The sequence below is a fragment of the Nelumbo nucifera genome, chromosome 1, assembly GCF_055504915.1.
Source record: "Nelumbo nucifera cultivar China Antique chromosome 1, China Antique-T2T, whole genome shotgun sequence".
NCBI classification, from domain to species: domain Eukaryota; kingdom Viridiplantae; phylum Streptophyta; class Magnoliopsida; order Proteales; family Nelumbonaceae; genus Nelumbo; species Nelumbo nucifera.
The window spans coordinates 15,282,996-15,406,347 of record NC_142649.1 but is presented as its reverse complement, the minus strand read 5'-3'; the positions used below and the strand labels follow the sequence as shown (position 1 = coordinate 15,406,347).

Sequence of the window (123,352 nt, the reverse complement as noted above, 5' to 3'; positions counted from 1 at the left end):
GAAGATTCATATATGAGGTAATAGATGAAAGCAGAGTGAAGTTTTGGTTGGATCCGTGGTGTGATGACCAGCCTCTAAGAGATGTTTATCCACAGCTGCACCAGTTAGCCAGCCATTAGGAGGCTTCATAGCTAACTTGTTCAATTTTCATGGGGAGTCTGGATCCTCAAACCCTACATTCACGAGGAGCTTTATTGGTTGGGATGTGAATTTGTTAATGGAGATGCTGCAAAAGATTTACACTTTAACTCCTGACAGAAACAAGGTGGGAAGGAGGGTGTGGAGATTGAGAGATCAGGTAGTTTCATGGTAAAGTCTTTCTAGGGCAGGTTATCTATTGGAGATGGAGAAGGCATTTTGGTTGCAAATGTTTGGCATTCAGTGGCTCCTCCAAAGGTGGCCTTCCTCTTGTGGACAGCTGGCTCAATAAGCGTTTGACTATTGATAACTTGACAAAAGGTGTGTGGCAGTGAGTAACCCCGTGTTCGATGTGTTCTGAGGAGACTGAATCAGTAGACCACTTATTTGTGCATTGTCCAATGACTTGGAGGATCTGGGGAAGGATGTTGGATACTATTGAGTTGCATTTTTGTTTCCCTGCGAGCCTGGAGAGTTTATTGTGGAGCTGACAGTTAAACGGTTTGACTTTTAGCAGAAGAGGAAAGATCATTTGGGAGGGGGGGGGGGGGTCATTCCTTTGGTAGTGGTTTGGTCAATTTGCACTGAAAGGAACAGACGATTTTCAACAATGCTGTATCAACAAAGGAATACATTGTTAAGTCCATGTGGGGTTGGTTACATTCTTGGGTGGGAATTCATAAGGCATTCAAATGCATTCCTTTTAAGGTATTTATTTATTTTTTTGGTTTGGGATCCTCCTTTTGTATCTAGATACATTTTTTGTATAGCTTCCATATAGCCTTGTTCAGATCCTTCCTGGTGGGAGGGGGGGATCTCGTCTTTTTGCTCAATATAATACATGCCTTTTTCAATATAAATACAAAGATTCTGAGTGCAATTAAATATTTTGAATGTATGATTACGGAGATTTCTTAACTGACTCATTAGTACAGGGAAAACAAAATTAGAATACAAGATGAGAACAGAGAAGAGAAATTTGGAAAAGTATAAATCCACAGCATACAAGATTAGACATTCCATTTCTTTTTTTCTTCGAGCTTAGATAAGATAACAACCTTCCAAAATAAATCCTTGTTTCCAGATCAAAAACACATGAAGAATTTAGGAATTCAGCAAAACCCAATCCATTTTCAAATTAGTAGTATAACTTCAACAGAGGATTCATATGTAAACAAACAGATAAAAAACCTAATAGAACTCTTTGAAAATGTAACAGGTCCTCAGCGCAATCTCCTGCCTTCTCTTTCAGACTCAAGCAAGGTGAGGATATCACCCTCCCTGACAGGTCCCTTCACATTCCATTTCTGCATGTTTCTTCCTTTTCTTCTCTCTCTTGATCTCTCATGCAACAGTCATCTCTATCAAGCTTTTATGCGGACCACAAATGAACCTGCTAATCATTTAAAACAAGGAACGAAGTTGTTAAATATATAGTCCAACTAGTATTTCACTCAAACTCAAAGTACATATGAACTGGCACCTTGAGATGCAAATTTTCAACCAAATAATTTCTAATGGTGTACAAGGCATTCTATAAAATAATAACAAAAGGTAATTAAACCTGTGAATCATGTTAGAAGAATACCATAGAAAGGAAAATTAACACTTTGGATTACATGCAAATGAAGAGGCATTTCTATGTATTTCCCCGAATTGGTGCACTCTTTGTAAATCAGATGGTGAATCTTGTTACCACTTACTTATTTCCTATTCATTTGCTGCAGAAAATTGGGAGTGGTTTTATTTTTTGTTTGGGCGCAGGTGGAATATGCCAATTGAGATTAAGATGTTGTTTGATCCATCTCATTTGCTTGGCCGAAGAGAAGGGGAAGAATAATGTGGAGGTGCACTAGAGCAGCAATGGTTTGAACATTATGGGAAGAAAGAAATGACAGAATCTTCCAAGAGAAGGAGAGAGGCAAACAACAAATTATGGTTTGTGTAATGACTACAACTATATACTAGCTACAAACTATGGAATTGTTCAAGCATTTTTCCTTTGATGATATTTGGAGGAATTGGTTCAAACTATGGAATTCAGTGCAGAAGACTAAAACACGGTTGGTTTAGACACCTCCCATTGAAGGCTTTATGAAACTAAGATTGTGTTTGGAAGTGGTGTAAAACCTCATCGATGTAAAAGTTCATTGATGGAGTTTCACACCGAACCGTAAAAGGTTCTAAACGTTGAGCTTCGAAAAATGTGGAGTTTTTACATTGATTTTATTGATGTAGTATTTACATCGATAATCAATGTAAAACTTTACTTTAGATGATGTTTTACATCGATTTATGATGTAAAACTCTACTCCATCCAAACGCCGATAAATCTAAACCGGGAGTGGAGTTTTACATCGATCTTGATTTACACTCCATCCAAACACCAACAAAACTGAACCGGCATAAACTTTTACATCGATGACGTTTTACATCGTTTCCAAATGCAGCCTAAACTTTGATGGGAGCAGTCTAGGCAACCCAAGCCCTTCTGGAATTGGAGGGGCCATAAGAGACAATGATGGGAATTTACAAGCACTTTATTCAGGACCGATGGGGAATGGAGACTCCTTAAGGGCTGAACTGTATGCAGTCCTACAAGGTACACAGATTGCAAGAGAGATAGATTTGGAGAATTTGGTGATAGAAGGGGACTCCAAGGTGGTGGTGAGCTGGCTTAGAGATCCAAACTCAGTGATATAGTGTTATAGAAATGAAATGAAGAAATTCAAATGGGTAATACAACATATGAATTTGACTATACAATGGGTGGGAAGGGAGGCTAATTTATTTGTCGACTATCTAGCTAAGAAAGGAGGAACTAGGGATCAGTTGTATTGGGCCCACTTGTAATTTTTGTACTGTTTTTTTTTTTCTTTTAAAGAGTGAGCTGCACCTCATGCCTCCCCTTGGGACGCTTGTAACAGGCATTTATCTTTTTGCTGCTAATGAATTATTAATGAACTTTTACCTATCAAAAAAAAAAAAGAAAAGAATACCATAGAATGCATTTCAAAATGACAACCTTGAACACTCATGGATTTTGAGATGTACATATAATATGTATGTTTATATGTGCTGAGTGTAAGATTACCGCCCTATCGATTGAATTACCAGATAACTTTAATAATATGTTTTCTCCCAGTGTTTTATTTTTGATTATTAATGAACTTTTACCTATCAAAAAAAAAAAGAATACCATAGAATGCATTTCAAAATGACAACCCTTGAACGCTCATGGATCTTGAGATGTACATATAATATGTATGTTTATATGTGCTGAGTGTAAGATTACCACCCTATCGATTGAATTACCAGATAACATTAGTAATATGTTTTCTTCCAGTGTTTTATTTTTGATTGTTAACATATATTTTGTTGATAAGAATACAGAATGAATAACTCACATGCAGGAAGATTGGACGTGTCTACAGAAACTGCACAAGGGATTCCCAGATTTGAAAGTGCTCCCCTTATGATCCCACATGGGAAGTAGAGGTGCATGCTAGTGATTTGTACTGCCCTGTTCTCAGCAGTTTCCCCAGATGAGTCCTGAGATAAATCTGCATTTGCTGGGGATGGATCAATTGACATGCGTGTAAGCCACTGGAATCGATTATCTTGCAAGACAAAGGTACCCTGCAAGACAAATATGCTTTTGTCAATATTAGAGGAAGGTTCTTCACTTCTCTGCACTTCAGCTTATTGGACATACCCTATGATTGGTTTTCAAATTGTCAATCTGCTTCTTGAAGAGCTCAGCCCAGAAATCCTTGCAGATGAACTTGATTGCCTCAAGATGATCACTGAACCGAGGACGCTCCATGGTATACCTGGCATGAATTCAAGTGTAGAGTTCATAAGGAGTTTGCTACAAAAATCTATGTATAATTTCCAAAGTTAAATCACCACAGAATAATAACTAAAATAAGTATTGCTTATTTTTCTGCTTTTGCAATTTTTTGTGGTAATTGGAAGAAAATGGTTATTGGACGTGGGCATCATCATAGTCCTGAAATGAATCTAGGAGTATTCTAGACTTTGAATTTTTCTGATTTTAGTAATTTTTTCCTTTTAGTGGTATTTCAATAATGTTATACGAGACTGAAGCTTTCAAGTGGCAATTTTGTAATTTGGATTAAAGTAGCCCAATCCCTACTATTTCCTTATTAAATTCATCTTCTAGCCATGTTTTGGATGGAAAGTGAATTGTAATCTGTAAGTGCTTGTCTTCCTTATGTGTTTCTTCTCAACATAAGCCTTTATTTTCTTTCTCTCCACTCTTCTTTGTACTACTTTTTTACAGATTTAAATAAGATCTTCTAGTTAAGCATTTCTTCTAGCTCTCAACAAGGCTACTGTTTTAGTTTTTTCCAGTTGTTATATCTTTCTCAAAATTTCTTCCTTTTGTGTAAGATCAATTCAGATTATTCTCAAATTTAGGACTCCCTCGTTATTCTCTGTTATACATCCTACTAAGTTTCAATTCAAAGTTCCAACTAAAACCCTAATTTTCAGAAAATTTGAGTTTTCCTTCACAAAGAAGGTTTTGTCTTTTTGTGTCCAAACTAACCAGAACCCCTTAAAATTAAATATTCCCATACATCCCCCTATGTTAAGTCTGCACATAAAATAGAAAAGTTACATTTTTTGGCAGAGAAGTAACATTCCTAGACCTATTTTCTTGGTTCTTGCAAATTTTGTTAGTTTATAGAGGAACCAAAATATTGTTGAATCAGATATAGAAACCTTTATAGGTCAATTCTTACATCTTAGTTAGCTCCAACAAACTCTCTTAGAGCTGTACTTCATCTCCTTGAGTCACTTCTTTAGGCTTCAGTCCACCTAGCTCTCATAGGACTATCTGCCCTACATCATTAGTGAATGGTCAAGTTTAGTGAATCAATTAGATTAGGTGTGACTTGATTGAGATGTGAGTGCTAAAGGGTAGGCATATATCATGGGATACTGATAAAGAAGCAACCAGAGAAAGTTTGACAAAAATTGTCACGATATATTGGCTGAGTTTGTCCACACTCAGTGGCACCAGAATGCACTAAATTGAAATTGTAGAGAGTTGTACACTGAAAGTGGCAATGCTCCCATTCTCAAATCTCAATGTTTTGAACCATATACAATTCTACATTAATGAATTCCAGATAGAAGAAAGTACAGAAGAGGTATAAGAAACAGAAGAGAAAAGAAAAGAAAACAAGGATAAGGAGATTATAGTAGAAACGAATTCAGATCTTACTCCCCCCCCCCCACTCTCTTACCTGCTTTTCCCCAAAACCCATTCTACCACTTTCTGCACCTTAATGACACTCCCTAAAGCACGTCGCATTCCAATTCATGTGTTCCTAACCATGCGACCGAATTTGATTTCATGCTCTTTAGTCCCGTTATATGAGTGTAACTGATGCCTGTGCGAGAGATCAAATCTTTTCCAAAATTCTCCTCTTGTTTAAATTACTCCTCTACTCACTTATCATGCCCCAATTTTTTGGATCCCTTATGTTTCGCTGGTCATAGAGTGTCTTTCTTTCTCTCTTTCCTTTTCTTAATTCAATCCTAAACAGTGTCAAAACAGCTTATGATGAACCCATTAGTGAAGAATCTATCTCAATGCGAATCCTAACCAGATTAAATTCTCCGATCTATTGAAGAACAAGAAGTTCAAATCATCACAAAGCCCAACAAATCAAATAGCTAACATAATTACATAAACCAATTCATTAATAAGAATATGGCTGTTTATTGATTCGAGAAGGCATCGTACCTCTCGGAAAGCTGGTGACCAACTTGATATCCGATGGCCTCGATCCTCCGGGCTGCGAGCTCCGGCTTGGTGGAGTAGAATCGGTTACAGTACGCCGATACCATCTCTATCATCAGATTATCCACGCAACTCTCCGACACCTCCCTCCCCATTCCTCTCTCTCTCTCTCTCTCGCACAAGTGAAAAGCGAAGACGATGATTGACTGATTGTCTGGGCTGGGCAATAGTAGGTAAATACTGTAATAGATACAGTACAGTTCTTGTGGGCTGGTTTGGGCCAATACTGTTACTTCTGACCTAAGACTCCAGCTTGGTCCGGCCTGATCTGAGTCAAGGTCAGCGACTCTGCATCAGCCAAAGAGGAGATTTATCAGCATTCAGCAAAGGCAAGTAGCAACTCTAACTCCTAAGGGCGTGTTTGCCAACTTGAATGACTTTGATTTCTTTAGGTAAATTAGGTTATATTTGGACGTTTACTTGAGAAAAACAGCAGAAAGTTGAACTCTTCAGGAATTTTTGGTGAAATTTTTTCAGAACTTTTCCTCAACTCTCTGTTCCTCTTTTATCTTATTTTCTTTCAATCCAAACATAGCCCTAAGGTTTTTAATCTTTTCCTAAGTAAAAATAAATTCATTAAAAAAAATATATGTCTTTAAATGGACTTGAAAGCTTTACTTGCTTGACTAAAATATACATCCTAGGGATTCATTGGTGGCCCATCATATGGGCTCTTATATGGATCCAATTATCAAGTTACATTTGGATTGGGGCTTCAAAACACAATTACCCCACTTTAAAATTTTAGGGGCCGTTTGCCAACACGAGTGCCAATTGATCAATCTTAATTTATCGTTTTTGGGCCACTATATATTGGTTATTGATTAGAGGTGTAAAATGAGTCGTGCCGCTTGTAGGTTGACATGACCTAATATTGTCCAGGCTGTGCCAGCCGTCCTATCATGGCATGAACCCTATGTCAGGCTGGGCCAAGGGGTTGTGGGTCAGGTTAGTATGGCACCCCCAGCCCAACCCAACAATTGTTACAACAACTATATAACCGTTTTAGAGGGGTTTAAATGCTGAAAATATAAAAAATACCTCCAAAAACTATAAATGTTGGTGTATAAAATGACTTAAATGCCCCCAACAGTTATAAATAATTAGTTTAGGATGACATCTTATGTATAGTGGTAAATAAACTTTACAAATAATCAAAATACCCCTCCCAACAACTATAAACAGTTAATTTAGGGGGGCATTTTGATTAATTCTTATTTTTAATCCTTATAAATACCCTAACTCTTACACATTTTGATCACAAAAACAATCAATTTCTCTCATACTCTCTTTTTTTTTTTTAATTTAAACAGAAGGAGGCTTGCATCTTACTCGAATGCTCAATTCAAGAGCTTAAAGGCTTGCATTCAAGTTGAAATATCGTATCAAAGGACTAGAGGCATGCAATTACTAGTTAGTTAGGTTTTTATAAATTTTAGATTTTAATATTTATTAAAATTAAAATGGTTGGTTCTTCTCGCTCTCACACCCCTTTCACTTTAACTTCGATCATTGGCTTTGATGGTTCTCAACACTGAAATTTGAATTGGTGCTAGTGCTACTAGACAGAACCAACATGAGCATAGTCCTAGTGGTTCTAGTTATAAGGCATCAAAGGAAAAAAAAAAAAAAATTGCTAGGAATATTTTACACTTAAAGAATTATCAAGAAAGGGACTGAGAGTAGTTTGCATTAAATGTAAAAGCAGATTTTAGTTATCAAAGTAGTAGTGGCAATAGCTATTTAAGAAGACATGGCAAAGCATATTCAACAAGATCAAAATGAATCAACCTAAACCCAAATTGGTTTTGGGTTTGGATCATTTTCTAATTTTCATTATTCCCAAGATAAAACGAGACAAACATTAGCAAGATATATGATACATGTTAAACAACCATTTATATTTGGAGAAGATATTAGATTTGAAAATTTTGTACAAACATTGATTAATTTTGGATACAAAAAAGTTTTAAGGAATACAACTGGATTAGATGCTATCAAAATTCTTGAACTAGGGGACCAGTTCATGACTGTAGCATTTCCTTCAGCTGGAGTCACAGTGAGGATTGCTGGCTTGCCGTTCCATCTGTGGAAAAAGAAAGCTTTTGAATCCATTGCTTTATCTCTGTAAGGCAAAACTGGTTGGTGTGTTCCTGCTAGACCTTAGATCAGCAGTCATTAAATTGAATGGAGTTAAACCAGAAGAAATCCCTAGGAAGATTGATGTTTTCTCTAATAATTGTGTTTACTCAGCTTGGCTTCTCTCTTCCATTGAAGCTTCACTATGGAGGAAGTCCAGAAGGGAGAAGGAAGAGGAGGTGGAAGAAGAATACTTACATGGAAATCAGGAATTGGCGGATTTGAAATTGGCTGAGGTTTACATAGTTTTGGAAAGTCTTGGAAAGAAGATTGCAAAAGGTGAGATTGCAGGGAAATGCCTTGAGTATGCAAGACAAGTTAAAGACAGATAGGGGTAGGGTGAGCATTTGGTTTATTCTGTTAAAAACCGAATCGAATAAATTAAAATTTTAAAAACTGAATTAAAAAAATAAAAATCGAAACCAAAACTGAAATAACTGAAATCAAAATTTTCGGTTTGATTTTTGGTTATTTTGGTTAAAACCGAATTTTAATAATATATACTCTATTATATATATTATAATATATATTATGAAATCAAATTTCAGTATATTATATATTAATATATAAATATAGGATATTTATATATTATATGTTACATATTATATATTATATGTTAGATATAATAATAAAAAAGTTTGGTTAATTCGGTTAATTGAAATTCTAATTCCAAAAACCGAAATAACCAAAAACCAAAAAAACTAAATCGATTTAACCAAAAATAGAAAAAAACAAACCTAAAAAACGGAAACCAAAATTTTCGATTCAATTATTTGGTTTAAACCGAATAATGCTCACCACTAGATAGGGGCAGGTCCTATGCCCAAGCTTTGACAGGTGGAGCATTAAATGAGCCATCTGTTAGAGGGGCTCACTTTTTGAGTAAAACCATGCCAAGTGTTGAACTGGATAACTTGAAGAGACTCAAACCAGGCCCATAGAATTTTAGTAATGGGCTAAATCAAGTGACACTTGGCGTTGGGCCTCTAGACAACTCAAAGACTTTTAGTAATGGGCTTTTAAATGGGCCATCACCTAGTAATTTAAAGCTTAAAGAAGGGGCTGGGCCGAAGGAACTAAAGGAATCAGGTGATCACTTAAATGGACACGTGACCAAGGCTGGACTAAAGGTGGTAGACCAGTGTTTGGGTCTAGCATCTTTTAACTCTAGATCTGATTCGAAGAGGGAAGGTTCGAACACAACAGTGGCGGAGAAGCTCAGCTGGAGACCAAGACTAGTCTCCTATTCCACGACCCCGGGACGTACAAACCCGAAGTTTGATCTGTGGAGGTTTGACGATGATGGTTTTGATTCAAATTGGGTAAACTATGAAGAAGAAAAAGGAAGATGATGAGCTTCTCCTCAAAGGTTCCAGCATAGGAAGTGTGAGAAGTAGGTACTCGAAAAGCTCATCTATAATGGGTGTAGACCTTGGAACAACACTTCTGTTTGGAGAAGATTTTACCCCTGAGCCTGTGAACTCTTTGGAGATGTTGAAGAGCTTGGGAATGGGAGGCGGTACCTCGAGGGAGGTGAATGTCTTAGCCAAATTCAGAGAAGAACCTGTTCCGCATCTAGATCAAGGTCAAGGTGTCAACAGTTCGAGTTTGCTCTCTCCCAAGTCAAATGGCAAAGAAACAGGCAATCCCTGCTCCCCTATTAGTGTAACACAGGTTAATCCTAAGGAGTACTCTCCCAGCAAACTCCCTCAGAACCTAGGCAGAACTGGTGACATGTCAGTTGTTGTTTTATTTAGCTTGCAGGTGAAGCTGACACTCATCCAAAGGCTGCCTATCCTAGTGACACTCTTCCAAAAGCTGACTGTCCTAGTGTTTCAATTGAAGTAACAAAGATGTTAGAGGATGTGGAGGCTTTGAAGGATACTATGGATGAAGAGGAAAGGATTTGGGAATTAATTTTGTAAACCTTTAGACTCTTGGTAGAGGAGGAATTAGGGGAGAATTTTAAGAAGGAACAAGAGGGTGATACTCCAGTTCCTAGTTCCCAAGTAAGGGGAAGGGAGAGAGAAAGGGTAAAATTGGGCCAAAAAACAAGAAAGAGAAGAATTGGGAAGAAAAGTCAAAAAAAGAAAAGAGTGGAAGAACAAGATATTTCTATGAAAAAGCTTGGAGGTGGGACATCTAAAAGGAAGAAGAAGAAATTGAGTGAAGTGGAGAGATTGAGGTGTGAAGTGGACTATGACAAGGAGTGTTCTAGGAGAAAAGGAAGGTAGTCAGGTCAGCAAAAGGTGTTTTTAGGGTTGCTCATAAGTTAGGTTCTCAATGAAGATTGCAATGTAAGGGGATTGGGGAGTTCTAGGAAGAGAAGAGTGATAAGGGAAATGCTCAGAAAAGAAAAGCTAGATATTGTGTTGATTCATGAATCAAAACTGTCAAAGGTGGATAGGAGATGGGTGAGAAGTATTTGATCGGCTAGAGGACTGAGTTGGATTTTGCACAGTCTTGGGGGGCCTCAAAGGATATTTTGACAAATTGGAAAAACGAGGATTTGGACTGTACAGAAGAATTAATTGGTAACTATACGGTTACAGTGAAGGGATTTTAATGTCATCAGGTTTATAATTGAAACAAGTAACCCCAACTATAGGATCACATCAAGTATGAGGAAATTCAACCGTTTTGTGGATTCTTTTGAATTGAGGGAGATACCGTTGGTGCAAGCTGATTTTACTTGGTCTAATTTTCAGGAAGAATCACTTTGTTGTAAACTAGACAAATTTTTATTCTCTTCAAATTGGGAGGAAGTATGGGGTGGTTTGGTGATGAGGGCACTACCTAGACCTATGTCGAATCATTGTCTAGTTAGAGTATCTCAAGAAAGACTAAGAGGAGGACCTTGCCCCTTTGGATTTGAAAACATGTGGCTGTTACATTCAGACTTCCAAAAGAAAGTGAAAGAATGGTGGGAAGAGCATCAGGTGGAGTTTAGGTGGAAGGGATATAGGTTTTATAAGAAGCTACAAAAGCTAAAAACCAGGATCAAAGCTTGGAACAAAGAAGAGTTTAGTATAATTGAAGACAAAAAGGAGGCTATTAGTAAAAGGATTCAAGAACTTGATGTTGCTGAGGCAAAGAGATGATTGAGGCATGAAGAAAGGGAAGAGATATGGAAGTTGAAATAGGAATTGGAGGAAATTCTCAGAAAAGAAGAGATAAACTGGAAACAAAAATCAAGATTCAAGTAGTTGAAGGAAGGAGATGGTAATACAATATTTTTCCATAGCTTGGCAAGTGAAAGAAAGAGGAAGAACATAGTGGAAAGTTTGGAATGGAATGGGGCAATGCTGACAAGAGAGGAAGAGATTGCAAAAGCTTTTGTGGAGCATTTTAAATCCATTTATGACAGCCCCAGTAGAGCAAGAGAGACCCTAACTGACTTTGAGTGGCATGCAGGAGAAAGGGAATTGTTGGAATCCCTGGAAAGACCGTTTGAGGTTCAAGAAATAAAGGAGGTAGTTTTCTCTATAAAAAGATCAAAAGCCCCGGGCCCATATGGATTCACTATGGCTTTTTATCAAGATTGTTGGGATATCTTAGGTGATGGGCTAGTGGAGGTCTTTTTGGAATTCTTTGAAAGAGGAAAAATAAATGCGGGTGCAAATTCTACTTTCATAGCTTTGATCCCTAAGAAGGTGCCTGCAATTCAGCCGAAGGATTTTAGACCGATTAGTTTGATTGGGAGTCTGTATAAGATCATTTCTAAAGTTCTTAAACTAAGACTCAAAAAAGCCATCCATTCCTTAATCTCACCGAATCAAGGGGCCTTTGTGAAAGGGAGACAAATTATTGGTCAAATTTTAATAGTCAATAAATGTGTGGGTTATGATGGTGCGCAATCCGGCCAATCCTAGCTGTCAACGACCTTGCCTCTGATTGGAGCAACAGGGGAGCCTAAAACGGAAAAGAAAGTGGGGAATCTCTGGAGAGGAACCCGGCGAGATCACTCCGAAGCTCAAGTTAGTATTCTCTCAATGGCAAGATAAAACCAAATGGCGCAAAGTTCACATACCTCGTCCTCGGGGGGTAGAGAGCCTTTTTATAACCACCTCGCGCACTCACTCTGAGGCCTCTGTCAGGTCGGGTATGATTACTTCTGTGCTTCTGCCAGTTCGGGTGTCATCACCTCTGCTGGGACAGAACTGCCACTGCTCCTTGTCGGAGCCGTCTCTGTAACTGGAGATGGCGGTGGCAGGTGGCCGTTGGAATGCGACTGTTGAGCGTCAGATCCCAAGTCAATCAGGTGCGCCGCCCTTGGATACGGACTCCTTTGGTGTCAGGTACGGTTTGTTTAGTTCGGTGTCCCGGGGGTGAAGTGCTGGAGTGGTGTGCGAGGTGAAGTCTTGAGTTTGGGCAGTGGTGTGGCCTAAACTGCCGTGGGGCAGGCCAATTCGGGTTGTTGCCCTTTTTGTTCGTAAGGCTAGGGGCCTAAGGGAGAGCTCGGGCTCCTTATTGGGAGTTCGGGCACCTTGTGGGGAGTTCGGACCACTGGTTCCTCCTTTCGGAGCTTGTGCCTTGGCAAGCTGTTGTGCTGAGCTGTTGCCTTTGCCACGTGTTGAGTGGTTACGAGGTCGGGCCAAATCTTCCTTCATCAATTGCCCCCCACTCCTCGTGCCAAGGGTCTTGCCCTGGCGTGGGGAGTTCGCGAGGTGGCGGGTGGATTTGTCCTGTACTTCGGCTTGGTTGACTGATAGCACGAGGTGCGTCGTTAGGATTTTTTGGGTTTCTCGAGTGCTCAAAAGATGGGTAATGCTCCGATTTGCCTACAAATGCTGATAGACGTGATAGCGCGCGCCTTATTTCAAAATTCAAAAAGTGCACCGCTGGGAGACGTGTGGCCAGTCACGTCTTGGTCTCAGGAGACGTGCGGTCAGCGCGACTGCGGGCCGTCGGATTGGCTTTGATCTGAAACGTTGATTCTTGGTTACTGTGGGTATAAATAGTGGGGGACCCCAGTTGCTTTTGTCACTTCTGCGCTTTGCTTCTTGAGCTCGCGTCCAAGTTTCAGCTCGCGTCCAAGCCTTTAGTTCGCCTTCAAGGTCTTTTGCTCGTGTTCAAGTTCCCGTAGTCCGTTCAAGCATTTTTCCGGGTGAGTACTTTCCTGGAATCAGATGCAGGTTCTACGAACCGAGTTGCATCCCCTGATGGTCCTAGCGAACCGGAGGTAGAGCTCGAGGAAGAGTTCGAACCCGTAGGCCGAGTCGCCTCGGGTAACTTGGCGTCCACCTCTCGTCGAGGTCGAACGTTAGACAAGTTTGGTCCCTCGACCATGACGCCTGATGGGCTCCAATCCCTTATTACCTATTACAACTTGCTTGCGGAGTATGCCTATTTCATACCTTCGGGTAGCTTTGCTTGGGAACACGGTCCTAAAGAGATCGTGATATTTCGGGAGCAGCTCGCTGCGGGGCTGCGACTGCTTTTCCATCCCCTCCTTGTCGAGGTCATGAACCACTTCGGCGTTACTGTCGGCCAGCTTCACCCGAACTCCATTCGTAACTTGGTGGGGACAATCTCCCTATTTTGCGAACAGGGCTTTCCTTTAGACTTGGAGATCTTCTCTTCCATCGTAATGCTTAAGAAGCAAGCGGGTCCCCTTCCCGGGCGTAGGCGGGCGTATTACTTGTCTCCCCGCCCGGGTTTTAAGCTTTTACATGAACTTCCCAACAAGGTCCCGGCGTGGAAGCGGGACTACTTCGGGGTGCGAAGTGTATTGGGGTGGCCGTTTCAAATCGGGTGGGGAATGGCTGCCCCTGACTCCGGTGTTACGCTTGATAAAGAGACGACGAAGGGCCTCTGACAATGGGCACGGCTTGGGCTAAAATGCTATCTTTATCTGTCAAAGGCCAAGCTCATTCAGGCCGGTTTGAGTTCGGGTAGGTTCCTTACTCAGGTTTGTCTTTTGTTTTGCTTTGTTCTTTCGCTTTTTCCTGATGCCGAACTCATTTTGCAGGTGTGATGGACTTACAGAGGACTCACGGTGGGCACTTGTTTAACGGCATGAAGAGGAGGAAGCAGGTTGCCAAACGAACTCGTGCCGAGGTGCCCCGAGACGCGGAGCCCGAAGTACCAAACTACCCGTTTGTGGATCTGCCTAGGGAGCCCGAGATGGCCCCTCCAGTCAATGAGGCGGCAGGGGCTCCTTATGCCGAAGCTACTTATACGGGGGCTCCTGTTTACTCTGAATCCGCTTACACGCGAGTTGGGCCCTCAGGCTCGGGGGCCCAAGGTGAGTTCAGGAGCGTGTTGTCACCGAACCACGCTATGCAGAAGAGTAGGGAGGCCATCTATCCTGAGGAGGTCGCGGCATGGTCCGAGCTTCCTTTGAACCAGGTAGCTTGTCGTGCTGCCACTCATGCCATGGTGGTAAGTCAGATTTCTTGTCCGGCTCTTTGCTTTTATCCTTCTATCGTTCCTTTGATCATTTTGTTCTTCCCCTTTTGGTAGGTGAATTCTTCAATCCGTGCCTTGGTGGCCTAGGTGGAAAGGAGCTCGAGGCAGGCGCGAGTTGCCGAAGAGGCCTTCCATGCTGTCGAGACAGCTTCCCGAGCTGCTGAGGCGGCTGCTCGCGCTGCACAGGCCAGGCAGGCGAGGTCTCAGAGAGATGCTGAGGCCATGGGAGTTGTGGTAAAGCATATGGCGGACCTGAGGCTGGACTTGCAACATCAGGTTGAATATCTTCAAGAGGATATCAAGGAGAGGACGCATATTTTTTCCCAAGGCATTGAGGCTGGACTCGTATAGAAAGGGCTTTAAACTAAGCCGGTGGATGATCCGGAATACATACCCCGAGCTTGATATTAGTCTTTGAGATGCCGATGTCCTTATTAGTTCGTTTCACCACTTCGTTAGCTCGGCATCCTAGCCCTTGGGCTCTAATAGTGATTTTGTCCACTTCGCTTGGTGGTTATAGGTAGTATCGCCTTAAGTTGATGATGTTCCATGCTCGGGGTACTTGTTTGCCCTCTAAGGTTTTAAGCTCATATGCCCCCCCGAGCGCTCTCTTTACTCTGTATGGCCCTTCCCAATTTGGTCCAACTTTGCCCACGCCGGGTTCGGGTACCGTGATCTTACGGAGAACCAGGTCACCGATGCGGAAGCTCTACTTCTTTACTCTGGCATTGTAGTACCGAGCTACTTTTTGCTGGTAGGCTGCTGTCCGGATGTGCGCGAGGTCTCTTACCTCATCCAGTAGGTCGAGGTTGGTACGTAACTCATCTCCATTTGTTTGATCGTCATAGGCTTCTAGTCGTAGTGTAGGTATTTTGATGAGGTTAAAGGGGGTCTCTCCCGTTGTGGTTTTTTCCGTAGTTTGATGAGCCCATAGAACACTTGGTAGCTCGTCCGCCCACATCCTTTTAGCTCGGTCTAGTCGTGCTTTCAGTCCGTGGAGGATGGCTCTGTTCATTACTTTTGTCTGACTGTTTGCTTGCGGGTGTGCGACCGATGTGAAGTTCTGACGAATTCCCATATCTTGGCACCATTCTTGGAACTTGATATCCTCGAACTGCTTGCCGTTGTCAGAGATCAGTACCCGAGGTAGACCAAAGCGACATATTATGTTCTTCCAAAAGAAGTTCTGTATATTTCGGGTTGTAATTGTTGCCAGAGGTTCAGCTTCTATCCACTTTGTAAAGTAATCTACCGCCACCACTAAGAATTTTCTCCCACCTGTTGCTGGCGGGAATGGTCACAGGAGGTCGATGCCCCATTGCACAAAGGGCCATGGACTGGTGAGGCACTTGAGGTCAGTAGTAGGTTGATGGTGGATGTTGGCATGCTTCTGACACTTGTCGCATTTTCTGACGAGCTCGATGGCCTCTGCCTTCATCGTTGGCCAGTAGTATCCTTGTCGAAGTGCCTTTTGAGCGAGGGTTCTGCCTCCCAAGTGTTCGCCGCACAGACCTTCATGAGTGTCACGGAGCACAAGCAGCGCAGGTAGGGCAGCGTGTAGGACCGTCATTACAGCCGTTCGTCTATTATGACGTATTTGGCTGCCTGGCGTTGCACCCTCTTGGCTGTATTGCGGTCTGCAGGGAGGGTTCCATCTAGTAAGAATCTCGAGAGTGGGTCGATCCAGCTCGGCTCTGCTTTAAGGATGGGAGCGACCTCCTCTGCCCCACTGAGAATGCTAGGTCGAGGTAAGTCCTCTATGTACACGGTTCTCATGGTGTTGTGACTCGTGCTAGCTAACCGGGACAGGGAGTCGGCCTCAGTGTTCTCTGACCTCGGTATTTGCCTGATGAAGTGTGACTAGAAGTTGAGCAGAGCCTCCTTTACCTTTGCCAAGTAGGCGATCATAGTCAGCTCGCGTGCTTCGAATTCGCCCGTAACTTGGTTGACTACAAGCTGGGAATCGCTACAGATAACTATGAGTTTTTCCCTTACTCTTTGCGATAGGTTCAGTCCGACTATCAGTGCCTCGTACTCCGCCTCATTGTTGGATGCCGCGAACTCAAAGCGTAGTGCATATTCCAGTTTTGTGTCACCTGGGCCGCGTAATACTATTCCTGCCCCACTGCTCTGTTGGTTCGAGGAGCCATCTACATGAAGGATCCAGGGCTCCTCATCTCAGTTCGCGTTTGTCCTAACCAGGAGAGATGCCACACTGGCTGCTACTTCACGGGATTCAGACTCTGTTGGCTTGGGAGCTCCGTGCTCACCCGAACTGGGGATCTCGGGCTCGACTGGCTTGGGGACTTCGAGGTTGAACATGCATTCGACGATAAAATCTGCTAAGGCTTGGGCCTTAATAGCAGTTCGTGGCTTGTACTGGAGGTCATACTTGCTGAGTTCGATGGCCCATTTCGTCAGTTGACCGGAAACCTCGGGCATGAGTAAGACTTGCCTCAGAGGTTTGTCAGTCAAGACGATGACAATGTGAGCCTGGAAGTATGGGCGAAGTTTCCGAGCTGCTATCACCAATGTGTATGCTAGCTTTTCTATCTGTGGACACCTTGTCTTTGCTCCTTGCAAAATTTTACTAACATAATAGATGGGTCGTTGGACCCGATCTACTTCTTTTATTAGTACCGAACTGAGCACCTCGTCGCTTGCCGAGAGGTACAGTTCCAAGACCTCGCCCTCCTCGGGCCGGGCTAAGGTCGGCACACTAGTGAGGTAGTTTTTTAGCTCATCGAATGCGAGCTTGCAGTCTTGGGTCCACTCAAACCCTTTGCCTTTGATTGCTTTGAAGAAAGGCAGGCATCGGTCTGCCGATTTGGACATGAAGCGGCTCAGAGCGGCTATGCGGCCGTTTAGCCTCCGAACCTCTTTTAGTTTTCGATGTGGTCTCATATCTAGGATGGCCTTTATCTTGTCTGGGTAGGCCTCAATACCGCGCCGGTTGACAATGTACCCTAGGAACTTACCCGAGGTGACACCGAAGACACACTTGTTAGGGTTCAATTTCATGCTAAATTGACGCAGAATTTGGAAGACAGAATCTAAGTCTGGTATTAATTTCTGTGAAAACTGCGTCTTGACGACCATGTCGTCTACATAACATTCTATTTCCGTGCCAATTAAAGGCTGAAACAGCCTATTTACAAGTCTTTGGAAGGTCGCCCTGGCATTTTTTAATCCGAAGGGCATGACCTTGTAGCAATACAGGCCGAACTCGGTTATGAAGCTGGTTTTTTCCTCATCGGACTGGTCCATCCTGATTTGGTTGTAGCCCGAGTAGGCATCCAAGAAGTTTAGCAACTCATGTCCCGAGGTCGCGCCCACTAGGTAGTCAATTCTGGGGAGGGGGAAGCAATCATTCGGGCAAGCTCGGTTCAAGTCGGTGTAGTCGTTGCACATGCGCCACTTGCCGCTTGCCTTTTTCACCAGCGCTGGGTTGGCTACCCAGCTTGGGTAATGAACTTCCCTTATGAAGTCTGCTGCGAGGAGCTTTTCGACCTCCTCGTCGACCACTCTCCAGCGCTCTATGGCTAAGTTGCGTTTCTTCTGCTAACGGGTCTGACTACAGGGTCAGTATTAAGTTTGGGAGTTATAAGGCTGGGGTCAATACCGGGCATGTCAGCCGCAGACCAGGCAAAAATATCTAAATTTTGAAGTAAAAAACTCACCAATTCGGTTCGTAGTGGTTCCTTGACAGAAGCACCGATCTGTAGCATGCGAGCTGGGTCTATAGCCGAAGTTGGGATTGCAACCGTTTCCTCTGTGGGCGAAGCTCGTTCCCCGCCTTGCTCCGTAGGCCGCTCCAGTTCAAGGTCGTCGGCCACCTTGGTTTTTCCCTTTAGGGCGGCAACATAACACTTGCAGGACTCAAGCTGGTCGCCCCGCGCTACCCCCACACCGAAGTCTGTAGGGAACTTCATTGCCAAATAGTATGTGGAGACCACTGCCCGCAGGATATGTGTAATTGGCCGCCCTATTATGGCATTGTATGGGGAGGGGGTCGCGACCACCAGGAAATCGTGGTTGAGTCTGACCGCACAAGGCCATGTGCCGACTTCCACAGGCACTATTATTTTTCCGAGGGGCCTGACTTCCTCTCCGCTGAAGCCCACCAGAGGGGTGTTCGCGAGCTTCAGCTCGCTCTTCCGCAACTGTAGTTGGTCAAATGCTGACTTGAAGAGGATATCCACCGAGCTGCCCGAGTCCACGAGTACGCGCCTGACCTCGAAGTCACTGATCCTCAGTTTTATGACAAGCGCGTCATCGTGGGGGTAGTGGACCCCTCACGCATCGTCTTCTATGAAGAAGATTGGTTCTTCAGTCTTCGGTCTCTTTGGAGGGTTCTGTTCCTCTCGGGCTGCTTCGCGAACTGACGTCTGGGCCGCTGCCGAAGTACACCCTGCTACTACCGAACCTCCCACTATTACATGGATGGTTCCCCGAAGTGGCCTCTCTTCTGGAGGCTGTCGCTGCAACGGTTCGGCTGGCCTGCTGCTGGATTCGGGAGCATCCTTTCCGTGCTCCCCTTGCCGACTTGCCTTATTGTTATTATTATTGTCATGCTGTATAAAATTCCTCAAGTACACGTGACGGATGAGTCCCTCTATCTCATCCCGGAGATTATTATACTGTTCGGTACTATGACTGTGGTCTCTAAGGAAACTACAATACAAATTTTTATTTTCTCTCGTTTGGATTCCCCTTTAGGCGAGGTGGCCACTTTACGTAGGGGGCATCTTTGGTCGTCATCAAGATCTCGGTCCGCCTCGTGTTTAATGGTGTGTAATCCATCCGAACTGCTAAGGGAGCTCGGAACGGCTGGTTTGGCTTCGGCTCCCGGGCCGGGTTTTTTCTGTCAACTGGGTTGGAGGGCTTGCCTTCCCTCTTCTTTTCTCGTTCCCGCTTTCGGTCCGTTGGTTGATTTCTTCCTCTGTTCTCATGAACTTATCCGCGAGCTTGAGAAATTCGGTCATGGTTGCGGGCTGATTAGCTACCATGTGCCATTTGAACTCCTTGTGCGTTACTCCTCTCTTGGCCGCCGCGAGCTGCACCGCGGGGTCTAATCGCGGTATCTGCAATCATGCTTCATTGAACCGCTTGATGTAGCCCCGGATGGATTCTCCTTCTCTCTGGACTACTCCGAAGATGCTTTCCTCAGTTCTGGGGCACCGTTTGCTGGTGACAAAGTGTGCAGTGAAGACCTGCACGAATTGGGCCCAGCATCTTATAAACCCGGGGGCCAAGTTCCTGTACCAAGTGCGGGCTACCCCCCTGAAGATGGTGGTGAAGGCCACGCACATGCACAATTCACTGGCCCTGGCGAGGTGCATTTGGGATTGGAAAGCATCGACGTGGTCGTTGGGGTCGAAGGACCCATCATACTTGTCCAAAGGCGGGAGCTTGAAGTCTCTAGGCATGGGGACTGTCAGGAGTTCTGATGCGAGGGGGGAAGGAACTGAGAGAATTGGGGCAGCTTTTACCTCATCCGAGCTCGTCTCTTCTTTACCTCTGAGCTCGGGCAGGACACGGGTGGCAGTTCGGCAACTTCGCCAGCGCCTTCATTGCAGAGTGGGCCTGGTGCTGGCACTGCTGGCCTCTGTGTTGCCAAGCTCGATGGGCCCAGGTTGTTGGTAGTCTTCCGCCAGGACGCTGAACCGATTCTCTATCAGCGGGAGCTCAGACTTGGAGTGTCGGAATATTGACTTAGCAGGCGAGGTGCCCGACCTGTCGGCGAGCTACGAGGCGGGGGTGATCTTTCTTTGCCCTCGGCCCGAGGATGAGGCTTGGCTCTTGTGGGGGTTCTGAGGTTGGGAGGCCTCTCCTCGGTGACGGCGTCCACCCTGAGGGGAGGGCTTAACCGGCTTTGGAGCAGGGTGCCGAGGTGGAAGCAGTGGTTGGTTCAGAGGCAGCTGGGGGAACTGCTGCTGATAGTGATACTGGGAGATGTGGTGCAGTACTTGGTGCTGCTGGAGCTGATGTTGTTGGAATTGTTGCATTTGAGCTTGCATTGCCCGCATGCATTGCATCAGGTCGTCCAACTGGTTCTGGCTGGTTGCCAGGGGACAGCAGTTGGTTCAGTAAAGGTTGTTTCGGTAGGGAGAGGAAAGGGAATGCTCATGGCAGGAAGGTTTACGGGCGCCACTGCTTGTGGCGCATTCAAGTTGGGGATCCCATCCACCGGAAGGGGGATGGTGAACTGTCCGACGCACACCACGGGGACTTGAAGTTGTTCCCCGGTGGTGTTCATCTCCGTGCCACGTCCGGCATTGCTGGAAGAAGCCATGAGTGTTGGGGTTTTTGGAGAAAAGATGTTATGAGATTTTAGAGGAGGCTTTTAGAAGCGTTTCCCACAGACGGCGCCAATTGATGGTGCGCGATCCGGCCGATCCTAGTTGTCAACGACCTTGCCTCTGATTAGAGCAATAGGGGGGCTTGAAACGGAGAAGAAAGTGGGGAATCTCCGGGGAGAAACCCAATGAGATCACTCCGAAGCTCAAGTTAGTATTCTCTCAAAGGCAAAGATAAAACCAGATGGCGCAAAGTTCACATACCTCGTCCTCGGGGGGTAGAGAGCCTTTTTATAACCACCTCACGCACTCACTCCAAGGCCTCTATCAGGTCGGGTATGATTACTTCTGTGCTTCTGCCAGTTCGGGTGTCATCACCTCTACTGGGACAGAACCGCCACTGCTCCTTGTCAGAGCCGTCTCTGTAACTGGAGATGGCAGTGGCAGGTGGCGATGGTAGGTGGCCGTTGGAATGCGGCTGTCAAGCGTCAGATCCCAAGTCAGTCAGGTGCGCCGCCCCTGGATATGGACTCCTTCGGTGTCAGGTACGGTTTGTTCAGTTCGGTGTCCCGGGGGCGAAGTGCTGCAGTGGTGTGCGAGGTGAAGTCTTGAGTTCGGACAGTGGTGTGGCCCGAACTGCCGTGGGGCAGGCCAGTTCGGGTTGTTGCCCTTTGTGTTCGTAAGGCTCGGGCTCCTTACTGGGAGTTCGGGCTCCTTGCGGGGAGTTCATACCACTGGTTCCTCCTTTCGGAGCTCGTGCCTTGGCGAGCTGTTGTGCCGAACTGTTGCCTTTGCCACGTGTTTAGTGGTTACAAGGTCGGGCCAAATCTTCCTTCATCAGGTTACAAAAAAAAGAAAAGGAAAAAAGGGTCTGATTGTAAACTTGACTTAGAAAAGGCTTATGGTTTGGTGGATTGGGATTTCTTGATAGAAGTGTTAAAGAATAGAGGTTTTGGGAAGAGGTGATGTAAGTGGATGAAGGGTTGTATTACCTCTTGTCACTTCTCAATCTTAGTGAATGGAGTAGCTAGGGACTTATTTCCTACAAGGAGGGGCCTTAGAGAAGGAGACCCTTTGTCACCTTTCCTCTTCACTTTAGTAGTGGATGTTCTAAGTGTCTTGATTTATAGGGCTGATTCAAGAAATCTACTCAAAGGATGGACAGTTGGGAGGCAACAAGTGATTTTCACTCACTTACAATTTGTGAATGATATCATTCTCTTTTGTGAAGGGGAAATTGAGGAGATGGATAATTTGAGATTGGTGGTGATGCTTTTTGAGAGTCTCCAATCTGAAAATCAGTTGAAACAAGAGTTGTGTAGCGGGGGTGAACTTATAGGATGATGAAGTGCAGTTGGTGGCTAGGGCTTTAGGTTGTGAGGTAAGTAGTTGGGCTCTGGTATATTTAGGTCTGCCCCTAGGGGAAAATCCTAGAATAGAAATTTTTTGGTAGCCTGTTTTAGAAAGATTCACTAAGAAGCTAGCTGGGTGGAAGAGAAATTATATCTCACTAGGTGGTAGAATCACTTTAATCAAGTCCACTTTGGCCAACCTTCCAGTGTATTTTTTGTCTACCTTTAAGCTTCCTGCCAAGGTTGCCAATAAATTAGAAAAGCTCATGAGAGATTTTCTATGGGAACTGGGTGACTGAAAAAAGGACCATTTAGTGAAGTGGGAAGTAGTTTCTAGGAAAAAGGAAGCGGGAGGTCTAGGCATTGGAAATATCAGATTAAGAAATGTAGCTTTGTTAGGAAAGTGGCTGTGGAGATTTCCTTTGGAGTAGGACAGTTTGTGGCACTTGATGGTGGAAAGTATTCTTGGGATGGCAACTAATGGATGGGATGTTGGCATCGACCCTAGGGCTTCTCATTTCTCCCCTTGGAAAGCAATTGCTGGAGTCTTATTTTCCTTTCAACCTTTCATCAGATTTGATGTGTGTTAAGGTAATAAAAATTTGTTTTGGGAAGACCTTTGGCATGGGAACACCCCCCTTAAGGATAGATTCCTGGTAATGTATTCTCTTTCCCTAAACAAATTCAAAACCATCTCCTCACTTTGTGTGTCTGAGGGGACTTGGGATTTGGTTTGAGAAGAGGGTTGAGGGATTCAGAATTCGTTTTTGCAGATGAGTTATTCACTGTGTTGAATTCAGTTTTTCTCGATCTTTCTTGCCCAGATAGTAGAATTTGGAAAGAGTCATCTTCAGGGACTTTCTCTTGTTCATCTTTCTTCAGTGCCTTAGTCCAGTCTTCTTTTGTGTCTGTCTCTTTTCTTGTTAAAGAAATCTGGTATTCTCCTGTGCCACCAAAAGTTAGGGCTTTTTGCTGGGAAGTGGCTCTTCAAAAGATCAATACTATGGATGTACTTCAAAGAAAAAGGCCAGACTGGAGCCTTTCCCCACATGTTTGTTACCTTTGCTTAATAAATGGTGAGACAGTGACTCATAATTGATTTATTGTCCTTTTGCTTATTATTTGTGGAATTGGTTCTCTTCTTTGTTTGGTTATAGATGGAACCACCCCTTAGGTGTGCTGAACCTTTTTTACTCTAGCTTCTTCCGACAACCAAGGAAAAGGGGCAGGGTAATGTGGAGAATAACAAGAGCTGCCATCGTATGGCCAATTTGGGAAGAGAGAAACGATAGGATCTTCCTAGGGCAAGAAAAATCCAAGGAAGCACTTGTGGAGGTTGTCACCATCAAGGTTTTGCACGGGCTGAAAATACATCGTCTCTTCAAGAATTTCTCCTCAACAGACAAGCTTGTTGGGTATCACTGCCTTAGTTCAAGATGAAGCTAAACTTTGATAGAAGCTCCTTGGGTAATTCAGGTAAGTCGGGAGTTGGGGTGTGTACAAAAACGAGAAAGGAAAAGTCTTGGCCCTTTACTCGGGCCCAATTGGGGTGGGAGATTCATTAAGGGCAGAAGTAATGGCCCTACTTCAAGGTTTGAAACTAGCGTAACAATGGGGCATGCAGCAATTAGAAGTGGAAGGAGACTCCAAGCTAGTAATAGGGTGGATACAAACTGAAAACTTGGGAGTGTGGTCTCTTACACAACCTCTATGAGAGATTATTAGCTTAGCAAGAGAGATTGGGGTGCACTTTAATTGGGTAAGAAGGTCAGCAAATGGAATGGTTGACACTTAAGGTAAGCAAGGAGTTACTAGGGAGGCTTTGTTTTGGGCCTGTTTGTAAGTTTTTGATTTTCTTTTTCTACCCATTTTGTGGGTGATAAGCCTATAATCTTTTCAATTATCTAATAAAAGTTACCATTTCCTATAAAAAAAAATCTTAAACATATAAACAAAATTTAATTTCTATTTTGACAAACCTTTCTTCTAAAATTGCTCTTACTTCAAATGTTTGGTCTTTCTAGGTATAATATTAATTATATCTGTGTAATTGCTCATTTTATTGATGACACATGAGTTTTACATAAAAGAATTTTAAGTTTTACAAGATTAGAATGGCCATATACGGGCCTAGCTATTACAGGTAGTATTTTAAATACTATATGTAATTATGCTATAAAAGATAAAACCTTTTTCATTTTTTGATACTAGTAATAATGATGTAGCTACAAGTATTTTAAAAAAGCAAATAAAACCTATTTTAGATGAAAATTTATTTCATATTAGATGTATGCTTGCCATATTTTAAATTTATGTGTACAATATGGTTTAGAAATTATTTCACAACTTGTTTGAAAAATTAGAAGTTGTATTTTATATATTACATCTTCAGGTATAAGAAAACAAGGTTTTAAAAATTTATGTTATCAATAAGGAAAAAGTTATTCAAATTTTTTGATAGATGTCCAACACATGTGGAATTCCACCTATGCTATATTAAAGTAATATACCATATAAAGATGTATTAACAAATTTTTATAATGAAAGAATGTCAAATAATGTAATAATTGATTTTGACTAAGACATATTTATTGTCCAATTTCCTTTATTTTAATTAATAACTTATATTTAATTAGTGATTGTTTTGAATAACATAGAAGTGAAGAATATTTTGAAAATACTGTTGAGCAAATGAAAATTAAATTTAAAAAATATTGAGAACACATTTCTCCTTTATATTGCATAGCTACAGTATTAGATCCTAGGATCAAACTAGGTGTAGAAATAATACTTAATTCATACAATGAAAATATGCAAACAAATACTAATGTAGGTAAACAAAAAGAAGATATTAAAAAAATATTATTTGATATGTATAATATATATACATTTGTAAAATTAAAAAGGGAAAATTCCATATTAGTACTTTGTACTTTAGGAGTAGTGTCAAGTTAGTGCCCAAACTTTAAATTGTGTCACTGCAGTACCTATACTTCAAAAAACTGTTAAAATTAATCCCTATCATTAGCAGTCCATCAGTTATCTTATCACGCGATGACATATGCAAGTTAAAATTTTTGAAAATATCAAAACTACCCTTCAAAAAAAGACAATGTTCATTATCTTTTACCTTAAAAGCAGAAACTAGTGTTTATTGTCTAACACAACAATCCAGGACACTCCAAATATAATACCCACCCACTTACAACCTACAACACCAAAACCCGCCTATGTGAAGATGGTCGTAAGACAAAGCGCCCAGCTGGATTGGATGGTTGTCAACTCCTCCCTCTCAGCAAGCATAATCTAGTGTTGCCTTTAACTTCTGCTCCCCAGACAACAACAGACATGCCCACCTCCTCCAAATTCCAAATTATATGAGATGAGAGTGTGGAGTTCAGCATAACATGTTATACATTGCACAAATTTATATATTCCTTTCATGGCCTTTTCATTTTCTTCTGCTTTGAAGACAGGAGAAACACAAAATAATTAGATAATTACATCTAAAATGTGCAAACAATCACTGGTTTCAGAATCATTAATTTTATAATTTCTTTCAGAAGAATAAAGAAACACAAATTAAACTCCGAGTACTAAGGGACTGATTTAGTTTCGAGGACTTAGCAGTACCCTTACAACTAGTTCCGATAGTTCCTTTAGTCCATGGAATAAAAATGTAAACAAAACCCAGCTGACTGAATTTTGGCCTGGATTCGATTGAAGGAATTTGGGAATTTCAGATAATTTTCTACCTTGGACTGTTTGCTCTTTGAACAGAAATGGTAATCAGAAATGTAGACAAGAGACGTGCAAAGGATCGGGGCTTTATAGGCGTGAGCTCTCCTTGACAATAGTAAAAAATTGGGGGTATCAAACCGTGGAATAGTGTTCGATCGTTGAAGACAGGAACTGATACGCAGAAAATGCCGCTGACAGAAGATCTCTGTTCCCGTCCAGGAGATGGCGAATGGCACCAAAGAATCCTTCTAGCTCTATGGGAGAGAGATTGACGGTGGGAACGAAGAGGAAGGGGAGACAGATTAACGGTGAGAATCCCTCAGCCTTTGATCCCGCATTCCCACCGGAGCTTGCTTCCACCTTCAATATAACTCCCGTGCCTTGTCGAAATATGCCCGATGTGAATCATGCATCACAGAACACGACGCCCAGCTTCTATCGGCAGTCATCCCAGTCTTTCAATTCTCTTCCTACCACAGTTGCCTTCTTTCACCGAGGACAAAATCCGTGATGTCATGGTCATTTAAGGGGAAGAAAATGGTGCTGGTTGTTCTACCAAGGGTGGTTCTGATTCCTGTAAGGTAAGGAGGCTTGAGAACGCTAAAGAGGAGGATTCAGCCTTGCCGACAGACAATTCCATGGAAGATCAGTCTACTATTCAGGGAGCAGCAGCCAGATTGGTCTGGTAATAGGTTTGCAATTTCTTTTTATGTGAGTGATAGATCAAGAAAATTAGATGATAGGTGAAAGGCCTTTTTATCTTTTATATGATAGTTAACATTTTGGACCAACTTGAGAGTTTTTGGAAGTTTAGGTATTTGCCTTGACATGATTTAAAGTTCTGGTACTAAATTGACACTATCCCTAAAGTAAAAGATACTAATCTAATCTAATCTGGAATTTTTCCAATCGAAACTAAAAAAATCTAGGTTCAGTGCCACATGTTAAGCCTAGCAGTAGTAGTGCTACTAATTCCACATGAGGTAAAGTTAAGGTGTGGTCTTTAATAAACTTATTTATTATTTCCTCATCTCTTACTTTAACTTTTTCTTTCATTGAACTTAATTTTTATTTGCAAAATAATCTTTTAAGTTTCCTTATATATGAGGAAATAGATAATTTTGATATTTTAGTATGGTGGAAAGTACAAGAAAATAATTATCTTGTACTTGCTCCCATGGCATGTGATCTACTAACCCCTAGTGTCCATAGTAGCATCAAAATCTTGTTTTAGTATAAGAAATATGGTGCTGGATGAGAAAAGAAGCCGGATGACAAATGAAACATTGGAGATGTGTATTTGCCTAAGAGGTTAGTTGGATGTAGAAGATAGGCTATAAGATAAAGGAGGACACGACACATCATCCAATGTATCACTAGATAAAAAAAGAAAGTGTAACTTGAAATTGAAAACAATTTTTGAGATTATTGTAAATTTTGAGGTTTTTAGTTTTAATTGTAATTTATAACTTTATAGGCTATTTGTAACTTTTCAATTTTATTATGCTATTTTTTCTAATTTCATTATATTTTTAAATTTCATTTAATTATTTTATTGTATGAACTGATTATTCATATGAAATAAAATTTTAAGATGTTTTTCTCAATTTGTTCTTGTCTTGTTTTAATTTTATTAAAAACTTAATTTTTTACTTTTCATTATTTTTCCCAAAAAACTAAAAATTATGCTGGCCCTCAATTCTGCTTGTAACTCAATCCATAGCTCGGCACGTAACCTACATTGCCCAAGCCATGGGCTGTGCTGGGCACCCCTTTTGGGGAATTTGTGATAGGTAGGCACAATCCGCTAAGCACGTGGGTTGGCCTGACATGACCCATATTACACCTCTACTATTGGTGATGTTGTCAATATTCCTCAGTTTTGAAAGCTAATGAAGATTTATCTAACCTAGAGTTGTAAATTGGGTCTATGCCAGCATAACTTTTGACCTAGATACTATATTAATCAGGCTTAGGTCCCTAATGGCTATTTTACACTTTTTAGGGTTTTTTACAAAAATACCCCTAATAGTTATAAACAAACTAGTTTGGGGGGTATATGTATATTTTGGCTTGGGGGTGGGTAAAAGATGATTTAAATTTCCCCCTAACAACTATATAACAGTTAGTAAAATGATAATTAACATGTAAAAGACCAAGATACCCCTCCAAATAACTATAAAATGGTAGTTTTTAAGGGTATTTTGATTAATTAAATTATTTCCAATTACTATAAATATCCTTATTCTCCCCCATTCTCATTACACAAATTTTCATACTCTCATATACTCACAAACTCTCTCATACACTCTCATACTGTCTTTTGCTCCTTAGTTTCTAATTCTTGATGTTATTAAACTTTCAACAAGGTGAAGACTTACTCAAGTATCTCAAATTTGCAATTTGAGATGCTTAGAAGCTTCATTAATTGAAATCAAGTTGTGATATCTCACCAATAGACCAGGTAAGTGATAATTAATTTTCATCTTTTAGGGTTTTAATATTTAAAATTTATTAAAATGGTTGGTTCCTCTTGCAATCCCTTTCCCAACAACTTTGATAATGTTGAGTTGTAGTATGATGACATCGATATGGGTGCAATGGTACTATTGTTGAATACCCACCCCTACTGCTAGTACTTCTAAGGGAGGCAAGAGAAAGACCAGCGATATCTAGAAAAATGTTTCAAATAGAAGATGTTTAGGGAAAGGGAAAGGGAGTATTTTGCATGAAATGCAAAAGTGATTTTAGTTATAGTAACAAATGGAGCACCCAGTGGCGGAACCAGGACCTTTGATCAGTGGGGGCAGGCATTATCATAGCATCAACTTAGTCATAACAAGATAGGTTTGGGGCGAGGGTCATACTCCCCATCCCCAACCCCGATCCTTGTCGGTAAGAAAGGTTAACCTCCATCCCCGATCCTTGATGGATATGAGTTATCCATTGGGGACCCAAATCCTTGAATTTTTAATATTTTTTTTGTGAAAAAGATTTACTTAAAATAAAGGAAAAACTTTTAAGCATATACCTCATCCTTGTTCTCAATTGGGTATCCCTATTAATTACCATCTCTGCCAAGGTAGATCCCTGATCAGATTAAGTTGGTACCTAGCAGAGATGGACAAAATTGCCATCTCTAGGTTTGAAGAGATGAAGTAGAGAGACATGGGTGTCATTCTTGTATATCTTTTCTTTATTTCTTAATTATTCACCTTTGAAAAAATACCTCATTTCAGAAAACAGATTCTATTTGACCCCTACAATTTTATTTGAGTGGGGGCAATTGTGAAAAAAATTAAATTTATTCATAAATTTCATAACTATATATATTTTTTTCAAATTTCAAAGGAGGCAATTGCCCACACTAACTTCAACATAGATTTGCTAGTGGGCACCAGCCATTTGGCTGGATATATGGCTAGTCCTTTAAAAAATAATAATGGAACTCAAACACAAATTAGCCATGAGATTTTTGGTAATTTTGAATATTCACAAGAAGAAATGAGGCAAGAATTAACAAAATATATTATACATGCTGAACAACCATTTTTATTAACTAAATATCCTAAGTTTGAAAATTTTCTACAACAATCTAAAAAATATATAATATATAATATATTATATATTATTTATAATATAATATATTACATATATTTCTAGTATTTATATTACATACTTATATATTTATTTATAAATTATAATATAAATTTAAAACAAATTGTAAAATTGAAGAATCAAATTGGTTAAAGACCAAACTAGTAAATCAATTAATTGATTGGTTTCGGTTTGGTTTTGGTTTGTGGTTGTCCAAAAACATAGGTGTGGGTGTGGGCAGGGTGTTCACTGTACAGTTCAAACCGCAAAACTAAACCAAACCAAGCTAAATTTGTAATTTGATTTGGTTTGATATTTTCTAAAGTTGCAGTTTACGGTTTCAGTCCGGTTTATTGAATTTCATATAACCAAACCAAACCATAAACTGCAATTATATATATATATATATATATATATATATATATATATATTATAATATATGTATGGATATACAATATATAATTATATAAATATATAATATCTAAATCAAATGTATAAAATTATAAATATACAATAAACTCTTTAATTTTATAATGAAATAATAAAATAAAAGTTTTAAATTTTAACTTCTAGAGGTGTTATTTGGGATTTCCAATTGGGTTAAGCCAAATAGAATCATAGAATGGCCCAAAGTTTCCAAACCGTATTAAAAATACACTAAACCGTAATAAAATGGTTCATTTTGATTTGATTTCCATACCAAAATAGTTTGGTTTGGTTTGGGAATTTCTTAAACTATAATTTATTGGTTTGGTCTAACATCTTCTCCAAACCACAGTGATGAACTGGACTATAAACATCCCTAGGTGTGGGTGCACACTTGCGAGGATAAATTCTTGACACTATTCCAAAAGAGGCACATCTCTTTCTTTTGCGATGTTTTTGTGCCCATTCAGGTGCTTCTAAATTCATATAAATAAAGAGTTAGACACTCAGTGGTACATACAATAGCCAGTTGTCATTGCTTTTATTCCTGGCTTAATTTGTCCTTTTGGCTTTGTTTGGGAAGAGTGCAAAACCCAATTCGATGCATAAATGCACTTCAGGTCTCTTTTCCCATTGTCTTGTAAGAGTGTGAAAGAACCTTGAAAATCAAGGGAAACATGCAGTTTTGTCAAGATTTCCCTTGCCTTAGGGATCTAATTGTACATCATTTTTTGGAAGCAAATTTATGTTATTTTCATATATGGAAATAGAACACCGTTTTGCTTTCTTCCCCACATTTACTATTTGTTTTTGCAACTCAAGCATGGTGTTTCACATCTTATAGTGGTTTGATTTGCACCAAAATGATAAGTTTCATTCTCCCCCTTCTTTTATAATTATAACATGATCAAGGCTAAAAACATGCTCTATACTAAAGAGAAAACATTTTAGAAGAAAACTTTCACCCTACCCACCGATGAACAATAGATTAGCTTTTTAACCAACTTCTTTGCAATGAATTTTCTTAACACTCCCAAGATATTTAGCTTTAGAATTTTGAAGTTCTCTTTGATTATTGCTTTAGTAGTTCTATTTCTTTGTCACATAGAGGAGTGAGAGGGGCAGGGTGTGTGGGATGAGGTTGCTGGATCAAGTAGGCACACCATTGTAAGCACTTCACATATGTCCCTTAAAATACCCCCAGCTTACTATTGAAAAATATTAAAAACAACTTCTGACAGTTGTCAGAATATTTATTAAGTACTCATTGAGTGTGCTTACTATGTTGTGTCTACTGGGTCCAGTCCTGCTAGCTAGGGTCCAAGGACATTTGCTTAGTTGCTAGTTTAGAAGATTTGGGGAGTGATGAAAACCTTTGTCTCTCAGCATAGGCCCCCAAACCCACTACTTTAGGTTGTGTTTGGTATCATTACTATTTTTACTTGAAACTTTTGCAGTGTGAATTTTATATTTGCATTGATGAAAAGCATGAGACTGCAAATAGGATGAATGTAAATTCTGATTTACTTTTGATTCATATTTGACTTTTTCTTTTGAGAAGTAAAGACTAGAAGAGTCCAGAAATAGTCAAATATCAAATATCAAACACCTGCTCATCCATGTCGCCATGGGCCTTAGATGTCATCTCTATCCCTCAACCAATGGTTAGCTTATCTGGTGGAAGTTGCAGACCTAAGTTGCCCTATCACAAAAAGTGACATTTTTGTGGACCCAAGTTGCAGACATAAAGACATGAATGCACCACCCCGTTTTTGCCCTATCACATGTGCCCGTCTGCAAAAGGTTGTCAGTCTCTTTTGTTTTGTTTTAAGGTAAAACCCATGATGCATCCGTTGCAACTTGCAAGGTGCGTCATATATGAAATTATGATATATGAAAAATTTAGGGTATGTTTGGTGCGTCTCTTTTAAAAGATCTTCTTATAGTTCTGACAGTTAAAGATGCATTGGGCTTTTGATATAAGATCTGGGCATCCCGAAGATAGTTTGACAGTCATGCATCCTTTTGTGCATCTGCCCGCATCTTTTTGTGCAAGATTAAAACGCAAAAGACGCAAGAAGCTTCCCAAAATCAGTCCGAAATGAGCTTCTCACGTCTTTTTGGTACACCATCTTTTGGTGGCTGAATCTTTCACGAGCCAAACAAGAATAGACCAAAAATTGATCTTCCCGATTTATAAACAGCCGAAAGACCACACAAAAAGACACGCTACTAAAAAGCAATATTAATATTAAAATGAACTTTATACATACATAAGTATATAAAATTAAAATGATTGAATTCAAATTCGCACAATCAGATACCATTATTCTAGAATATAATGCATTGGTGATGACAAAACTCTTTAGGACGAGGATAATATTTGACTTACTCAAAGATCAATCATCCAACAGTATTAGGGAGCAAGAGTTTGTCTTCCCCTTTGCTTGTCATATGCCAAACATCTTGAGTTCACAATGGCTGTGTGGTGGGCTGTGAAACCAATAATAACTTTTCATGTCAGTCATTAAATACAAATGGCCCATAAACCACTCACTCTCTCATTTAGCATTTATGACTGGTATGAGGCATTGTTATTGCCATTGGTTCGGCACTTATGGGGGTTCAGCTGATCTTAATTTAAATATCTTCATGTGGTCGGTGGAACCACTTTATCATTACGTCTATGATTTGATTGTAAATCATGCCTTTGTTTTTAGTGAAATATGATTTAAGTTTGGATCTCAAGAAAAAAAAAAAAGAAGAAAATAGGGAAGTCCTAGCCCCATTAGAAGTTATTTTTGGGCTGTTATTCAATGTGAATTGTTTTTCACTTTTTTGTTTTTTGTTGTAAGTTCCAAAATTAAATTACAACCATCTAGTTTGAAAACAAGTTATTTCTTAAATTTAAATAAATAATATATTTTTAAATTTTTTATTTGAAAATACATGTTTTTGTTTTAAATCATATAATGCATCTCTCCATCTTTCATAAATCATAAATGTTTGTGCTCTAACATTTGTTAAAAACATTATTTACATTGAAGAACTTCCTTTTTTTGTGATTTTATTTTTGTGTTCTTTGTAAAGCTTTTATCTTCCCTTTACTGTTAGGTTATTTGGATCTCTACAATGACAATGAGAGGCTTACACATGGAAGTTTCATTCTTGCCTCATTCCATCTTATTCTTTAGGCCACGTTTGTTTGAGGTGTAAATGAGAATGGGGTAAACTATACACCCCAGTACAATTTTGTAAGCATTTGGTAGAGGTATAATACACCTCGTAAATTGGTGTAAAAATCATGGTTTTTAAAACCGACCTAATGACCGGACCGGTTACTGGGTTGAACGGTCCGACCGTTCGAATTGAACGCTCGGCCTATTTTGACAAGAAAATAAAAAATGGTCAAAACCGTTCGAACGGTTAACCGTCCATTTCAGCGGTTCGTTGACCAAAATCAACGGTTTTGGGGGAAATCTGGTTTTTGGAGAAAATGGAACCGGTCACCTGGCCGGTTCCCGGTCCGACCATCCGGTCCGGTCCGGTTTTGAAAACCATGGTAAAAATCCATTTTTTGTCAGTGTTTTCCTTGAAAATTGGTGAAAAGTTTACATCGATAAAATTGATGTAAAACTCCATTTCTTCTAAACTCAATGAAACTTCTTTCTCTCTCCATATGAAAATAGGGCCTAAGGCTTCTGTTCTCCAAACACCCTCTCATCTGGTCAACAAACACAAGCAATCGTCGTCACCAATGGTCGTCTCTCAGATTCTGAGCGGAGAAAGCTAAAACCGGTGAGAACACAAGCAACTATCACCAATAATGGTCGTCTCTTAGATTCTAAGTAGAGAAAACTAAAACCAATGAGAACATGAGCAACTGTCATCATCAATGGTAGTCTTTCAGGTTCTGAGCGGAGAAAACTAAAACCTGTGAGAACACGAGCAACCACCACCAACAATGGTTGTCTCTCAGATTCTAAGCGGAGAAAACTAAAATCGGTGAGAACACAAGCAGTCGTCATCATCAATGGTCATCTCTCAGATTCTGAGCAGAGAAAAATAAAATTGGAGAGAACACGAGCAACCGTAGCCGGCAATGGTTGTCTCTCAGATTCTGAGAGGAGAAAAGAAATCTTTGATCAATCTCCTTCTCCCCCGATTCTCTCTCTCTCTCTCTATTTCTACCTTTCTGATAAGTCTCTCGTTGCAAGAACCAGAAAACAGAGTAACATCCATTTATGTTGATGTAAAAAAACAGGACAAGTGTAAATGAGCACCATCTCTCTAATAAATCTCCTGCTGCAACAAACTAGAAAACAGATTAACTTCCATTTATGTTGATATAACCAAATAGGACGAGTGTAAATGGACACAATGGTTGGTCTATATTTTACACTCTCACTGAACCATCGTGTCTCGATTCCATCTGTGTAAATGTACATTTACACCGAAAACAAATGCAGCCTTAGTTCAAAGTTCATAGGTTGGGGTGGGTTGGGCTTTACTACTTATCAATAAAAAATATCTAGTTCCGAGTCTAATCCTAACTGGATAACTGGGCCTATTGATAAGCCCAAAACTGATTCTTATACAAAACCCAAAGCCTGATCTAAAAAGGAAGTAAAAGTAAATTTAAGACCCAAACAAAACTTATTATTATTATTATATATTAGTAAATGCTAATATATATTTTAGTATATTAATTATTAATTACAAAAGTCTGAGCCTACGGGCCTCAAATTTATGCTTGAGCCCAAGTTGATGGCCAAGCCTTCTGGGCTACCCGGCCAATGGAACCCTGGAGGTTTTTCAGAGATGATGATTTTGTGGCAGCTTGCATTCTCTACCCACAAGAACTCTGCCACACCCACATGACATCGCAGCTACGCATCGGTAACATCATATTTTATGTTATTATTCATGAGAGATGTTCTTGATACACGACGTGGTTTGTAGGTAGAGTTATTTTGGACAGGAGATCCGGATGGAGTTGATTTTTGGATCATTAATATGGACGCTAGTCTAAAAGGATTAAATACAGTGAAGGGCATCGTGAAAAGTGAAAACCTTGTCAGTGTGTGTGTGTGAGAGAGAAAGAGAGAGAGGGGTTGTTGACTGTATAAGATCCACACTTTGCTAACTACAACTAATTTGGTTAGAATAACAATGTGGCGGAAATTTGCTGATAGAGATGGATGGGCAGATCCTATTCCACTTCTTTCTTTTCTTGGAAGGAGAGAAAAAGGGATGGACCCCTACTTTATGCATGTTTGCTTGGAAAATAACAACTTGGGATCGTAAATTTCCATTAGTTGTTTGGTGATCATTTTCCCTTATTTTTTACTTTTTCCTTTTGTGTTGATTTAATGGACAAAAAATTGAAAAAATAAAACTCTCTTCTCTTTATTGGGTTGTATTGGGAGGATAGTTTGGGGTTCTAACCGTCTATTATTAATATCTCCCAATAAGATATGAGTACAGATCTGAGATGGGGCCTTACAATATCCCACATCATATCTTTGTCATGTATTAGAAACATTTCTAGATGATATACTAAAATAGATGATATCATCATCGAGAGATGTTTATAATACACGCAGGAATAAGATATTACCAATGCATGCCGAGATGTGCATGTAAAACACCTGTGGACCGCCAATGTGAACTCGTTTGGAGGATGCAAAAGGAAGAATGGTGCACTGATGTGAACAAGTTGGGAGGCAGGAATGAATGGAACAAGACCAACACCGGCGGTATCAATTAACATGGGTGGAAGCGCGTCATGGACGGCATGTGAGGGTGTGAATGGTTGAATAGCTGCAATCCACATGATACTTAATTTGTTTTGATGCTCTTTGCCTTGTTTGACGACCAATGCAGCTGCATGTCTTTAAGTTTTAATGGCTGAGCAACTTCCAACCAACCCCCGAAGTTAGAGTCCTAGTCAGTTGTGTTTCAGCTTTAAAAGTCGATCTGCCACACTCTGTCTCTCCTTCTTCTCCTTGTTTATGGATTTTCATTCTCTCTTATGACATAGAACCATGAGCCTTCTTTCTTCTTTCTTCTCTCAAACCCTCAAATCATTTACTTAAAAATTTGGGATTCAATAGGAGGACTTTCCCATTAGGTCATGACCTTGGAGTTCTTATGAGATTTATGCATTAAATTTAATTATTTATAAAGAAAACCTCTCAAAACGTTTAGGGGTATTTGGTGTAATGGGGTTGCGTTGTTTTGTGTTTTGGATCGATCAATACAAATTTGTGAGAAATGTGTTGCTACATCGAATATGAACAAATGTCATTTCTACGAAAAATCAAATTTGATGTTTTAGATGGAAATAAAAAAATTTTATTACAAATTTGTACTAATCAACTCAAAATACCATAACAATGCAATGTTATTATACCAAACACCTCCTTACTCTCTCCACTTGAGAAACTCAGTTGTGTTTATAACAACTCTAATACTGCTTTAAAAGCAAGCTTATTTAGGACCCATTTGGGAGAGCTTCATCATTTGATCGAGTGGCGTTGACTGAGAGAAATTACCAAAACCAGTTTCACCGGAAGGTTGATTTTTCAGCTTAATGTAAGCGTCTTCTGGGTTTCTTCCAAAAATAACTTTAGGACAGCTCTCCGCCTCTCCCCTTGCAATGCTTAAAGCCCTCCCATGCAAACGGGAACCTAATTAAGAGATATAATCTCTATTCGATTTAGTACTTTAGCAAGGTTGTTTTTTACTTTTTCTTTTCTCCGAAGTATCTGTATTTGCTAGTTACTTGCTTTAGGTTGTACAATTGATGTTTGATTTAATACCAAAAGAACTGCTTGATGGGTGATCCATGGACAATATATATGTTTTACAGAGAACACTTCCAACTTCAAAGACCTGTCAACATTCAACCATTACCTCACAATTTCCAGGAAGCCGTAGTTGTCTAGTTGATGGCTAAGTAGTAAATGGAACCAACTTTCATCATTTCCCCTTTTCACTCTCTCTCTCTCTCTCTCCTTGGGAGTGGGGGGACCAGGACCCTAAACCACTCCTAACTCATTCTATCCTTATTATTTGGACATGGGACTACCAAACTCGAGGTTGGTACATGGAATTCAATAATAAAATAAAAAGCAATTCCACGAATTGCTTTTTGGGCTTGTCTATCATTTCAGTTGGACATGGATTTGACCATCTTCCTTATATGGATCATCACTCAGTATCCTTAGTGTGAGGGCCTTATTGTGCAAATATACAAATAAAGATAAATATATAAATTAACAATATACTTACACAAGTAGCCATTTTATATATAATAATATAGTCATGCATATTATCTTGTATTACATGAAAATACAAAATTTTATATTCCTTTCTGCCTTTTTTTGAGTGAAGAAACTATTGTTCCCTCAAAACATATTATTGCATGTCCCACATGCACCTCCTTTCTCAGGAAGGATTGAGTTAGGATCAAGCAAAAGTCAGCATCAATTTGATCTCACTCGAGATTGTATCTCATCCCTTTGTCATTCTTACATTGAAGATTGAACTGCTTAAAATTGTTTTGTTGTTTCATGAAATCAATGAAGTTGGGTTCCATCAACCTTTGGTTGGTTTATCTTATAGCGTTGCCTTGCTCATGAATACCATCAAGCTGTAGGATAAGGATATGACACAATGAATGGTCGCTTTTCGACATCTTAATTACAATCCACTTGATTATTCACATTTTTTATTTTTCTATATATTGATGACATGCATGAATTCACTCTAAAACAACTGCACATTAATGCATAGAAGCTTTCTTCTCTTTCTTTTCTTTTCTTTTTTTTAACTGTTATAAGAAATTAATATGATAATATCTAACCCTTTTTTAGGACTGGAATGAAGTGTTGAGCTCATACGTACATTGATTTCAATTGAGGGGCAGAACAATACCTCTATAAAAGTTTCCCATTAGAAGATATATTGATTTGGGCACAACCCATTTTACATAAATAGACCTATTAATTTTTTCCAGGAATGGGAAAGTTATAAGTCAGAAATCCATAATCCATCAAAATAATTGCATTTAAAATGAACTAATTTTGCAACCAAACTTTTTCTGAGTATCATTCTACCATCCAATCTTAGGCTGTGTTTAGTAAATCTTCCACGGGCATTTTTTGGGCTTTTAAAAGATTAAAGACCAAATTTTAGAGTTTGTTTGGTTTACTATAATAAGTGCCTAGAATTGAAATTGAAATGGTCTGAATCCTATTGTTTCTTTTATGGTTTTTGAAATCGAGCCGGAGACTGAATTGGTCAGGGGTTCGGTTACCAAGTTGAACGGCCAGCCCGTTTTGACAAAAATAAAATAAAAAAATTGAAAACCACTCAAACGATTTGAATTGTTAACCGCCCAGGTCAGCGGTTTACTGACCAAAATCAATGGTTTTTATGGAAAATCCAGTCTGGTTTTGAAAACCATGGTTTCTTTGACAGGAATAGGATTTCGATTCCCAATCTTGGTGGAATAGTATTCCCCCATGGGGGAATAACCATTTTAGGCCCCCCTAGGGAATGGGATCCCATTCTAGAGTTTGTCAAGAAGTAAAGAATCTAGGACAAAAACCCCCAAACCCAAATATTAGTAAATTGATAAAACATTACTAAATTAATAATTAGATAATAATAATAATAATAATAATAATAATAATAATAATAATAATAATAATAATAATAATAAATAGTATATTAATAATAAAATATTAAAAAAATAACAAGAAAAATAAATATATTAATTATTAAATATAATAATAATAAAGTAATAATAAAAAGCAAAATTATTATTTATTAAATAATAATATCATTATATATTCATAAAATAACAATAAAGTAATAATAAAATAATAAATAATTTAATACAAAATTGAAAATTTTCAATTGATTACAATTCCAAATCTAAATGAACCAAACAACAACAATCAGAATCTGATTCTAATTCTCGACTAAACCAAACAAGTATCAAGAATAGGTGATTCTAATTCCAATTCCTGGGGATTCCGATCCAAATTCTATCTACAAACCAAACAGATCCTTAGGCTTCATTTGGTTTGTGGGATGGGGATGAGAAAAAGGGAATATTCCAAAATCGTGGATGGGATGAGAAAAAGGGAATATTCCCTTTTCTCATATTTGTTTTGAGGGAAAGAGGGGGATGAAATGAAAAAAAGGTGGGATGCGAGATCCCAAAATCGTGGATTCGAGGTCACACCAAAATAGTGTGACCCCAGTGGGAAAACTCGAGTTACGATCTCCTTCCTCCCTCCCTCCTCCCGTAAGGTGGCAGTGACGTCAGAGCACAACCATGCCAGTGGGATCATCATTGTTAGAGTTAGAAGAGCACAACCCTGCTGAAGGTGGTAGCGACGACGGTGTCAACGTCACCAATCGCAACCATTCGAAAATTCAAGAAATAACTTTCGGGAAGATCATTCGAGACGAAGAAGAAGTTACAATGGCAATCAATGTCATCGATCGCAACCATTTGAAAGTTCAGGTAATAACGTCGTCGATCGCGACCATTCGACGTCGACGTCAATGTCACCTCGAGGTCATACAAGTTACAGTGGCAATTGGGAATAAACAGAGAGGTTGAAACGAGAAGAAGAAGAAGAAGAAGGGGTAGACGTCGCCTGACTTGCCTCTGTTCGTCTCGAACGAAGGAGGAAGGTGAACAATGCCATTTTAGAGGTGGGAGATGAAGAGAGTAGTCGTTGCTTGACTTGCCTTTGTTCGTCTCGAATGAAGGAGGAAGGTGAATAGTGCCATTTCGGTCCCCTTTTACACTTTCCCATCCCATCCCATCCTATCTTTTCCCATCCCACCCAAATCTTTCCACAAATCAAACGGAGCCTTAGTCTTTTTTTTCTTTTGATAACAAAGAGCTAAGAAATCGAAAAAACTGTAGTGACCCAAAAATAGGAAGCTTCAAATGAAACTTTGACTGAAAATAGAAAGCTAGTGTATATGGAAGATCTATGCATCATCAAATGTTCTTCAAGCTCTCAAAATCTGTTGAGCTTTTTGAAGGATATATTTAACAAGACTTGCTTGCCAGGTGTAGTCAATTTAGTAGAGAATACATCCAAAAAGTGGGAGATGAAATAAAAAAGTCAAGAGATAACCATAGAGACAATTAGAGGATATCCTTGATTTCTATTGAAAAGGATGCATGCGGACTGGTAAAGGCTCCTTTCTTGAAGCACTCAACATCTCCTTCTTTTCCTCATTTAAAGAATTTTTACATTTCTCTCTCTCTCTACACACAACACACATTTTGGCCTTTTTGGGCTCTAAGCATCAAAACAAGTTTTTGTTTCAAATTGGGAAAATTCCCGATTAGTACCCTGTATTTTGGGCTTAGTGCCACTTGGGTCTCCAAACTTTAAAATGCGACATTTCAGTACCTAAACTTTCAAAACATGACAATCTAGTACCTACTGTTAACTATCTGTTAACCAGCCGTTAAGTGGTATTTGAAAAAGACATAAATGCCCTTCGAGTGTCATCTAATTTTCTTTATCAACCATCCAAACATTGACAGAAACTTAATAGTCTCAAATTCTTACCTCTTTAATTCAAGAAAGTTGGGGTCACTAGAATGTCTACTCAAACGTGACCCCAACTTTCTTGAATGGTAAAGACAAATATTTGGGACTATTAATTTTTTGTCAACGTTTAGATGGTTGATAAAAAAAATTAAATAACACTTGAAGGACATTTATATCTTTTTCAAATACTATTAGCGACAGGTACTACATTATCATACTCTAAAAGTTTGGGTATTAAATTGTGACATTTTAAAGTTTGGGGACTAATGTATGTGACACTAGGTATGACACGTACACTGGATTTGCCTTTTAGAACTTGAGGCTTTAAATAGTACGTGTATGGTCACAACTGGCCATTAAAGTTTTACTCTAATGACAATAATGCCCTAATTCCCTTTTCTTGTATATACCCCCGCCGCTGATGGCTAGCTGTTTATGCATGCACTAATAAAAAATAAATATATAAATTAGCATTATATAATCTAATTTTGAAAAGAAACGTAGAACTAAAGATGTCCATTTGTAGGGATGAAATTCGGGTTGGTCCAAATTAGTATTTTACACTACTTCAGGTCGGGCCTATTTAAATTTTGACAAAAGTCAAACCTAGGAGTGAGCAAAAATAACTGAAAAATCGATTGAAATCAAACCAAAAAATCGGTTATCTGAATCGATCGGTTTGGTGTTTTTAAAAAACCAAAGGTATCGATTCGGTTTCGGTTAACCAATATAAAAAACCGGCGGTTAATCGAACCGGCCGATATACATGTTTTTCTATATATTTTTTTATATATTTATGTATATTATAAATTAATAAATATGTAATATATATTATAATATATTATATATTATTTAAAATATAATATTTTATATATTTATAATTTTTTATTATATATTTTATAGTATATTATAAAAACTAAAAAACCGAAAACCAGTGAACCAAACCGACAGTTAACTGACTGGTTTTGGTTCGGTTCGAATTACCAATTTTCCAAAAACCGGTAATACTGGTTTGATTCAAAAAAAGACCCACGGTTCGATTTCCTAAACCGTGAGCACCCCTAGTCAAACCCAAGCCTGCCCAAGTTGCACCCTACCATTTTGTAATTTTAAACAATTTTGGTCGATCCTGATGAGATAAATCCGGAAGGCTAATTGGTTTGCTGGTCCACTATCCGGTCTAATATGCTAGTTTAAATACTATAAAAAATAGCTAATTCAATGATAATTTACTGTCATATTAAAATGTTTTTTTTTTTGCAATTAGTATATCGAAGTGGATTATTCTTAAATATTGGCTAGATATGACAGTATTTTGATAAAACAACAAAATAACTCTGATCAAGTCTGTTTGGTCATATTTTTTTTCCTTATCTTATGATGCCTTTTGTCCTATTCAAATTTAAGATTAGGCGGCCCACTACTAACATTACTAGAAAAGATCTCATTAAATTTATCAAACAAAACAAAAGCACTTCCTGCCTTTACCAAACAAGAACAATGAAAACAAACGATTCCTTTATTTCTACTTTTTATGCTAAAAATGCAATACGAAAAAAAAAAGTCACTTCCTTGATAGCTAAATTACAAGCTTTTAGAAATAATGTGATCCATTGCCTTTTGGATTACAAATTTGACTCATGTGTGGAGGACAAATGACACAAAACTGTGAGGTTCCTTTTCTTGTTTTCTCACTCCTCACCCACAAATTTTATCAAGGATTTCTTATTCCCCATTCAAACTTAAATTTCACTCTACTGATCAAGTTTTTTCTTATTCCTCCTTCAATCCAAGTGGGGAGCTTTACCACCTCAGAATTTTAAAGCTCTACAGCTTTTGTAGCATTGAATCCAACAAAAGCAACTCGTTCCTTTGACAGTTGATCGGCTAATAAATAACTTATGATGACCCATATAACTTTGAAGGAATTCCATTCTATTCTAACCATCCAAATTTCATACAAGGGTCCACCCCATTAATTAATTAAATAAATCCTCAAGGGCACTTCCAAATCTCAATCCAACGGTTGAAGCTTCAAGGTCTATAAAGTTGGTAGAAAATTCAAGATTAAAAATCCCAGGGTAAAATGGTGTTTGGCAGTTCAGTAAATTCAATCCCAAGGCAGGGGTTATTTCCCTTCTCTAACCGGTTTCCAATCCACCTATAGAAGTTTAGAACCTGGCCAAAATTGGGGCTGGACCCGTAGAAACAAACCTTCGTCGGTTTCGTCCCAATTCACAGCGTAGCACGGTCCAACTAACCATGGCTAACGCCACAACTATGGTCGGCGGAAAACGCCGAAAAATAGACGATCAGGGCGGGCAGCACAACCACCAGCCTCTGCTACCAGGACTTCCCGACCATCTCTCACAGCTCTGCCTTTCACTTGTCCCTCCCATGTTCCTCTACTCCGTCTGCCGCTCATGGCGACGTCTCATCTACTCCCCTTCCTTCCCTCCATTTCTTTCTCTTTATGCTCTCCTCTCCAACCTCGACCCAGCCACCTCCACCACCTCTCGTGTTAATCAAAACCATTCTAATTCAATAGAGTTCTTCTCGTTTGATCCCATCTCATCATCATGGCATAAGTTTCCACCGCCCCCGCCAGATCACCTCCTCCAGCCGGTTCTCCTCCGACACCCATCCTTCATAGCACGAAACCTTCCCATTCAATCGGTTGCAGTCTCGGGGTACCTCGTTCTTCTTGCGGCTACGACGCACCACCTCCAGCCCGCCCTTTCCAGCCCTCTGGTCTTCCACCCAGTTTCCAAGCAATGGCTACTCGGCCCCACGATCTCCGCCCCACGCCGCTGGTGCGCCACGGGCTCCGCCGAGGGAGCAGTGTATATTGTGAGCGGCTTAGGGTCGCATTACAACCGAGAAGTAGCCCGGTCTGCAGAGCGCTGGGACTTGGAAAACAAGAACACCAACTGTTCGGGTTGGGAGTGGGAGAAGGTTTCTGCACTCAAGCATGGGAGGTTTAGCCGGGAGGCCGTGAGGGCCGTCGGTTGGAGAGGGAAGCTTTGTATGGTTAACGTGCACGGGGATGCACCCAAGGAAGGAACAGTTTACAACGTGGAGAAGGACCGGTGGGAGGAGATGCCGGAGGGGATGCTGGTGGGTTGGAATGGGCCGGCCGCGTCGATGGACGAGGATGTGCTATACGTGGTTGATGAGACCAAAGGAATGCTCAGGAGATACAATTCTTATGGGGATTGCTGGGAGGAGCTCTTTCAGTCAGCCCATCTCAAAGGAGTAGTGCAAATTGCAGCCGGCGGGGGTAAGGTTTGTGCTATTCGTTCACATGGTGACGGAATTGCAGTGGTGGATGTCGTCGCCAGACCACCGCAATTGTGGGTTGTGGATCCACCACCGGCATTGCAAGCTGTTGCTGTTCATATCTTGCCGAGGATGACAAGGCCGGTACCATGACTGCTGTAACCAACATCATCGCCGGCGGTGGGGGACGATCCTTTTTCCGGGGAAAGGCCTCTTTTTTCTTTCTTTTTCTTACTGTATTTTTTTGGTTGGAAATTGTTAACCATAGGAGCATACTCAGATCTTATCTTCCATTAACTGGTATTAGCTAGCTTGAAAATGCAAAGCAGCTTTTCATCTTGGTCTTGAGTGTTTCGTTATTTGGGTGCTTCGTTATTTGGATTGGGTGGTGAAGACAAAGAGCTTGTTTTCAAGCTTACTCTTCTTTTCTTCTGATTTTACATTAATTTTCAGTACCAAATATATGATTTTATTTATTATCCTATTACAGTATAATTTTATTACTTTATTATGGTCCCCGGTGATGGATCTCATTTATAAAAGTGGGTCCATCTATCTACAATTGAGATGGGCCGGATCTCCTGCCCATTAGAATATTTTTTCTTACACCTATCCCTTGAAGCCTACCCGAAAAAATTAAAAACCACTTTTTAACAATTGTTCATTGAACGAACTTATTAGATCCGATCCCACAGAAACCCCCACTCTCTGGCTTTCTGAACCGCAGAAATCGTTGCGGCTTTTTCTGTGATCGGAGAGAGAAATTTAGAGGGAGATATTCGTGGGAAAGAAGTCAAAGAACAAATTTATATGTGGAGTTTTTAGGAATCTTTTGTAACTGGGGCGGCCAGTCGTCGGCTACTACTGCTTGATAATTGATAGTTTCGGTTGATAGGTTGACTCAGTACGGTTTCCGTCAAAGATGGGCTAAACCAGGTGTGTGGTGATTATTAATAGGGGTGTAAACGGTGTTCCAAAATCTGATTTCGAATTTGGTATTTGATATAATTGAATTGAATTCGAATAATTCGAATATTTAATCGGTCGAATTTGGATGATCTGATTCGATTCAATAAATATCCGAATTAGATCGATTATTTAATTCTTATGTATAATATATAAAATATTTTACATAATTTATATATAATAATTAAGTTATAAAAATAATTTATATATTTATATACTTTATATCAATAAAATATTTATTAATTATCTAAAATAAATAATTAATCAAATTCGAATTGAATCAAATATTCAAATATTTAATTGGATTCGAATTTGGATATTAATTTTCAATATCTGTTGGATATCTAATCGAATTTGGATATCGGATTTTCTAATTGGATTCGAATTCGGATATTGCCTGATCCGATTCGAATTCGACCCGTTTACACCCCTACTTACTAATCCATTTTGTGCGCTTCATAGTAATTTTCGAATGTCTCATTCACTTTTCAGGAAGTTGCTTATCTGGTTAGGTATTTTCATGTTTTTGTATTTCCCAAGTAAATAAGACTAACCATTTTAGTTATAAAGATTCATTATTAAAAGGGGCAGGTTTGTCTCATCAAAAGTGTTGACAATTTTTCCCTATGTGGGAAAGTTATTTATCCATGGGGTAAATGATATCAAAGGAAAATAAAATTTTCATGGACCCCACATAAATTAAAAAGAAAACATGGGTATCTTGGATCTTAACCAATAAGAACCAAAATTCCATTGACTAATTTTCCCTCCTCTCAAAATCCCCAAAAAAAATGAACATGTCATTAAGTCAAACTAAGTACATCTATTCAAAACATTGATCTCATTGGTAACTAACCAAACATGTGGAGGTAACTTGTGCACCATATGACAGTACTAATTAGACCAATTGGTAAGGTCTTTTGGCGAGTTGTAGCCACATGAAGCTAAAAAAGAAATAACAATAAACTTATCTAGCTTTGGATTGGGCCAGGTTGAGAAGTTATTAAATTTTCAATGGACCCAAACCCTAACTGACTTGAAATTCCTCAAATCAAGCAACTAACTTATAGCCTTAATCTTGCCCAAGTACAATAATGGCATTGTTTGATAATTGATACAGTATCAAAATTTCAAAGCATCCAACACAATCGTTACAATCGTTACCTTTGTAGGTATCTAAGTGTCATCTAATTTGCCTCCAAGTTGCAAGTCATTAGTTCAACCATGCCATATCAGCATATAATACACACACACACATATCTATACTATTTTTAAAAAGCATTAGTAGCCTCAAAAATATTTCTGAAATTTTCTGAGGATAAAATTTGCCTCTCTATATTTAAATTTATTAATAAAAATGAGGGAAAATAGGGTAATTGGTTATTGACATTAAATGAGTTGAAAAGATGTCATTTTATATTCAATACATTCAATTACCTCTCATTAAATCCAATATTTAAGATATTAATTTGCATTCACCTTCATTCAATCATATATTTAAGGCATTTTTTCTCATTATTAAATTCTATTAATTAAATCTATACATTATAAATTAATAATTCTAATAACATAGAAAACTATACTTTTAAAATATACCTAAAAATAGTATTTTCATCTAGGTGGAGGTAAGAAATTAAACCATGTTGGGTCAAATGGGTCAATCCATGTTGCCACAATTAAATAATAAAATTCAAAAATAGATAAAATGTAAAAAAATATAGTAATAAAAAAAATTGCATCATCTAGGTGGAGGTAAGAAATTAAACCATTTTGGGTCAAATGGGTCAATCCATGCTACTACAATTAAATAATAAAACTCAGAAATAGATGAAATGTAAAAAAATATAAAAATTAAAAAAAATGGAGCATTTTTAACATCATATATTTGACATATTAAACAATAATAAGTATGATAAATAAGAAATATTTTTTATTAATAATGGAAATGGAACGTAAAATTTAAAACCAATTGGAAATAAAATTATTTTCCTATTCTCTCTCATTGAGTCTCATATCTAAGGTATATTCTCTTATTAAATATTATTTTTAAGATATATTTATCTCATCAGTAAATTCTATTAATTAAATCACAACATTAATTTTTATAGTATAAAAATTAACATCTTGAAAAATAATTTGAAAACAAAACCATTTTATTCCCTTTCGGTGATGGGTAAATAATTCAACCATTTGGGGTCAAATGGTTTAATGAAAAATTCCATAATTAAATAATAAAAATTAAAATAAATAAAATAAATAATACAAAAAAAAAGAATTGGGCATATCTCTAATATTGTATATTCATTATATAAAACAAAATTAAATATGGAATGTAAGAAGTATTTTTATTAATGATGAAAATGGAATGCTAAATTTAAAATCAACGTAGAAATGAAACAATGTCATTGTCAAACAATAAAATTTGTAAAAATAGAAAATACAAAGAACCACAAAAAAGTAAAAAAATAGAGAAAATTTCGAGCACATATATCTACTATTATATATTTATAAAAAATAAAATATTGGGTACATCTCTAATATTATTCATTCATTTTATTGAACAAAAATAAGTATTATACATAAGAAATAATTTTATCATTGATGAAAATGTAATACAAAATTTAATGTCACCCTACAAATCAAACTATTTTTCGTTTTGGGTGGTGGGTTAATGGTTTGAGTCAAATGGAATAATCAATGATATAATATTTAAATAATAAATCTTTAAAATGTATTAAAACATACAAGTAATCATATATATATATATATATATATATATATATATATATATCTAAATATATATCTAAAACTGATCTGAAAGCAAAACTTTTTCTTATCTAGATGGTGGGTAAATGATTCAACTTTTCAAAGAAACTCATGATGCCATAATTGAATAATAAATATTTAAAAAAACTGAACACAAAATGATAAAGTAGAGAATTGTGCCGAAAACACTTGGGAACATTTCTAATGTTATATACTCATCATATTAAATAAAAATAACTATTAAAATAAAAATTATTTTTATTTATTACAGAAATGGAATAAAAAATATAATAATAATAACAATAATTGTTATCATAATTTAAAATTTCCACATGCAATGCACATGCACATTTACTACAAGCATTTAAGTTTATTTTTAATCATATCGTTACTTTTGTTAATATTCGTTTTCTATATTAGCTATGATGAGTTAAGATCTCCCCTCTACAAAAACTCTACCCATGTCTACACACATAACATTGCAGCCACACATGGAGAACACCTCATACTCCTACATGTATCATGCACGAGTAGATGTTCCTAATGCACAGGGGTAGTGTGTTGTGGGTAGATGTGGGCAAGGTTCCGGAGTCAACTATGATATATCTAAATTTCAAATAATTAATATGAAAAATTTCTCACGTGCAACACCATGTGCTTAATTACTAGTATACATATATGTATGTATGCATGAATATATATTGTATCATTTAAATAATGTACAATTATAATTATATATTATTTTATGATTAATTTATATTTTTTATTTCATTTTTTTTGTTTTTATTTATAAAAATGATAAAATTAACACTTGAGGCCAAAAAATGTTTTTCTCTAGGCAGAAATAGTGGGATTGGAAAGTTACCCAAAATCGATGTAAAGATCATCCCAATTATTGAACAACCAAATACAAAATTATGGCCTCCAAAAGTTTAGACATATTCTAGTGTAACCCATGACCCAGTGACTGGGTCAATTGGACCAACAACTCAACCACCAAGGTTGAATGGGTTTTGACCAAGTCAATTGTTTTAATGTCAAATCCCAAGTTTTTAGAAAATCTGACTTAAAATTGTGACAATGTGACGGTTTGAATGGTTTAACTGTCCAAATTAACCACGGGTTTGAAAACACTGTAGTATTGTAGATTGTTGAAGAAATCTTGTAATGGAACATACGAATTCGAATCTTCTCCTCACAAGGCACGCCTCACACCGACCTCACAGCACGTATAAGGTGCATCTGGAACATTTATATATATATATATATATATATATATATATATATATATATATATATATATATATATATATATATATATATACGGGCAAATGAACCTACGGTTTTGGTCCAGCACTTTAATCCAAAGACATTTAACTGAGCTAGCCAATCCATGAGATACAATAATAAAATTAAGGGAGAATGACCGATCAGCCCGGGGTCAGAATTTGTAGGCTCAAAGTACTGTTGGGTAGGTACCAGCTCAGAATTGATGCCAATTCACGGGCGGGCTTTGGTGCATAGAGTGTGGATTGTGGTCCTTTTGAATGTTTATAGCTCTGCAGTGTAAATCAAAAATCTGCATTGGGCAAATCCATACTTCTCCGTAAAATTAAAGAATTAGTATGTTTTTTCTTAAAATTTGAAGTTCATGAAATCTGATCAGATCATTAGATGTCCCTAGGATCAGCTACAACTTAAAAACTTCTGGGAGTACTTAAAGCCACATCCTCCCTTTGTTCTAGCATCAATGTTTGCACCATGTTTAAGCAATTGGCTATCCTTAGCTGCAAAATGGATAGGAGTCAACGATCCTTGTGATTTGGGGCTCATACAGGTTCATCCAGAGAAAATGTTTATGTTCTTGGGACACCAACTTTGTATTGTGAATTTTTTTCGGTAATTAGGCTCAGTTTGGAAGGAGTATAAATACAAATGTATAGAGCGTAAAACCTTGTATTCTGTATTATTTTGTATATATTTATACCATGCATTTTTCTATATTTATTCTTTTTAAATTAAACTTTAAAGCTCAGTTGGGAATAGACTTGTTCATGGGCTGAGTAGCTTGACGGGCCAGCCTGTTTTAAGTCAGGTTTGGACATGATTTTAGGCCTATGGGCTTGGGCACGAGTTCGAGCTTAAAATAAAAGGCTTGGACTTTCTCAAAAAAGTCTAGCTCAAACCAAACTTGATAATATATATTATATAATAAAAACATATTTTATTTAATAGCAAATATATATATATATATATAGATATATAGATATAGATACGATATTTTTTCTTTCTTCCTTTTATATTTTTTAAGTATTAGTGAGATCTTTTATTATTTTTGGGTTTTGAGGGCTTTTAATATAAATAAGACACTTTTTTATTGAATAAAAAAAGAAAAAAATCTATTTTCAAATTTCTGATCGGATTCAGTCTCGGACCTAGGCTTTAGGCTTTACCTGAGGCTGGGCTTAAATCAAGACCTAAGTCCTATGGTGAGGCCAGCTCAGACTCGGGCCTGAATATATTTTATTGATATAGACAAAGTCTGACCCGACCCATAAACAGATTTAGTTGGGAAGAGTGCAAATACAAACAATGTTTAAAATAAAAACAAAACATTACATCAACTGATGTTTGATAATGTTAACATTACGTTGGGGTCACATTCCACCAGGACCACCACAGCCGCAGAAAATATTTGCTCAGCGTTAATCAATACATGACTTTGCCAAAACAAAAACAACACTGTCATCCCTTCATTTTTAAAGATAAAGTGGACCGTATTCTCCTTCAGAAATCTGAAATTACAGCCACCTCTTAGTCTATTAGTAGCCCCCCCCCCTCTCCTATAAACCGCATTCTGCCTGTTGATTTGTCATCAATCCTTGATCAGGATTCAATCCACCCCTAAAAATCTTGCAGTTATTTTAGAATAAAAGATCATGCATAGTAGTGATCACCTCCAAAGGCTAATAGAAAATTTTGTAAAATTCCTTGAGACTTTTTAGCCTGAGTGTTTTTGTAAAATTCAATCCACCTCTTAATTCTTTTTTTAATCAAATTAAACCAAATATAGCCTGAGTGTTCCGAATTTGATTCCATTTCCACCTATTATATAAAGAGTTGTGATTTTTTTAGGACATCTCACTTTTGATATGATCCCTAATGAGTGGACCAACAGTTTTTTTTTTTTTTAACGCACCCAAGGTAAATTAATTGGGTGATGAAACTTGATGAAAGGAGAATGTAGCCACATGAATCCAGCATTAGATAGAAGATTCCCTATATGAAAGGGAAGCTTCCCTAAACGAATCTACCTATTCCAGCCTTGTGGTGTAATCCTATGGCCGATTAAGACCTTCCATTTGATAGGAGACCCACTGGGTTGGGATGGTTTTGAGAGGATGAAGTTGGGAGCATATATATTTCAATTTTTAATCAGGATAATCAGGTCTAACATGACCATACTTGACATATATTGCCTAGACAATAACAACTAAAAGACTAAAATAGTAAGTTGTTTATATGTTGATAAGAGAAGTATTTTTAATAAAAAGTATCTTATATACTTACTATCTATGAAATTTACAAGCATAAAATACAAAAAAAAAAAAAAAAATTACAAAGACCTTTATATGTTATTAACTATATAATTGATTTTAGAACAGTAAAAATGGGTCCCAACCCAATTATTAACTGTGACAGAAACCACATAACCAAAACCAACATAATCAGTTTTGTCAGTTCATTTCTGTCGGATAGACTCGATCCATTGACAATGATAGTTCGGCATTTTGGTCTCAACATTTTTCATCAAACAGAGGGTGGGCAGAGGGGAATTTGGAGACTCCCTATCAAATTCAGCTAATCCTTTATTCTCAATGAATGACTTGATTAGCAAACCTCTCCCTATGGATATTGCCAAGCTTACTAATGGTCCTTTAAGGACCCACATTGTATTTAACCAATAAATTTAGAATTCAACTATGGTTCATTCACTAATATTGGCTGTACATTATATCCAAACCTAATTAATTGAAGTTTGTTTACTTCTATTGATTCATGTTTTACAAAATGTATTTTCACATTTAACAAGATGTACTTATTATCATGTTGAACTAATCACATCTTTTGCTTCACGGATGCAACATAGATTTTGCCAACATCAGTCAAGAGAAACTGATGTTGTATTATGTGCATTCGCAACATCATTCTCTATAATACCGTGTGAGGAATTGGAGCTGTAGACCAAAATTCCAATTATATGTGTTTGGAAGTACCCGATGGTTTTTATGAATTACAATGTCTATAGAATTTCAATTCATACGTTTTGTGAGAATTCAAATCCCTACTTGGGATTTTGCAATTTATATATCCATAATAATTAAATAATTGATTAAGGCAGAAGTAATGAAATTCTCCCTTCCTTGAGTGCTTTACTTTTTGATATTATTTGATTTCTTAGACATAATGTTGAGGACAAAAGAAATGAATTAATTTAAAGAAAATAAAAAAAAAAACAATTTAAAGAATTGTTGTTAATTAAAAAGATTATTATCTATTTTTGCACAATTTTAGTAAAAATAATAATTATGCCACATAATTTGATCATATAATATGTACAATGATAATGGTGATAGTCATTTTTATACCTTTAATTCAACAAATTCATATTAGAGAAATCTAGTACAAAATTATATCTATTAAAAATATAGAAGATTAACTATTTAGGGGGGGTGTTAACACGATTATTATTATTTTGTTTACTTTGTTATTAAAGTTGCTATATCAGCGATTCAGCATTACACGTTACTAAACTGTCCTTTTGTATTTGAGAATCAAAATAATTAGTTTTGTTTTAGAAAATCGTAGGGGTGAGCATGAGACAATTCAATTTGGTTTCATGCTAGATCTTGAAACCTATCCTAACTATAGGGGTCAATTCTAGGTTTTCTCAATGTATGCCCTCAGCTCCATTCAAGCTGATGTATTTTAACTTTTATTATTAATAGAAGTAGATCATTATTATTTCATGTTTGAGATTGGTATGTCTTTCATGTGTTATCCCATAAACTATACATTTATGGATTTATATGTTAATTTAAACTGTTCTCAGCCATTAAATAAATTTGGGGAGTCTATCTTGACAAGACTAATATTGATGTATTGTCAAAATGGTGGAATAACTTATTTCAATTGCTAAGGATAAGCCAAGGTTTAGTTAGTGGGTGTTTATAAGAAATACTGAACATGGATAAAATTTTTAATTATTCCTTGAACCTTAGAGATAGATGGACATAATTGAAAAGTTACACTTAACCCATTACTTGATAATACTATCAAACTAGGTTATTAGACTAGGCTACTTTAATATGCCAATTAGTAAGATCCTCAAGGGTTACATACATGAGTATGCTAGAGTAGTTTGGAACACTACTTAATTAGGCAATCATTGTATAAGATCAGCCCCTTTGTTAGACAAAGTAAATAGCAAGGTTTACACTTTCTTTTATGGAAACCTAAAACTACTAACAATGGATTTCAATATATTCTTTTTACAAAATGTATTTATATTTATAATATGTTATTTTATAAAAAATTTATAAAAGGTTTTTAATCTCAGGATTCATTTGAGCAAAGGGTGTGACATTGCATTTAGTAGTTAGGGAAAATGTCGTTTCCTATGCATAGTGTTTGATCATTTTGGGTTGAGAGGTTAAGAGCAAAATACCATTAAGAGCTGATATCCAATGGACTTTTATCTTATATTAATCCATTGTCATTGGGCTTCATAGGGTGGCTGAAAACCAAGAACCACTTACACTTAAGTGTTGGGTATGCCTAATTTGATTGGCTTAAGGGTTCACTAGGTTTACCTAGTGAATTCAGCCCATGTGTTTCCATGCATGGTTTGAACCCATATGGATTGATATGAGAACTTTGTAAGTCCCACATCATACATTATTTAGGCCTAATTGACTTGCAACTAGGGATGGATTTGAGTCGAGCCAAGCCGAATAGCTAGTTATTCGAGTTCAGCTCGCCAAGGTAGTACAAGGCTCGAGCTCGAGCTCAAACTTGGTTCAAGCTAGAACATTGAGCTCGAGCTCGACTTGAGAAAAATGTTTAATAAAAATAAAAACAATTATATATAAAAAATATTTTTATTTGATATTTAAAAATTAAGAATTATAATAATTAGTATTGGCTAGCAAGACTACTATTGGAGGAGAAAACTACTATTCCCCTTTAATACAATTTTGGCTAGCAAGAAAATGAGATATGCTAACAGAATCTCTATCGGCAAAAGCAAAAAACTACTTACTAGAAGCACCTTTGTTCAACAACTATCTCATAGAAGACTGGCCAAATTTCACTTGGGGGAATTGTGATTAGGGTTGTTCACGGGTCGGGTTGGGTTGGTTTACTGGGGTTTTCCCAACCGACCCGACCTGGTCGGCTTACTTGAGATGGAAACCGAAACCGACCCATTGTTAAGCAAAACCGACTTGGTCGGTTTGAGTTGGGTTGGGTCGGTTTCGGTTTTGCTCCTATACAAAACGGACATGGAAGCCTAAAAGGAAATATCTATTCTGAAAACTGAAAACTGAAGTTTTTAAGATATTTTCTAGAAATATATTTAAAAAGTTAGAATTAGAATAGAAGACAAAAGTTATCAAGAAAATAGAAAGTCAAACTATTTTATAGAAAGAAGGCTGAAATTTGTATATTTCAAAAAACTTTCTAAGTTCTAATGTAAGTAAAAAAGGACACCTAATTCTAATTGTAATTGCCTAATTGGTTGCCTATTTGGTGTAAAAGACTATAGAAACTAGGATAGAGACAGTTTAGTTAAATAGGAACTAGAAGGCCAAAACTTAGTTAAGTAGGAACTAAGTCGGTTCGGTTCGGGTCGGTTTCGATTTTCACACAAGAAAACCAAAACCGATCCGAACCATCGGTTTATGAATTTGTACAACCCGAAACCGACCGGCGCTTATGAAAACCCGGCCAACTCGGGTTGGGTTGGTCCGAGTTGGTCGGTTTGGTCGGGTTGGGCCTTCTTATGAACAACCCTAATTGTGATCGAGTTCAAACACTTCATAATTACTTTGCAATCCGAGAAAACCAAAACATGATCTTCTCCCATAGATTTCACTAATTGCAGACCTTTCAAGATGACTTGGGCTTCGACAAAAAGGGCAAATCTTGGAGTCAACGCAATTAAGGAAGCAACAAAAAAGACAGAGTGGTCATTCAATATTGGAATACCAACACCTACATAGACATTATTTAAAGGAACCATCCACCTGAACCTTGGAAAACCGTGCATGATGATCTTTGGGCCAACAAATTAAATTATCGAGGCCAATCTTGCAGGTGAAGTCTGTGTATTCTGGGTCCTCCAGATTTTGCATCCTAGATAATAAGTTGTTCACCCTTGCAATAGAAAAGATTGTTGGGAATTGGGGGCACTAAAACTTGGAGGAGAAGTTCTAAGGCGCATATGAAGATATTGTCTTTAGAACGTTATTTGTCCCCACTCAGTTCCACTAAGTTTGTTGTTGGGTTACAGGCAAATTCGTTCCTAGGATACAACAGAGCCTTGGGCAAGAATCTACAACCAGCAAAGTTGAAGAATCTCCGAAAAAACCTTCTATGAGATAGTAGCAGATTAGACTAAGAGAAACAAGAGTGATTTTCGAAACTTGTGTGTGCAAATGCTTGATTCCGCTCCTTAAATAATTTTTGAAGAGTCATGGAATAGAGGAAGGTGTTGGCTCAGAAAAAGACTCCTTGAACAGTCACAATCTGTTAAAAGGTAGTTAATAGTTAATGACCGTTAACTTTAAATGGTGCCTCTTGATCACGCCTAATCGAATCATGACCATTGATGTTTCAATGGTCAGATTTGCACCCAAAGTCAAAGTTGCCCATCGTGAGCCACACGAGTACGAGTAAAGTGCGCCTCATTGTGCTGCCCACGCGTGCATGCGCATTGCATGGTAGCAAATCTCCATACTCTCCTCTTTATATCTAAGGAGTGTAAATAAGCTCCTATTTAAAAACCCAAAGCAAGTCTGGTAATTTTCCAATGTAGGACAAGTTAAAAACTGGTTTTAGTAAGAGAGAAAGCTATTTTTCAAGACATGCATGCAGGTGTGTTTTTCATGTAATTGATCAATCAAACCCCATTGGATTTAATTTCTAATGAGATTAAAATCCAACAAGGATTGGGTTAGTCATTTTTTCTATTGTGAAAAAATTCATTCATGTTGTTTCATACTTGCCAAGCAATCATAAAAGAGGTCAATACAAAATTTCTGTTTATCAAGATTAGAGAGAGAAGAGTACTTAACCTAATGAGTAAGAAGGTTACAATGACACCAAAATCAAGATTAAAATGTAAATCCAACTAAGAGCCTAGCCAAATTGGACTAGAAAAATCCCAAAAGAATAAAGCATGCTTAATGGTCAATACAAAATAAAGCATGCTTAATGCTTATGGAGAATTCTCCACATCTAATTAAGAAACCACTTGGTAATGGGCCTAAGCCCATTAACTAGTTAAACTAGTCACACCATAACTTAAGTTGTCATATATATTGGGTCGAATATGGATATGGGTTTGTATATGAATCTCTCTAATTACTAATGTGATTAGAAGAAGTCTAACCAAATTAGTGTTGGATAGTCTTAATCACTTTAGAATTAACAAGTCTATATATGAAGGAAGTAGACATCAATGCACACCTTTTTTCCACATTATTTTCACACATTGGTTTCTATTCTCTAGCACCCCAAAACCCTAATTTGACCTGGCCTTGAGGAACCTATTTTCCTCTAATTTTCTGATGTGCTTTTCTTACAAAAACTCAAAGACTCAAAATCATTCGCAGCTGCATATAATCCAAGCTAGTTGGAGTGCAATTTGATCCTAATTTTGTTGCAAGATTAAGCTTCTAGTATAGCTACACAATCTTCAGTTTGGAGGTCGGTTTGGGCTTGAATTTTGGTTGTGAACAATCACTCTGGGAGTTGCATTATGTGGTCTCTATATAAGGTATGCTTAGTTCAATTATTGAAATAAAAATTGGATCATTATAGGGCTGGGTCAATCTTATGAGAATTGGATTCTTCAATGAGAATTCAATTCTCACATGCTTAGACTGTGAAAAGTTTTAAATTCCAACCTTGGAACCTTACAAAGGTTCGACCTTCATGGAGTTTTTTACAGTCCAAAAGAACGTACCTTGTCAAGATTCCTTCCAAGGTTGAAAATTATTTTGTACATGTTTTTAATTAATTTGAAGAAAAATTATTAATTGACTTAAGTAGCCTAATGGTCAAGTTAGGCCATGATTATTGTAACCATGAGTACTTGGGTTCAAACCTTTACATTTGCAATGTATTTTGACAAATTTTATGATCTACGAAACACAATATCAATTATCAGATTGAAAATTTGTTCTGTAAACTAGAAACCCAAGAACACAGCTTCCTAAGAAAAAAAGAAACCCAAGATTTTTTTTTTTTTAATTTCAGTTTTGGAAACAAAAGATATAACCAAGAACATATGCTTTCATTTTTTTTTAAGAATCATTTTAATTTCAAACTAGTTGATTTTTATAGATTTTTAAACTCACAACAGAAACAATTCAAATCGAAGAATACCCCCCTTAATTTGTATAATTTAGTAAACAATTTTCAAGATTCAACTATGATGCTGGATTTTCATACAAGTGGCAACCAACCAATCAGATGGATTTTCATCAAAATTGATGGGGTTTTGATTTCTCAAAGCCTTTCCAGTATCATGTCTTTCTGCTAGCATAATAGATTTTTCCTTTCATACCAATTATTCCTGACCCGCCGAAACAATTATCACGTGTCATCCAAACAAAAACCTTCCATTGCATTAGAGTTTTTTTTCCCCTTTAAGCCTAATGAGGCAAGTTCATTCGTTCAGCTGCTCAGCAAAGAATCTTTTTTGTGTTTGGGTCGAGGGAAATGAAGGATTTGTATAGGTTTTCATACCTCTCCCTTCCTTTCACTATCTTTTCCTTCAAACCAAACAAAGCTATGAACACAAGCGTTCTAGAGCAGGATTGCAAGGATCTCAGGGATAGAGTTGGACGGGCTACAATATGAGCCACTCCATTCACTGAGCATTGGGGGATAATATGATGAATACTACGCCAGAGAGGATTGGCATTTCTCCCCCAGAACTAAAAGAGCATCCCCCTCCACGATCAAGTTAGAGCATCCCATCTGCAACGCAAACTTCAAACCTGAGCTAACTTGTGTCTCAACAACGAAAATCGCAGGAATCCTGATGGCCCAACCAAAACAAAAGCTCTCATTTTGAGAAGTCTGTTGATTGTTGATGTCGTTCCATCAAAGTTTGACTTCAAAGATTGGCTAAGTGGACGCTGCCAATGGGCTGAATTAGGTTCTTCTGATAGAATTGGCATTGGCTTGGCACCAGTGCGCCTCACAACACATCCCAACCATGCATTGGGAACATCTCCCCATGACACAGAAGATGTTCCCCATGCACAGTTGGGATGTGCTGTGGGGCCTCGGTTCGCACTACAACTTCATCACTTGCTATTAACTATTTGCCACTAAAAAGTCTTCTTTCACCTTCTTCCACCAATCAACTCACCCAAAGGCAAGCCAGTCCTCACTTTCAGAGACCATAGGCCACCACCAATAGCACCCTACTTTAGGGGTGATTATGGGCCGAGTTGGGCCTGATTCTGTGCTTATGTCTGTCTTATATATATATATATATATATATATAATTCCTTCTTATTTATTTGGGTTCTTAAATCATCAGTCTTTTGTCAAAATTCATGGGTGGATTTTGATTGGTCAAAACTCTTCCTATACCATATCTTTCCCGCATTATAGATTTTTCCCTCCTAAAATCCATCCTATGCCAACTGTAATAAACAATCTATCCATCATTTTTACTTTAGTCAAGAATCTTGTAACAAGCATGAATCACCATCATCATCATCTAATCCTTATCCCAAATATATGGGGTCAGATATCTTAATCATGTTTTGTCAATTTATTCTATTTAATGTCATATCCATTATTAAATTATAAGCACTTAAGTCATTTCTTACTACTTCAACCCACATACTATTCTTGGAACAAGCATAATCAATAATATGGCATGGCTTAACATTAAGGTGAGTCATAGCACCAGAATATTCAGAAAGTACGGGTTGGTGTTAAAATGCCCCATACGATTAGATTAAATTTATTGATATTTTGGTATTTTTAAAAGATAAAAGTAATTAAAAGACATTTAGAACTCACTTGTCATTAATTGCAAAAGATTTCGGGAATTTGATTTTATTATTAATAGAACCAGAGTTAGACTATAATATGGAAAAGATATGATATCTGAAAAATATTTGACCAATAAATTGGAATTAGAAACGTGGTAGCGAATCAAGTGTTAATCATCAAAATTCATGGGTGGGTTTTGATTGGTCAAAACTCTTTCCATATCATATCTTTCCTGCATCATTGATTTTCCCTACAAAAAATGAGTTGCGTATTATTTGTATAATATAAGTTAAGGGGGTGTTAGGGGGGCATGCACCTGTGTAAGTAAAGATGAAATACAAAAATAAGTTACTCTGATTTAGGGAGTGTTCGTCAATATGGTTGATTTTAACTTTGAAAAAAAAACTATTGCATGGATAAAAGCAATACAATTTTGTTGATGTGACAATTATTTTTGTTTTCAAAAATAAAATCAACCATGTTGTTAAACACCCCTTAACTTTTTATGATGTGCATGAAAACGAAGGCAACTATCCATTTTATAACAATATAGATACAAGGGCTATTTGTTTCAGTTGTTTATTTAATAAGCATTTTGAACTTTTTTTTCATCTTTTTCTAGCGTGCATCAAAACCAAGGCAACTATCCACTTTATAATAATATAGATACAGGGGCTATTTGGTTCAGTTGTTTATTTTCATCTGGAAGAAAACAAGAAAAAGATTGAAATGTGTGTTGATGATGAGACACTTTTAAAGATGAATAATGAGATGCTTGCGTATTGATAGATACATAAAGAAATAAATTTCTCCTACACAAATCAATACAAATATTTATTTAATAAGTGATTTAACTAATAAACAGAGTTTGAGGGGAAATGCCTATAGCACTGAACTGGTACCATTTTTGAGATAAATGGCAAGGGAACCAAATACCATCATGGTTTACGATAGATCCTTGCTAATGTTTTGGATAGATATGTATATTAATATATATGGATTATAAATAGGATATGGGTGTTTAGTTTTCTTGGAGATGGAGTGTATATATATATAGTATGAACAAGGAGAAAAACTAAAATCATAGAACCTGGACTAGTAGCTTTGCATTGGCAGGACCACTGTGTGAATCGGAGGAATTAATGGCCCAAAATTTGAAACCTAAAGGCCGAAATGGTCCTTGAGCTGGGCCAAGGCTTATAACCTCTGCCTACGGGTCAAAAGCCTAGCCCATTATTGTTATTTTTTTTTTTGGCTAGTACACTTGGACTCCATGGTTACACAACAGGGATAGACCATCCCCTAACCCTAAGGGTGGCAATGGTGCGGGTTTAAGGAAGGTTTTATAAATTCTAGATTCTATCCTGCCTTTCTAGACTTGCCAACATGTACCCTTTTCAAAACTGGGTTGGTTTTCAAGATCCAAACTATTCCTGCACATGAAAATGCAAACCCTCCCTGCCCCTACCCTTCCCGCATTTGAGGGTGGAAGAGTTGGGTGTATAACCCATATCTAATTATTTGATTAATACATATTGTTTTCGTAAACCATCAATTATACTTCATATAAAATTCAAAATATTATTAAAGTCAACACCTAATACATAAGTTCACATGCCTTCCAACAATATGTGAGTTGGGGAGGGTCAGGTTTAGACTAATTTGTGCCCTACCCATACCCAGGTTGTAAAATTAATCCCAAAATCCATACCTATCCGAAAATATGTTTTTCAATAACAGAAAAAAAAAAAAAAAAAAAAAACATACTCCATTCAGGCAGGTAGGGGTGGGTACCCACTAAGTAGGGTAGAAATTGACATACATCCCTACACAATCCAACATAAATTCATTACAAATAGACCAGGTCTAGTCTAATACAATAAATACTTTTGGACTGGATTGGTCCAATGTAATAATCTTATTAATCCGTCCAATCCATCCAAATTGATTTTAACTTGAACGGGGTCAATATAAAACCGGTCCTACTTGATTATAGGTTGTAGCACAGGCTGGGCCAAGTCCCTCTCTCCAGTCTCTTTGGATCGAGTTCGGGCCGACCCAAAACCCATGCCGAAGCCAACCCGTTGACACTCCTGATAATCGGCCGGGGTCCACCATTGCGTGAGTTCCACTTTCACAACAAGAATCACTAGTCACTACGACTGATGATCAATGATGGGAACTGCCGGACTGGATTTGTTTTAAAATTCAGAAAAAAAAAAAATCAAAATCTGTTACAAGCTAAGGAGATCCCATGGAGTTGATACATAATTTTGAAAATCAAAGGTTTAAAACTCTTTATGAGGTGGGTCCTGGTTCTCTACACATTTGACACGTGGACTGCAGATGGTAACTCACTTGTCCAGCTCATTTCTTTTGTTTTCTTTGTCCTAATAATATACGATACTAGTAAAAATCAAGCGGTCCAAATCTTAATCCAACCCAAAAAGTTGACTTTTGGGAAGAGATGTGTTCAGGGTTCACACTGGGGGACCATCCCCCAAACTTGGCAAATTGTTTGGGGAATCAATCAAATCTTTAGAAAAATAGCTTTCAGTTCGGCGTTCACACTTCACACACACCGAAAAACAGAAAAACAAAAGCTAAAAAAAATGAATAAAGAATTCTAGTCTCCGCGTTGAAGTACGCGCTTTACCCAAACTTAGCAACAAAAGAATCAAACTTGGTTTCAAATACGTAAGAAGTCCTTTCCTTGTATTCCAAAACTACCCTCCCTCTCTCCCTTCTACTTTCATCTTTGGACTTTCTAATTATTGCACTTATTTGTCCCTACCAAATGTGACAAATTGTAGAATGGGGTTTGATTTGGGATGCAACTTGGGCTGGGTTTTGCTTTGGGCCTTGGCCAACTTGACCTAATTCAACTCTAATTTTTTTATATATAGATATATTATAAATATCTACGTATGTGTGTATTATATATGTATATATATATATATATATATTATGAATATATTAATAATTTATAGTCTAAAGGCAATTTTATTTAATTTAATATTCCTAAAACACCATAACCTGTGTATATAATAACATTAAAATTAGTTAACCTTAATTTATCAATTTTAAGTTTGAGAAACTACCAAAATGAAGTAAAAAAACCAGGCCACCCTGAACCCACCCAACCTGAAAAATTTGGGTGGGGGCTCAACTACTTGAATTGGGTTATGAGTTGAGCTCAATTTAGCCTAAACTGGCCTGACTTGCACCCTTAAGTTTGAATCATTGATGGGTATAGTGCATGGTGAACAAAGGTGAGAAGTTAATCGACAACTTCAAATGTTGAGGTCATGGGCCACCAGTCTGTTAATTGAGAATTATGGAATGAGAAAAGATGCCAACTTGCCAAGGTTAGGATTTGAGATTAATGTCACTTTTCTATTTTTTACAAAAGCAAAAGGTTGTTTATTGGTTGAATGATTTGAACCAACTACAGCATGCATGCACCATGTGTATATATAATAGGAAAGTTAGTGAAGACCATCATAGTCTAGTTGAATTCTCCCTCTCTCTTTCTCTCTCTCTATCCCCCCTCTCTTCTAAAGAGGCAAATACAAGACAAATCAAGAATGGTGCCAGAGAAATCTGAGATGGCAATATAGTAAGCATGTGTCATCTTCTACTTATAACTATATTTGGTGAAGGCAGGGTAGTCAATGGTTGTTGTAACAAGATGAATACAAGAGGAATTAAGTGGGCATGAATTGAATGGCACCCACCTTTGGCATGCTAACTACCAACTTAACAAGGTGACATATTCAACATTGCTCACAAGACCAAGACCACTTTTAGTTAGCCGTGATGGTTTGGGTACACCAAAACCATGTATAGAAAGGGCAAGTGCAGGTGTGCAGGTGAAGTACAATCTAGGGAATATTATTGAGGGAGACGGATTAAGAAATGACAAAGCCATTGATTTAATACTTTCAGGAGGCAATGGTTAATAATGAAGATGATAATCTAAAGTATTAAGGTTGTAGGCCTTGATCATGGCAGTTGCTATGGACTATGGAGAAGGGTGATGGTGATCGGATCGCCCACGTTCCTGTTAGATACCATCTCAGACAGAGGGATGCTGAGGTTGGTAGACAAATCTATAAGATAGACTAAGTTAGAGTATTCGGGGCATGGATTCAGGTTGGACACTTTGGTGTTCAAGTTAGTTGAGGCTTACCTTGTAAAGGAATCGATGGGCAATTATATAGGCTTCGGGGCCCAGGCGAGGTGCCTGAGAAATCCAAGGCGATAAGTCTTACCGGTCCACCATCCCTAGGGTGTGTTCTACTAGTGCTGGTTGTGATCCTTATCTGGTTCCTCGCGAAGCGAGCAGAACCAAGGATCACCTTCGCCTAGTGGGTGACATGCCGCCGTTCGTTTTGGAACAGATAGGCATGCCCCCTGAATAAGGACAGCCTATCGCATAGGTCATCCAGTAGCCCGGTCCATAGTTGGCTACTTAAGTCATTGGCTACTCAGGTCGGGGGAATGTAGGTCGTCACTTGAGGTCGTGGGCCTGTTTAGCCAAGGTGAGGTGCTCTGCCCTATTGAGGAGCGACGAGCCAATCTCCTACTGGTCGAGGTCCTTGGACTGGTCGGCTTTGCCCAATCTGGTAAGAAACGAGCAGTCTACACGTGGCACCGCAGTGTCATAAAATGATTCAAGCTTATCACATGGCATTTTGCAGTTGGTGGGCTAAATCACCCCTCCCCTAAATACTTTTATGCGAGAATGACTGTTCAGCCCAGGGTCAGAATTCATAGGCCTAAAGTACAGTTGGGATAGGTATCAACTCGGAATTGATGTCAATTCAAAGGCAGGTATAAATGCATAGAATGTGGATTTTTGACCTTTTTGAATATTTAGAAATTTGCAGTGGAATTGAGAAATCTGCATTAACACTGTCCGTACTTCTCCCTATTTATATTCTGAAACTGCGAGATGTATTAATTATTTCAGTTTATTATAAAATCAAATCAAGATTCTTATCGGATGCTCTAATAATTTATGTTTCAGGTTAAAATGTTTATTCTAGACTTTACAAATATTGTTACTTTGTTTTATGATACAAATCAGTGGAATTGAATAAGAAAGCTTAATTATGTTTACGTATTTCTCAGGTTGTGTTTTGCAGCATTGCTGTTTCTACTAAAATGTTTTAAGTTGAAACAAACATATACCTTAAAAATGCATGGGAAGCCTGTTTGTAGAAACATCAAATGGGGTAAAGCTGCAGTATTGACTCTCTAATGTGATGTGACACTCTCACCAATTTATATCGATTAACCAAAAAATTATGGGTAGAAACAAAAATGGTACCAAGCATAACCTTATTCATTAATTTTTTGGATTAGTTAAATACTTAATACGTATTTGTAGCTTTGCATAAACAAAAATTTGTACAAACCGGATCATTGACTCAATTGTGTAACAAGGCCGCCATAGTTGTGATTTTGCATAGAGTTGCTTAAGTACTAGACCATCCCTTTTGATCAGAAGTGCTAAAATACCCTCGCTCCCGTGGGTAATATATGAAAAAAAATGGAGTAACTCTAATAATGGCCCAAAAGATACTACAGAAAAGGGGAATGATTAAAGCATATCCTGAGATTTCTTGATTTCTCCTTTCCTTCTCTCTTCATTCTCTCTCTCTCTTTTTCTTTTAACTTTTTCTTCTACTTTTTTTTTATTACTAGAGAATGACCCTATATTAAATATGGGGTAACTAAATGTATGTATACTTTAGTTTTTTTTAAGGCAAAATATCATATTTTCATTCAATTATGAAACTTGTATGAATATAGAGTAGTGGTCATAGTACTAAGCAAGAAAGTACAAAAACATTATATGAAAATAGAGAAGTAACAATATCAAACAAGAATACAAGTCTTTAAATAGAACAAAATATTCACAGTGGATAAAGGAGAAAATGAAGAAACTTCTACAACAGACAAAAGGTGAGGCAAAATCACCAACACAATAGATAAATGAGAGCATCTCCAACCACCGAAAGAGAGGGATAAATACAGTAGCAATTTGTCATAACTTTAACCATCCGGAACCATAACCACCAAAACTTTAACGAATTAGACATAACTACAACTTTAAAAGTCTAGAACCATAACCACCGAAACTGTTATCGCTGAAAGTGGAACCAACTATAACTTTAATCACTCGAAACTATTATCGTCAGAAGTGGAATCAACTAGAACTTTAACCACCCGAAACTAAAACTGCCGGAACTATTGTCACCAAGTCTGGAACTATTATCGTTGGAAGTGGAACCAACTGGAATGTTAACCACCCGAAATTGTAATCACCAGATTTGTTATCATCGGAACTGGATCGACCCGGAACTATAAGTGAAACCAACTAAATAGTTTGAAGTTTACTGTTTAGTTATCAAATATTAAATTAAAAAAAAAACTAATATGGGTCTTGCGTTTTTGTAATTGGCAATTTATTCTGACCTATTTTATTTGAAACCCACTATTAATTTATGTTTTTTTTAATTTGATTTAAGATATTAATGAGATCTTATTCGTAAACAAAAACCCACTTTATTTGGTATTTACTATTTATTTAATAAATCCATTTTAAGTTATTTATTTTTAAAAAGTTAAATTAGATTGCTTCTTAAAGGTTAAATCAAGTTTGTAATTAACAAAGTATTTTCTTTTTGAAAAAAAAATCATTTAAAAACAAACGTGGGTTTATGATAATCTTTTAATGAGTCCCACCATTTGTATTTAATAGACTATGGATAAACATGTGTTAAGCTAATAAATAACTATCTATTGAGAATGTTTAGGAGTGAAACTACCCACTTTTTCAATCATATTTCTTGAATTAATAGGATGGCACGTGTTTGAATGGTGGTAGTGGGTTGTGGGTTTTAGCAACTTCTCAAAAAATGTCACATGTCTAGATTTCTAGAAAAATGAGAAGGCCACATGTCTGAATGGTAGTAGGGTTGTGGGCTTTAACAACAACTTCTTAGAAAATGCCACGTGTTTAGATTTCTAGAAAAATGAGAAATCCACGTGTCTGTATGGTGGGGGGTTGTAGATAGGGGTGTCAATTGGATTGGATTTGGTGTAATCCGATCCAGTCCAATGTGAGTCCATTCTAAATGGACTAGGTCTAATCCAATCCAATGAATGTTTTGGACCAATTTGGATCGGTCCAATTCAATGTCTAAACCATCCAATCTGTTCAAATTCATTTTAATTTAGATTGTTTTCAACCCAAACCCGGTCCAATGACACATATATTCTTATCTTATATCAATAGACTAGATACTGATCACTTAATCCAACCCAATCCAATATAATTTGTTATGGACGGACCAGGTCCAACCAATATGTCTTGTTGGTTCATCCAATTCGTCCAAATTGATTTTGGACTAGACGGGGTCCAATCCAAAACCGGTCTATTGACACCCTTAGCTATAGCCTGAAGACCTTTCTTTAATATATATATATATATATATATATATATAAGATTGACCTGTGCAGCTATTGAGCTCGGATCTATTACCTACAAAAACACTACCCACAAGAAATTGTTGCACATCTAGAACGAGCTCGGATCTGATACCTACTACTTGTTCCCACATCTCTACCCACAACATAACAGTTGCGCATTGAGAATATCTCCCTTTTCATTCATAGGGAGATGTTCCCAATACACAACGGCATTGTTCGATGGGTATAGATGTGGGAACAAGTTGTGGGTAGCAGATCTGAAGGCATCTAGAGCCAAGGTTCAAAATATTGATATGTTTTTATGTACCGGTAGAGGTGTTTCGATACATAGATACATATAGAAACATATTATTTTTTTAGTTTTTTTTTTCAAAATTTGGTTTTGTGGAATTAAATACATGTACTTTTATTAAAAAAGAATGGGCCCCAAGACATCTAAAAACAGACATATCGTATCGGAATTTGGAACCTTATTTGAAACATCTCCACAAGACACTGAGATGTTCACAATGTATAGTTGTAATGTCTGAGGGTGGTAGATCGAGAGTATGCAGATACCATATGTTTGGTCATGTCAATAAAAACAAATAAACAAAATTTAAAATTACTATTTTTCCATCACCATGTTCTAATTCACTTCTTCTTGAAACATTATTCAATTACTGCTTGTACTCTTAAGCTCTCATTTATTGAAATAAAATAAAGATGCATAGATATAGTTAATTGGCTATAAATTGAATAAAGAAAGGCAAATGCTAGTATGTAAAAGACACCGTAGACTTTATACTATGATAATGAATTGTAACCACACAACTCCCCTTCCCATGTATTAGAATATGCGTCACTTTGACCCTGGGTCTCACTTTTTTTATCTCAGCTTTCATGAATGAGCTTTTCCTATACCCCATGATTCTCACAAGCTAGTATAATCCTTAAAAAAATCCAAAATACTGGAAACAATGAAAATTGTCAGAACAATTTTCTATGTTCATTCCCATATCATATGATTTTAATGTATTAGTTTTTTTACTTTCAGTTTGGAAGGAGTACAAATGTAAATTTGTAGAGAGCAAAACCTTATATTTTGTATGTAATTGTTCTGTACATATTTGTATTTAAATGGGTTTGACAAAACCATCAACGAGATATTAAATTATGATGTTATTAATTGGATTTTGTTTGTACGTATGTCCCTACTATGGTTTATCAATCACAATTTTATTTTCTAATTAAAAAAACAAACACAATCATATTTAATTACTTATGCCCATATCCATGTTAATACTTTAATGTCCATTGCATCTCATGTCTCCACATTTTTAAATATCTCTAAGGCAACTAAGATATTCAGAGTGAATCACATCAATGAAGAGTTTGTCACACAAACTTTCCTCTTACGCTATGTGTTGTTTGATAGAAAAATAATTAAGAGAAAAACATAAAGATGAGGGAAGGTTCTTAGAGCTAGCGCAATTTAATTTTCACTTGTATAAATGCACAAGAGTGAAAATAGGTTGAGTGTAAATTCTGATTTGATTGTCTTATTTGTTAGTGAAAAGGAAAATAGGAACTAAAATGAAGTGGTCCCCATTTTATTTGAAAGAGAATAGAAATGGGAGAAGGGTTACTTGTTTGGGAGTAGTGCTATAGGAAGAAAGATAGTGTGACCCCCCCCCCCCCCCCCCCCACTTAATAATATGAGAAAAATGAAAATTTTACATCAAGTAGAATGCAAATAATAATTATAAATAAATAGATGCAAAACTGAACCAGGTGCAAATTAAAATTTATATCTGATTCAGATTTACACCGCAAACAAACCCAATCTTGGAATTTTACTGAAATTTTTTGAGAACTATCCCTCAATTTTCTTTTTCTCCTTTATTTTTTTTTTTTTTACCATATCAAACACACCATTAAAGTAACATTGGAGGAGAAGACACCTACATATATAGGTCCATATGTTTGATAATTGATAAGGTACAAAAAATGCCAATGCCATTAATTGAGTCCCATCACAATAGAGGACATGTCCGTCTTTCCTAGAAACCCACTTGTGAAGGTACTTTTGTCAATATATATATATATGGAATGATGAATCCTCCATGGATAATGACCATTAAATTTTACAATGGGAGTGACACTCAACATTCTTTACTATGGAATGCTGTTAAAGCACTCAACATCATGAGTGCTTTAACACTCTACATATAATTAATTTTCTAGAGAACTGCACCTCAACATAGTTATTCATCAAAGCATTCTTTACTACAAGAAAAAAAGCAATAAATTACTTGATATGTTAAGTATTTTTATCTATTTTCTTCTTTAGAAACCGTGACTTCTTTCTTCTAAATAATTTAATTCATTTCAAAATTTTCAATACTATTGATATTTAGCGTCTGTTTTGTATCGATATCGTTGCTCCAGAAAACGGCGATATATTAGTGCTATATCAGAAAAAATAGTGCTCTAGGAAATGCCTATTTATTTGGAACCATTTTTTCATAAAAACAGTGTTCTAAGCCATGTCTTGGAAATTAAGAAGACATGGCTTAAAGCAACATCAAATTTGACGTTTCCTGGAGTTGCAGCTCGTTGTTGCCAACATGAGCATGATGAGGTGGCAGTGACAGAGACATAATGTGGCACTGGATAATAAGTACCAGTGCTGAAAACATTTCCTAGAGCATTGGTACCAAACAGAAAATGTTGTTATTGCTCCAGGAAACGTTCTACCTGGCAGCAATGTTTTCAAACAAAAAAAAAAGACATTGTTTTTTTTTAAAAATGGTGCTTTCAACCACACATCAGCAGCACCATTTCGTATCTGCAGCATTGATGCCAAACATATACTTAATAAGCATGTAAAAGAAAAGCTTACTTTGGCTCAATTTGAAAAGAGTACAAATACAAATTTATAGAATACAAAATCTTGTATTTTATATGTATTTGTGCTATACATATTTGTATTTATACTCTTTCCAAACTGAACCTTTATTTTTTCTTACCAATTTTCTCTCCAACAAAGTTGTTTTTTGGTTGTTGTAGACTTGTAGTCATTATAAATAGCTCTTTTTAGTTCTATTTTTTTTTTCTGCTGAATTTCCAGTTGATTTTAGTATATTCCCTTAGTTTCTTGTGGTACATTATAACAGATTAAATCTATTTTAGTGCTACTAATTTCTATATAATTGTTTAATCATGATTTCCCCCTTTGTAAGAGGAAATCATAATGGGATAATCCTGTCAAACACAATATGTTAAAATCAATGGTGCCTAACACTTTGATCTTTTTCATCAAAGGACTTCCCCCACCCACCTAGAGTTTGTCACATTGTGATTAAATGGAGCTAATCTTTTTTTTTTCTTTTCAAGAATCTATAGAATATTTTATTTTCCAAATAAAAAAAAAGGCTCGAAGCCATGTCAGAATTTTTCTAGTCCATTTCACAGCACCCCTAAAAAAAGTTAAGTGATCTGTTCCAAGTTCGATAAGCTTTGGATGATGATGACGATAACGATGATGATGATGATTTTTTATTATTTTTTTTGCTAGATATGATGATGATTTTATCCTCTATATAAGTGGCAAATTCCCAAAACCCAGATCTCTGGTTGGCTACCAACAGAAAAAGATTAAGCACCAAGCAATCTCGCTGGTTTAGAAAGTCGATCTGCACTATTGTCTCACCCCCCCCCCCCCCCCCCTTGTTTGCAGATCTGGACATGATCTTAGATATATAAAGGATGGTTGATGCGTTTACTTTTGTATGTGCAAAGCTGACCATAGTTTTAGATATATAAAGGATGGTTGAAAATGACAGTAATTATTTTCTTCTTTAGCTCTCTTTTGAACTTTTTCTAATATTTTTTTGAGTCTTCTTATATTATAAAATTAATCAGAAAAGGATGTTAAATAATTAAGGTGGTGTGGTATCATTTTGGTCCTATTTACAGTAAGATATAGTGTTATGCTATGTTGGACAGTCTTTGTCCACAAAATAGCATGAACGGGAATGGGCCACACCCCAATTTATCGTCTACAGTATTTTTTCGTGGATGATCCACACTATGGTGTGGACAGTTTATGGGAAGGTTTCAGTGTAATTTATATGCGTTACATTTGTCAAATTACTCTAATTTTATTTAATCTTTTAATAATTCTTAAATTTTTAATTTTTAATATTTTATCAATAAAATAATAATTTTTAATGTTAATTCTAGCACAAGTTCGATAGTTCTCCTTCTCAATTCTTTTTTTCATTATTTAAATATTAATATTTTTATCAATAAAATATTATTTTTTTAATATTTAAAATAATATTTTTTAATTATTTAAAAAATGCAATTGATGTCTACATATTTATGCCTTTTTTTTCAATTTATTTACCATATAAAATGCAAAAATTAGACATTTATGATTGGTGTGGTGTGGAGTAGTCCCTGCCACAGGGTAAGGTGTAGACCAGTCCACACCCACCAATTTCTCATCCACACTACAGAACACCCCATAAATTTATAATTTTGTCTCGTAAGAATATATATTTGCAAACCACCATATCCCCAGTTAAGTGTGATCAGTCCGGGTCTAATAATTAACCTAGGAAAGTAAAAGCATGTGTTAGAAGATTCAAGAAACACTTTATTGAGAAAAACATAAATAGCTTTTAATTTTCTGAGATATGAGGGTGTTACCATTCTCTTCTTTTCTCTATCCTCCTTTCAAACCAAAGGAGGGAGGGATCAACATTCTCTACCATACAGCTATACTCCCTCCCTCTCTCTCTCTCTCTCTCTCTCTTACGCACACAGCCAATTTTCTCTTTCCTCTTTGAAGTCATCCATCTATAGGCAAGGTTTAAAATTTCCATATACTTGTATGTATTGATAGGTGTGTATCGAAACTTTGAAACACACAAATATTTTTTTAGTTTATTTTTAAAATTTAGTTTTTAGGGAGTTAAAAACATGTTTTTTTATTGAAAAAGAGTAAAGTCTCAAAACACCTAAAAACTTGCGTATTAAAACTCAAAAGATACGATACAATACGCCTGTATCAAAATTTTGAACCTTCCCTATAAGGAATTATAGCGACCTGATCCCTCATCAAAGGGTACGTAATGCAGCTCCTTCACAGTCCAGCCACTTTCTCATCTTCTCTAACCTATGTCCCCTAGGCCTTTCGAAGCATACTGACCTCCATGAAGCTTACGCATCTAATGTTACTGGAACATGACTCTCTAGTTAACTCTAGCAGTCTAGCTATGACTCTTTAATAAACTCCATTGTGGAGCTTGCCATGTTAAAAAAAAAAAAAAAAACTAAGCTAAATAGGCTAAAAATAAAATATATAGAAAAAGTAGTCTTCATAACATCAACAAAACCATTTTTTGCATTTATTCAGAGCTTTTTTGTTTTTTAAGTCGGAAATGTCGGATGGACAGATTTTTGTGAAGATATATATTTAGAAAATGGAGTGCCTTGGATCTATGGAAATAGGAACCACCCATTGGTTTGGGTCTTTCATAAATTGCCACCTGCCCCATGCTTCAAGAATTGGGGTCGGGTCCACCATCAAATGGGTTTCAATAGCATTTCCAAAATTCAATGTATTTGGATGTGTAAATGCCAAGCCCTTGCATGTAAAAAGACACAAACACCCTTAATATGGACGCATGAGAAAGTATGCTAATGAAAGTAAATTACGTGGGATAGTTATGATGTTTAGTGCATGTAAATCTTTAGTTAGGCTATGTTTGGTTCAAAAGAAAAGGTAGGAAAAGGAAAAGAAGGGAAACATATACAAACACAGCCTTAGATCTTAGATCTTAGTTCTTGATACAAGTGTATCAAAGATGTTCAATTCCAAGCTTGACTTTGAAATCCGAGCTGGTTAAACTGCATTTGGATATCAAAGATAGCCAAACCCAAATTGAAATTGGATATTAAAGTTCAGTTTGGAAGGAGTATAAATATAAATATGTAGAATGCAAATTCTTATAAAATACAAGGTTTTACACTCTATATATTTATATTTGTACTCCTTCCAAACTGAGCCTGAATAATATTATGATGCATAAAGCAACACAATTGACATTTTTAACATTGTTATAGCCGTGTAATAGTAACTATATCTTATGAGCGTGAACAAATGAAAAGAAAGTAAACCATGTGACATCGGTTAAAATCTTAATTTAATTGATTTAATGTATAACAAATATTTAGAAATACATCATAGTTGGATTCGTAATTTAAAATCGAAATGATCAAAATATCATATCTTCATTAAAGGATCATAAGTTGATGTCTCTTTAGAAGTTTTTTTTTTATTTATTTTATTAATAATATAATATTTAAATCATTTTCAGTTCATTTTATTAATATAATATTTCGAACATTTTTCCTAGTTTCATTTATTAATGATATATCGGCATGTAATATTCTGATCAAATCAAAATCCGATGGACGAAATTCGATTTGAACCCGTATGTTAATAGAATTGGATTCTTCTCTGGTAATCAAATCAAAATCCGAATCCGACCTGTTAATTATGGGCCCCAGGCCTATATACGGGTCCTGGGCCTAGGTCAAATATAGACAAAGCTGTGGGTTTTAACCTTTTAACATAAAAATAAAAAAAAAAGCCGGAAATAACTGAATCTTAGTCTATCGACTCCCAAGCCTATCAAGCATGCAGGGGTATTTTAGGTATATCATAAAATATCTCATTTTTCGGACAGAACACTGGCATTATTGTAATTTATGAGCAAAATCATCGGCAATTTAATAACACAATCCCTATAACCGTGGATTGTCAAGCAAGCGAGCGAAAGGTTTCGATATTATCTTGTCCGATAGAGAGAGAAACCGAACAGAGAGAGAGAGAGAGGGCTGGAACAGTGGAAGGAGAGGAAGAACCGAAGGAGCGGAAGATTTCGATTCCCTTTGAAAGTTGAAACCCTAACCCTAGGAGGTGAATATGTTGATGGGAGGTGGAGATAACGAAACCCTAAGTCGGATGACCATGATGTCAGCCATGCCACTGCAACTGAACCCGGCGACGATATCCGGGGAGATTCCGACGTCGAGCGTCTCGGCCAAGAAGGACGACAGGATTCCCCAATGGGGCCATCAAGAAACCAGAGACTTCATCGCGATTCGTGCTGAGTTGGAGAGGGACTTCACCGTCGCGAAGCGAAATAAGACCCTTTGGGAGATTGTTGCCGCGAAAATGAAGGAGAGAGGCTACAGGAGGAGTCCGGATCAGTGCAAATGCAAGTGGAAGAACCTTGTTAATCGTTATAAGGTCTGTATTTCGAGATAGATTTCATTCTAAAACTCAAAAAGACAAGAAGGAACAGTTCTTAGATGTCTTCTAATTGGCTCTAAGGAACAGTTCTTAGATTTCATCCTTCCTTTGTCTGATAAAATCTCGAATTCTATCACTTCTTTCTTGAACCTAACAAGACAGAAGTAGATGAAACCTGATGCAATCGATTCATACAACAAAACTATAGCTTTCAAATCTTCTGGGCTTCACATTTGAAATTTGATTGAATGGTTTCTGCCAGTGGGAAAGGTTTACACGAGGGAGTTGAGATTCCTTCTCAGCAAATTTCGAGGCTAAAACGACCAGATTTTTATTTATTTGTCTCGTAAATTTTCTATCTTGTCCAAATATCCAACCCCAATTATTTGATTTGATGTTTAAGTTTTTTTTATTCATTAACAAACAGGGGAAAGAAACATCGGATCCAGAGAATGGGCGACAATGCCCCTTTTTCGAGGAGCTGCACGCGGTGTTCACAGAACGAGCAAAGAACATGCAGCGCTTACTCCTGGAATCAGAGGCTAGCGCTGCCGGGCAAGCGAAGAAGAAGGTGAAGAGGCCGAGTGGTGATCGATCCTCCGAAGACTTATCGGACGACGACAACGAGGATGACGACGATAGTGAAGAGGAGCGCCTCCCGAAGAGCACCCGGAAGAGAAAAGCCGAGAAGCGGGCATTGGATAAATCGTCGTCAAGGACGGGCATTAATAGCAGTAGCATACAAGAAATGCTCCAGGAGTTCTTTGTGCAGCAGCAGAGGATGGAGATGCAATGGAGAGAGATGATGGAGAGGAGGGCGCAGGAGAGGCAGATGTTTGAGCGGGAATGGCGGCAGTCCATGGAGAAGCTGGAGAGGGAGAGGATGCTTTTGGAGCAGGCGTGGAAGGAGAGGGAGGAGCAGAGGAGGATGAGGGAAGAGAGCCGAGCTGAGAAGCGGGATGCCCTGTTGACATCTCTGTTAAACAAACTCCTCCAGGAAGATCACCTCTGAATTTCTGGTAGAGGGTATGAGTATTAAGTTTATTCTGAATGCCATTATTATCCTAAATATATGCATTCCCCAAGTTCTAAGTTCTAACCGAAAGAAGATAACTTAAGCTTGGTCTTCTTCTGCACAGAGACTGTAAAGAAGAGAGAAAGAGCATAGGAAAAGGAAATTGTATACAGCAAAAGATAGAGTTGTAACTGGGTTTGTATACAAGATGAAAAAGAAAATAAGGATGTTTTTGCTAAATTTGATTTGGACTATTGGACTGCCTTTTTTTGTTTTTGGGTGGTGGGGGATGTTTATTGGTTTATTTGTTAGTTTGTTTATTTGTACAAGGAAGCGTTTGGCCGTTTGTGATGGTTCAAGAACAGTTAATAGTGGGAATTATGATCACCTGCCCTGAATGGCTGAATTATTATAAGGAACCAATTGAGATTTAAGGACAAAAATTGGGTCCACTGGGTTGAGATTCATTGATGATCATCTAACTATCTAAGTTGAAATTGAGTTTACCCCTCCCCCCCCCAAAAAAAATAGGGATTTTCACTTTTCAAAGTATGGGACTGTTTGCATCAGTCAGAGGTGCAAAATTGGTGCACTGTTTGCATCAGGTGGGTGTTCTTGGTAAATTAAGCAGATTCATCCAAAAGTCAAAACAACTGAAGAGCAGACGGTTGTTTGGATTTTAGATATGCAAGTTGCAATACGGTGGAGTTATTAAATTGAGAAATTTGTTTCTTTGACTAAAATAGAAGCTTCTGTTCATTCAATTAAACAAAGCCTTACAGCGTTAACCCAAGTTCTGTGGTCTCGCAGGCTTACAGTACATGAATTTCAACCGACTGACAGAAGTTTCTATTTTCAAATATGTTGAAAATTTCTTTGACCAGACAATTCGGTTCACCATTTATGTTAAACCAAAAAACATGAACCGGTGATGAAATGATACACCACAATTAAAATAAATAGAGCATGTAACATTTTGGTTGAAATTTTGATTTAATATAATATTGCAAATATTCAAAATACACCGTTGTTTTGGACTCAAAGATCCAGGCTCTTCTAGATTCCAGTTGACCAACAAAAAATATCAGAAAATTCTTAAAACTACTCGATTATGATTGTTCATGTTACGGTCCTTAGGGATAACCTGGCCCTCGATTAGTCAGATGCTTTTGATACGAAGTTATAACCAGAATCTAACCTCGGTTCAATGTGCTGTGCAAACGAGAGTCGCCAATTACCAAATACCCAATCCCTGGCACTACGATCCATCAAAAGTTCTCTAATTAATCAAGCAACCATGGAAGGCAACGTGTTTTCTAAGTTGCAGGAACAATTATGTATTGTCTGATACAACACTTTCCGTGGACCAAAGCCCAACAATGAATACATAGGGCATAGCTCACGTGGTGCAACACAAACCACATTCAGTTTAATTTTGTGATGCAACAGAAACAAGATGACAACACTTTTACCTTTATATTCGCACAAATATTAAAAGCACAAAACCTACAAAGTCCATCACAAGAAAGCCTCCATGGTCCATATCTTGTCTAAAGTTTCCCACCAAACCCTGTGGAAGCTCTGCTGCCATGCTGGACTTACTGTATTTCCATTACATTCCAGAGCCGGAACTTTGGTTCCAAAGATATTTACTTCTCTGAAAAAAGAAACAAATAAAAAAAGAAAAAAAGAAAAAAGAAAAAAGGTAGTACTATAGTAAGCAACCAGCAATCTTTTCCTGCCCAGATAAACAAACGCAGAAGAAATGCAGTGGCTTTTATTCAGACAATGATAGTTAAAGGTACATTCCAAGTTCTGAATAAACACGAGCCTGCACTCTGCAGGTTTGATTCATGATATGTAAATCAGCCCGAATCAGTGGGAGGCTTTTCCTTTGGATGTTTGGAGGCATAGTGATCACCAAGCTGGTTCTGATTTGCTAGCTGCACCTGAAAAAAAAAAATGCATGTTCTCTTGATTTAATGCGGTACCAAGAAAATAAAATAGTTGTACAAACGCTATTGCTTGAACATCTTATAATTTTGTCTGCTCAAGTAAAAGTTCCGTATCCATACGGACACATTAAGGACAAAAGGGGTAGCTTTTCTGTATGTCGCAGTGACTTTCCCATTGGCTTTTTGGCTCATGTTTGGTTCTGAATCCCTCCATATAGAAGGATATGTTTCCTTCAAAATCTGCTAGGAGATGATTCCTCGAGGCTGTATTTGGATTGGGTGGAAACAAAAAAAGGTAGGAGAGAGAGACTACAATTTAGAGATATTATTCTTTAAAGTCTGACCACAAACCATTGATCTTATGCCTGGGAATCCCTGGCTCCACCATGTCTAACCTACAGCCAGCCTTAATTGTCCGACCACAAACCCTTGCTTAGTTCTTCTACATCTCAGAATTCTATGAAGATGCTTTTTGAGGAGAAACAGTACAGTCCATTTGTATCACACCAATCTCTAAGAAAAATGTTGGTGACAATAATAGGATTTGAGTCCAATTAGGCTAGTGGTACCACAAGAAAAAAATGAAGATCATGAAACTCAAGAATTAAGAAAGTCCAATTAGGTTAGGATTTGTATCACCTATAGTTGTCAAGGTGAAACCTAGGTGACAGGACACAAATTGTGGCTTGCCTCACCCAAGCACCCAGAGGTTTTATGTAAGGTATAATGTATATTTTTTATATTTTTATTTTCTAGCAACTTCACAATATTATAATAGAACCTACACCATCTTCTTTTTTATATTTTTCTTAATTTTTTTAAGCTTTTATTCATTTTCTTGGATTGAAATAGGGTCTCCACGGTCCTCCACCCCCTTCTCATTCTTCTATTTTAATTTTTCCCCTTCGTTTTCTAAGACCAGAAACAGGCTTCCTGTTATTTAATTGGTAAATCTGTAATTGTTTTTATCCTGCAATTGCTCTATATTCTATTAAATTATTTTATTACAATCTTGTTTTGGGGATATTGACATAATAGATTTAAAATGCCATTGTCCGTTAGATATTATAGTTTTCTATGTTTCGGCATGAAATTTATTATTATCTAGTAAAGATCATTGCCTTTTTTCAATATACATGGCCTATCATACTATGTAACTGAGGAATTAACATGGGATCTAGAATGTTTTTTCATCAAAATCCATCAACTAAGTGGACACCTAGTTGACTGGCCTCTCCCCTATTACCTAGCATCGCATTGGCACCTTGAAAACTATGCTACCAAAAAAATTGAAGATCTTGACCACAAGAACTAAGAAAACTATAGGTTCTATTATATCTCCTTGTTTTGGATAAGTCTACTCTCTACTTTATCTCCATTTCAAGAAGCATGTTGAAAAGACAACTTTGAAAGGAGTTGACAGCAAAAATAAACTATGATGTACAAAGCATGAAATAATTGATATAAACCATTCTTAGGTGTACTGAGAACAAAATCAGCTAAAAACTAAATTAAGGTAGCATCCATGAAATTAAATATCATAACTATTAAGAAAAAAATATAAACTTCCAAGTCTAAATTAAATAATGAATATTTGATAATATTAAAACCATTGGGAAAATTCAGGAATCATGTATGTTAGGAAAATAAATATCAAAGCCATCTGAGAAGAAATCCTTCGGAGAGAGAAAATAAATGACATGTGGAACCATTTCAGTTATTGTCCATATCTTTTTAATGTAGATTTTGATACATGAGAATGGATTAGAGACCAAATTTTTAATTTCCTTCAGTCACCTTCACTCATTAACTATTTTCACTGATGTCTCATAAGACTAGTATCGAGAATATCTTGTTAATTCAGGGTCCCGAACTTGAAAACATAATTATTATTAAATGCTGGTCACCCCAAAGAAAGAAACCTAATTTTTAACTGACTAGTGACTCATTACCATGCTATCAATACTCACAATCTTGCAGATATTGTGGTTATCAGGAGATGCTACCACTCTTCCTACATCTGCACTTTCTGAGGGATGCAAAATTCTGACTTTTCCATATAGGATAGAACTCAAGTTAGCTGATAGCTCTAATCCCAATTATTAGGGATCAGCTGTATCCAGTCCTGCCATTATGCACTATAAAGACCATGATTTCTGTCAAATTTTAAGTCTTTAAACCATTTTTGTACCACTCGGGATCACATTTTTATTTGGTTTTCTCATTACTCTTTTAGAGCCCTCTACTTGAACCAATTCACTCCTCACTAGTGTGGTCATTTGTCATCTATGTACAATACATGACTAAACCATTTAAATCAAATTTCCCCCAATCTTATCACTAATCGGAGCCACTCCCAAGTCCTGTCTAGTGTGTGCTCATTTCTGGCTCTGTACTTTCTAATCTTGCCTTGCCACTTATCCATCTCAACATCCTCATCTCAGCTGCTCATTTTTTAACCATGTTATTTCACTTTAACACATAAAATAGAAACAATAAATTATTCCTGAAAAAACAACCTTTTGCACATACTTTTTAAGATGCCTTAATCATCAACTATGCCAGCACTCTTAACTAAAAGATCTTCCTCCACTTCAACACCAAGAACAAATCACCCAACAATTCCTTTGGAAGTCATATGCAGTAACCATTGAGTCCAAGTCATCCTAGAAATATACAGGCTGATGATAAGCACTTGGTAAATGTGGTATGCCTTCTGCAGGATGTTTCCAAAGAGGTAAAGACCAACTAAATCGTAGCACTGCCATTTGTCCCCAGGTTGCTCATCATAAGGCTGCTAATAGGCCATTTTCCAATATCATATATTTGGATTTTTAACATTAATCCTATGTGTATTTTATTTTTTTAATTTTATCTCATGAAATGGCACCATGCTTTGCCAAATCCAGAAACAGTTTTCTGGGGCTACATGGATCTTCTCAAGAAAGTTAATTGGCTTACAAGGAACATGTCAGTCAGTTTTCGGTGGGTTAGCAGATATGCAAATGCTATGGATGATTCTTTGGCTAAACAAAGGGTTTCAAGGGTTGAATTGTTTTGGACTACCTTATAATTGTATTCTGTATGGTTATGTTCAAATCTCTAAGGGGAGGTAACATCTCATGGCTCCTCTTAGGATGAATGTACACTTTCTTCTCTTATTAATAAAATCATCATTCATTCATCAAAAAGAAATGGCACCATGCTCAATAAGACAAGTGCCCTGTTGACTCCCTAATGGGGTAAATAAGGAAAAAGTAATTTGTTTTTTTTTCCTCTTCTTCTCATGCCCATAATGAGGAAAGAGAGAAGATAACAATGAGGAAAAGGAGGAAAAAGAAGTTGGTATTCTAGAAAGAAAATAAAATACTAGTTAAAACACAGGCTCCCATCTTACATGACAAGAAACACCTGGGCTTGGGTAAGATGGATGAGTTCAGCTTCTGAAGTGCAACTATCTTATTTATAACATGATTTTTTTTTTTTGATCAATAACTTCGAAAGAATTTCATTAATTAGAAAACTTTAGGATACAACAAGAAGTTGTGAAAGAAATCAGCTTAGTAGCTGACCCAGGACAGAATTACAAATGTGCCCAAAACTTTATAACATGAAAAATGTATAAGCCTTGTGCTCTTTTGTCATTTCAAATATGCCTCAATATGTGAAACTTACACATTTTGTGCATTGCTTCACCCATGAAACTAAATGTGCATATACTCTAAAGCCTTTTAAAACACTGGTTAGCTCAATAATGACTAATAAGACTGATGACATGGACCAAGAGCTGAATCCTTGATATAGTCTCACAATCAGTTCTAACATGAGCCACCATATTTCATACACCAGTTAGGTCAAAATACCTACTCAGTGCTTCTTTCCTAACAATCACCATGTTATCTCTCTAAGGACATTACAACACAATTTCTTGCTAGATCAATAAATATCATATGAAAACTTCTCATAATTGGTCTCCATGACATAAAGCAAAATCAGAATTTCTCAATTTTATTATACTTCAAGATTCTTATGTGATTAATATATATTTGTAGTCATTTCCCATGCTTTCATATATATGGTGTCATTTGACAAATCTCTCTCCTTTCTGCAGACACAAATTCTAATTGTGTTGCCATCCTTATTATGCTATAAGTTCTTCCATCTGGGATTTCATTACAATTGAAACAATAAAGCATCAAGCAAAACAAGGCAAAACTCCTAATCAATGGTCCAAATGAAACCACTTGACATTGATTAAAGCCAGTAAAAACTTTCTTAAACAAAATCATCCAACTGAACTTCCAAGTCAAGTCAATTCAATCTCATGTCCTTAAAAAGCGTTGGATTAAACAAATCACGATCCACACAAACCATCTATATCTGAAACTAGTCATATACCATCTTTAGACCAAAAAAAGAACCCTCTTAATTCAACCAATCTCCTCCATAATAACTTGAAGAGTCTGCAAATGATTGTGTATGACCTCAATCTGAGGGTGAGATCGGCCATTATACATAAAATAAGACAGTTTTCCCTTTATCTCAATCCAACTACAAGCAGGTTCTTTTTTGGCCCCATGATGCTTCATTATTGCTCTAATGCTTGCCGCATTCTCCCACATCCCTTTCTCAGCATATATATTTGAAAGAAGTATGTACATCCCTTCATTTAAAGATCGGTTGCTGAAAATTTCTTTTGAAACTAGTTCACCTAGCTCTAGATTTCCTTGGATTCTACATGCACCGAGTAGGGTTTCCCAAGCATGTGTTGGGAGACCTACATGTATTTGTTTGATGAAGTTATAAGCTTCATTTAGCAACCCTGATCGTCCAAAGAGATTAACCATACAAGCATAATGTGCTGGCTCTGGAATCAAATTCCAATCCTCCATAGATCTGAAGTACTTCCAACCTTCATCAACTAGCCCTCTATGAGCACATGCAGTCAAGATGCCTAAAAAAGTAACATTGTCTGGTCCTGATCCAGCTTGAATCATAGAAGAGAAGAGTGCAAGGGCTTCAGTGCCAGATCCATGGTAAGCTAAGGCGACAATCATGGCATTCCAAACCACTGTGTCTCGTTTTATAATACTCTCAAACACCAATTTAGCATCATCAATAAATCCACATTTGGAATACATAGTGATTAATGAGCTTGTGATCATTGTATCATCTTCATAACCATTTTTTATCACCGAAAGGTGGATAGCTCTTCCCCAACTAATTATAGCAAGAGTACCACAAACGGAAACCACAGTGGTGAATGTCCCTTGAACAGGCTTAAGCCCATCTTTCATCATCCTGCAATACAAAATCAAAGCTTCCCCACTTTGATATCCAGCAATTATTGTATTCCATGATGTTTCATCTCTACACGGCATATTCTCAAAGAAATTCCATGCTCTGTCCATGTCATTTTGTTGCACATAGCCCTGTAAAATTGAATTCCATGAAACAATGCTTCGCTTTGGCATCTGCATGAACAATTGTAGAGCATTGTCCAACATTCCTTTATGAACATAACCACAAATCATTGAGTTCCATGCAACCGTATCCCGATAAGGCATTTCTTCAAATAACTTACACGCATCTTCAATCTTTCCATTATCCAAATAGCCCTGAATAATTGCTGTCCAAGCTGCTACATCCTTCTCAAGCATCTTATCAAACAAGTGCTTAGCACTCTCTATCTTCCCAACTCGTGAGTAACAAGTTATCATGGTGGTCCAGGAAGCAACATCTCTTTGAGGCATTTTGTTGAATAGTAGGCATGCCTCTTCAAGATATCCATTTTCAACATAACCGGATAACAATGCATTATAAATGGAAGTAGTCTTTACAGGAACTTGATTGAACAACTTCTGGGCTTCACTTACAAGACCGTAGTTTAAGTACCCATCAATCATAGTTGCCCACGAAACAGAATTCCTAATTGGCATGCCATCAAAGAGTTCCTCTGCCTTGTCAATTCTTCCATTGCTTATGTAGCCAGCAAGCATAGAGTTCCAAGAAACTACATTCCTTTCCGGCATTCTATCAAATAAATCACGAGCTTGTTCCAACTTTCCACACTTCGCATATCCTGTCAACAATGCAGTCCATGATACAACATTTCTAAAAGGCATGGTATCAAAGATCTCATGTGCTTCACTGATCTTCTGATTTTGAACATACCCAGATATCATACAGTTCCATGTTACCAGATTCTTCATGGGCATTTCATTGAATAACCGGCAAGCTGCCTCAACGTCCCCCTGCCTAAAGCAATTCATAATATTTGAGTTCCACCGATATACATCCTGATGAAGCACAGATCTATTTCCATGAGAACTAATAAACCGAATCAATAATTTCTTCTCCACCAAAGGCAAAAATGGGGCGCAAAGCCCGAACCTGTATTCCAGATATTGAAATCGAGTAAACATGTTTTATCACTTTCTCTTCCCCTCTGGTCTGACATCCACTTCAGCACCAGACCATCTATGCTCACCAACCTATATTGTAAGATTCATAATTACAAATAGACCAAACCAATCCTTCTAAACTAAAGACTCCTAGAAACAACAATTCAGTAGAATATGCAGAACATTACGTTGGTCCAGGAAAAAAATACAACAGTTTCATGAATAAAAATGATCAATCAAGAAAAGGAAACCAGAAAAAAAGAATCAAATTTGAAAAGCATTTTTAAGTGAAACTAACATTTTTATTGATTTTCTCCCTAAAAAAATTATTCCTCTTGTTGATCTGGATGAGTTTATGAGCTATATCTATCAATCAAGGAGAGAAAGATCGGAAAATAAATCAGATGAAAGGACAAAAGAAGCAGAGAGACGATTATCGAATTCTAGGGTTTTGACTGTTCTTCGAAGGGTACCTTGCAGATAGGGCAGCTAGCCTTTAGAGCTACAGCTCTCGCTTCAAGCTGAGACCCCTTTGGTTTCTGATTTCTCTCAGCATTCCGTCTCTGCGCTTCGATCTTCTGCTTCCCCCTCGTCATCTCCGCAGCTGACTCTCTCCCACGTTCCCTCTACAAAGGAAGAATGGAACCCAGCTAAGATCGGTCACTCCATTTATTCCTACAATATTACTTAGCGTGTTCTCATCGTTATCGGTGGGCCGTGGGCCGTTCGCCCGTTTACTATGCAGAGGCCTTCTTCGGACGGCCTGCCACTGCCACCATTTTCAGCCACATGACGAGTAAGAGAAGGTCCACATAAAACCTGTTTGGACTTTGGATGGACCAGATATCTGGGCTCAGCACTTGACGTAGGCACCGAAGGCCAGCCTGTATGGGCTGGGCTTACGCTACAGATCTTTATCCATGGGCCGGGTCTGGTCTATTTTTGGGATCAGTTACCACATGGCTAAAGTTGTGCGGCTTTTTTTGTAAGCATGAAACCAGATAGAGTTCTGTAGCTCGGCGTACAACAAACACCTTTTGGTAAATTACAAAGACACCCATAGTATAGGGTGATTCTGTCATTCCACCAATCGAGTGTCTTAGGTTGTTTAGGACCGATGCTGTTTTTTTGATAGGTGTTTTCTCAGAAAACAATGCTGCATAAGTATGCTGTTTTCTCGGGTTTTCTATTTGGTGCTATCTGTTACTGCCACATAGGTATTTTCAATGTCATATCAGTACACTATTCTTAGCAACAGCGGAAAAAAGGGAAAACACCAAAAAGGACGTTTTCTCAAACCACACCTTTAGGCTCCGTTTGGTTTGTGTTAGCAACAGCGGAAAAAAGGGAAAACACCAAAAAGGACGTTTTCTCAAACCACACCTTTAGGCTCCATTTGGTTTGTGGGATGGGATGAGAAAAATGGAATATTCCAAAAATATTCTCTTTTCTCATATTTGTTTTGAGAGAAAGAGGGGGATAGGATGAGAAAAAGGTGGGATGCCAGATCCCAAAATCGTGGATTTGGGGTTGCACCAAAATAGTACAACCCCGATGGAAAAACTCGAGAAAATCTATCTCCTTCCTCACTCCCACATGCCTCGTCCATTCGACTGGAACTCGGTACTCTTCTTCGTCTTCCTCCTCCCATGCCTCATCCTCTGTCTGGTTTCGCTGGGCACCGGTTTCACAGGCCGCCACTGCCAAGAGTTGCAGCAGCAGCAGTCAGGAAATAAAGAATGTGGCAGCTGAGTTGTTGCTGCCAGTAATTGAAGGAATAAGGCTGCCACTGCTAAGAGCTGCAGCAGTAGTGAAAAGGGAGGAAGAAATAGAGACGGTGAATGTGGCAGGAAGTCGGATGAGGGAGGAGAAATAGAAAATAAAAGAAAGAATGGAGGGAGAGAGGGAGAGGGAGAGAATGAGAAATCGCCGCTGCTTCTCCTCTGGTTCGAACAGCGAGGAGAATGAACAGTAGATTGAGTTCCAATACTTCGGTCCTTCGGTCCCTTTTACACTTTCCCATCCCATCCCATCCCAATAAAACCAAACAATGTAAAATTAAATTTTTATACTTTCTCATTCCACCCAAATCTTCCCACAAACTAAACGGAGCCTTACTGATTTCTAAAGCATAGTCTGAGAAAAATGACTAACCAAATAAAGGACATTTTCTCAGAATTTGAATTTCTGATACAGTACTGATATGGCATCGTTTTCTGAGTAAACGGAATCATTCTCAAACACCTACTCAGAAGCTCAACCCCAATAAAACAAAGCCTCTGCTCCTTCCATCTTGAATTCCTACCCTATCCATCTTTACTTGTATGGACTATTCTTGCAACAAGATTATATACTCAAATGAAAACAGACATGAAAATAAAAGAAAGTATTCAAATTTCTTGAGATACAAATTTGAAAAAGGTGAGGTACTATAGATGAGGTTTGTAACAGAAAAAACTAGACAATTCTACATTCCCCCATTGTAAAGGAAAACTTATCTGTTTGTTATTTTCCTTGTAAGTATCTGAAATAATTTGCAACATATGGTTTTTCATCCGAATTGATGCTACATTGTGATAATAGAATTAAAATGTTAGTAAATGAAATTAAGAAGTTACAGTGTCGTCACTACTTCCTTAGATCCTTGGTAATTCGTGTGATTAATATGGTCTTAGTATTACTGAGGCTCCTTCCCTTTCTCGTAAATTATTTACACATTTATCATATTCTTTTACTTTCTAGGTAAATAATATAATGGCCATTTTATCCATAAAAATCTATTATTAAAATGGACATTTTTGTCCCATCTAAGTGTTGGCAAATTTCCCTCAAGTGAAAAAGTTTTTTATCCACTTAAAAGATGGGCATTATTTACCTGGGCAAGTATATACAGTAAAATAAATTTTTCCTGATCCCCACATAAATCTGAAAATAGAACATAAATTTCTTGGTCAATGGGAACCAAAATCTCATTGATGAACTTTCCCCCTCTCAAAATCCAAAAAACAAACAGACCTTTGGTAGAAAAATTCAAACTCAATTACATTGATAAAACAAATTATCTTCTAATAAAACTGTGGAGAATTTGTTGTGATTAAATTCGATGGGAGTAAAGTGTAAAACCATTTCTCAACTTATGCATTGTTGGAAGATCAGCTTCATTCAGCGCAAAGCCCATTCGAAAAGCCTTTTACAGCCTTGCATTGGGAATATCTCCGTACTTATGTACTTTATTTCATGGGGAGATATTCCCAATGCAAAGCCATAAAGGCTGTTCGAAACTAAGAGCAGGCCATGCACTGACTGAAGCCGAGTTCTGTTGGAAGACAACGAGAATAATACAAAATTAATAGGTTCCATGCAAGCCATGTATGTACTGCAGATGAAGCAGAGAGCTTTGCTTTCTGTCCCACCACTTGTGGCTTCAGTATTTACCTATATCAAATGCTACAGAATAACAAATTAAATCTGAAGAAATATGGTGATTAGGTTGTCAAAGAGATGAAAATAGGTAAACAAAGGGCCATCAGGCCCATGGTCTTCTGCTTCGTGATATAAAAACTGAGACCAAGATAGAATAATACGAGACCAGTGAAGTACCACCACCACCACATCAATAGTCGATGCATGACTGGAATTAGAGGACATACTTTTGGATATCTTGCCCTTGTGACTGCAGAAAATAAATTTTCAGTTTTAGCAACAATAATAATAACAAATTTCTCATCCATGTAAACCATCAAAAGATACATCAATGAATAAACTGACTCACCTGAAAGTATATCAATGTGAAAATGACACCAAGGTTCCAACAGGCATGCATTATGATAGGAGCAAGAAGGTTTCGTGTTTGAGCATATACAAGCCCCAGAACCACCCCTACAACAATTAATGAATTTAATAAAAGGACTTTCTTTATGAACTTAAAATACCAAACACATAAAGCAAGTGTTTCTGCTTATTTCATATTTGAGCCATTATAATAGATCCCTGGCATACTTGGTGGCAATTGATACAACTCAAAATGGTATGTCAACAGTAGGAAGAATCAAAGAACTACCACTCAATGAACTAAAATAACAGCAATGATCTAAGGGCAGTTCCATTAAAAAACAAAAACTGCAACAAAAGGAATGCTGTTGATGATGATCATTCATTTTGAACTTGAAGCCTTACCAAATATTAAAATCTCTGTAGACTTCCCAGGAGATTGGTGCGCAAGTGTAAAAACAATAGAGCTTACAATAATAGATAAGGGTACCGGTAACCTGAAAATTATGTAACAATGAAAAACAATTCTAGTTACTCTCCTGTTGATTTGTAGATTGTTGGAGGTAGAATAATAGTAAATCTCAGGGTACTTGCCATTTTGTCAGGGATGTCATCAGAAAACCTCGATATATAGTCTCCTCACAAAGTGGTGCTAGAATTCCCAGGATGCCAAGTAAGGAAGCATTGCTGGATGAAAAGGAAAAAGGGAAAAAATCATGAAAACATTGATTGTATGATAGTAAGACCTTCAATATCAAATTTGCAGGAATATGGAAGAGAGATCTGATTCAATTTCCAACTATGAGATCTTGAGCCAAATTATAAAACCTTATGCTTGATACACCAATAAATGGCAACAAGCGGACCAAAGACTCTGCCTGGATCAGAAGGAAATTAAAGCAGAAGTTAAACACAATAGTCTAAAATGCAGAAGCCTATAGCTCTTCAAACATAGTAATATGAAGAAGAATCCTAGAAAATTGGTAATATATATAGGTTGAAATCATTAAAAATGGAAAAAAATAAAGAATAATCTATTCACTTAAAGGTGATTTATTTCAAGGTTACCAAAAAGAATCAAAATACATGCCAGAAACCAGATATGTCAGTAACTGGTATGTTTGTGCAATTTAAACCATGTGGAGTAAAATATATCATGCTCTTGTTCGCTGTGTAATAGAGGACCTCATTTTGTATCTGATTGGCATCAGGACCAGATATGAAAGATTTAATGAGAAAAACAACACTTGATGCAGCTACTAGACCTCCAATACCCCACAAAAGCCAACCATTCTGAATGTTGAATGGTTGGTGCCATCCTGTAAAAGAGTCAAGAAATGAAGCAACCATGTTATATATTCAGATAAGCTAACACCAGGGTGATAGTTGGACACCATTATCTATATCAAGCTATAAAATCACCATTGTTTCATTGTAGAAGTGATTAATAAACTCCTATATGTCACAATCAATGAGAGGACTACCAAGTACATATCTTTTCAAGTTCCAAACTACTATCTAGTATCTACTGTATTCTTAAAAATGAGAAAATCAAGTAACCATAAATTATGAAAATGAAGAAATGTAAGAGAAAACTGATAAAGAGAAATAACAATGACAATGAATGATTATGAGTTTTGCAATGCCATACGAATGAGATTTCCCCTCACACCTCACCTTAGGCTCAGTTTGGAAGGAGTACAAATATGTACACTGCAAATACATATAAAATATAAGGTTTTGCACTCCATATTTGTATTTGTAGTTTTGTACTCCTTCCAAACTGAGCTTTATCTGAAAATTACCCTGAGAAATAATGATATCCACATCTTTAGGGAAGTGAGGAAATACATTGTGAACAATCCATTTAGACAAACCTATAGATTACTACAACCATCAGATGCTCCAAAGGTAGTTTAGACTAGAGGGGATTTTATATTCTCCACCTGTGGATACATGTAGTGTACATGCAAAATGGATAGGGACCAAATTTTTTATGGTTCTACCATGTCAGAATTCAAGCTCACAAAATTTTCATAAAATAACAAAACATAAACCTTCTGAAAATAGGTCTTTAAATCTGATGATTGAAATCATCTAAAGGCTAGCTTTGAATCGTAGGATCTCTTAGTTGAAACCCATCAAATGAAGACTTCTGATTACATTTAATTTGCATCAAATTCAAAGAATTCGTTTAGTAAAAGCAGACATTCTGGTGAAGAATATTGCATGTTTGCACTAATAGAAGTTGAGAGAGAGAGAGAGAGAGAGAGTGGTCATGATTAAATAAAAACTAGAACGGTTCTAGGAAGTATTCTACTTTTTTATAGATACTCCAATAAGTCACAAGATAAATGCAGATATACTTCTGCTTGTTGTATTTACATGGTTAAGCATTAAATCAGAATCATATACATACTGCAAGACAAACCCTTGCAGAATTAGTTGATGAGAAATAACAAACTAATTTACAGTGTTTGCATGGAATGATGGGCAATCGAGAAAGATTGCATCCACTAAATGAATGTAGAGGACAGTAGGAACTTGAGATGGATGTGACGGACAAGTAGGACGGAATTGGAAATTAATGCTTTTCTAGAAAACTAAGTTCAGGTCCAATTGATAACATGAAAAGTCGACCAAGATGGTTTGATTATGGGCATAGAAGAGCACTAACTCCAAAAGTGAGAGAAAGTGATCTAATGAAAATTGAGGTTCTACAAGTGCCAAAGAAGTTTATAAAGGATGTAAGTAGAAATAGTGGAGAATAGACCTAAGGAATCAATTTAACCATGGATATTGATAGAGTGGAATAATGAAACAGGATCATTATAGCTGATGCTATGTATTAGGGAAGATGTTGTCATGTTGATTATAAAGAAGTGGGATATTAGTAATTCATTTTTAGTAATAACCACTGAAACTGATAAAAACAAACAGTGATGATAGAAAAAGAACTTTGACCAAGAAATAGGAATTTTGTATTTTTTAGTGGGGAGCATTGAAGGATTCCAAAAAGTATCAAAGTTTTATACTTAATTCCCAAGGTGAATATAAGAAATTTGTGTAGTGTCATACATACTGTAAGAGAAAACATTATCTGGAAACGGTTGATAAGGACTGACAAACACATACAGAACTGACAGCTTAACTGCAGTTTTTAGTCTGCACAGGAAGAATAGATATTATTACAAGGGAAAAATAGGAGTGCTTCTCCAAAAGAAACTGACTACAATTTATACATACAATTCATCCAGAAAGAGTCGAATTGCTTCTTCATCAGTGCCATGTAGGTGTGGTGTAACATTCTCAGCATGGGGTTGCATCACTCCAAGTCCTGCTGATTCCACAATTCCTGTCAATAGAATGCTGAGAAGGTAGCATTAGAATCTAAAATAAATACATTCTCGATTGGTCAGCATGGCAAAATTCAATGTAAGTGCCATGATTATGATAGGAAAGAAAGCATAGATGTATCATGATACATGGATGATCTACCACTTAAATATGTATTAAAACATACTATAATAGGCTATAAATATGTCAAGTTAAACGAACTACCAATGTTTTGCATTAATTATGCCCTCAGTTTCTCTTATTATAAATGCAAATGAGCACCAGAAATTGCATAAAACAAAGATCTTGGTGAAACCACCTTGGTTAAGATCTGAATGGTGCACATATAGGTATTACTCAGATTTCATTCTCTCAGAATGAAAGAAAGGGAAAGTTTGCATGCTGCAACAATCCATCTAGAACAAGATGCAAGAAGCTGTCTGTTTTCTGATGGCATGGTCATAAAATGACAGTGCAAAGAATGTCACTCAAAAAAGTTTTCCTTCATACATCTTGGTCTATATATATATTTTCTTGGGAAGAGATCTTAGAAAGGGATTTTTCACCACTCAGGGAGAGCATATTCCTCTTTAACAGATCCAACATGAACAGAGTGAGATATCTTGACTCATTTAGGTAAATTTGACCATAATCTAAAATCTGAACATGTTAAAGTGTTTGATCACAATTCATTCACACCAATGCCTTATGGTTCAATCTAGAATAACAACAATCTAACATTTAAGAAATTATCAAAAAAAAAAAAACAATCTAACATTTAAGAAAGCAAAGTTCATGCTATGATACACATATGAAATAGATCACCTCATCAAGTATGGCATCATTACATATAATATAATCTTCCAGTCCCATGGGACATCCCATGCTTGGAGAAGTAGCCATTGATCATTCTCCAAACTCTGAAATAATTTAAAAAGACATGCCAACCCATCAGAGTGAAAGGACAAAGCACAAATGAACATTAAGCCTGATTGTGAGCTCAACATTTATGATCAAATAATAAAGGAAAGAATTGAAATAGATACAAACACATATTCTGGTATACAGGATATTTTTATCAGTATACACACACAGTTTCCTGCAGATGCATTAAACATCAAAGCTTATATGATTTTAAATGTGGGTCTAAAAGGGACTAAAAACCACTTACATGAGAGAAGAGGTACTTTAAAAATGCATTCAAGAAGATTGGAACATCAGTATAGCGCTTGAGCATCAGAAAGCCAATAAACATCATTGACTGTTTGTTGAATTCTACAATGTATGCTTTTCAGCCAAAAAGAATGAAAAATGAAGAATTTTAAAGATGAAAGAAAAAGAGAAGCGCCGGGGAACAAATTAAAGATGCCAAAAATGTAAGTACCTAATAAATAAAAGCCAACCAATAGATTATACAATAAATAAGAACTAATAGATGTATGCAAATACAGTTAATTCATTTTCAGAAAGAAGAACCATTATAAGAATGGGAGAGAAAGAGAGAGAGAGCAAACATAACCTACATGGTATAGAATAAGCCAGAATCTTATATTTGACATATGGTCTATTAACTTCTCTGATCAATACATATGGCTCACTAGCAACCTATTTAGTTCAAATTGATTTGCCACAATGTTGAGCAAATCAGGTATCTAAAGTGATGGCAATTGGACAATTCTAAACATTCAACATGGAGATGAAAATTGGATGGGAAGAAAAGTTAAGATAATGATTGAAATAGATGGAAGTAATGTTAAGTCATCAATTCAGCATTGTTGGTTGCCTTCATTTAAATAAAGCATGTGGCATATGCAATGTGCCAATGCAGGAAACAAATAATATATTATACAAAGCTATTTTTCAGTTATTTATGAATATTATTAGCAAAAAAGAGAGAATTTTCAGAAGTCCCTCAAATATGTGGCCCAGTTTGAGGGCTCAAAACTTCTACTCTTTTTTTTATTTGATCAGCAAAAAATCCTTCTATCATTTGGTCTAATGTGATTTCATTATATGATATTTTATCACCTATATTATATCCAAAGACACAACAACTTGGACATGAATCAAGCTAGTTACGACCAATTGCAGATAACAAACAATTACAACTTTCTCTATTTCTGAGATTTTTTTTAATATAGATTTATTTATTTTACAATGCCTTTAAAATTTTTTATATGAATTCGCACCAAACATTAATAGATGAACACGTTAGTTTAGGGCCAAGAAAGTTGAAGTTACAGTAGGTTCCTGTTTTCATGTCTTATGGGAAATGGGGATAGGATTCTATTTCCTAAAAACTAGGACACATATATGGCTACGGGTATCCCATGAGTATCCTTATATCGCGCTTATATGTCAAATAGAATTAAATTTTTAACTTACATAGAGGTTTTATTGTATGATTCCTGAAATTATACCGTTTTACACGCTTCACAAGCTGTTAGCACTATAAATTTGGGAACACCTTGTAAGCTGTTAGCAGTATTCATCAATCTTCAACATGGGCACATACACATTACGCATGTACAGGTATCCGATCCTCCGTAATTATGTTTGTCACAGTTAATTAATGAAATTAAAATGAAGCTTTGGTTTGTTATTTTCGTTGGGTTTGACCCTTAAGAAATTCTCTTTTGGTTTGACTTAGTGTCAATCCATTTAGCAATTGCAACAATTACAACGCAGATACCACTAGCAATGCTAGCTCCACAGGTTTACTGTCACACGGATACTGTCATCACCGCCAACGAGGAATGCGCTACTCACCCGGACCTAGATGTTCCTCATTAATGGTGATGGCACCACCCCTATCTCTGGTTCCCCCCCCCCCCCCCCCCCCTCTTCCAATAGGAGGTTAGAAGATTTACCTTCTCGGAACTGACTTCCTTGGACCCTTCTGTTGACTTGAACGAACGAACCCTATAAACCTCTCCTCTGAAACGCGGAACATTGAGTTCCTTCTTTCCCCTGTAATGGCGTCTGGTAAAAACTGTTCGATTTTGTTGAACATGAGAAGAAGCACTTCGGTTTCTGAGAAGAAACCTCGGTGTCCCCAATTGATTTACTGATAAAACCAACGACATTTCGGTTCAGTTTCGGGTTAGAGAGGCTTGTGAGCGGTTATTCATTCATGAGCCATCACCTTCCGCAGTTTATCATCTCCCAAACGCCAGAGCAAGAGATTTTTTTTTAGGAGACATGAAAAGTACAATTACGGAAAAGCCCATTTTTCAATGAAATATTTGCCGATCCGAGTTACCACTGACCACTTCAATAGGCTCGGTACAATTTGTGTTGACTCGCCGATCCAACTCCGATCCGTGGCACTCAATCCCTTATTTATTCAATTTAATTACTCATTTTCATTGTTGCTGATATAGGTTTCGTTTTTTCTTTTTTCTAATAAAAAATTGTGAATCTTGGAGCTTTAATTGGTTATTGTAATTGCTCTAGGAGGGCTTGACCAAGGATGCATATCTCGTGAGTCGTATGTATCGTAGCGATACAAATCCATATTGACTTGTATCACATTATATCATTCGATATGTAGTGTTTCTCTACAAAAAGTTGTAGGTGTAGTGATTCAAACTAAACTCACCAAAACACACCCAAAGCCTACACCTTAAATGCAATTCTAAGCCATTAATCCACATTTGTCCTTGCAATAATAAATAAAATAAAATAGACTTTATTAACTTTGGTCTCTACATGTTATTTTTTCAATCTCTATTACCCAAAAAAAACTCTAATTAAAATTTTAAAAATTATAATACTCAAAAACAGTATTTTATAAACTAATACAACAAATAATCTATCAAATTCATGTTTATATATTAATATCAAGAAAATTATACAAATAAAATGTTAAGAATAGAATAACTATTTTAATACTTAAAATTTATAAATTTGCAAATGATATGCATATTAAAATATTATATATTTTTACAAATTATTAATTAACATTTTAATTTATATTAATAAGTAATAACAACATACTTATTATTTATAAAAAAGAAAAATATTATTTTTTAAGACTATAACATTAAATTGAATTTATCAAATCCATTAATCTACATTTATTTCAAAAACTTATTTTTCATATTAGAAAAATTATATAAATAAAATATTAATAAAGAAATGATTGTTTTAGTAATTAAAAAATTATGAATTTTTATATGATATGTATAATATAGATTTTAACAAATTTGATATATTTAAGTTAAGATTATATTTTTATAAATTATTAATTAATATTTTAATTTGTATTTGAGAATTTAATATTTAGTTGACTTTTTGTTAATATTAAAATTTAAAAAATAAAAATAATTTTTATAATAATTAAAATATAATAGGTGCATATGTTGAGTGCCTTGGACTTTTGATTGATACATTGTAAATAAAATTATATGATATCTATGCAACACGATGTCTTAATTATAATATATTTCTTCATATATATCCCTAAAATATACATTTTCTATGTATTTATATACTATTTATGATTATTTTAATATTAAATATAATGATAATATTATATTTATGAAATTTATATATATTTTCTTAACGTATCCATATATTTTCATATTTTTTGTTCGTATCCATGTGTTTTCAAAACGTATCTATATCCATACCTGTATCCAAATTGTTTGATACCAATAGTTTAATCCTTCAACTTGATGTAGGTTATAACATTCCAACTAAGCCCCACATGGGAATGCCAAAAGCTTCGGAATGACTAATGAAGGACTCTGAGTAGCTTTTCCGCAGCTCAATAAACAGAATGTACCCCAAACGCAAAAGCCCTTCCAAACGGGCTCTAAGTGTAGTAGCATATGGATGCCCTATCAACATGTTGCTTTCTTTGTCCACTGTTAAAATTGCTTCAAGGAGAATTGGGTGGGTACTGGGTAGGAGATGTCAAGGGCTGTTAAACACTTGTTGAGTGAAGTTTTCAGCAGAACTCATAGATGGAGAGGTATCGTATCTAGTCCTGGAATTCCAGACCCCAGTTGGATATTGGTATCAACTACCAAGCGATGTGGGGGGAATTCTACTACTAGGATGCCATTGAGAATTCTTGATGCGCAGAGAAATTCTACTACTTGATACTTCCCGATAAATCAGTGAGTTCGAAAGCATTCCACTTCAACGAGATGCCAACCAAGAGACCATGGAAATTCTACGAGGATTTCCCAATATGGGGGTAATCACATAAAATTTAGGGTATAATACAAAAACCTTCTCTGAAATTTCTAAGAATCATAAAAACCTCCCTTACAGTTTTATTTTAATAAATACCTCCCCTAAACTTTTTAAAAATTCGACATAAGCCTCCCTTCCCCCACCGTCCCAGATGGAGAACATTAGACTAATGCATCAGTTTTTTCCAAATATACATTCTGCCCTTTTATAAATTATTTTACATACAAAATTACTAAAATAATCCCATTTTAACTCAACAAAAATACATGTTTTAGCAATGTTGTATGTAAAATTACTGAGATGATTGTTAAAAGAGGTTTTTGTTGAGTTAAAATGGTGTTATTTTAGTAATTTCGCATATAAAATAATTTATAAAATGGTAGAATGGGCATTTGGAAAAAACTGATGCATCAATTCATGGGAGGTATTTGTTAAAATAAAACTATAGGAGAGGTTTTTTAAGATTGTCAGAAATTTCAGGGGAGGTTTTTGCATTTTACCCTTAAATTTATCATGGTAGTCCTGAAAACTGTGCCTCAGTCTCAGACTAGGTGCCAAAGAGAATTCTTGATGCGCCATTTCACTGGTTCCGATGCTGAGAATCTGGATCAATGAATGGGAGCCAATTAGGCCATTCAGATTTTCAAATCCTCAATCCCAGAGCTGAATAATGGGAAATGATCAAAAGCCCCTTTTCAACTGGTCTCTCTTCTACAATGCCAAATTAGCTAATCAACTCTGGAACAAGTACAGCTTGCTACTTGTACGGTTGTACCCCTGTACACTAGGTTCTTTTAATATCCTCAAAATCTCAAGGAAATAAAAAAGAAATATTATGCTGAGTCAAAATTGCAAATGGTCCAGTAAGTAAATTTTACACCGAGTCGTCTTAACCTAAAAGAAAGCACCTTTTTTATCTTCTCCAATCAAATCAATTGCAACTATTGTTTCTTGAGTGCATTCATCTTATCCCTGAGATAATAAAGCTTGGCCCTTCTTACTTTCTTCTTGTCCAGCACTTTCACCTCCTTTATGTTGGGAGAGTATCTGTTATCACCAATTTTTTCAGGTATTAGAGTTGAGGTACATAAACTGTTAAAAAGAACAGCATGAAAGAAAAAAGAAAGTACCAACATAATACCAATAATGGTCCCTCTATCTTATTGGAATCTTTGAATACTTACCCTTCATGAAAGGGGAAAAATAATTGCTGTTTTAAAGAATGCATCAATGCAAATAATGAATTATCAAAGGAAAAAAGAAAAGACAAAACTAAGTGATTTGAATAACCTCTAAGCCGCATCACTACATAAGTGTAATTGGAACAAATGAATTTGGCAATTTACAGGATGCCGTATTATTGCATTAATACAACTTTTGAAACCATAAAGATTAAAAATCATGAAAATATAAACATGAGTTGGCTAAAAGCACAAAGGGGACGATTGCAGCAATGATTTCAAAAGAGGAATAATCATTATATAATGTTGTACAGTTGTCCCTTTCTAAATATTCTTCTCATCATTATACATTAAAACATAATTAACTACAGCATGTCAGTTTTAAGTCAAATCAATATCAATTTCCAATTACTGTATGGCAGTAAGGTAAAAGAAAAACCAACCAAATTCCCAAAGAAATATACAAACTTTGTAACCCCACAGCTTAATAGTTGATGACAACAGAGGTATATTTTTTTCTGCTAACTAGCTATTTCTCAAGTTTCCCAATCCCAATCACAATACATGATTAGATAGTTAATACTAAATTAAGATAATCATCATCATCTAAGCCATGTCCCAACTACATGGGGTCGGCTACATGAATCCTGTTTCACCATTCTATTCTGTTTAGTGTCATACCAATTGTTAAAATTTGAGCCATTAGATTTTCTTACTTCAACCCATGTCCTTCTCGGTCTGCCCCTAGCTCTTCTAGCCCCTTTAACTTGTAACAAATCACTTCTTATAGGTGTTGTAGATGGTCTGCTCTGCATATGACCAAAGTCCAAACCTTCTTAATCTGCTTCACCTATTGGAGCCACTCCTAGGTTCCTTTGAATGACTTCATTTCTGAGCTTGTCCTTTCTAGATTTTTCCACTCATCCATCTTAAGACTTGCATTTCTGCCACATTCATTTTTTGGGCATGTTGCTTCTTCACTTCCCAACACTGTCCCATACAGTACAACCCTGTAATAATTTCATCCATCCACAAATCTAATTAATGAGTTAGATCAGATCAAATTGAATTTAATTGGATTGGTCTTGTTAGTTGTTATAAATGAATTGAATTGGATTGAATCTGGGTTGTTTTAATCAATCCTTACTGAATTGAATCAGATTGGATCAAAATCCAGTCCATTGATAGCCCTAATTTGGACTATTTAAGGGGAAAGAAATGCAAACATTTTTCAAGAACAATCGCACCAAGGAAGCATTCATAGATATTAGAGAACTGATCAGCTAGAGTTGTCCATTGACTTTGGATATCTTTGCACAATTCTCAACTAATGAAATTTTTCAGATACTGGTAAGCAGTGGCTAATGCCTCTTTTGCAAGGAATAATGCATGTATGGAATAGACCCCACCTATACAAGGTTAGGTTGCATTAAAATTAACTTTGACGGTTGCAATTTAGGCAACCTCGGAAGCTAAGGAATTGGGAGAGTTTTCAGAGACAATAAGGGCACATATTACACATCTATACATGACTTAATAGAGCATGGTGATTCTACAAGGGAGAAACTTTTGGCAGTTCTCCAAGTACTGAAAATGGAAAGAGTACTCAACTATGAAAATTTGGTGGTTGAAGGTGACCCCAAAGTGCTAGTGTGATGGTTAAAAGAAAACAAGGCAGGCCCATGAAATATAGGAATATCTTGAAAGAGGTACAACACTTATTAAGAGGGAAATGACAATTAACTTCTAGTGAGTGAAGAGATGCTCAAAAGCCTAGCCAATGCCTTAGCTAAGCATGAAGTCCTAAGCAGCTACCTTCTTTTTTTTGTTAACTGATAGAAAAGCTAAGAAGTTTCAACCCCTATAGCCTATATATGCTGATTAAGGTGTGCCCCCCCCCCCACCTTGTGCCTTGAGAACTGTAGTAACTCCCACGTGTTCTTTCATGATTAATTCATAAATCTGTTTGTTGTGGATCAACAAAAGATAGTTTCCTCAATTGTAAAGCAAAGAAAATCTATTAGCATACAGAGCAGAAATTCCGTTACTGCAAGAGGTTTCAACCACATACGGAAAAAAATATAGAGCAGACCTCATATCTTTTCCATCCATTATTAATACTGCATTTATTGCACATGCCTCCCTTGCTGTCCATTAAAAGAAAAGAAATGTACAAGGAGCATACAAGAAAAGAAGCAAAAGGCAAAGAGTGACAAACAAAAGCTAACCTTGAACTCTTCCCAAATTACCACCAGACAAGATAACCCACAAATATGACAGAACATACTAACATATTCAACACCAAGGATATAACAGCCATAATGCCCCCCGGCCCCCACCCAAAAGAACAACCAACGAATCTCAGTGAACCTTGCCTTCATTCCCATCCTGGCATCCTCCATTTAACTTTCTGCCTCATCCACATCAACATCACTGCCTTTTTTTGGTCAATAACCAACTGTTTTATTAAAGAGTAATTAGTTTACATATATACATTAACCCTTAGGAGAGATAGCGCAACTTTCTTTTTTGCTTACAATTGTGCCCATGATCTCTCCCCATGCCTTGTTTTGCTAAAGAATCGGTCATACTGTTTGGTTCCATTTATACCCATTAAAGCCTCACTTCCATATCTCTAGTCACCACCTTCTAAAACCAAAGAAACCTCCCTCTCAACCTATTATCAAAGGAAGTGTTCTATATTTCTTGGCTACCACGGTGGATGAGAAAAGGCCCCACACCAGACTCTAATAGATCCACTCATCCACATTTAAAGAAGCATCACTATCTTCCACAACAAACTCCATCCCAAAAAGGAAGAAAAGCCACCCTACCCAACAACAAACCCAAACACTGCACCACAGGCGTGATGCAAATACGGGTGCAAGTTGGGCCAGCTTAGGTGGTTGAATGACTTATTCAAAAAATTACATCAGGTTGATTGATGTATCCCAACCCAAGTTGTTTAACTCCCAACCCAACTTTTTTGGGTTGCATTTGGGCTGGGCTCACATTGGCCCATTCTCTTCACTGCATTTTTCTAATGTTCTTATTTCTTACACTTGGATTAATGTCCACTGATTTTAGCATTGCTATATGTACAAGGAGAAAGGTATGATGCTTTAGGAGCACTATACCTATATCATGTTAGAAATGATTCGCCTTCAAACTTTTAATTGTTAAGAATTGAGATGTATGCATAGATGTATAGACACTAGTGACCTAGCCCCTCATAAAGTGATGCCATCCAGTCCCAGTCAAGCCACAATACATAAATTCCAATACAATAATTTTAACCTAAGGACAACCTTATCCTTCTGCTTGCTTCCCCACATCTTGCCACAAAAAATCCCAAGCCAAAATGAAGACCAAGGAAGAATATACATGATAGATGTATTTGTAAGGTGATCTATAAATGTCTTCTACATGTAGCAGTAAGAAAGATATCTGGAAGACCTCTTGTCATGCATTCTTGCTTTTTTCATTTAACCTGTTCTTGTATTTGTATAGATGTATTAAGAAGCACCTAGAACATTAATTATGCACGATTACCTTTATTAACTTCAGACATATTTTCATTCAAATCTTGCATTTATGCATCTATGTCTCGTCCTTTTTTGATATTCATATTCAGCTTATTAAAATAAAAAAGCAGTGAAAGGCACAAACTTCATAGGGTAGACTTCGCATAAATAATATTCACTTACAAAGGGAAGACAGATTCCACGCCAACCCCTGCCACCAGCCTCCTTAACCTAAATGTTGTATTTAGACCAGCATTCCTTCTTGCTATAACAATGCCTTTCAGAATCGAAACACGCCGCTTGTTCTCAGGAACTTCCTGTTCATATAAGGGATCAGCCATGAACAACCCAATTTATAATCACCTCATCAAGAATTCGTCATACCACTTTGAGCTGAACAATATATCCAGGCTTTATATCAGGTATTTCTCTCTGTACCCTTACTTCCTCCACAGCCTCTTTATCCAGAATCTGCAAAGCACAACAACATTATTATAGGTAAAGGAGATGATGCAAGCTCTATAGAAGGATTTAATATGAAGGCCATGCCTGCATTATATGCCTGGATGTTTTATCAAGCCTCTTAAATTTGATCCGAGGAGCAACATCAGGATTGGAAGCAGCAGAATCTTGCAAGATAGATCCTTCTGGCTGATTCATTGTTGTAATGCGCCTGATGGGAGTATGGCCAGTGGGCCCCACAGTGCCCCATTGAAATAGTGTTTTCTCTTGTTTTCCATATGACAGTGACTTCAAACCTTCAGTTTGATATGTTGATGATTCTTTTTCAATGCCAAATTTAGCTTGCTGTAATATATTCAGAACAAAACATGTAAGAGCTTAAAATTTTCTATACCTTGAAAGAAATAGTAAGATGAGGTAAATTTTGAGACTTTTGCAATCCTAGAATGTTAAGACAAAGATTGAATTGACGGACAAAATATTAGCATCATAATACCAAATAAAGGTGTATTCATAATGAAAATGCAAAATGCACTGCTATCAGGTGTCAATTGATCAGTAGCAACTAGCAAAACTATACTAAGATCAATATGTATACGAGAATACAAAGAAAGTAAAATGCAATGAAAAGGGGTGGGAGCTGTTTGATACACAGAAAATTCTCCCAAATCAAACCTTTAAAAAAAATTGATTCTCATAATTTGGTTTAGATACTAAAAATTGGCTGAAGATCACACTTTTTTATGATCTACTCAAGTAACAAAGGTAAATGGGACTACCAGGCTGATTCTTGGCATCCTGTGAAGCAACAACAAAAGGATGAACTTCTAGCAGTTACAAACATTCAGAGAATCTTCAAAACCTGGATAAAACGTTTTTCAATTTGGTTGCAACTTTGATTTTCAATATTTGGTTTATATACTCAAGATTGGCTGAAGATCACATTCTTTGTATGATCTACGTACCAAATGTAAATGGGGCTACCAGGCTAGGACACCTGGCAGAATGCTTGGCATCCTGTGTTGGAAGCAACATCCAAAGAATGAACTTTTGGCAGTTACAAATATTCAGAGAATCTTAAAGATCTGGATAAAATGTTTTTTAATTTGGTTGCAAGTTTCCATTATTTAGTTCATATGATCAAGAAAGAGAATATTCAGAAAATTTTCAAGGAAAAAGATTATACAACTTCTATAAATACCAGATTGTAGTTCTCTTTTAAGATCAATAAATGAAGAATGAAGAATTCTCTTTACTACTGTGTCACTCCAAGTTCATGAAGGCGCTAGACTCCCAGAGAACGGGTGCCAACTAAGATAATTCAATCTCCTTATCTTGTTTACTTATTCCAATAATTCTCTTGTATGCTTTTTTACCTCATTGTTATAGAATTCTGGTCTGATAATTTTCCTAGTCAACAATCTACATTTTGTTTCTCAACCCCAATCCTTTATCTTAAACCCCTTCTAACTTTCTAGCCTCTGTCCTTCATCTCCACCCTTGATCTTTCTTATGTTTGTATTTTTTATAACAAAGAAAATGAAAACTTCATTTATGAATAATAAGGGAATGCAAAAAAATAGAATTGTCAAAAAAGAAAAAAAAAAAAAAAACTAACTGAAGTTTTGGAACTCCTTGAGAGCATTTGACCAGAAGATTAAAGAGCAACGCCTTAGTTAAGGAGATATTTTATATTTCCCCTAAAAATCCTGCTGATTCTTTCTTGCCAAATTGCCCAGCACACTGCAAGTGCCATCCTCCATAACCTGGTTCCCATCTTACTAAGGCAGTAAGGCCCCTTACTTGCCAGCCACGATGACATTAAGGATTTGAGATCCACGGGGATCACCCACTGCTCACCAAAAAAGCTGTAAAAAAATGTTACCGTATCTCTGGCATTGGTATACGCCATAAAGGAATAGATGCATACTGGTAAAACCCATATAATGTCGTGAGTTCAATAAAAAGCATAGGACCAACATTTGCGCATAAAATCAAGAATTAAACATTGCATGATCCATTTGAAATTTCTAATATATACCCCACAGAATGCCAATTGTGGTATTATAATGAAATGCACTCAGAGAATCCCAAAACGCATGTATCCTAGATAGAGTATGGAAGAATAGAAGTAGAAAAGTTAACGACTACAAAGCATACCAATGTTACCCCAAAGCATGAAGGAGACTCGGGACGCAATGAGGAAAGGAAGCCCTCTGAAAGATGATTCGATGGCTTATAAAATAATGAAGCCCCTCCTCCACCAACTTTATGCTCCAAAGCAATGAATCCAGAACCACCACATAAGCGATAACCCTGTGATGATTTAAGATGAACAACTTTCGAACTCGTAAAACGGCGTTCGATTGTTCGAAGGCTTCTACACAAAGACTGCATATCTCTAGAACAACTTTGCACCAACGAAGAAGAGAAAAAGGGGGATGAGCGCCCCGCAACAGTAACTGTAACAGTCGATTTCAAAGCTCTGAACTTCCGCCAAGTCTCACCTCTGTAACTAAAACCCTAATCCCTAGAGAAAGACGAACGCTTCTTTCTGCAGGGTTGGCTATTGGCTCGTACGAGTTAGGAGCCACGAGCCAAGGTGAAAGGAGCTCGCATTCTACGGTCCCTTCGGTTCACGTTTTATATGGACCAACCAATTATATTTGGCCACGTCATTTAATGTCTTATTCCGTTTCTCTCTCTTCCAAGTTCCAACTCAACGAAAAAGCAAAGAGGTTCATAGACAGCCGAACTGATTCAGCCTACCGGAGAAATAGAAAGACCAAGAAGAAGACGAAGAAGAGAGGGTTCGTCGTCCCTAACCTCTTGCCTGAAACGGAGAAGTGGTGGCCTTCGTCGCCGAGTTTTCAATCATAAGATCTTTCGGGTTGTTGGCTCGATCAAGAACAAGATCCAGTCTTGGATTGATGAAGGCATGGTTGAGATCCCAGGCCCAGCACTGTTCATCGTCTCCCCAATTCGAACCCCACCACTCTACTAGTGCAAATGGATCATCCGATCCGATTAATCGAATTCGGATCACCCCATCCAAAATAATTTTGGGAAAATATATGATGTGGAAAAGGTATGGTATGGGAAGAGTTTTGACCAATCAAAACCGATGTGACGGTTTCCGGTCACGTATCATTTTTTTTGGCTAAGTATCTCGTCAGCTCATCTGCTCCCAAGTGACATGTGACTCAGGGGCTGAAGTAGAGCTCCTTGGCGTAGTGCAACCCAGCTGCTCCCTACAGGAGGTGATCTGCTCATCTTTGTAAGCGGCGGGAGCTGAGAGACCTGCGAAAACTAAATCAGAGAACCCGGGGGTGTTTACCCGGCGAGGTCACTCCGATGGATAAGTTAGCACTTTGGTAGTAGAGAGTTTGAAGATGATATTAAAGAATGAGAGAGATAGAGAGTAGGGGTTACCATCCTTTTTTCCGCCTCTCCTTCGCCCCTGGGGGGTGAGGTCTTTATATACTAGAGTCCTTGTAGGTTAGGTGGAGCAGTTCCTAGATTCCCGCTGTGATGGGACCTTCTTTCGTGTTAGGTGGGATAAAGCCACCAACTGGTAAGGTTGCCCATTTCCGCCTGACTCGGGGAGTGGGTGAACAAATATAGCCGTTACAAGTCATAATCCCATAAAATGCAAGGTATGGAGGTGTGTTTCTCGAGGTTGTTAGGTTGGCGCCTAGGCCAGGCCGCCAGCTCGTGCCAGGGCCAGGTCGCACCAGGGCCAGGCTATCAGCTCGTGCCAGGGCCAAGCTACCAGCTCGTGCCAGGGCTAGGTCGTGCCAGGGCCAGGCTACCAGATCGTGCCTATGCCAGGCCACGCCTGTGCCAGGCTACGCCTGGTGGGACACCATCAACTTAGCAAAGGCAAGTTGTTGTCAAAGTGGTCCCGGGTGTCGCCTAGTTGTTCTGAGGTGCCAGGCTACATGATGGCGAGTTGCCCAACGGCAAGCTTCTTGTGGCGAGCTGCCTAATTGTCAAGAGGTTGTACTTAGTCGCCAAGATGTGTCAGGTGTCACAATGTCATTGGAGGGCCAAATCCGCCCTCATCAAAAACCTACCCATGAATTTTGATAAATAACACCTGATTGGCTACCACATTTATGCTTCCAATTGATTGTTCAGAAGTTTTTCAGATATCATATCTTTTTCATAATATCACAATCAAACCCATAATTTTATTTATGAGTAGGAAAAATTCTCGATCAGTACTTTGGCTCGAGTGACAATTTAGTCCTCGAATTTTAAAATGTGACAATCCAACACCTGAACTTTCAATTTGCGACAATCTGATACCTGACGTTAACTCAATCAAAGCTATCAGGTGAGATAAGGTGCACTTTAAATAATTTCATAATACCAATACTAACCTTTATGATAATATTCAGATTTTACCCTTTTTCTTTCTTTTTACCTTATTCCCCTTTCTCGTTGAAGGAATGACAGAAGAAGTGGCGTTGACTTTCTAACCGTTCGTTTTCCCTCCTATCCAATTGAATTCTAAAATCAAATCTATTTTCGTGTTTAATCTGTCACGAGGATGGATGGAAAGAACAAAGAGGTTGTTGAATCTCAAAAGACTCTAGTCACTTGGTCATTGCTGAGAAAGATGAATGTGGACTAGAAGAAAATGTCAGGGTTTATAGGGAAGCACACTCGATTCATCTACAACAACGATGATGAGATAGAAGAAGAAGAGGTTGCAGAAATGAAAAGTTTTATCACTTAGTATCGTTCGTTTGAAGGGTATGCCTACTCTGGTAGGGAAGCATCTTCACTTCCTCGAAGAAGAAGAGTAAAGAGGAGAGATGGGCTTTTGATGGCGAGCAATAGTGTAGGAGATTATGATCTCTTTTTTTTTTTTACAAGAACGAATTGCCGAAAGCAACACAACATATCTGTTGAGTATTGAGGAGAATAGTCTGTTTTTATTCTTAGTTTACTGGTTGCCTTTCATAGTATAACTTCAAAATGAGTTAAAAATCCCGACTGTTGGTTCCACAGTTTACTACTTCCCGCAAGGCCATGCGGAGTAGGGCTTCTTCTTCTCCATATTTTAGTTCTTTGGCCTGCGTCAGGCACATAGTTTTGTGCAGAATCGTGTTAGTTATGTTCCTAGCGAATCTTGATACTAATGAGGTTTTTGCAAAACTACGTCTTGGACCGCTGGATCAATTGTTTTCCGGAATGGTTTGTATGCCACCGAATGCAACGGGATTATCGCAGGACGATGACGTTGAGGATTTTGAAGAAAAGATTTTGTCATTCTCGAAGATCCTGACACCAAGTGATGCAAACAATGGAGGTGGGTTTTCGGTTCCCAAGTTTTGTGAAGATTCAATATTTCCCCCATTGAACTACAAGGCGGAACTGCCAGTACAGGCGGTTACAGTGAGAGATGTTCATGGTGCTATGTGGGATTTCTGGGACATTTACTCTAGGATGCCACATCAACATTTGTTGACGACTGGGTGAAGTTCATTAATCATAAGAAGCTTGTTCCTAGAGATTCAGTGGTTTTTATGAAGAACCAAACTGGAGAGCTTTCTGTTGGGGTAAGGCGCAATGCGAGGTCAAGCGGCAGTATGGACTGTGTTCGGTGGAATTATCATGTTGGGTTTGTGGCTTCTCTCATTATGAAAACGAAAGAGGGGTTTTTGAGGAGTAGTAGGGGCAGGGTTTAGTAGAGGCTGCTGAATTAGCGAGAGTAAATATGCCTTTTGAGGTTGTTAATTATCCGAAAAGTAGGTTCACTAGGTTTTGTGGTCAAGGCGGAGGCAGAAGAGGAATCCCTCAATATAGTGGTCATTTTCGTCATTTCGAAAATGATTCAAACTCGATTGTTGAAAAATGAAATGGGTATTTATGTCTTTTTATGCATTCACTGATGGTGAATTAAAACCAGGTACCAGATTGTCGCAAATTGAAAGTGAGTATTGGATTGTCGCATTTTAAAGTTCGAGGACCAAATTGTCATTCGAGCCAAAGTACAAGATACTAATCGGGAATTTTCCCTTATAAGTATGTTTATATTGTACTTTTGTAATTTTTTCATATTATTTATTTTTTATAAAACGATATGTATATATATATGTGATAAAAATAATTGAAAAAATGATTGTACTTTTGTTTTTCTTTATATAGAATGTTATGTTTTTTTTTCAATAATTTGTTAAATTTTACGAAAATTAAATAAGATCGGATCATATTCGGATATCAGAAAATCCTTAACATGTTTTCAATTCGATTGGGATATCCCTAGCATGGAAAAGCATCTTGTCTTGTAGAGAGTTATTAAAAAAAATGCTTAAGATGGAAACTTGGAACATGAGTAGCAGTCTAGGAGATACTCTATTGGAAGAAATGACTGACACTATTAGTTTTAGTGAGGTAGAAAATTGGAGATTGATGAATTTAGGATTTGTTTGGTTATACAGTCGGAATTAGAATCAGAACAAAAATTCTTTAGAATCAGAATTGGAATATTCCAGACCCCTATTTCCACAAACCAAACGAGACCTTAATAGATTGGAACAGCAAAATTTGGAGGAGAGAGACCATGCAAATCAGGATGAAATATGAAATACTTTGGGGGAATAATTTAGGCCCCATTTGGTCTGGAATGGGCTATTCCAATTCCAACTGTTTGGTTGGGTGGAATCAGAATCCCATTCCCATTCCTTCTAGAATGACATTCCCCCATTTGAGAGAATGACCATTCCCTGCCCCTCCCTTGGGAATGAAATCCTATTCCTGCTGAATTCAATTCTCATTCCCATTTCTGATTGAACCAAACAGACATTGCGAATAAACCATTCCAATTCCGACTACAAGACAAACGGACCCATGAAAAGTTTACAGTAAAATCGGCCTATAGAATATGCTCCCAAATGGTGGAGCAGAACAGCTTTATTAAAAGAATGGGGAAAAATTAGAACATCCCATGAAAATTGTGGTTTGATTTATCAAAAAGAATAAAATAGGAACATCCCATTATCCCCTAAAGATCAAAACCTTCATGTGGTTGTTAATCCAAAAGAAGCTGTCAACAAAAAGGAAATCTATTAGATAGGGATCTTCAAATAGATCCGAGCTGCTCCCAAAGTGGGGAAATGGAAGATGAAAACCATTTATTTATTAGTTGTCAATTGGCAAAGCAGGTAGGGTCAGGGGTGGAGAATGGAAATCTAGGGCCAAGAATAGAGACAGAAAGTTTAGAACAGTGGCTCTCAAGGAAACTAGAGGACAAGATAGAAACTGATATGATACTTGAATGGGAAACAATAGTGTCTACCTTGAACCATTTGGAAGCAAAGAAACGAAAAAATTTTTTGCGAATAAAGAGAACCAACCGGGCAAGGAAGACCCAACCAATCAGTAGAAACATTAATTACTGTTTTAACGCAAAATAGTCTCAACCAAATAGAAAATTGATGTGTAAACTCAAAGTGTCAAGTTATTTCTCCACGGGGAAGGAAAGATCATGTACTCAACCTTCTGATTTGAGCCAACAAATTGGAACATGAATATATCTGATTCCAAAATACTCGAAAAAGACAATTAATAGAAGGTGAATAAAAATTACATTAAAACAAGCAACCAAATATTTAGATGCCTGAAAAAAAAAAGACAAACTAAAAGAGAATGTAAAGCTTGGACTGCAAGATGCTGACTTGAAACTTATCGCCTGCATGATCTTTTCCCAGCAAAAAGTCACACGGTCTACACCATGAGAAATTGAAGTGTGATTTTTGTTTCCAAGCAGAAGATTTACTTCACCTTTGAGCCTCCTTGATAAAGGTCTTAACCCCACCACCGGTTGATGGTGAGAGAAGGTGTTTATCTTGATCTGCATCATCGCTTTCTGTGGCTTCATGTGGTGTAGTGCCTGAGAGATTCTCGGATCCTTCTTCTTCTGCATGTTGCATAATAAATTCACTAGTATAAGAAGTCATGCAACAAAATTGGAGCTTGGGCTCCTTTGGGATGTCAAACAGGGTAGATCAAGCCCTGTCATCTTTGACCCATGTTTGGTGACTGAGCATCAAGAAAGAAAAGCAAAATACAAATTTGCACGAAGACAAAGTTTGGTGGCGCCCATTTTTGACACTGTGACAGGAACATCAAGCTCATAAAGAGAAATAAGCTACTAACCAGAATAGACATGGTAATCAGGCAGCTGTTTGACCGTGGATACTTGGATGTTTTCAGGAAGCAGACAATTGCACATGGAACCTGAAATTCAGATCAGAATTTGCATCTTCAATACTCTATTATAATACATACCACCACTGAAAAGTAAGGTGGAACGGATGGAAAATGATAAATAATAACAATGACAATGATGATAAGAATAATGTTGATCCTTCAGGTATTTTGCAAAGTTCATAAGACCATCACCTAGGTAGGAGTCTAGGCACAGCCCAGGTAACCAGGTGCTTACATGAGAAAGACACACATATTTTATACAAGGCCCCCAGCTATGTGACAACTACGACAATGCAGGACTTTACATGGTCAAACCATAACACTATGATTTTGAATGCCCAACCTGCCCCCATGATCCTTTTAGTAAGTTTTAAATGATTAATATGAGCTCAGAACTTTATTTATGTGCACAAGCTACATTTACATGGAAATGAATCACTAAAAACTTCTATTATGGAGAAGCTCTTCCATTGGTAGGTGCTTTCATCAAGTGACTTTCTAGAATAGGACTTCAAATACTGAAAGCAATCCCCACAAATTTGCTTTTTTTTTTTTTCTTTTCTCCTTTTCTTGGTAAGTAAACTTTATTCCATGTTTTTAGTAATTAATCTTAGTACGGAAGCAATGGCGTGTTGTAAGAAATAGTTGCAGGTAAAATTTTGTAATTACATTAGTTATACACTATTTTCTCTCTCATGCAGAAAGACATCTTTCTTTTTCGCCCCTGCTAGAAGAAGTTTCTAGCAGCAAACAAACATCAATAAGTACAAACAATAAGACAGATAGGGGGGCAAAGATAATATGATCCCCATTCCCCAGACTCCAACGATTCCCCAAAGGCTGATATCCAACCAAAAACTGGTGAAACTGCCAGAATCCAGCAAGATGAAATTTCTTGAATATACTTGAACAGTGGCATTTAACACTGAAAAAAAAAGGAAGACTAAAAGCATACCCGGGTTCTCTTCTTTTACTGAGAAGAAGAAGCTCAAAAACAGAAGATAGTGCATGGAGAATGAAAGGTGCCTAAAAAAAGCTATTGTATTCTTTTTTTAATGAAAAAAGGAAAGTAAAAATAATGGAAAGCAATTGGAAATTAGGAGACTTAATCTATTGTAACCTGCAATGGAATGTGAGAGAGTTAAATTAGTGAGCATTATATTAGGGGATTAATTGAAGAAACCAAACATGGGTCTACACTGCTTACCAAGATAAGTAGGGAACTTTGAGATTTTGAGGCATAGGGGGGACCGAGGTTCCCCCACATCCCCCTACCTCTTTGCCTCTAGAGAGAGAGGGGAAGAAAAGAAGTACAAAGCTGCCCAAGCCCTTTTCCTATCATGTATTTTTTTGGTTGTAAAATTATGCCCCAGAACCTAGATCCTTCCAAAGTACATCCTGTCTACCTACTACTCTAGCCATTCAATGGAGGAGTAACTGAGTAAGCTGATGTCAGAATCCATCTGAACAAGCTGCTCAGGTGAGCTGCTAAAGCCTCAGTTTCCCTAAAAGGAATCATAGTGTCCAGTCCCTCTTCAGTCCCATTCATCCAGCCTATAGATCTATAAACACCTAGCAAAATGCTTTGATCTTTTTTATCAAATCTTTTATTAGTTAAAAGTTATCACTTAGGCAATAAAGCTTTCTCTCAAAAATCATCACATACACAAAACATGAACACACCCAAACATTTTTCTTGGTAGGTAAAAGTTGATCTTTGTTTTTTCAGTAGTGAATCTATTGCCTATCAGCAGCAATGATGGAAGAAAAAAAATGCAACTACATGTGCATTACATGTCCCAAGTTAACATGAAACATATCATCATCATTCAGGCCTTATCCCAAACAATATGGGTTTGGCTACGTGAATCATATTTTGCCATTCCATTCTGCTTAATGCCTAATGTGAAACATATCATATAAATTATATCTTTTATTTGTCAAAAATTATTCCTTGGCTAACAAGGTGCTATCCCATTGCCTACCATAACTTTGTTGCATTGGTAAACCTTGGTACACTTTCATTTTTTTTTCTTCTTTTACAATTATATAAATTTGTTCTGTTTTCATCATTACGGAACACAAAACATAAAAAGGGAAAGTACAATCTGCAAAACCCTTCCACTTAACAAATATGAATAAAAAAACTAAAAACTTAGAAAAGGGATATTATCAGTAAAAATAGCATTACTTGGAACTTAAGCAGGGAGTAAAACTATCATATGCATAATGGTTTGGGAGTACAATTAATTGATTTTTAAAATTCTACATACCTAGTTGTGCAAGCCGGTTCACCCATCCAGGAATCCCTCTACCTGTCAATCTCCGGGAAATGTCATTAGTAAAATGGTTGCAGTTCTTAGAGATTAGGTGATAAGTATCCCCATGATATTCTGAAGCAACGTTCTCCATAAATGTGCGAAATTCAGAGTGAAGCATGTTTATATAACCTAATGTAATGGAGCATCGATAGATAAAACCTGGGCAACTCCTTGGTTCCACCTCAAACACTCCACTGGTTGGGAAATCATGGGCCCCAAATCCGTACTCCATACCATGCACTGTTACAATATTAGTCAAGAACCATTTCATAACAACCCACAAGATAGACACAATATTAACATTGACACAGGAAGTTAGGCTCAGTTTGGAAGGATACAAATACAAATATGTAGAGTACAAAACCTTGTATTTTGTATTATTTTCTATGTATTTGTACTGTACATATTTGTATTTGTACTCTTTTCAAACTGAGACTTAAAAACAAATAGCACTGATCAAAGAATTAAAAAAAAAAAAGAAAAAGTTAGTAACATGTAGCACACAGTAAGAAACTTCAGAGGGGAAAGCTGTGATAATACTGGGTTCAAATTTATTTCTTTATAGTTGTTCCAAACAACAATTGTGAGAAAATAAGACTTTTTTTACTGAGTAAAAGTAGTTTTTTTTTTTTTTTCATTCCATAAGTTGAGTTTCTTATAATTTCTACCCTGATAGCAATAACACACAGTCTGTGCTCCTTTCAACTTGAACCCCTACCTATCCATCTTACTTGTGTGGGCTATGCTTGTGGCAAGATTCTGTACTCAAACGAAAACAGAAACGCTCAGTTTGGAAAGAGTACAAATACAAATGTGTAGAGTGCAAAACCTTATATTTTGTATTATTCTATATGTATTTACACTGTACATATTTGTATTTGTACTCCTTCCAAACTGAGCCAAAAGAAAAGAAGGGATGTAAATATCATAAATTGAGATGCAAAACAGTAAAAGGTGGGTTACTATAGATGAGGTCTGTTTCTCCCCATTTAATATGAGAACTGGTTATCAATTGAAGACAAAGTTGGAAAGGACTGTAACAGAAAAACTAGACAGTTCCGCATTCCCCATTGTAAAGAAAACTTCCCTTCCTGTCATTTTCCTCTCTAATTATCTGAGTCCATTTGCATCACATGGTTTTTCATCTTAATTGGTGCTACATTGTGATAAAAGAATTAAAAAATTATTAAATGATATTAAGAAGTTATGACATCCTAATTACTTCCTTAGGATTCTCGACAGTTCGCGCGACAAACTACCACCTCCAACCCTCACTCCCACGCGAAAAAAAAAGAAGAAATAAAAACAAAATAATCCATATCGTATCAATATTACTTATAACATATAGAAAAACTCAAACCCAACTACCCAATTACACTGGAAAAATCCAAATAGTCTTCTAATAAAACCTGTGGAACATTTCTTGAGTCTAATAAAACCGGGTTCCCTACTGCAAAATACAATAAATTCAAGAGAACCCACGATCGACCTAGATTTATATCCTGAACTACGAAATGCAAAATTAAGAAAATTGACCCAATCCAATAGATAATCAAAGATTCAAAACCCAAGTAATCTCTCACCTGAAACTAACCAAATTGGAGATCATCATGCAACTGGTAAATAAAAAAAATAAAAAAAAGTAAACATATAGCCAGTGATAAGATAAAATCTTTTTTTTTTTTGATCAATTAAAATCAACACGAAGCTTTTACCGTGAACAGTAAAGGAAAAGCACCGAAGTCGGATCCCGTACCTTCAATCCCAGAATGAAAGATTCCCAAGCCGAACCAGTAAACATAGTTGTTAAGAGGGGTTAGATCATAGACATTCAGTAAGACCTGACTCCCACAATTCCCGTCGTTGCCTTCCGGAGCGGTCGAGTTCGATGCATTCACAATTCCACCCATAAGTTTCTTTTCTGCAACTTGTCAAATGAGAAAATCAAAAAAGCTCAAGCATATCACGAACAAGAACCCAAAAAAGCCCTTTTATCACCTATCCTGCCATCCATGCCCAGAACCCAGAAGAGAGGCTAAGAAAGAAGAGAACCACAAGCAAACAACCAAGGTAACGAACCAAACGGAGCTCCCGCTGCAGGGAAAACGGAATTTTATTTATATGGAGGAAAGAAAAGTGTATCGTTTGTTTCTCCTTCTTCTTGCCAGCTGATGTCCACGCAAGGTAGGACCCACAAGACCGACGTGGCTGGCATGCTGGAAGGAACACCCAACATGAGTGGTCAGAAAAGGGTTCATAATAAACAATATGCTTGGAGTTGAAATCAGCGCCCCATGAGAACGTCCCACAGCACATCCCCGCCTGTAGTGAAACATCTTTCGCATCATTTCATTTATGATGCTATCATTGAGAGATATTTCGAATATACGGCGGAGATATGCTGTGAGACGTTGTAGGGGACTGATTTGAACTCACGTCCTTTGACCTCTGGAATCCAAGGCGTTGGCTTTGATTTGAGAGAAGGCCTTATCTATGGCATTCAGCTGCTAATCTTGGATTAATTATAGCTCCTACAATTAATTTTCCTCTACAGAATATAAAATCTTGTATTGTGTATTATTTTGTATATATTTGCATTTGTAGCTTTTTCCAAACTGAGCATTTGAATCGAATTAATATTTGTGACAACTAACAACGCTATTGAGCAAGTTCTTGACCTTAATTTACAGCATAATAGAGTCCATTAGTTATTACGGTATTAATATTCAAAGGGCTGATTCAAGATATTGAATTGCTCATTCATGTGTAATCAAGGCACCGAATCATTAGAAACAATAGGAATTGCAAATATTTCACTTGGTTGGATTACTAATTTGCTTGGAATTTTGGAAGAGATAATTGGCATGAAGGAGGAACCCAAGAGAAATTTCCCTTATTATCTGAATGGATAGAGTATTTCTTGAACTTTCCCATAATGAGAAACAAGTTGCCTCCTCGAGATAGATTACTTGGCTTGTACTGTGGTCATTGGTAGACAAATATTTTATAATATATTAGTTATATTATTAATAAGATATCATATATTATATAATATATAGAATATTGTATAATATATTTTTTGCTACTAATATTATTATTACATAATATTATAATATATATTATATTTTCTATTATGTATATACTACTATCAAGTCGGGTTTGGGCTCGAGTTGGGCTCATTTGAGAAAGCCTAAACCTGAGCCCAACCCAAAAAGCAGGCCCAATGTTTAGAGCCCAAGCCTGAGTCCGCAGGCATAAAAGTTTGTCCAAGCCCGACATATAGTGGGTTGGGCCAAGCTAGCCCATCAGGCTACTCAGCCCATGAACAAGTCTAGTCGTCAAGACTCCATTGTTGTAATAGATTATCTTAAATGCTCCTTAAAACTGTTTTGCAAGGACATGTATTTTGATGTAGATGTTTTAAGAACTAATTTGTTTGCAATGCAATTTTATTTGTGTTAATACAATAGTATGGGAGTCAAATGACTTGAATGAAATTTATAATTTATTCTTATTTTCAATTTAACTTCACTTTTTTGTTTGTATTGTAAATGAAGCAAAAAAAAAAAAAAAATACATAAAATAAAGTGATACCGAAAGAGCCTTTGACCAATCAAGATATCTCTTAAGCAATATTGATACTTTTAATTTTAAGGTTCTAATTGTCGTTGGTGCAAATCTGAACCAAATACAAATTTTGTACCCAAGTCAATTTTAGATCCATTTGTTTGTTATTATGATTTGCACTCCCACCTGATGCAAAAATTTTGCTTTTGTCTCATTTACTTTAATTGGAAATGCAAATTTTCCATCTAAAAAATCAATACAAAATTTGTACCACCATTTAAATAAGAAGTATCAAGTGCCTCAAAACTAGGCTGGTGTACATTAAGCCTCTTCCTCATGTTCTTGTTTATTTGGTTTGTGGGGATGGAGGTATTGGAATCAAAAGTGATATGGCCCATTCCGATTCCAACTATTTGATTGGGTAGAATCGAATTCTGATTCCCTTTTTTGGTGGAATGGCATTCACCCATTTGAGGGAATGATCATTCCCTCTCCCTTGAGAACAAGAATCCCATTCCACCCACTTTTGATTCTAAATTCATGTCTAAACTAAACAATGGGTTCTCAATTGGCCTGAAGTTAGGTCCATAATCTCCCTTATGAATTAATGAGAGATAATGTGGCTCAGGGAATTGGGATTTGGGACATCTTTCCTTGCTTGCTTCCACTTTTGATTTAGATGGGGTTGTTATCAGATCAAAAGTGACTATTGATATTGATCGGTCTCTTAAAGATGGAGGTCTTGTTGCTCCTCATATTTGGGTAGTTTACTAATATGAAAATATCCTAGGAGGAATGACCAGCCTCCAAATTTTAGGGATTATATGGAGGAGCAGAGAACAAGGAGGTAGGGAAATATAGAACTTCTTCAAGTTCCAATTATGGCAGTGTAAGTGGTGGTGGTAGCAGGAGTTAGAAGGTGGATAGCTCCTCAGGAATAGGCGAATAGCTAGTATTAGGGAAGAAAGGGCAATTGATGATGTGGTGTGGTCACTGGTTTTGGTTAGTTAGGATCAGTCAAATCCTAAGTTTGTTGGGTTGAAGGTCTTCATGAGAGTTTACTAACTCAAGATAGGAGAATTCTTAGAGATGTTGAACCAAGTTGCTTCAGGTTTGGCATCCTCCTTTTCGAATCATAAGTTTGGGTATAGCTTGGATCCGAATATTGGTATCGAAGATTTGGGTTCAAATCATTTAATGGTGGGTCATGGGTCCAAACGACCTAGGATGGATTATGATGGTGAGTCGCACTCTGCTTTTAGTTCAGGCACTTCTGGTTCTTCTAACCCAAGTATGTTAGAACAACTAGGGAAGAATCCTGTGGTGGTTGAAGAAAACGTTAATAGTGTGGTTGCTTCTTTAGGTAACTAAGGAATTAGAATTAGGGAGTCTAGATAGGGTAGTACTCACAATCGGGAAAACCAGAACTCCTCTGTTGAACAAGATGATCACTAGGTAATGCATAGTCTTAACCATGGTTTTCAAAACCGAACTGGATCGGAAAAACCAGGAACCAGTCAAGTTAGCAAATCCTAGAACCGTTATTTTGCCAAAAAATCGTTGATTTGATTAGAAATCACTAATCCGGGCAGTCAAACTGTTTGAACTGTTCGAACCATTCAATGGTTTTGGCCTTTTTTTTAATTTTTTTATTCTTTTTGTCAGAATAGGCCATCCATTCGGTTCAAACGGTCAGACCGTTTGACCCGAGAACCAGACTCCTAGTCGGTTCGTTGTCCAATTCGGTTTTAAAAACCTTGGTCTTAACTTTTCAACACATTTAAATATAGAAGCTTTGATCTTATTTGCTTGGAATTGTAGGGACGTTGTAAGAAAATATTTTCTTCAAAATCTAAATCGTTTTGTTAAATCTAGGAGACCAGATTTTATTTTTCTCTTTGAAATTGAGGTTTCTTGATGATAAGATGGTTACGATTGCTAGTAGACTAAGATATCCTAACTATTTTTTGCTTCTTTTAAAGGGAAATAAGGAGGGTTAATTATATTTTGGAAGGAAAATCTTCTTCTGTATATTTTATCTTCATCAAGTAGGTATATTTTACTTTCTATAAAATATTTTCCTTTAACTAAGGAATGGTTAATTTATTTCTTGCATGTAGGACCTTACAAGCAGAACAAAATTACATTTCTGGAAAAATAATTTCTAGATATTGCAGCATAATTTGTAGGCCAGGATATGCCTTTTCTTTTCTTAGGCAATTTCAATGTTGATTTTAATATGCAATTTGATGAACCTAATGATAATAGTTTCTTATCTTCAATTTGGCAAAAATTTCCTAAGAACGTTTTCTCTGATTTTGTTTATGTCTATAATCGTAAGGAGATAAATATGTTTGAAGGCTCCAATACTCGAACTAATGGTCAAAAAAGGTTTAGGTAGGTCTAATAAGAAGCTTGATAGATTTTTGTCTCAATGGCCTGTTGATAGTTGTTTAATTTGGTTAATGCCTTTGTCTTGTTTTGAATTTTGAAGCTTATACTAAACCAAAACGGTTTCGTTTCTTTGAGACTTGGCTTCAAGAGGAGGGTTGTTGAAATTTAATTCAAAGCAATTGAAACCCAAGATTGGAAGGTTTTGATACTTACCACATCATGACTGGACTAGATCACAAGGAGGTGGAATAAAGAGAAATTTGGGGATGCAAATGAGAAGTTTGACAATATAAATAATCAAATAGTCCAATTAGAGGAGCTTTTCTTGTGAGGATGAAAACCTAAGTCAACTGGAGGAACTTATTAACCTGAAGACTATATCACTAAATCAACATGAATAAATACTAATTCCATAGAGCTACACTGTGTAGGAGATAAAGGAACAGCATAACTTGGGTTAAAACCAAGGTTCAAAATATCGATATTGTTTATTTTTTTACTTTTTTTTATTTTGTTTTCAAAACCAATTCAAGGGGCCCGGTTTAAGGCTCCTCCACCCCTGAATCGGTCAGAACCCCGATACACCCTCTGTAGGGGCATATCAGGGAGTTCCCGAAATGATACGTATCAGCCGATACGAGCCAATACATGTCGATACTTTAAACCTTGGTTAAAACTAAGGGTATGGATTAATAATCATGAAGGAATTTCATCCTTGTTTGTGAACCATTTTGAAAACTTTTTTAAATTTGAGAGAGAGGGTACTATTGAGTTTCCCCATCTTTTTGAATAAATCATCTTAGATGAGCATAACATGTTCTTGCTTAGATTGCCTACCATGGAGAAAGTTCAAGAAGTGGCCATCTCTTTAGGTGCTTTAAAAGCCCCTAGACAAGATGGTATCCCAACTTTAATCTATCATAAGTTTTGGGAGCAAATGGGACAAGATATTTTTTGAATTTGTGTGCAATTTTTTATGCATAAAAAATTTATCAATAGAACTAATCACACCTTCCTAACTCTAATCCTAAAAACTAAGGAACTCATTAAAGAAAAATATTATAGGCCAATTAACTTATGCAATGTTTTGTATAAAATTTAGTATCAAGCAATTGTCCAATGGGTTGAAGCCATTGCTTAAAAAATGTATCTCACTTGTCTAGAGTGTCTTTGTTCCTAGAAGACAAATATAAAACAATGCATGGTTTTCAAAACCGGACCGGACCAGATGGTCAGATTGGAAAAAAATCGGGAACCGGTAGGTGGCTGGTTCCGCTTTACCCTAGAACCATTATTTCGCCAAAAACCGTTGATTTGGTCATCAAACTATTAACCCAGGTGGTTGAACCGTTCAAATCGTCCAATGGTTTTGGCTGTTTTTTTTTATATTTTATATTTTTTATCATAATGGGTTGTCCATTCGGTTCGAATGTCGGACCATTCGACCCAGGAACCGGACCCCTGACCAATTTGTTGTCTGATTTGATTTTAAAAACCTTGGAATAATGTGGTCATACCCTAGAAAATTTTACACTTTGCTAAGAAGAAATGTTAAGGAAGAGCCAAGGAGGAGATATGATAGCAAAATTAAAATTGGATATCTCAAAAGCTTATGATACTTTGGAATAGGATTACCTGTTATGGATTTTAAAAGAGTTAGGGTGTGATTTAATTTTTGCTTGTATTTCTTCTGTGAACTTCTTTATTTAATGGTGTGGCAGAAGGACACTTTGGGACTCCTAGGAAGAATAAGCAAGGTGACCCACTGTCCCCTTATCTCTTTGTTTTATCTATGGTGGGGTTAACTTAGTTGATTCTTAAAGCTAATGATATGGGAAAATTGGAGTGAATTAAAATTCAAAGGGAAGCCCCTACAATATCCCATATATTGTTTGTCGATGATGTTCTTTTATTTGAAAAAGCAAAAAGAAAGAGGTGGCAACAAATTTTAATGAAGCATTAGGGTAATTCCAAAATCTTTTAAGCCTAAGAATAAATTTTTAAACTTGGGTTGTGGTTTAGTCAAAATACCCCAGCTAAGGGTAAAAAAACGTTAAGAAGACAAATAAAAGTGTTGCCTCTTCCCAAGGACTATAAGTACATGGCTGTTCATCTTTTATGGAGAGAGAAAAATGAATCTTTGGAATTTGTTTTAGATAAGATGAAAAGTAGACTAGCCCAATAGAAAGCCTCATCTCTATCCTATGTGGGCAAAAGAACTTTAAATCAATCCACGTTGCAAACCATTCCTCTATATTGTATGAGTCTGACTCAATTCTCAAAGTAAACTATAAAAAAAAAGTGAACAAACTCAACCAAACTTTTGGTGGAGGGGTTCAAAGAATAGACAACCTGGGATCAAATAGGCTAGTTGGTTAGATACATTATAGAGACAAATTCATTGTGGGAGAAAATTCTCATAAGTAACCTTAAAACTAATGAGATTATTCCAACAAGAGTAATTGCATCTGCCTCCCCTTTTTGGAAAAGCATTTGTAAGTCTTTGCGGATCCTCTTACCAGACCTTGGAGTTTAAGTGTGTAAAGATTCATAGGTCAATATTTGGAACTATCCTTTGATATGTGATGCCAAGAGATTTCATGTTCCTACTGATCCCCTAAATTTAAGTGACCAAAGCTTAATGATCAAAGATATGATGAAGTAGTATGAAGTTGAGCTGGAAAGGAATAAGCTAAGTTAGTTATTTTGGTAAGCTAAGGCCCAATTTATTCTCAACACTCATATTCTTAGGTTTGTGATAAATGAAACTTAATTTATGTGGTTGGGGGGACCCCCAATGGCTCATTTTCAGTTTAGAGCTATTACCTTCAAGACTGGAGGAGATCAAACCTATTATTTGATGGAAGCCTGCTAAGAATAATTAGGAAGGTTTGGAAGCTAAATATCTCCACAAAATTCAAATTGTTTGTATGGTGCTTGATTAGGAATTTTATTTTCACAAAACCTAGACTAGTTAATATTGGTCTGGCTTTTGATTATTTGTGTTCTTTGTGTGGTCAGGAGGAAGAAACTACCATTTATTTATTTTGCTACTACCCCTTTGTTAAAGCTATTTGTTTTGCTTCTCCTAAATTTCCCTCTTCTCAAGCTAATTCTTTTCTTGATTTTTTTATTTAAGTTTGGAATACTAATCTTCCCTCTGAAAAAGTGATATCTTGGATCACTACCGCTCTATATTTTGTGTGGTTGTCTAGGAACGATTTGATGTTTAATAATATTAATAGATTTGTTCAATGGGTGTTGTCTGTTGTGTCGAGAATTTTCTTTGAACTAAATAATGAGACTGGTCTACATTCATTAGGTGATCATCAAATGTTAATTGTAAATAATTTAGTGAAAACTCCCGATTAGTGCCCTCTACTTTGGGCTTAGTGCCACTTTGGTCCTGAACTTTAAAATGCGACAGTTCTGTATCTGGACTTTCAAAACGTGCCAATCCAATACTTGTTGTTAAATTAATACCCTCTACTTTGGGCCTAGTGCCACTTTGGTCCCTGAACTTTAAAATGCGATAATTCAGTACCCGAACTTTCAAAACGTGCCAATCTAGTACCTGTCTTTAACTAGTCATTAAATGGCATGTGAAAAAATAAATGCCCTTTAAGTGTTATCTAATTTTCTTTATCAACCATCCAAATGCCCAAATCTGGCAATGGATGACGCACGGAGAACCATGGATGGAGATTATACTCATGAGATTAATTTCAATCCTTATATGCTCAAAACTCAATTCCCCTACACCATCAGTTTCAATAGTTAAAGCCCTAAAACCTTACTATGATCAAATCCATAGAAATGCCTTAAAAAATCAGGGGTCCAATGTCATCCAAATCAAACTAAACCAATTCCATTTAAGTAGATACAGAACCCATAAAAGAGAACTAGAAAAAAAAAGAAAAAAAAGCAGATGCAGCTTTTACTTCAAAGAAAGAAGCTAAACCAATAAAAAAGAAAAAATACGAAAGATGTAGTAAATTGGCACAAAAAGAGAGAAAACAACAGACCTGACTTGGTGTTTTGCAACTCTGTTTCATCTTCTTGAGGAAGAAGATGATAAACAATGTTTTATTTTGAAAGGTGATTTTGACATTTTCAAAAGTCTTAAGTCACACATGATGTCATGTGATACACATAACTGATGGTCCTTTAAGGTAAGTACTAGATTGGTACGTTTTGAAAGTTCGGTACTGAATTTTCACGCTTTAAAGTTTAGGGACCAAAGTGGCATTAGACCCAAAGTACAAGGTACTAATTGGTTATTTTCCCAATAATTTAAATCAAAATTTTATCCCCTTTTGATAGTTTTGATGTTATTATGAAGTGCAAGGTTCAAAGTATCGATATTGTTTTTTTTTTTGTTTTTTTTCAAAACTGGTTCAAAGGAGCCAGTTTAAGACCGATCTACCCTCTGAACCACTTGCCGACCCAAAACACTCTTTGTAGAGACATATCAAAAAGACTCTAATACGATACATATCGGCCGATATGTGACAAACTTTTTATCCTTGGATGGTGGAATAATCTCAAACGTTGGAATTTCTTTTGGATGTTATGTTTACAGTAATGATAATCGTTTGTATTTGCCACAAGTGGTAGTAGGAATTTTTTATTGGGACCAGTAAATGCTGAATTGTTGGCTATCCCAATGGCCTTGGAGCTGACATTCTGGAGAGGCTGGAAGTCAATTTTGGTTCTTATGCAAAATTCGTTATCAAACCAATTTTCCCTTTCCTGGGATTTTGCTTTTGGACAGTGTTTATTTTTTGAAGTAGAACTTTAATATTGCCTCTTGGGTTGTAATAAAAGGGAGAAAATTTTCTTTATACTCTTGACTCTCGCCCTAAAATTTTCCTTGTTCTAGTGTTTGGATTTTTTTTAAATCTCTTTATGACCCTCTAATGGGTGGTTACAGTGCTATTCCATTTCTCGCACGCTCAGATATTGACAGTATCCCATTTTTAATAGAAATAATACAGATGGCTCGAATTCCGATGGGCAATTACTGTGCGATTCCATTTTTCGTATGCTCAGCTCTTGACCATATCCCTTTTTAAAAGATGTAATATAAATGACCCGATTTCTATCTTGTATAGGTTTTCTGTCCCTTCATAGGCTCCTTTTCATCCATTAATAAAATTTCATGACCGCCTCCAAGTAGGTTTGGGGTCTAAGAAAGAAAAAAAATAAAAAGTTCTTTTCAACAAAGTGGAAACCATATCACTTTGCTTCATACCTGATTCCAGAATAAATAATATTCTCCTTGCCTCCATGAGCCCATTTGTACCAGTACAAATAAAATTTATAGGGCTCAATTTGGAAAGAGTATAAATATAAATATGTACAGTGTAAATATATACAAAATATGAGATTTTATATTCTATATATTTGAATTTGTATAGAACAAATGAATACATACAAAATATTTGCATTTGTACACCATAAATAGGGGTGGCAATTTTTCACCTAACCCCTGAACCCACCTAATCCACTCAGTATCTAATCCGCCCAACTCGCCCATTTACTTGGCGGATTGTGTGATCAACCCGTCATCCAATCCGCCCATTTAAATGGGTTGGGTTGTGGATAACCATTGGGTTAACCATTACAAACATTAGTATTAATTCCTTAGCTATTTATTTTTTATTTTCTTCATTTGAATTAAATAATTTATAACTAATCCATTAATTTTTTATTAATTATTGACTAAATTTAGTTTTGTCTTGAATCAATACACTTCACCCAACATAAATCCAAATCAATTTGACCCAAGTATGGACCAGTTCAATGCGGTCTAACTCGATCCAACATATACCCATCCAGGTCGACTTGAATCCGAAATAGACCTCGAACAGGATGGCTCGATACCACTTGCTTTGCCCAGTTTGGATCATCCGGTCCAACCATTATTCACACAACTCGGCTTGACTCAGTACAAGCTTATCCCGGTATCCGAGTTGACCCAAATTCGAAATGGGTCAAACCAAGTGGGGTCTAAACCCTAAACCACCCTAGTTGCTTTGTCCGGTTTGGATCGTTCAGTTTGGTTCATATCTGTTCAACCCGACCCAAATTCGGTCCAGTCCGTTTTACTTCTTTTGACCCGCTTCGAGCTCAGTTCGGTCCCAAACCCATGCACAAACCTGATATGAGCCGACCTAAGTCAATCCACCATTGACTGAACCGGTCCGATCTGGTCCGACTGGATTGAACTAGCCTGATCGAGGTCTGGCCCGACCTAACTGAACCGGTACTAGTCCAATCGGGTTTTGTCCAACCGAACTAAACTGGTTCAAGTAGGGTCTAATC

At 37.0% G+C, this 123,352-nt stretch overlaps 7 protein-coding genes across 12 annotated transcripts; 2 read left to right on the top strand and 5 right to left on the bottom strand.

The window, feature by feature from the left end:
• Nucleotides 1–1,160: 1,160 nt before the first annotated feature.
• LOC104611559 (uncharacterized) lies at nucleotides 1,161–6,251 on the bottom strand. 2 transcript variants are annotated; one of them, XM_010278657.3, is made up of 4 exons: nucleotides 5,918–6,251; nucleotides 3,854–3,971; nucleotides 3,546–3,777; nucleotides 1,161–1,534 (listed from the first exon to the last, which is right to left on the bottom strand). In XM_010278657.3, the coding sequence occupies exons 1-4, from the start codon at nucleotides 6,067–6,069 to the stop codon at nucleotides 1,503–1,505; spliced, it is 534 nt and encodes a 177-aa protein (XP_010276959.1). In that variant the 5' UTR covers nucleotides 6,070–6,251; the 3' UTR covers nucleotides 1,161–1,502. The 2 variants fall into 2 exon arrangements, with proteins under 2 accessions (XP_010276959.1, XP_010276960.1); XM_010278658.3 differs by having other exon boundaries at nucleotides 1,161–1,531; nucleotides 5,918–6,138.
• Nucleotides 6,252–42,076: 35,825 nt separating this feature from the next.
• KUF1 (KAR-UP F-box 1) lies at nucleotides 42,077–44,298 on the top strand. The gene has a single exon (XM_010278656.3). It carries the CDS (start codon nucleotides 42,800–42,802, stop codon nucleotides 43,967–43,969), a length of 1,170 nt encoding a protein of 389 aa, XP_010276958.3. The 5' UTR covers nucleotides 42,077–42,799; the 3' UTR covers nucleotides 43,970–44,298.
• A 28,878-nt stretch (nucleotides 44,299–73,176) lies between these two features.
• LOC104611557 (trihelix transcription factor GT-3b-like) lies at nucleotides 73,177–76,386 on the top strand. The gene is made up of 2 exons (XM_010278655.3): nucleotides 73,177–73,664; nucleotides 74,095–76,386. The coding sequence occupies exons 1-2, from the start codon at nucleotides 73,338–73,340 to the stop codon at nucleotides 74,677–74,679; spliced, it is 912 nt and encodes a 303-aa protein (XP_010276957.1). The 5' UTR covers nucleotides 73,177–73,337; the 3' UTR covers nucleotides 74,680–76,386.
• Nucleotides 76,387–80,622: 4,236 nt separating this feature from the next.
• On the bottom strand, nucleotides 80,623–86,228 carry LOC104611556 (uncharacterized). Of its 2 annotated transcripts, XM_010278654.3 has the most exons (3): nucleotides 83,515–83,533; nucleotides 83,031–83,131; nucleotides 80,623–82,936 (listed from the first exon to the last, which is right to left on the bottom strand). In XM_010278654.3, the coding sequence occupies exon 3, from the start codon at nucleotides 82,907–82,909 to the stop codon at nucleotides 81,068–81,070; it is 1,842 nt and encodes a 613-aa protein (XP_010276956.1). In that variant the 5' UTR covers nucleotides 82,910–82,936; nucleotides 83,031–83,131; nucleotides 83,515–83,533; the 3' UTR covers nucleotides 80,623–81,067. The 2 variants fall into 2 exon arrangements, with proteins under 2 accessions (XP_010276956.1, XP_088752401.1); XM_088896275.1 differs by having other exon boundaries at nucleotides 80,623–83,131; nucleotides 83,515–86,228.
• Nucleotides 86,229–86,377: 149 nt separating this feature from the next.
• LOC104611555 (uncharacterized) lies at nucleotides 86,378–93,341 on the bottom strand. 4 transcript variants are annotated; one of them, XM_088896276.1, is made up of 11 exons: nucleotides 93,019–93,337; nucleotides 91,320–91,334; nucleotides 90,974–91,068; nucleotides 90,059–90,181; nucleotides 89,895–89,977; nucleotides 87,998–88,131; nucleotides 87,641–87,690; nucleotides 87,407–87,499; nucleotides 87,218–87,309; nucleotides 86,814–86,920; nucleotides 86,378–86,714 (listed from the first exon to the last, which is right to left on the bottom strand). In XM_088896276.1, exons 1-11 carry the CDS (start codon nucleotides 93,232–93,234, stop codon nucleotides 86,679–86,681), a joined length of 1,044 nt encoding a protein of 347 aa, XP_088752402.1. In that variant the 5' UTR covers nucleotides 93,235–93,337; the 3' UTR covers nucleotides 86,378–86,678. The 4 variants fall into 4 exon arrangements, with proteins under 4 accessions (XP_088752402.1, XP_010276954.1, XP_010276952.1 ...); XM_010278652.2 differs by having other exon boundaries at nucleotides 91,320–91,435; nucleotides 93,019–93,147; XM_010278650.3 differs by lacking the exon at nucleotides 91,320–91,334 and having other exon boundaries at nucleotides 93,019–93,333.
• Nucleotides 93,342–96,145: 2,804 nt separating this feature from the next.
• LOC104611554 (uncharacterized) lies at nucleotides 96,146–103,121 on the bottom strand. Its single transcript, XM_010278649.3, has 5 exons — nucleotides 102,681–103,121; nucleotides 100,608–100,865; nucleotides 100,443–100,529; nucleotides 100,242–100,375; nucleotides 96,146–96,400 (listed from the first exon to the last, which is right to left on the bottom strand). Exons 1-5 carry the CDS (start codon nucleotides 102,915–102,917, stop codon nucleotides 96,295–96,297), a joined length of 822 nt encoding a protein of 273 aa, XP_010276951.1. The 5' UTR covers nucleotides 102,918–103,121; the 3' UTR covers nucleotides 96,146–96,294.
• Nucleotides 103,122–108,050: 4,929 nt separating this feature from the next.
• Nucleotides 108,051–113,385, bottom strand: LOC104611553 (deSI-like protein At4g17486). Its single transcript, XM_010278648.3, has 4 exons — nucleotides 112,821–113,385; nucleotides 111,017–111,304; nucleotides 108,690–108,770; nucleotides 108,051–108,450 (listed from the first exon to the last, which is right to left on the bottom strand). The coding sequence occupies exons 1-4, from the start codon at nucleotides 112,972–112,974 to the stop codon at nucleotides 108,311–108,313; spliced, it is 663 nt and encodes a 220-aa protein (XP_010276950.1). The 5' UTR covers nucleotides 112,975–113,385; the 3' UTR covers nucleotides 108,051–108,310.
• Between the last annotated feature and the right edge of the window lie 9,967 nt (nucleotides 113,386–123,352).

What these genes read in the sequence shown, in the direction of transcription:
- LOC104611559 (XM_010278657.3), bottom strand. Translation starts at nt 6,069, where the DNA reads ATGGGGAGGGAGGTGTCGGAGAGTTGCGTGGATAATCTGATGATAGAG. An exon ending in GGTCACCAGCTTTCCGAGAG is followed by an intron (nt 3,972 to 5,917) that starts GTACGATGCCTT and finishes AATTCATGCCAG; the next exon opens with GTATACCATGGAGCGTCCTC. An exon ending in CACGTCCAATCTTCCTGCAT is followed by an intron (nt 1,535 to 3,545) that starts GTGAGTTATTCA and finishes TTAAATGATTAG; the next exon opens with CAGGTTCATTTGTGGTCCGC.
- KUF1 (XM_010278656.3), top strand. Translation starts at nt 42,800, where the DNA reads ATGGCTAACGCCACAACTATGGTCGGCGGAAAACGCCGAAAAATAGAC.
- LOC104611557 (XM_010278655.3), top strand. Translation starts at nt 73,338, where the DNA reads ATGTTGATGGGAGGTGGAGATAACGAAACCCTAAGTCGGATGACCATG. An exon ending in ACCTTGTTAATCGTTATAAG is followed by an intron (nt 73,665 to 74,094) that starts GTCTGTATTTCG and finishes ATTAACAAACAG; the next exon opens with GGGAAAGAAACATCGGATCC.
- LOC104611556 (XM_088896275.1), bottom strand. Translation starts at nt 83,062, where the DNA reads ATGTTTACTCGATTTCAATATCTGGAATACAGGTTCGGGCTTTGCGCC.
- LOC104611555 (XM_088896276.1), bottom strand. Translation starts at nt 93,234, where the DNA reads ATGTCGTTGGTTTTATCAGTAAATCAATTGGGGACACCGAGGTTTCTT. An exon ending in CGACTCTTTCTGGATGAATT is followed by an intron (nt 89,978 to 90,058) that starts GTATGTATAAAT and finishes CTTCCTGTGCAG; the next exon opens with ACTAAAAACTGCAGTTAAGC. An exon ending in AGATAATGTTTTCTCTTACA is followed by an intron (nt 88,132 to 89,894) that starts GTATGTATGACA and finishes ACTCTTTTACAG; the next exon opens with GATGGCACCAACCATTCAAC.
- LOC104611554 (XM_010278649.3), bottom strand. Translation starts at nt 102,917, where the DNA reads ATGCAGTCTTTGTGTAGAAGCCTTCGAACAATCGAACGCCGTTTTACG. An exon ending in CATGCTTTGGGGTAACATTG is followed by an intron (nt 100,866 to 102,680) that starts GTATGCTTTGTA and finishes AATATATTACAG; the next exon opens with CAAGCTAAATTTGGCATTGA. An exon ending in CATCCAGGCATATAATGCAG is followed by an intron (nt 100,530 to 100,607) that starts GCATGGCCTTCA and finishes TGTGCTTTGCAG; the next exon opens with ATTCTGGATAAAGAGGCTGT.
- LOC104611553 (XM_010278648.3), bottom strand. Translation starts at nt 112,974, where the DNA reads ATGGGTGGAATTGTGAATGCATCGAACTCGACCGCTCCGGAAGGCAAC. An exon ending in CTTTCATTCTGGGATTGAAG is followed by an intron (nt 111,305 to 112,820) that starts GTACGGGATCCG and finishes ATATTGTAACAG; the next exon opens with TGCATGGTATGGAGTACGGA. An exon ending in TGATTACCATGTCTATTCTG is followed by an intron (nt 108,451 to 108,689) that starts GTTAGTAGCTTA and finishes TGCAACATGCAG; the next exon opens with AAGAAGAAGGATCCGAGAAT.